We start from the raw sequence: 144,179 nt of genomic DNA on the forward strand, positions 1-144,179 counted from the left end.
AATTAAGTATATTTGCCTTGTTTTACCTTTTTTGGACTCCAGTTACCATGTACAGTTTTAAAACCAGCTGCAGCTAACTTTTGTGTCCCCAGCCTGAATTAATATAAATATTGAAGTATGTTTGGCTTTTCCAAAGTTACAGGTTTGTGGGAAGAACTGAGCCACACAATTTATACCCATATAATAATGTGTGAGTAGTTCACTTTTTTGTGTTTAACTGATTAGCTGACATTTTTATTTAAAAAATGTCAGCTAATATAAATCTAGGAAACCCTGGCTACTAATTTCAAGGGTATTAAAACAAGCTGAGATGCTCAAATCTGAAAGAATTGGTTTGAATCGGCTAGGCTGGATCACTGTGGCTCCCGCAGTAATTAGGAGAGAAGAACTATTGTGTATATGTTCTGTTGAAGAGTCATACGGACTTGAAACATTAACTGTGTTCCTCTCTGCAGATGCTGCCAGACCTGCTGAGATTTTCCAGCTATTTTTGTTTTTGTTGTGTATATGAACTGTTCATTTAAGCCAACAGGAATTGACCATAGATGTTGTGAACATTTTGCTTCCCCAGGAACTGGATTTTGTGATTCATTACTGTTTTATCTAATAGTAAATATGAGTGTCAAAGCCTGAAACAAGGATTGATGTGTGACATTAGGATGCTCTACATAGACTGCAGATGATCTTCTAATAGTACAGGATAATTCCAGTAGTACAAATCATTCTTTCTTTTTATTTGATCTTGGGATGTGGGCATTGCTAGTAAGCATGATACTTGTTGCCATCCCTAGTAGCCCTTTAGAAGGTGGGGGTGTGCTACCTTCTGAAACTAGTGTGTTCTGTGTGGTAAAGATATGCTGTTACAGAGGGAGTTCAAGGATTTTGACCCAGCCACAATGAAGGAGCAGTGATATATCTTAAGTTGGAATGATGTGCAACTTGTAAGTGATTGTATTCCATGTACCTACTGTCCTTGTCCTTCAGGTGGTAGAGGTCATGGGTTTTGGATCTACTGTTGAAGAAGCCTGGGCGAGTTGCTGCAGCTCTAAAACCCATATAAACATTAAATGTTGCTAACTTACATTTGTGATGATTCAAATATCCCTCTCCAAAATTCATCTTGCCCACGAGCCTCATCTCCTGTTCTCTCGATCCTATACTATTGACCAGCTAACTTCCCTCCCATGTTAGCAGAAATTGTTCATATTTCTCTCTCCTTCAGATGCCAACATCGCCCCTCTGCTCAAAAAAAAAATCCTTGACCCCCTCCACTCTATCTATCTCCAACCTCCCTTTTTTCCCAAAGTCCTTAAACATGTTGATGCCTCCCAAATTTTTGCACATCTTTCTCAGAACGCATTTGAATTCCTGCAATCAGGTTCCCACCCTGGCACAGTACTGAAATGGTTCATAGCAAAGTCGCAAATGACATTCTGTTACCGTATCTTGCAGACAGTACACCCTAGTCACAGTGCCACAATGCGTTGGTGGTGGAGGGAGTGAATGTATGTATGTTTAAGCCAAAATTAGCAGAAGGTTATCCTTGTCATGTTGTCCTGGCCACATTGTAGTAACCTGCATGGATATCGGTGCTAGTGAGCATGTCCTTGAAACCACAGCTATGAAAATAATTATGAAATATGGAAGCCAAAAAATCTAGAGTAAGGAAGGAAGAAAAGACTCAAAACACTACAGAGATCTTAATACTGTTTGAACTTGAAATGTTTTGTTATGTATTTTGTATCACGTAAGACTTAAATATTTTCTGGAATTTGCCCTTAAATTTCCTGTATACTTGCAGCAATCATTGTTACAATAAACAAATCTTTCATTCTGTTACTTTATTTACAGATGGACAAAAACGGAAGAAATCATTAAGACGGAAATTGGACTCATTGGGCAAGGAAAAGAACAAGGACAAAGGTGAGTAATTGGTGTTTTAGAAATGACTCAGAAATTAAAAAGTCTCCTGGAAACCGATGGGTTCAGTGCTTGAAAACCGAAGCCTTTGTAAACATCCCCACTTCTGAATAAAAAGCAAAGCTTACCTAAAGCACGATATGGAAGTAATGATCTTGTACTCTGCCGTTTATTTCCACCATACAGATTCAACAATGGCTTTGGTTTAGCTAAGATTTAACCATGGCATAGACAGCTGAATGCACAGTTTCCAATAGTGGAGAAAAGAAAATTGGCGATGCTCGCGAATGCAGTGATCTTGGAGGGTTGTAGGGCTGGAGGAGGTTACAGAGATGGGGGAGCTGGCAAGGCCATGCAGGGACTTGAAAACAAAGATGTGAATTTTTAAATTCACATGATCCATGGCTCAATAACGCGCTGAGGCAGCGAAAATGTGCATTTGAACTCTGGATGAAGTGAACCTGGAGAACGCCAGGATACCAGTTTCAAGGAGGAGGCTAGAATTAATCCACAGTCACACCATGGTCTGATGGTCCTCCTGGAGTTCCTCAGTCAATTTATAGTACAATTTCCTATTTTATCCATGTAGGATTTTTTAAATAAGGAATTGGATTTTCTCTGTTTTCACCTTAATTTGAAATAGCCCCATACAATAAAACATTTTGCGGGGCAGGGAGAAAGCACATGCAGAATCCTCGTAAATATGGCACTTTTGAAACTGTCAAAGGGCAGCTTTTGTTCCCACATGTGATAATATCAAACTATTTGCACTGATTGCAAAAGAGTTGGTACTGTAACATCGGCTTTGCAAGCAATTTTTTAAACCAGGAAACCTTGATAATATAAGCCCTTTAAATAAGCCATGTTAATGAGCCCTAATTTGAACAATTACTCATTAATAACCAGTCACAAGAAATGTGAATTTGTAAGTAATGCAACAGCTCTGTTATATACATCAGATTTGAAATGAATTGGACAAATGTTTTGTGTATGTCCTGCCCTAAGAGAAAAAATGGTTTTATGAAATTTCGAGGGTAATAATCAATGATCTATTCAATAAAAATCAGGAAAACCTTGTATAGCTATCAAGGCATAATGCTCTGTCAGGCTCTGGTGCTGTAAAGGAAGAATGAATATTGTCAGCAGAAGCTCCCAGCCCTAGAAAACCCCAACAATCATAGTCACAATGGCCCTCTCATACAGAGAATGTTCTAGGATACAAGAGAAGCTGGATGTTGAGTAGGGAAGAGAAAGGGACAGCAGAAAGATTTGGGGGTGAAAAATAGTCAACGGTTTTTTGAGAGACTTATCTCCTCCACTTTTATTTAATGTGTAAAGATTTAGGGAAATTGTTCGCAAAGGCAGGAATGTGGTGGATAAAAAAATCAGCCACCAATCGTGAAGCTGATGCAGTAACTCTGTCAGTGAAATGGAAGGTTGATGTAGGGATGGATTGCTGAAAGAGGCCACTTATGGTAGGGTGTGATGAACGCAGGGTTGGATTTGAAACTGAACGCAGGGACCTTGATATCAAATATCTTGTAAGGGTATACTTGATACTTGATAAGTAAGGATTGAGTGATAGGAGAAGGATGACTTAATGCAGGTTGCAGTATTCTGAATGAAGTGATCATGCTCGAGTGACCAAAGTGTTTTGCATGCCTTAAGAATACAGAAAATGTGACTCTTGGGTGCAGTCTTTGACAACTGTTAAATGAGACAAATTATTGGAGTGATCCTGTGCTTCAACTGTTTAAGTGTTGACATGTTTGTGGCTATGACTCCCTGATAGGACAAGGGGGTGAAACAGTCTGCCAACCAATTAGTGTGTCAAGCTTCACTAGGGACTGCCCTGATGATGAGTGCCAACATTGAAAGTTCTGTAACACATCAGCAAATACATGATATCAGAGCATACTCATTAAGCGCTCTGCAGGTCTGAATTAAGCAGACCTGGTTTGTTGACTAGTGTTTCTACTTGAGAACTTGGGGTTTATACTTTCCTAATCTATTAAGATCGAGCAATTTAATGACTTGAAGTATATTTAATAAAATTGCTGATAAGTGCCAACTCATTGAGTTAATGGTTAAAGGGGAAATATTCTGATATTAACTGTGGGATGCATGGTAATTAGTCTCTAGGAATACAAGGTAATTCACTGCTAGATCATTAGAAGACCCTTCACATGTCTGTAAGAATACAATAACTTCGTTGCTTTTAATCCTGTTAACTAGTCTGCTGGCATCACAACAATAGGCTTGAGTGCTTTGTGGACAGCCATGGAATAGAATGAAATAACAGTTTTGCACTTTATTATGGTATGAAGAATTGTGTTGGTTCCTAAGGAAACGGTTCAGATCGTGATAGGTCTCGCTCTTTTGCTCTTGGCTCAGATCAGATTTTTAAAATTGATCTTGGGATATTGGCAACGTTGACTAGGAACATAGGAGCAGGAGTAGGCGATTCAGCCCATCGAGCCTGCTCCGCCATTCAGTATGATCATGGCTGATCATCCATTTCAATGCCTTTTCCCCACATTATCGACATACCACTTTACATCATTGGCATTTTGAGATCTGTCAATATCTACTTTAAACATTCTCAATGACTGAACTTTCACAGCCCTCTATGGTAGAGAATTCCAAAGATTCTCAACCCTCGGAGTAAAAAGAAAGTTCTCCTCATCTCGGTCCTAAGTGGCCTCTCCCTTATGTTGAAATTGTGCCCCCTGGTTCTAAACTCCCCAACATCTTACCTGCATCTGTCCTGTCTATCCCTTTAAGTATTTTGTAGATCTCAATGAAATCACCTCCCGTTCTTTGAAACTAGAGAATACAGGCCCGGTTTCCCCAATCACTCTTCGTAGGACAGTCCTGCCATCTCGGGAACAAGCCTGGTGAACTTTTAGAGTCGAACTCCCTCAATGGCAATAATTTCCTTGCTAAGGTAAGGGGACCAAAACTGCGCACAGTACTCCAAGTTTCTATACAACTGAAGCAAGGTTTTGCTACTCCTGTACTCAAACCTTCTTGCAACAAAGGCCAACATACCATTAGCATTCCTAATTGCCTGCTGCACCTGCATGTTAGCCTTCAGTGAATTATTGACTAGGACACCCAGGTCCCTTTGTCCACCTACACTTTCTAATCGCTTACCATTTAATAAATACTCTGCGCATCACTTCCTCTTACCAAAGTGGCTAACCTCGCATTTTTCCACAATATATTTCATCTGTCATGTTTTTGCCCACTCAGTAAGTCTGTCCAAATCCTTTTGAAGCCACTTTGCATCTTCCTCACAACGCACATTCCCAGGTAGTTTTGTGTCATCTGTGAACTTGGAAATATTACATTTGGCCCCCACATTCAAATCATTGATAAATATTGTGAACAGTTGGGACCTGAGTACTGACCCCTGTGGTACCCCACTTGTCACAGCCTCCCAATGCAAGAATAACCCATTTATTCCTACTCTCTTTTTTTCTGCATGTTAACCAATCCTTAATCCATGGCGGTATATCACCTATCCTATGTGCTTTAATTTTTCTAACCAACCTCCTGTGGGGGACTTTATCAAAAGTCTTCTGAAAACCCAAGTATACTATGTCCACCCACTCCCTTTTATCAATTCTGTTAGTAGCTTCCTCAAGAATCTCTCAACAGGTTCGTCAAACATGATTTCCCATTCATAAATCCATGTTGACAATGCCCTATCAGATCATTATTGCCAGAATGTCCATTTATCACATCCTTTATAATAGATTCTAGCATTTTCCCTACTATTAATATAAGGCTAACAGGTCTGTAGTTCCCTGTTTAGCGTCTCCCTCCCTTAAATAGGGGAGTGACATTTGCTACCTTCCAGTCTGCAGGAACATTTCCAGATTCTCTAGAATTTTGGAAGGTAATCACTAATGCATCCACTATCTCCATAGCTGCCTCTTTGAACATTCTGGGATGTAGATCATCAGGTCCTGGGGACTTATTAACCTTCAGTCCCATTAATTTCTCCAATACAACCTTCTTATTAATACAAATTTCCTTCAATCCCTCATCCTACCTAGCCCCTTGGATCTCTAATTCAGGGAGATTTCCTGTATCTTCCTCAGTGAAAACAGACACAAAGTAATCATTTAGCTTCTCTGCCATTTCTCTATTCTCCATTATGAATTCTCCTGACTCTGCCTGTAATGGAGCCACATTGTCTTAACCAAATGTTTCCTTTTTATGTGCTGTAGAAACTTTTACAGTCCGTTTTTGTTTTTTGCTAGTTTACATTCAAATTATATTCTCCCTTTCTTTATCAGTTCCTTGGTCCTCCTTTGCTGTATTCCAAAATCCTTCCAATCCTCAGATTTACTACTATTTCTGGCAACTTTATAGGCCTTTGCTTTTAATCTTATACAATCCTTAACTGAGGACATTACACAAAGGAAAAGAAGGCTTGCCCAGCGTGGGGAAAGCAGTGTTCTAAATGCAAAAAGCTGAATCATTTTGCACACAAGTGTTTGGCTAGATGGAAGCAAAACAAGCCTATATAGGTTGCCACTGGAGAGATATCAACCAAAGAGTCTTGATGAACCCCTATACACCATAAAACAGATTGGCTCCGTCAAGCCTATAGGTGATAAATGGTTTGTGGCTGTTAGAATGATGGCTGCAGAAGGAGAACATTAAGTGAACTTGAAGTGTCAAACACTGGTGCGTCATGCAACATCATGACTTTCTCAGACCAATGTGAAGTGACTCAACATGGAGATCCAAAAATGAAACCCTTGAAAGTAAGGCTGAGGATATATGATGGCATGATCCTCATGCCGATGGCAAAGTAATCGGAGAACCCAATGCAGAGGCAAGACTGAAGATATAGAGTTTCAGATTATAAACGGTAAGCAAAAGCCACTCATTTTAGCTGGAGCAAGTGTAAGGCTTGGACTGGTAACCCTAAACATGCCAAAAGAGATTTACAACTTGTCACAGCACACTAAACCATTGACCGCTGAACAGATCCTAGAGGTGTACAGAGATGTGTTTACAGAGTTTAGATTTCTTCCTGGTGAATATCATCTCTAAGTGGATGGATGAGAGTGTAAGACCAATTCAGCATCTGCCAAGATGAGTCCCAGCTGCCCTCAAGTCCAGCCTAAAAAAACAAGATAGAAGAGCTGGAAAAGAAGGGAGTAATCAAGAAAGTAACAACTCCTACAGACTGGATTAGCAGCATGGTGGCAGTGAAACAACCTGGAAAGCTGCGAGTATGCATAGACCCAAAGGACCTAAATAAAGGTAAAGTTGAAGAGATCGCGCCACTCCTTGCCAACCATTGAAGGAGCTTTGCCACAACTTGTCAAGGCAAAGATCTTTACTATCCTAGATGTGAAGGATGGTTACTACAGATGGTTGTGCATGCCATTTGTAATTTCTACGGCTCCAGAAGAGTATCAACGCAGACAACATGAGATAAGTCAGTCAGTGATCTTCCTGGAGTGGAAGCCGTAGTGGATGATTTACTGGTCTGTGGATGTGGGGAGACAATGGAAGAAGACATTGCTGATCACGATCAGAATCTATTGTGACTCCTAGAGAGAGCTCGCCAGATGAACCTGAAGCTGAACAAGAAAAAATTGCAACTGAAGATGCCTGATGTCAAGTACATAAGTCATGTACTGACAGCAAAAGGTCTTCGCCGGGGTCCTAACAAGGTGAGAGCTGTAGCAGCGATGCAGCATCCAACAGATGTGAAAGCAGTGCAATGATTTGTTGGATTTGTGAACTATTTATTTAGCAAAATTTTTGCCTAATTTGTTGACAGAGTGTGAACCATTACGCCAGCTCACTGCCAAGGATATGCAGTGGTGCTGGGCTAAGAAGCAGCGTTCAATAAAATCAAACAACTAGTGACAACAACACCAGTGCTGAAGTATTATGAAGTCACCTTGCAGTACGATGCCAGCATGACAGGTCTTGGAGCAACCCTATTGCAGCAAGAACAACCAGTTGCATTTGTATCCAGGACATTAATGCAAACTGAACAATACTACGCTCAGATCGAGAAAGAGGGCCTGGCTATTGTCTTTGCTTGTGAGCATTTTCATCAATATCTGCTTGGGAGAGACAAAGTAACAGTGGAGTACAACCACAAGCCACTCCAAAGGATTTTCCTCAAACCGTTACCTCTGCAAGTGAAGTAGCATTCCTTGCAGCCACTGTGGAGCAGATAGTATCATCTGGACATGACACAAGCAAGGGAAACAGATGTACATCGCTGACATACTGTCAAGAGTAGCACTCCTTCTGAAGAAAGTTGAGGATGCTGAAACAGAATATTCTTCCAGATTCAACTTAAAGTAGCAGCTTGATGTGTGCTGGAAACCATCAACCCAGCAGAGATGTTGAATCTCTCTTGCCCAAATTAAGCAAACTACCCAACAAGATGCAACTCTTCAAGTGTGCTACAAGAAGTAGTGATGGAAGGATGGCCTGAGAGCATCAAAGACACACCTGTGGTTACGAGCATATTGGGCATACCGAGATGAATTGACAGCCCAAGATGGCATCTTGTGCAAAGGAAATAGTCATCATCCCTAAGGAGACGAGAGGAGAGATGCTGAAGCACATTGATGCAAGCCACCAAGGAATTTAGTTGTGCTTGAGGAAGGCAAGAGAAGTGCTCTACTGGCCTAACGTGAGCAACGAAATTGAGGACCACATCAGCTAGTATGGAGTACCAAGCTAAGAAAGCTAGAGAGCTGCTGTTGAAGCATGACATCCCAGACAAACCATGAGTGAAGCTGGGAGTAGATCTCTTTATTCTAGCAGGAACTGATTATCCTATCACCATAGACTACTATTCTGACTACTGGGAGTTAGACCAGCTGACTTCAATGATTACTAGTTAGGTTGTAGAATGCCTGAAAGCACACTTTGGTTGTTATGGCATTTCAGACTTTGTGATGAGTGACAATGGGCCTCAGTTCACAAACGAAGAATTCAGCCGCTTCACAAAGGATTGGGAAATTCAACACTATACATCTCCACGCTATCCCTAGTGAAATGGAAAGGTTGAGGCAGCAGTGAAAATCGGCAAAGTAATCTGCAAGAAATCGAGCAAATCTAACACAGATGTATTCAAGGCAATCATCAAGTGGAGAAACACACCATGGAAAGTGGTCTAACGTAAGGACTAATGTCATGCTGCACCCAAACTATTCCTCCAATAGAAAAAAGCTACTGGAGCCAGAAGTAGTAACAGGCATGAGTGAAAAGATCAAGGTGAAATGGCAGAAAATCATATCTCATTTTGACAAAACTGCCAAACCATTGCCAAAGTTGAGCGTTGGAGAACTAGTCTGGGTACAAACTTTCAATGCTCTCAACAGCCCATATGGAAACTTGGGACATGCATAGAGCAGATGTCACCTCAATTGTACGTGGTGGACATGAATTACCAAATATATCGGTGCAGCGAACAACTAGAAAAACTGTTCCTTCGCTGCAGTCAGTTGATCAGGAAGATGGGATCGCACCAGTTTCACAGAGTACAGAATGACCATCACTCCCAGAGGTCCACCGGTCCCCAACAATGGAAATTGAACATCAATAACAGTTACCACGGCCAGAACAAGTGCCACGGGAGTGACACTCCCCGGAGAGGGAACATCACCCAGGCAAACAGTCAATGACAACACGCATGCATACCATTAGGAGACCTGCAAGATTTAAAGACTATGTATGCAATGAATGTATAGAGACTGATGAGAATAATGAAAAGTTTGTTAACGCATGAGAACAGTGGGTGTATAGCAGGTAACTTGAGTAACTCGGTTATACATAATAGCGCATGCAAATTTGCATTTTGTTTGTTATGAAAGGGGGGATATTTGGGATTGGAATGCAATCATGTATTAAAGATCCAGCCTGACTTGCTATAGTCATGTGACCTCTGCCATGAGGCACAGGCTGGGGGCTGCCATGTTACATTCAATTCTAATAAAGACATTGTACTAAAAGCACTGTACTCTTTGAGCTGGTAACAGTGGTAGCTGGGGAGATCAATGTGCAGTTTGCTAAAGGCTTGTGTAATCATTGCTGTTCAAAAAGCAGAAATTGCCGGAAGGATATCAGGGCTTAGCGATTAAATAATGAGACAGGTTGCATTAACATGGTTTATATTCTCTTAAGTTTAAGAATTGTGATCTAACCACAGTGTTTAAAACACTAAAAGCAATTTGTTAGGATAGACACCGAGAAACTATTTCCCCTGCTGGGGGAATCCAGGGTAAGGGGGCATAATCTTTAAAGTAGAGCTAGCTCATTCAAGAGTGAAATTAGAAAGCACTTTTTCCCACACACTGTTGTGGAAATGTGGAACTTTATCCTTCAGAAAGTTTTGGATGCTGGGCCAATTCTGAAGGTTAATATCGATAGATTTTCTTTTTTTGCTGGGTATTGGTATCAAAGGATATAAACCACAGGTCAGTATATAGGGTTGAGGTATAGAACTACTAAGAACTGATTGAATGGCAGACCAGACTGAAAGGGCTCCCTTCTGTTTACATGCAACCTTGAAACCACCTTCATCCCAAGTCACTGATCATTTTTAAAGATGCACAACTTAAAAATTATGCAAGTTGAACAGATTTTATATAGGCTGATTTCAATTCTTTGTAGTGATGGGCAGGCCTGACTTTACTTCAGTATCAGTAAAATACTGAAATATAGATGTACCCCAAATGTGTGATGTGAGTAGCATTGATGGAGAAGCAATATCTCTATTTATATTGCTGAATTTTGTACATCCTATGTGCAGCCTTCATTGAACCTTGATGTCTGTTGCATTAAGTTCAAGTGATGAAGCTTTGCCTTGTAGTTTTCTTTACTATAACAATGCAAAGCTTTCAACCAACCTTTTTATGTACTGAGGTACTTTCTGTAATAACAGTGATGTTGCAAAACAACAGTCAGGCGTGTGAACCTCAGTAAGCCAGTAATATCAGTAATACCATCTGTAGTAACTCACCACTTGACTCCCCAAAGCCTATCCACCATCTAAAAGGTGCAAGAGTAAGGATTCTGATGGCATACTCTCCATTTGCCTGGATAATATCACTCCAACAACACTCAAGAAGCTCAACACCATCCAGGACAAAGCAATTTACTTGATTGGCATCCTGTTCACCACCTTAAACATTCATTGCCTCCATTACTGACACTGCAGTGTATACAAGATGCGCTACAGCAACTCACTAAGCCTACTTTGACAGTACCTTCCAAACCAGTGACCACTACCACCTGCAAGGTCAAAGGCAGCAGACATGTGGGAGCACCACAACCTGCAAGTTCCCTCCAAGCCACACACCACCCCGACTTGGAACTTTACAGCTGTTCCTTCACTGTCACTGGTTCAAAATCCTGGAACTCCTTAACATTCACTGTGGGTGTACATACACCAGATAGACTGTAGCAGTTCAACAAGGAGGCTCATCACCACTCTCTCAAGGGCAATTTGAGATGGGCAACAAATGCTGGCCTTGCCAGCGATGCTGATATCCATGAAAGAATGAAAGAAACCATCTGCCAGGGTAAGTGCTAATTAAAATGTAGATACAATTGGTAATTGTAAATAGAACTCTTGAGTGCTGCATTCTTTTTTTTTACACTTTTGCGGGTCATTTTGTTCATAATTGTGGACAAGCTACTGGATTGAAGAATGCTTACAGTTGTAGAACCTTCTATCATTGGTATCAACTGTGTCTTTCATTTGTTGCTACCCCTTGATCTCTTACAACTGCCACGAGGAAATGAGAATCAACGTGAATGATGGCATCGCATAGCAGCTGATGTCATTGTGTTATATGTTGCTAACAACACTCAAGACTTTGCTTAACAACCAGCTATACCCGTCACTGGGGAATGAGGATGCCACTTTAAAACATGGAAAAATGGGCAAGCTGTATAGTCTGCAGCACAAATTTAATTTACGGTGTAGTTGATGATGTCAGAAAAGTTCCATGCGTTAGCTTTGTTAGCAGAAGTATGTTTATGCTATGGAGTGAGGTCTTTATTAGTTGGGAATAGTTGACATTTGAAACTAAGCCCACAGTTACTTTGCAATGGCTATTTATCAGTTCAATGTAACAGTAGAAAGTGAATTTTTGATGAGAGCAATTCTTTACATATTGTTATGACCCAGGAGTTGGTGAAACGGAGTTATTTAAAAATCCCAGAGGGAAACTTTAAACAAGTGTCATAACCTTTTTTTCAAGTGGTATGTTTGAGATGCAACTCTAAATTCAGGAATCAGACTACCAGTTCTCGAGAGGTTTTATATTAAACTAAATGAAACATTTTTTTAATTTACACAAGTTAAATATATACACATGGCTATAAATTACTACTATCATAACTTTTAACAAATTCCCAAACTAATCTCCATAAGGCAACAGCAACCCATAGATTTTTAACCAGACACCAGGCAAAGCATTTTCACCTTGCAAATTCAAAATGAAGTTCCTCTCACTTTGGTTCCGGTGGAGACAGTTGTAGGCTTACAGCTGCTTTGATCTTACATTGCCTCTGCCCTTCACATATGAAAACTATTCTCTGATATACGTAGCATATCTTATTGAATGTAAATTCTCATTGTATCACTGGCGTCTTTGAACTCCACCTCTTCTAACAAATAAACCCCTTTCATAGTACCAATTTTATTAGTAATATAAACATATTGCTTGGTCTCTGCTAGCTAGGTGCCAGATTTCATCCCACTTCTTGAATGCTCTATTCAACAAAATGCAAATGCACTCTATCTCTTTTACATCTCGAAACAAGTACACATCAAAGCACCCAGACTAGCTGGCCTTAATCCAATTAAGATGCACCCACAGACTAAACCTCTATTTTAAAAGAAAAATATTTTCCAATAATATTATATACATGACAAGATGCATTTTTTCTTTAAAGTTTAGATTTTTTGATCCTTTGTGTTGATCAAAGCAATTAACATTAGTACTGAGGAAACCCACAGGAATCAAATGCCTCTCATTAGGAGTGCACTGGGAATTATTCCTCTTGTTTTGAACTAAATATAATTACCGGTGCAACTCAGCAATGAGAATTGTCCAACTTTTTTTAATGAAATAATCACTGGAAACTATTGAAAATGCTTCTTTTGCTTTATCACATAAAACATCATGCTCCTTTTTCCAGATTTTCAGTTTTCTGTGTTGGGTATTCTGAGTCGAAACCAAAGCTTCTCAGTGAGCTTATATATGAATACAGAGGTGTAAGTGTTAAGGCATGGGTTTGAATGAGGAGATTTATGCATGACTGGTGATTTTCCCCCCTCACCCCCAAAGAGAATTTTGATTGTGGTTTATAGGTTTTGTTGCGAGATTATATCTGCTCCATCTGAGAAACTTGCATAAAACAAATCTTACTAAAGGTTAAAAAGCCTGAATATCGCCAAAAATGGGAAAGATAGAAACCACAAACCCTAGATTTGGTTTGTTTTATTCTACTTAACTTGCATAAGTAAATTGTTCCACACCACCTAATAGGTTTATGGCCAGTCTTATATCATGCCTGAAGATGTTTCCAAACTCAGTACTCAGACTGGAACTCTGTTATTCACATTCACTAACCGCCACTCCCACGTTTGGTATAGTGTGGGTCAGATGAAAGTAATGCTCCCTCTGCTCTACTCTTCCTAACAATGTGTACAACAGACGTAATTGAACACCACCACCTCCATGTTACACAGCATCCTGCATTGTAAATATGTCACTATTCCTTCATCATTGTTGGGTTAAAATCTTGGAACTCCCTACTTAACATCACTGTGGGGATTAACTTCACCCGACAGACTGCAGCAGTTCAAGAAGGCAGTTCACTGCCATCTTCTGAAGGGCAGTTAAAGATGGGCAGTACATGCTGGCCTTGCCAGTGACACCCACATCCCATAAAGGAATGAGAAATAATAAAGCAAACTTCATAAGGTGTGCCGCTCAAATCCACAACCTCCGACTTTGACAGGAGTGCAACTGCTAAGCAAACTGTGTGGGTTGTGTAATCCATCTGCATCTTCTAGTACATACTACCAGGTTCTGATTTCTTTATTTCCTGTGACATTTCCCCTTGGGGCAGAAATTTTGTCTCGGCGCGTGGGCGAGCGCCTGACCCGCTCGAGCGTGAAATAACGCGCATTGATGTCGGCCGAGCGTGCCGGAGCCAGCAGCGCCCCTGCCGACAATTCAAAGTCCTGTTAAGGCCACTAAGTAATCAATTAATTCAAATTATTCGTGAACACCTTCCCACTTTGTGAACACTTTGCGAAAAGGTCAAGCGGCCTTTGCATTTTTTTTGGAAACCTCATCTACCGGCGGGGTGAGCTTTCCAAAAACAAATAAAAATAAAATCAAAACTTAAGTTTTTCATTCATAACATGTCCCTGCTCGTGTGACAGAGTCACAATGGGGGGGGGGGGGGGGGGGACATGTTTCATTTCATTTTTATTTTTTTTTTTCATCTCTCTTCCTCTCCCTGGGGCAGCTCCGTGCCTCAGGGAGATTATGAAGTGCTCACTCGCGCACGTGCGCGAGGTTCATGCTCGGCCCGCTCACCCTCCTCCTCCCACCCCCCCCCCCCCCCCCCCCCCACCACCACCACCACCACACATGCAGCACTCAGCGCTGCTGCTCGGGTTTCACGCTGGGTGGGCCTTAATTGGCCCAGCAGTGTGAAATTGCGGCCCAGTGCCGATCGCGGGTGGCGGCGGGCTCCCCAACCGCCCCTGCCAAGCCGTTTAATGTTAGTAGGTGACTCAAATTGGATTCTCAATATTAACCTGATCACTGACTTCAGACGCCACAAATCTTTAACAATACTTTGAAACTCAGCATGCAGTTGCATATGCCCCACCAGTGGTGGTGCTGTGTAGCACCGCCCTCTTTAATCTCAGTGAAACAGCTCCATATCACAACCTCCACACACACTCCTATTGTGCTGAACCTCAACAGTGTTCAATTTTAGTGTTGTGTATTTTAATTGTGATGAAGTGCAATGCCATTTTTAATTTTAAGATTTTAATATTTTAAGGCCAGGCTCATGTAGCCCTCTACCCACCTCTAACCCTGCTCTAGCCTCCAGTGCTTGCTTGTGCAAATGTTGTGGCCTCTGATCCATCATGTGCCCACTCTCTTTGCCATATATTCAGGGGCCTAGAGTCCTCATCTGACCACCAATGACATGGCCCCCATGCTGGTAATGTTTAAAAAAAATCCATGAGAAAGTCAACAGAGTTGGCAGGCTGCCTTTGTGCATTGCTGTGGTTAGAGTTCTTGGCAGAGCTATTACAGGGGCCACATTCTACAGTTCACATTAGTTTTTTCAGTGCAAGTGTCTTATGATTCCCTCTCCACAAAAAAAGCTAAAAGCATACAGACTTTGCAAGACCCAGTTGTTTAATTTTCGTGCAATGCAAAGTGGAACGTTTGCGTGTTTGTGACCCAATTACATAGTGCACTGTTTCCTTGCAAATTCTTTTTCTTTCTTGTCCTCTCCCCAGCCTGACTCTCTGGCCGCACTTGTTGCAACAAAATGATACTTCCTCCAGGTTCTAGTCATATCTTTCTCTACCCCAAATATTTCCCCTCCTCCAGCCAAACCTCATTTATTGTGTTCTGCCTTTCTCACAGAATCTAACTTTCATCTCCCCTGGTTACCCCCATTTCTGATATCTAACATTCACCCTCATCCTGCACTGATCTACCTCCAGCCTTTCCTTGCCTTCAGTGTCACAGACCTCCTTCCTGCTCTACCCACGGAGTGCTTGGCCCTGACTCCCCGTGCGCAATGTAACAGGAGACCGACTGGCAAAACAACAGTGATGTTTGACTACCAAATTGGAACAGAAGGTTGGGAATTGTAGAACTTCTCCACAGGAGACAAAATGGGTTGGATAGAGTTCATGCAAGAGAGGAAGGTAGCTGGTCTGGGAAAGGAATGGGCTTTCTTTGTTCCATAGTTTCTAATATCAACTGCCATGATGCTTTAATATGCTGCGCATGTTGGTGTATGAAGGGTATTCATGATAAATCTTCCTACAGTTGACGCTATCTTCTCACTAGTGCAAATTTCACAAGGGATATGCTGATTGGCTTCCCATCCACCAGCTTAGATGTCCATTCTCTTCAGCTTCAGTGCACCATAGCAATTCTCCAATGCTTCTTCAACAAGACCTTCAATACCAAGTGGCAACAGGTGCATGGGAACACCATGCTGCCTCTATTACCCTCCAAGCTACACATCCTGACTTGGATCATATGTCACCATTGCTTCATGGTTGTTGGATGAACATCCTGGAATTTGCTAGCTAGCAACATTGATGAAGTACCTTTGCCATATGGACTGTGATGGTTCAAGGAGAAGGCCCGACACCATTTTCTCGGTTACAACTAGGGATGGACCAGCGAGGGATTGTCAGGGGCACCCATACCCAAAAACAAATTCATTTATCATAAGCAGCATCTTTATTAATCGGTGAAGATTAAAAGGCATTAGGCGGGATTTTCCGGCCTGCCTGCCACCGGGATCGTCCGGTATTACCGAAGGTCGATGAACTTTGGACTGGACCGCTGAATCTCCAGCGGCGGGTCCCGCCACAATGGGGCCGGAAAATCCCAGCCATTGTGTTCACTAAATGCGTTTGGAAACCCTTGTTTGTTTACTTAAATACACATGTGCAGTGACATAAATCAAATCACAGGAAACATGTTATCCTGTCACTTGCAAGTAATAGTGTTGTGAAATTGCCATAAATGTTATAGTTCTTCTCCCTTTAGCTCAAATGAAGCCATGGCACTCCCCTTCTACTAAAGGCAGTGGCCCTATAATCATTTTTGTAGCCCAAGACAATTATTTGGAGGCGTTTTGAAATGGGTTATTGCCATTGTGGTTGGTGTACAAGTGGAAATCTGAATATGTGCCCTATATAAATGCTGTCTTCTGCAACTCGTTGAGCTCAAGTTGAGTAAAACCTGCAGAATCCCAGATGAGTGAATGTTTCCGTGCACTGGAGGCACTGAAATTAATGTTTTGGCCCATCCCTTGCCTGTGTCCTCAGTTAAAGAACCAATGATTTTTTTTCCCACCCATAACTAAGCAGAGATCTTCCAGATGACCTATTAATAGACTAGTGTGAAACACTGCATTTTAACATTGGCACACCAAACCCATCTCTCGGGAACAGTGATCATTATCATCAAAAGTAATTAATCCTTAGCTGAAAACCAACTATGCTCAGTGGGGAGAACTGCATTTTTTAACAAGACTGTTATATAAGATTTCCACAGTTTTGGAGCTGAATGTACATGGTGTCCGTAGACATTTCTATACAATTCCACAGAAAGTGAACTGTTCAACATGCTTGATTTTAAATTAATGTTCTATTTCTCATGAAAAAAAATCACCTTGCAAAACTTATTTTTGGGGTCCTGCTGTTGGACATAATTACATTTTAACAGTGACCCCCACGACCATGGAAAGATGCTCACAGAGAGAAACCCGGAAACAAATGAGATTGCATTCTTGGTTCTTGCTCTGAATGATGCCAGTTAAATAAGAGTAAAAGTGGAAATTGGATTGAATGAATGAACTGTTATTTTTCTAACAAAATATATAAGCATCACTGAGCAACTTTGAGTGGAATCTGCATATCAACACCTTTTAGTAAATATTCTGTGGCTTATTCTGTTCATTGGGGTGTGTACTCTGAAAGCTCTGAATCATCTTTGCCATTTTGTAGGAGGATGTGGAGCAATGTTAAAAACCTAATTTCCATCTGTATTTGCAGCCATTTGCTTTTGCACTTGCCAGCATGATAAGTGATGACAAAGTGCATTTGTCTTTGTGGTCGACAGGTGGCCAGAAATGGTTTTTGTTGCTTCCTTTTGAAAAGAGTCATACGCTTGTTACAACATATTTAAATATAACACATACTTCACCCCTGGTCTCTTAACGTAGAACTTCACCTGCTTAATGGTTTCATTTAATAGAAAATGGGAAATTCTGTCATAGTTTCTGAGTTATGTAATCCTTGTGAAACTATGCAGTGATTTCCAACTCTCAGCTTATTTTCGCTCTGCCTTTTCCTCATGCACATTGCTTCCCTTTTTGTGTATTCAGGTCGCACGCTGTGCCAGTCACTCTTTCGTCCGAAAACACCAGTGTTTGTCTTTTAAATTTCTTAAATCCGTGCAAGTCTTTCAAACTTCTTGCTGAAGTTTAACAGCTGTTAAAGGGTTGCAGTCTTGGTGAGATGTTTACAGAATCGCAGAACTGTTACGGTGTAGTAGGAGGCCATTCAGCCCATCACGTCTGCACCGGCTCTCTGAGCGTTTTAACTTGGTGCCAATCTCCTGCCTTTTCCTGTTTAGACAGAGTGCATGGAAGTTGAGAAATTATAAGAAAAAAATAACCGATCTGGATTCTATTTTTAAAAATTGACACAATAAAATCCAGCAAATTGGCATTCCTGGGTTTATAAGTTGTACACCCATATTTAGAGGGCATGGTGTGTGAAAGTACCACAATTGTTTCTATCGCATAGTAAGACCATTGTACTTAGTTCAGAAATTCAATGAATTACTAATTAATTGTGTCTTGAATTCTACTTTTCATTATTCAACAAACTGCTTTTGGAAATTTTGATCCAAGATTCATATTTGAATCACCATTAAGAGTGTATTTGCATCCCGTTTAGTTGTGAGGCAAATCATTTGATTTTGCATTCATTCATGGGTTCACTGGTAGGGCCAGCATTTATTACTCATACCTAATTACCCTTGAGAAGGTGCTGGTGAGCCTCCTTCTTGAAGACAGCCAAATGGCTTGTTTAGGCCATTTGAGGGCAGTTGAGCGTCAAACGCATATTGTGGATCTGGAGTCACGTATATGCCAGACCAGATAGGGGTGGTAGGTTTCTTCCCTAAGGGTCAGCATTACTAATACCAGCTTTATTTCCAGATTTATTTCATTAATTGAATTTACCAGGATGCTGCCTGGGGTGAAGGGTCTGAGCTATGAGGAAATATTGGATAGGCTGGGGGTGTTTTCCTTAGCGCAGTGAAGTTTGGGAGGGGACCTGATAGAGGTGTATAAGATTATGAGGGGCATAGATAGGGTGGATAGGAAGGCACTTTTTCCATTAGTAGAGGGGTCAATAACTAGGGGCCATAGATTTAAGGTAAGAGGTAGAAGGCTAAGAAGGGCGTTGAGGAGAAATTTTTTCACCCAGAGGATGGTGGGAGTCTGGAACTCTCTGCCTGAAAGGGTGGTTGAGTCAGAAACTCTGGTAACATTAAGAAGTATTTAGATATTCACTTGTGTTGCCATAGCCTCCAGGGCTATGGGCCAAGTGCTGGAAAATGGGATTAGTGTAGTCAGATCTTCGTTGGGCAAGATGGGCTGAATGGCCGCCTCCTGTGGTGTAGACGTCTGAATCTATAAATTCCCCTCCTGCCATGGTGGGACTTGAACTCGTATCTTTTGATCATTAGTCAAGGCCACTGGATTAGTAGTCCAGTAACCTATCCTCTGGGCTAACATGTTGTCTTTGCATGTCTTAGCATTTTACACATTTGACAGGTATTGAGATGGTCAGTGCTTCCAAAAAGAATCATATATTGTAATCAACATGTATCTTAAAATGCATAAATGTAAAAATGAAGATCTTCCATTATAATCATCTGAAGCCATTTAAGAAAACTGTGTTGTTGTAATTGAAATCATTTATAAAATCACCCATAAGAGGAAACTATCATGTAAATGAGTGTTAAATTGTACAAGGCCATTTCCTCCCCATCACAAATTACTTTATTGGCATGAAGTCAAACTACCATGATTTCAAAAGTTTTTTTTTGCATGGCTTTGAGCTTGGTACCCTTTACAAGATTCAAATATCAATGGCTCCATAAAAATTATTTTAAAAATTCTTTTGTCTTGAAGGGTGCGTTTAAGGAAGACTGATATACCAAATTTTCACTCTAGCATAAGGGTGACACACAGCCACGTTCTGACAAATTTCATTGCCACTTACAATATTGTGCAATGAGGCAAGCTGTGCCAAATAAGTTCCAGAGGGGTGCTGTCTTTTTTTTAAAAAAAAAAGTTGCTGTCCTCTGTTGCTATTGTCACGGATAAATTTATCCAGGAAGGGATGAACCCAGGCTTCTTCCAAGTGACACAGAAGTTGAAAGCAATATTGGCTTCTCTGCCACTATTTAGTGTGTTTGGATGGTTGATTATCTCATAAGATCTTAGTGCATCCTCAGTCACAAACTCCCTTTCGAGTCTGAGCTTCATCAGTCACAGAACCCTCCTTCTACCTGGGTTGAAATGTGAAGCAGTTTGGTCTGAGAGTCTTGTGTACTCCTTTTCCTGGTTATCTGATCCCTGCTGCAATGAGAGAGGGGGGGAGTGTTGATGAATTTTACACACGAGGGTGGGATGCCCGCCTGTCAACAGAAGTCAGTGGCGATCACGCCTCTGCTTAGCTGGCTTGCCCCTCCACAGCCATTAGTAGCCCTTGGGTCTTTTAGTTGGCTCAAAGCAGGCCTTCCAGCCTTTCCGTGAGAACATTCCACCTCCTGAGGGCTGCAAGCACATCAGAGGGCCAACAGTGCTACCAGGAGTGGTGGCCTCTGCAGGGACTGTAGGGTGTCCTGAAAAGGAGATGCTAATGGAGCCCATACTTAAAGGTACGTCTGGGTCCCACCAGGGTGGGAGGCCGGGATTGTCAGGGCGAGGTGTCAGGAAACCCCAGGGGGTGGGGGAGGAAGGGAGGCTTTCGATGGGGCACAGGGTGTCTGAAAAAGAAACATTCTTCCCGACCCCCCCTAACAACCTTGCCCGGCCATCAGTCCGCTAGGTTTCATGTGGTTGGCTGGACACTTGGCACCAGCCTCCCTACAGCAGCAGCAAGAAGTGACTCTCTCTTAAGAGACTCTTATTGGCCACTTAAGGGCCTCAATTAGCTCATGGGTGAGCAGGCTTCGTGACCCTCCCTTGGCTAGTAAAATTGCGGAGGGGGGCAGGTGTGTAGTGGGCACAGTGCCACTGCCATGGTGCCCAATTTTATGCATGCCATCCTGTCCCAGGCTGTAAAATTCCACCTAGTTCCATGCCTCTCTTTTTTGTATTCTCTTTTTCCACGTCCCCAAGCTGTAACTCTACACTGGTTTCACATGATTGATGTTTAACAGGAAGAAAGTTGCTTAACACGGAAAAAATGGATACAATAAACCCTCAAGTAGTGAAGAAGTGGAATAATCCATTAGTGCTATCAACTGAGACTCCACCTTCTCTATTTTTTATTTACGAGGAAATATATCACAAATAAAAGTGGATTGTAAATTAAAGAGTGGGGGCATGCATTCATTTAGCACCTGTCACAACCCCAGGACATCCCAATGTGCTTTACAACCAATGAAGCACTTCTGATGTGTAGTCACTGTTGTACTGTAGTACATGGTGGCCAATATGCATTGGGCAAGATTCCATGAATAGCAATGAGATAAATGTTCAGATAATATCTCTCTCACATTTGCTGAGGGATTACATATTGGCCAGGCACTAGGAAAATTCCCTGCTATTCTTCAAAATGGGGCCATGGGATCTTTTGTGTCCACTGAGAGAGCATACCAGCCCCTCGGTTTAATGTCTAATTTGAAAGATGGTATCTCTGACAGTAAAGCCCTCCTTCAGTACTGTACTCGAATGTTGATCTGGCTTACCTTCTCAACATTCTGACTCTGATCAGATTGCCAACACTGAACCAAGGCTGACACCTTTGTCAGATTTGGATAAATGGTGGTGATAAGAATATTTCCACGCTAGTGGGTGCAATGTTTAAAAAACACTCAAGTTGATGAGGTAATGGTAAGTATTGAGGTCAATTCTGGGCAACAGATTTTATAAAGGATGCCAAGATTTGGAGAGGGTGCAGAAGAATTTTAATAGAATGGTAGCAGGGATCTGGAACTTCAGCTATGGGAAGAGACTGGCTAAGCTGGGGTTATTCTCCTGGGAGAATAAGGGGAGATTTGATAGAAGTGTTCAAAATCTCAAAGGGTTGTAATGGAATAATTGAGGAGAAACTATCTCTAGAAGCAGAAGGGTCAGTAACCAGAAGACATGAACTTAAGGTGTTTTTGGAATCATAGAATGGTTGCAGCACAGAAAGAGGCCATTTAGCTCGTCATGTCTGTGCTGGTCCTCTGAAGGAGCAATTCAGCCAGTACCAGTCCCTGAAACCCTGCAAATATTTCCATTTCAGAAAATGATCCAATTCCCTTTTGAAAGACTCAGTTGACCCTGCCTCCCCTATACTCTCAGGTTGTGCGTACCAGATCCTAACCACTTGCTGCATGAAAAAGTTTTTCCTTCTTGTCGCTATTGTTTCTTTTGCCAATTATCTTAAACATATGCCCTCTGGTTCTCGATCCTTCCGCCAATGGGAACAGTTTCTCCCTATCTACTCTGTCCAGATACCTCATGATTCTGAATACCTCTATCAAATCGGGTCTCAGCCCTCTCTCCGCCAAAGAGAGCAATCCCAACTTCTCCAGTCTTTCTGCGTGATTGGTTCCAGGGACGCGGATCTTCCTTCCTAAAGTGTGGTGCTCCAGAACTGGATGCAATACTCCAGCTGAGGCCAAACCAGTGTTTTAGACAGATTTAACATAGCTTCCTTGCTTTTATACTCTCTGCCCCAATTGATAAAGCCCAGGATGCCGTATGCTTTATTAACCACTCTCAACCATCTTGCCACCTTCAATGATTTATGCGCATATACAATAGTACTAGGGCCTTCCACGACCAGTGGGCACCACTGGGGCTGGGGTGTATCATCACCCCTGGTAATGACATTTTGATTTAATTAGTTAAGTTTCCTTTCATGTTTTTGTTTTAGTTAGTGCCCCATGAGGGTCTATTTACCCCCTCATTGATTTAAAACAAAAATTTATTGAGTTTTGTTTATCCCAAAAGAGTACAATAGTACTAACCGTCTCGACAAATATTCAATATTCTTTGCACCTTGGTATCCCTCTCAAGTATTACTTCCTGTTCTCACACCCCTGTCAAGTTAGCTTAGACCCTCCCCAATAGCACTAGCAAATCGCCTGCAAGGAAATTGGTCCCGTTTCTGTTTGAGTGCAACCTGTCTGGCCTGTACAACCATATTCCCCAGAATTGATCCCAATGTCCCAAAAATCTAAAGCCCTCCCTCCTGCACCTCTTGTCCAGCCACACATTCATCTGCTCTATCCTTTTATGTGTATGCCCACTTACACGTGGTACTGAGAGTAATCCATAGATTACTACTTTTTGAGGTCTGCTTGCTAATTTGCTATCTAGCTCCCCAAATACTGACTCTAGGACCACATTCCTCTTTCTACCTATGTCATTGGTACTTATGTGGACCATGACTGCTGGCTCTTCACCCTACCGTCTCAGGGTGCTTTGCAGACATTCTTGACCTTGGTTGATTGGTATAAGAACCAGAGCTAAGACAAGAGGAGTGCGTGCACGTCAAACAGCAGAAGCAGCATGTGATAGCCAGAGCTAAGTGATCCCACAAGCAATAGATCAAATCAAAGCTTTGCAGCCCTGTTACACCCAGTCATAAATGATTGTGATGATTAAACAACTACTGAAGGAGGAGGCTCCATAAATATCCCTCAATGATGTGGGGAACCCAGCACATCAGTGTAAAAGACAAGGCTGAAGCATTTGTAACCATCTTCAGCCCAGAAGTGCCAGGTAGATGATCCATCTCTGCCTCCTCCAGAGGTCCCAACATCACAGATGCCAGACTTCAGCCAATCCAATTCAGTCCATGTGAAAAACTGAATACTGCAAAGGTTATGGGCCCTGACAACAACCTGGCTATTGTACTGAAGGCTTGTGCTCCAGAGCTGGCTGTACTCCAACCAAGCTGTTTCAGTACAGCTACAACACTGGTATCCACCCAATAATGTGGAAAATTGCCCAGGTATGTCCTATCCACAAAAAGCAGGTAAACCCAATCTGGCCAATTACGACTCCATTAGTCTAACTCTTGATCATCAGCAAAGTGATGGAAGGTGTCATTGACCGTGCTATCAAATGGCACTTACACAGCAATAACCTGCTTACAGATGATTAGTTTGGGTTCTCCCAGGGTCACTCAGTTCCTGACCTCATTACAACCTTTGTCAAAACATGGAAGATAGAGCTGAGGTGAGAGTAACTGCCCTTGACATCAAAGCAGCATTCGACTGAGTGTGGCACCAAGGAGCCCTAGCAAAATTGAAGTCAGTATGAATTGGGGGAAAACACTCCATTGATTGGAGTCATACCTAGCATAAAGGAAGATTATTGTGCTTGGTGGAGGTCAGTCATCTCGGTCTCAGGATATCACTACAGGTGTTCCTCAGGGTAGTGTCCTAGGCCCAACCATCTTCAGCTACTTCATCAGTGACCTTTCCTCCATCATAAGATCAGAAATGGGATGCTTGCTGATAATCGATTGTACAGTGCTCATTACCATTTGCGACTCCTTAGGTACTTTGCAATCTGCTTCCATAGGCAGCAAGACCTGGACAACATTTTAGGCTTGGTCTGATAAGTGGCAAGTAACATTCATGCCACCCAAATACCAAGAAATTATCATTTCCGACAACAGAGAATTTACCCATCCCCCCCTTGACATTCACTGGTGTTACCATTGCTGAATCTACCATCATCAACATCCTGGGGGCTACCATTGACCAGACTCTGAATTGGACCAGCCCCATAAATACCGTGGCTACAAGAGCAGGTTAAAGGCTGGAAATTCTGCAGCAAGTAACTCACCACCTGTCCACCATCTACAAGGCACAAATCAGAAATGTGAAGGAATACTCTCCACTTACCTATTTGACTGCAGCTCCAACAACACTCGAAGCTCAACACCATCCAGGATAAAATAACCCGCTTGATCAGCATCCTATCCATTACCTTAAATATTTACTCCCTCCACTACCAATGCACTGTCTGTGCTTGTATACAGTATACAAGATGCACTGTAGCACCTCGCCAAGACTCATTTGACAGCACCTTCCAAACCCGTGACCTCTACCACCTAGGACAGGGGCAGCAGACATATCACTACAACACCAAGTGCAAGTTCCCCTCCAAGCCACACACCATCCTTACTTGGAAATATATCACCATTCCTTCACTGTCGCTGGATTAAGATCCTGGAACTCCCTTCCTAACAGCACTTTGGGTGTACCTACACCATAGAGACTGCAGTGGTTCAAGAAGTTGGTCACCACCACCTCCTTGAAGGCAATTAGGAATAGGCAACAAATGCTGACCGAGCCAGCGATGACCACATCCCATAAATAAAAAAAGATGAGAAATGTTCTCATGCAGCTAGTTGTTGTGATCTGTCTACAGGGCTGGTTAAAGCAGATCCATTAATAACTTTCAAAAGTGAATTGCTAATCTACTTCAAGATAATAAATTTACTGAGCTATGGGGAGAGCAGGGGATTAGGGCAAATTGCATAGCTCTTTCAAAGATCTGGCCAAATGGCCTCTTCTGAGCTGTATCACTCAATGTTTCTCCCTGGATATAACATTCAACATAAGAAGGTGTACTCTAGCGTGTAATTTCGCTTTGTGAAAGAATACTACATATCACTGCTCAAAGGTTTTTTTTAGAAGCAAGGCAGGGCCAACATGAGGTAGAAATTGGTACACTTGTTTTTAATGAGACCAGCAATCTGCAGATGCCTACTGCATGTCCCCAGGCAGCTCATAGACATAGTGGAGATGAATATCAGGCCTCTGCAATCCAGGAAGGTTGTAGGAGTCGGGTAGCATTTTTTCGGAGTTTTGTGAAAATGGCCTGCTCACCTGCTCCCTTAGGCTCCATATCAAGGTGAGTTTTGTTAAGTGGCATCCTCCAGCATTCCTTTCAAGGACTGCTGGTTAGGCTGCATGTAGACTTGGTCATCTTGAGCAGGGTAGGCCCTATGCCTGCTCCACTCAGCAGCTCATATGCTGGAAAATAGAAAAATGCAAAGGGCTTAATGTCTCTCTTAGATGGCCAAACCATGAATCAGGCAACAGGAAATGACATAAGACAGTCGCCTTAATAAGAATATTCTCTTTGTGAGACTTGAATCAGGACTGATAGATGTAAGACTTCTGTCCCTACGAGGGTGGGAATGCAGTCTAAAATTAACCAGATGTATCCATTCTTCCAGTGTGCAAAGTTATAACTGGAGACTTGAATATATGAGGGTAGTTTAGGTATAGGAGCTTTCTTGTTAAGTTGCTGAATTAATAAGATGCACTGCAACTCACCAAGGCTCCTTCGATAGCACCTTCCAAACCCATGACCTCTACCGCCTAGAACAGGTGTACAGACACAGCAGATGTGTCTGTACAACACCACATGCAAGTTCCCCTCCAGCCACACAGCATCCTGACTTGGAACTAAATTGCCATTCCTTCATTGTCACTGGGTTAAAGTCCTGAAGCAGCACTGTGGATGTACAAACACCACATGGACTGCAGTGGTTCAAGAAGGTGGCTCACCACCACCTTCTGAAGGGCAAATAGGGAGGGGCAATAAATACCGGCAGAGGAGCCATGCTCACTTCCCATCAAAGAATGAAAAAATTCAGAGGCCTGGCCTAATCTCGAACATGAGTTCAAATCCGATCATCAAACCTTGAGATTCGAATTCAGATATTGTGAGCCGGAAGTAAAAATGACCAAGATGCTGCCATATTGATGAACTGTCCTTTTAAGGAAGGAAATCGGCAATCCATGTCCAGCCTGGCCTATGTTTGATTGAAGTCGTACACCAATGTGGTTCAATCTTAACCAAAGTGGTCTAGCAAGAAGATCAGTTATACCAAATCACAACAGAGTGCAAAACTTCAAGAAGGCAGTCCACCACCGCCTCAGGACAGCTAGGGATGGGCAACATATGCCACCCTTGCCAGTGATGCCTACATCCTGAGAATGAATATATTTTTCATAAAGGTTTTTTCCTCAGTGTGATGCAGAAGGAGCTTTGTAGAGTAGCACTTAAATACAAATTGGGGTTACTTGCACCTGACTTTTGTGCCACTTTTGTCCTTGAAAACACCCTGGAAAAATGGAACTCAGTCCTGCTGGAGTTAATCACCAAGCCCCATCATAAATGTGGAAACAACTTCAGCATCAGCAAGTGAAGCCTGTTTAAAACAGCTCTGACCTAATGAATTGAGAAGTACAGTGTGACCCTTTCAGTGTGATTTAATAAACAGCATCGTAGGAGCGCTGGAATATATCTTCTTACCAACAGTGGACCTTTCTAGAATTTTTTTTTTAGGCAGCAAGTCCTTTCAGCTCTAAGGGGAATGCACTGGTACATGAAGTACAAAAATTGTAAGGTACGTTTGTATTACAATGCTGTTGTATTTTAATTATTTTTGAAAGGCTGTTCTTGATCAAACTGTAGGAAATCAGGATTCATGTTGCACTTAAAGGGGTATTTGAATAGAGGGGAATGCCGCATGCTCAGTTATTCATAGAGCTGTGTGTCCCATCTATTCAAAATATACTTTTACATGGTCGCTCTCTCTAAAATTGTTGAGATAAGTCGGACCAAGCTGCTGGGAGGGAAACTGCTTCATTTTATTTGTCCTATTCCTTGATCAAATAGTTCTTTAGCTTATCTGTACCATGCATCACACTTCAGTATCATTCTGGCATATATGCAAGTTTCTGTCACACATGGACCCAACTGATTGAATTTGCATATTGAGAGCATCAAATCATAATGAGCGATGAAGGACGTATGAATCAAATCAAAAGCTAGCTAGAAAAATCAGGATTTACTAAGGAGGTATGAAACATCAATTCAGCAAATTGAGTAAAGGGAAAGTGCTTAACTGATTAAATAGCTGTAAATATATTTTGAAAATCTATTTGGCTGCCATCTTACTTTCTCTAAAATCTGGGCCCTCTGGTCACTTAAGGGAGCATCTGGCATAATTGAACTCAAGGATATATCTGTAGCAGACCTCTATTACATAATTCTTCCTCCTATGTAATCTGATAATTTAATTCATTTTATCTCCAATCTGTGAACATCCCTACATTGTGTTTTGTTGCCAGTACTGCTAGTGTTCTGGTCCTGGTTTCTGTTACATGACATATGCGCATGCCTAAGGCATCCTGTGTTTAAGGGAACTACTCCCTAGTGTGAAGCTCAGAACCACTGAGTGCCATTTCTCATGATAAACTACCATTTTCCCCTAAACATAGGAAAGCTGTTATTGGTCTTAAGAGGTTGTGGGTTTAAATCCCACTTTGGATACTTGAACACCTAATCTAGTCTGACACTTCAGTACTGCACTGTCAGAGTTACTGTCTTTCAGGTGAGCTATTAAACCAAGGCCCCATCTGTCCTTTTGGGTTTTTGTAAAAGATTCCATGGCACCATTGTCGAGGTAGAGCAGAGAAGTTCTCCTCGGTTCTCTACTGCCTAGAGAAACAAGGACATTGGGACACCACCACCCCTTGCAAGTTCCCCCTTGCAAGCCACACACCATCCTGATGTGAAAATATATTGCTATTCTTTCATCATCACTGGGTCAAAATCCTGGAACTCCCTTCCTAACAGCACTGTAGGTATACCTACACCAGATGGACTGCAATGCTGCAAGGTGGCGACTCAGCACCAGCTTCTCAAGGGCAATTAAGGATAGGCAATAAATGCTTGCCCTGCCAATGATGCTTATATCCCATGAATGAATTATTAAAAAAAAAGATGTCCGGGCCAATTATTGTCCCTCAACCAACAATGTTGCTAAAGCAGCTTATTCAGCCATTATTTATTGTTTGTAGATCTTTGAACAAATTGGCTCCCATGCTTCCTACATCACAACAGTGACTGCACTATGGGATACTTCAAAGGCTAGAAACAGCTTTGGGTCATCCTGAGGCTGTGAAAGTCACTATATAAATGGAAGTATCAACTTACCTTATTGAGATACTGTCTTAGGACAAAAAATAGATTTTACATTTAAAACTACTTTCAAAATTCCATCAGTGTTTTGGTAATGACAATAGCAACAGTCTGGCCAACTTCAAAACATTTTTTTGGCAGTGTGTTTTAAGTTACAGTTTGACGGATATTTTATTTAGCTGGTACCTTTTTGACCACCATTTACGTGACAATGACAAATGAATTGCCAGTATTGTTTTTCAGACTATTGTTTCACAGCAGGGGATGTATACTACGATTGCTGTATAATTCATTGAAAATTCATATTAGCTCTAACATTTTTTTTTTGGAAAAGGTGGCTAAAGATCAAGGAAACCTGAGCAAAAATGTTCTCGGGTCAACTCACTGGAGCTGCACAAGAGCAACAAAAAGGATACATGTAGCTGATGCTGTATGCGCAACAGTACTGTGCAAATAGTGGACTTCAGTACATTCTAATAGTGTTGTCAATGAAATGCCATAGGGAAATTTGGAAATGGAAAATGCATGTCTTGCCTTGACAAGTACAAATCACTCTCTTAGATGTTCTATAAGTTGCAGATTTTTTCAGATAATTTTAAAACATTATTTCTCTCCAGCATTTTGGGGGTAAAATTCAACTGGACCAGGTGAGTAGAAAAATTCATCTGGCTTGTATAATGGGCTTCTGAGCCGTTACTACAAGTTTTGAGTCCCGTGGCAATGTTGAATTTTACCCCCATTATTTTCAATGGTGTGTCAGCAAGTCCAGGCATTCACAGATGTAACTGTCAAATCACAAAAGCCATGGAAATATATGTATATGCATAGGTTAGCCATATTAGCTGTTTGTAAGAAAGTACCATGAAATCCCCAAGGAATTCTCTCCCATTGCGATATAATTGGAAGAATAATAAATTGGGTTGGGGCAGAACCATTAGCCGCCAAGCTGTACACTGTACGACATTATATATCACGCATTCTGGACAATGCACAATATACTTCTGAGTCTTGAGGGTAAAGTCTGGTGCAGCACTGGGGGAATGCTGCAATTTTGGAGGTGCCATCTTTTGGATAAACGTGAAACCAAGGTCATGTCAGCCCTCCCATGGACATAAAAGATCCCATGGCTTTATTTTGAAAAAAAGCAGGCATGTTCTTCCTAATGTCCTGATCAATATTTATTCTTCAGCAAACATCACTAACAGATTATCTGGTCATTATTGCTGTTTGTAGGACTTTGCTGTTTGCAAATTGGCTGCCGCCCATTGGATGGGAGATGGGCTTTTGGTTTCATGTCACATCTGAAAGACAGCCACTCCAACAATATTGCTGTGTTTCCCCACATTACAACAGTGACTGCACTTCAAAAAGACATCATTATCTGTGAAGCGCTTTAGGACATGCTGAGGTTGAGAAGGATGCTATATTCATTTTTACTTCTCACTACTTACTGCACACATTCCCAGGTTGTTAAAGCTGCACACTTGTCTTCCATCGATGATAATTAGGTTACTGCAGAAGGATAACTGTGTTGTTTAAGGAAAAACTACGACTGCCAAATCGGACAGCCCTCTCGATTAAGAGACCTGGAGAAATCGAAGGGTGTTTTGCAACCAACAGTAATCAACACTGCATCATTTATGCCCATTTGGCTGATATAGTCCTATATAGCAGGATGGTTTTATGGGCTCCCAGAAGCCCATACAATGATTTGGGGGCAGTTGGATGGGGGAGGAACTAGTCACTCTCATGCAGATGCACCGGGAGCGAGTATACCGCTGGAGGCCAACCCAGAATTCAGAATGGGGATTCAAGTTTCCACTCACTGGGATTATCTGGAATTTGATCTGATTTGGGAATATTAGCACTTAAGCCAAATGCTCATCATTTTATAGAAGTTGACTCTTACGGAATTGTATCTATTTATGCAGTATCGAGACCCAGCAGTGTTGCAATGTAAACTATCTTGTAACATTAGTGGGATTTGCCTGCCTCATGTATGGCTACAGCTCCGATCTTGGACTGAGGTAACACTGCATGAGGTGAAGTGTGATTTGAATTATAAGGTACTTTGTTCCATTTTAATTAAAACACACAGAACAATGAGATTGATGTGAGTCACTTGATACAATCAGTTCAATGTCTGTTCACATACTTTCTTTTAGAAACATTATTTAATAAAGTAATGAATGCGACGTTGTTAATTAGAAATATTTTTATATCAACAGAATTCGCACCACATGCCTTTGCCATGCCATTGTCGCAAGTGATTGTCAATGATCGAGCCCATAAGCAAAAGCAGGATGCTCTGAAAGAAGAGCAGAAAGACAATTCAGATTTTGTGGCATCAGTCTTGCCATTCGGATCCAGAAGACAGAACAAAGAACTCTCAAGCAGCAATTCATCTCTCAGCTCAACCTCAGAAACTCTAAATGAACCAACGTCACCAAACACCCCTGAAGCTGCCCCACGTGTGAGAAGACGGGTAATACATTAAGCTTAGTTAACCACCTTATCAAAGTTGGTCCTACATATTGTTATAAAAAGCTTCCATTTTTGTGTCTCTCTCATATTTGTATGTTAATATTTTTTCTGACATCGATGCAGCAAAGATTAAAACTTCTTGCACACATTAGATTATTATTTAACTCTATGCTTTGGTTAAACTGTTTGTAGACATAGTAGAGTTTCGCAACATGGTGTGACAGAATGCCCATTACCTGTACATTTGCATAAGTGCTTTCTTGTTCAGAAAGAATGGTTTCCCAGGACGATGATTATCACGTGAGAAAGACTGATGGTGAACTCTGGGAACTTGCAAGTTTATGTTTCAATTTATGTTGTCAAATCTGGTTACTGTGAAGTCGATGACCGATAATACCATATAGTTATCATGGTGTAACCAGAGAGGAAAGAGTCTGTTCATTTATTCTTAAAGGTTCAACTTGTTACTAATATGGATAGATTTATAAATCTTTACAGCATTTAACTTCACATTGGGCAGAATTTTGCCATTATCAGGTGGGCACAGTGGGCAGATCCGGGAGCGGTCCCGCTGGTCGCCTTTGATTGGGCCCTGACATGGATTTCGCGCTGGCTGGCCGATTAACAGCCAGCCAGCATGAACCACGCGCTATAGCGCTCAGCGCTGCTATGGTGGGAGCAGAAGGAGCGCGAGCACTGATGTTCGCATGAGCAGGGACATATTAGAAATTAGTTTGAAAATGTTTTTTTTTAAATCACCGAACGAAAGCTCATCTCGCCCGTGGATGAGGTTTTGCACAAAACCAAAGGTCGCTTGGCCTTTTCGCCTGCTTGCCAACCATAAGGTTGGATGGGCAGCAAAATATTCCATTTAATTAGAACTTTAAAGGCCTTATTAGGCCTGTTAATTGTCGGCAGACACGCTGCAGACTCCCGCGTGTGCCCGCCTGCCGAAATATCGCGCGAGTGCCTGATGACGTCGGGACGTTCGCCCGACATCATCATGCGTCATTTTATGCTCATTTGGGTCGGGCAGGCATGCGCCTGCCCGACGAGCGCAATATTCTGCCCATTATCGTTTGAGATAAAGTTACATAATGTTGACTGTCAGCATATATTTGCTGACAGGAGTTGACTGACAGTCTGCATGTATTTTTCTTGCTAATTTGCAACTGATCTGCAGAAACATTATTTCAGCGATTGAGTGGTCAATCTGTGAAACAGGCTGGTTAGGGAGATGATGGAACCAAATGACTTTGATTCATTCAAATACAATTATGATAGTTTGGAGCACTGAAACTGTGGAAGGTGCTTTATAAATCCAAGTTCTTCATTTTAGTGAAGAGGTTTAATTTGTACTTACATGCATGTTGCTGTTATTTGCTATACCTTGAGCATTAGCTTTGCAGTAAGATCCAGGGTATTGATCAGTTTACTTTTCATCTTATTCCTAGTGCTGATCAAATCAGCTAAGTAATTTTGGAGGTTGTGGTTGAGAAAACTGTTCTCTGATGCCAGCTGTTTTTCCATGCTGGACAGAATTGCAGCGCTGGGAAGGCTGGATTTGGATTTTAAGGATTGGTTTCTTAATTAATAGGCAGTGAAGTAGAATTGGTTTGATTCATTGACGCAGCTCTCAATGAAGACACTCCCATAGCACTGTGCACAGAGGAGATTGTGCAGAGCTGAACATAGTTTACTGTCAAACTATGTGCAAACTACAGAAGTGCAGAAAGGGAATGTAGTGATTCGAATCAGCAATCATTTATAAAACAGTCAGAAAAATCAGCAAAGTCGATGGATTCACAGACAGACAGCCACACTACCAAGGAGTTGGCATGTTTCTTCCCTGAGCTTGACTTCAGAGTGCCTTGCAATTTTGTTATTTGAAAAGCAAATCATTACCTGCAACATAAATGAAAATTCGCCTCTTAACGGCCTCAACTGACAAATGAGCATTAAGGACAGCTTGTGCAGCAATTACATTGCTAGCGGCCACTGTCACAGAGCTGGCAAGGTTTAAAAAAATAATAATACAAAGTCTCTGTTTAAATGCAGTGTTGTGTATCGCTGCAGGGCCAACATTTATTGCCCAGTTATCCAGAAAGAGTGGAGTTTGATGCCTGCTCTGATTTGTAGCCTATGGATCCAACCACTTCAGAGGGCAGTTAGGAGTCAATCACATTGGTGTACAGCTGGACTTCCTTCCTGAAAGGACACTAGTTAATCACTTGTGTTTTTATGACAATCTGAAATGGTCATTTTACTGATGTAAAATTTTTATTGCCAGGTTTTTTTAAACTGAACTAAAATTCTCAAGCTGCCATGATAGGTTTGATCTCTGTTTTCTGGATTGATAGCCCAGGCTTCTCGATTACTAGTCCAGTAGCATAACCGGAACACGACCTCACCTTATGCTGAATGCATTGCCACCAAAATTGGTGCGAATCAGCTTTTTATGGTCATCTCAGGGACATTTATTTACCTCAATCTCCTAGGACTGTGGGGTCACAGGAGGAAAACTGGAACAGGTAAATCAGCTGCCCCTGCAGAAACTTACCTTGTAGACAAGAGCACAAGAGTGAAAAAAAATAGAGGAAAATAGAATCCTGATATCTATTGCTGTCTCTTTGTCTGTAAAGAAAAATAAAATTCTAATTTGTAATCAAGAACACAGTTAGTTATTTGGTAATACAGAACTTGAGTATTGCTGAAAATAGACATTTTGTCAAAGCTTTCTGTCTTGCACTCATCAGGACAACCGCAATGTCAGGGGAAGCAACAACTTTAGACTATGAGAAGAGATGCTGATTAGTTGGCAAGTGGACTTGTATTGGTAGAGGCATTACCATGGAGAATGCACCAGTTAATGGTGACTAACAGTTATTTGCCAAGCATTGTTTGAAATTTATACCAGACAGCTTGACTGATTGGTCAAGGCATTGCCCTGAGGAATGAACCAACGAATGGCTACCACTTATTTTGTTTAGCTGAAACAGACACAATGGGCAGAATTTTACAACAGCGGGATTTTACGTTCCCACCGTCGTCAATGGGGTTTAGAATGTCTTGCCGCATTTTACCGCCCCGTCCCCGCAAAATTCTGCCCTGTGTGAGTACACGTTCTTTCTGTCTGTACAGAACAGGGCCTTGTGTAGTAATTTATGTAGCTTCTAGTAAATGCAAATGCACCCACACTGCGAGCCCAAACAACAATCTTAAATTGGCTGTCAGTGTAATTTTTAGCACAGTGGGGATTATTTAGCAAATGTTGTCCAATTGTGGAATCACATCTAATACTGGACACTGTTTGAGTTTTGTAAGCACAGGCTGGTTGGGGACGGTCTGCACCTTGTCCATTGCGAACAGCAGAAGGGAAATGCTGTTTGATACAATCCACGAGTCTTTGGGACATACGGCCTACATAACCTAGCATCACACTGACACTGTAATTCATATACCACATTACTCATTTGTGTGATAGGCAGAATGTCGTTTTGGCTCGACAGCAGCATCCAATTAGTGGCGAATACCACTCGTGTTGCTACTGCATGGTAGCAGTGTGAAACAGCTAGCTTCACCTGTTGCTCAAATTGCCCAGTCTACCTCAGATTATCTCAAGGTATCTCAAAAAGACATTCTGCCTATCACATAAATGAGTAATGTGATATATGTATTTCAGTGCCAGTGTGATGCTAGGTATGTAGGCCGTACGTCCCAAAGACTTGTGTATCTTATCAAAGAGCATGTCCCTTCGGTTGTTTGCAATGGGCAAGATACAGACATCCTCAACCAGACCGTGCTTGCAAAACTCAAAACACAGTGTCGAGTGTTAGATGTGATTCCACGATTGGACAACATTTGCTAAATAATGTTCAGTGTGCTAAGAATTATGTTGACAACAAATTTAAGATTGCCAGTCAGGCTAGCAGTGTGGTGCATTTGCATGTGCTGGAAGCTACATATATTAATACACGGGGCCCTGTGTTTTGCAGACAGAACATGTACACACACTGTGCCTATTTCAGCTAAACAAAATAAGTAATAGCCACTTGCTTGTTCGTTCCTCAGGGCAATACACTGACCACTCACAGTCAGGCTGCTGACTTAAATTTCAAGCAATGCTTGGCAGTTAACTGTCAGTCCCCATTAACTACTGCACTCTCCATGGCAACACCTCTACCAATCAAAGTCCACTTGCAAACCAATCAACACTCTTCTCAAATAGTATAAAATTGTTGCTTCCCCTGAGATTGGTATTCTTGCGATTGTCCTGATGAGTGCAAGATGAAAAGCTTCAACAAAATGTCCTTCTTCAGCAATAGTCAAGAACACAGCTAATGGGAATATAAATACTTGAGATTTAACAGGTAGTCCCTACCACATATAACGCCCATACTTAGTGCAGACAACTGTCGATACTGGGCAATTTCTTGTAACTGTTCACCACAACGTAAATTAATTATAAAGGCCGGGGCTGCAAACTCTAATGCCCGCCAGTTATTTTGGGCAGTTGTTCAATGCCAACTGGTGCTGTTCTTCAAAAACTGAACTGGAGGAGAGAAGCTATTCGGGAATTTTACTACAGTTTGGAACAAATTGCAGAGCTGGAATTAAAGGTTTTGAAAAACACTTCATAGTGAAATGACATTGACAGGCAGATTCAAATTGCTCTAAACCTCTCACTGATCCACTCCTTTAACACCAGGCATTTAAAAAAGAAATACTTTTTAAAAATTCTCTCATCGGGTGTGGGTGTCGCTGGCTAAGCCAGCACTTTTATCGCCCATCCCTAATTGCCCTTGAAATGGTGATGGTGAGCCGTCATGTTGAACACTACAGTCCATGTGGTGTAGGTACGCTACACTGCTGTTGGGGAGGGAGTTCCAGGATTTTGACCCAGCTACAGTGAAGGAGCAGCAATATAGTTCCAAGTCAGGATGGTGTGTGATTTGGAGAGGAATTCGCAGGTGGTTGTGTTCCCATACATTTGCAGCCTTTGTCCTGCTAGGTGATAGAGGTCGTGGGTTTAGAAGATACTGTCAAAGGAGCCATGGTGAGTTGCTGCAGTGCATCTTGTATATGGTACATACTGCTGCCACTGTGCATCGATGGTGGAAGGATTGAATGTTTAACTTGGTGGATGGGTTGTCAATCAAGCGGGCTGCTTTGTCTTGAATCGTGTTGAGCTTCTTGAGTGTTGTTGGAGCTGCACACATCCAGTTAAGTGGAGACTATTCCATCACACTCCTGACTTGTCCCTTGTAGATGGTGGACAGGCTTTGGAGCGTCAGGAGGTGAGTTACTCGCCACAGGATTTATAGCCTCTCACTGGCTCTTGTAGTCACAGTATTTATTTGGCTGGTCTAGTTCAATTTCCGGTCAATGGTAACCCCCAGGATGTTGATAATGGGGGATTCAGCAACGGTAATGCCATCGAATGTCAAGTGGGAATGGTTAGATTCTCTTGTTGGAATTGGTCTTTGCCTGGCATGTGTGCGAAAGTTACTTTCCATTTGTCAGCCAAGCCTGAATGTTGTGCAGGTCTTGCTGCATATGGACATGACTGCTTCAATCTCTGAGAAGTCACAAAGCCAATGTTACTGAATGTTGTGCAATCATCAGCGAACATCCCCACTTCTTACCTTGTGATGGAAGGAAGGTCACTGATGAAGCAGCTGAAGATGGCTGGTTTGAGAAGACTAATCTGAGAAAATGCTGCAACAATGCCCTTGGACTGAGATGATTGACTCCAAGAAAAACAACATTTTTCTTGTACTAGGTATGACTCCAACCAGTGGAGAGTTTTCCCCTGATTCCCACTGACTTCCATTTTGCGAGGCCTCCTTAAAGACACTTGATCAAATGCTGCTTTGATGTCTAGGGCAGTCACTTGCACCTTTACCTCTTGAGTTCAGCTCTTTTAGCCATATTTGGACCAAGGCTGTAATGAGGTCAGGAATGAGTGGCCCTGGCAGAACCCAAACTGAGCGTCATGAACCGGTCATTGCTGACGAGGTGCTGCTTAATAGCATTGTCAATGACTCCTTCCATCATTTTGCTGATGATCCAGATTAGATTGATGGGGCAGTATTTGGCCAGGTAGATGCCAGTGGTGTAGCTGTACTGGAACAGCTTGACTAGGAGCATAGCTCGTCCTGGAGCACAAGTCTTTAGTACTATTGCAGGAATATTATCAGGGCCCATAGCCTTTATAGTAGCCAGTGCCTTCAACTGTTTCTTGATATCACCTGGAGTGAATCAAATTGGCTGAAGACTGGCATCTGTGATGCTGGGGACCTCTGGAGGAAGGCGAGATGGATCATCTACTAGGCACTTCTGGCTTAAGATGGTTGCAAGTGCTTCAGCCTTGTCTTATGCACTGATGTGCTGCTCCCACCTCCCATCATTGAGGATGGGGATATTTGAGGAGCCTGCTCCACCAGATAGTTGTTTAATTGTCCACCACCATTCACGACTGGATGTGAGAGGGCCTGCAGAGCTTAAATCTGATCCATTGATTGTGGGATCACTTAGCTTTGTCTATCGCATGCTGCTTCTGCTGTTTGGCACACATGTAGTCCTGTGTTGTAGCTTCACCAGGTTGACATCTTTATAGCTATGCCTGGTGCTGCTCCTGATATCCTGTCCTCCATTCTTCATTGAACCAGGGCTGATTCCTCGACTTGATGGTAATGATAGAGTGGGGGATATGCCGGGCCATGAGGTTACAGATTGTGGTTAACTATAGCTCTGCTACTGCTCATGGCCCACAGTGCCTCATAGATGGTCAGTTTTGAGTTGCTAGATCTGTTTGAAATCTATCCCATTTAACGCTGTGGTAGTGCAGCACAACATGAAGAGCATCCTCATTGTAAAGACGGCACATCATCTTCACTCTCACCAATATTGGACAGGTGCATCTGCGAGAGGTAGAGTGGTGAGTGTGAGGTCAAGTAGGTTTTTCTCTCTTGCTTCCCTCACCACCTGCCACAGACATGGTCTAGCCGCTGTGTCCTTCAGGAGTTGGCCAGCTTGGTCAGTAGTGGTGCTACCAAGCCAATCTTGGTGACTGATATTGAAGGCCCCCATCTAGAGTATATTGTGCGCCCTTGCCAGCCTCCGTGCCTCTTCCAGTTGGTGTTCAGCTGGAGTACTGATTCATAAGCTAATAGGTGTGGTAGCTGGTAATCAGCAAGAGGCTTCCTTGCCCGTGTTTGACCTGATGCCATGAGACCTCATGAGGTCCAGAGTCAATGTTGAGGACAGGAGGGTAACTCCCTCCTGATTGTACACCACTCTGCTGGGCCTGTCCTGCTGGTGGGACAGGACATACCCAGGGATGGTGACGGTGGTGTCTGGGACATTGTAAGGTGTGATTCTGTGAGGATGACTATGTTAGGCTGTTCGGCTGTTGCTTGATTGGTCTGTGGGACAGCTCTCCTCAGACCCTAGATGTTACACAGAGCTGGATGTGCTGTTGCGGTTTGCGATGGTTAGGTCAGTGTCATCCCATTTTGACTTTTTAGCGGTTTGATGCAACTGAGGGACATGCTAGGCTATATTTTAGAGGGTATTTAAGAGTATACCACATTGCTGTGGGTCACATTAGTGAACCGGGTGGGTTTTTATGATGATCGACGATGGCTTCATGTCACCATTACTGAGACTAGCTTTTTGTTCCTTTATTCTTTCATGGGCATTGATGTGGGCATTGCTGGCATGGTCAGCATTTGTTGTCCATCCCTAATTGTCCTTGAACTGATTGGTTTACTAGGCCATTTCAGAGGGCAGTTAAGTCAACCATATTGCTGTGGATCTGGAGTCACATGTAGGCCAGACCAGATAAGGATGTCAGATTTCCTTCCCCATTGTGAACCAGATGGGTTTTTACGATAATCATAATCGCCATTACAGATGCTAGCTTTCAATTCTGGATTTATTAATTGAATTTAAATCCATCAACAACCGCAGTGGGATTTGAACCTGTGTCCACAGAGGATTAGCCTGGGCCTCTGGAACACTAATTCAGTGACATTATCACTATACCACCACCTTCACCCTTGTATTGAGGTGTCAGCTGTGGCTCAGTTCATAGCACCCTCGCCTTTGAATCAGAGGGTCGTGGGTTCGTGTCCCACTCCCGGAAAACCAAGAACTGTGATTGTACTCGAAAGAGTTGCAATCTGTGACTGTTGATAACTCGAAAGAATTTTGAGGTGTCAGCTGTGGCTCAGTTCATAGCACCCTCGCCTTTGAATCAGAGGGTTGTGGGTTCATGTCCCACTCCCGGAAAACCAAGAACTGTGATTGTACTCGAAAGAGTTGCAATCTGTGACTGTTGATAACTCGAAAGAGTTTCACCCTTGTATTATACCTTGCACTTATATAGCACCTTTCACGTTCACAGCATGTGCCAAAGCATTTTGCAATCAATGTAATAGATTGGAAGTGTAATCACTATTGTAATGTGAGGAAGATGGAAACTAATTTGTGCATGGGAAGGTACTACAACCAGAAATAAGATGACGATCAGATAATCACCAGTAATTGGATATAAATTGCTTCATTAGGATTGATTCTGACTGATAGGGACTCATTATTGTACCTTGAATTAAATCAACTTCAGCTTTGTAACCTTGTTAACACACTCCCAAATCTCTGGAGGCTGCCTGGGGCTAATGTTGGCTTTACCTTTCAATACTTAAAGCTTAAAATACCTCAATACTTAAAATACTCAATCAAGCACAGCCATTTAAATAGTGAAAAAGGTTAGGGCTGTGAGTAGTTTAGAGTGATATGTAAGTTGTTAGGATTTGCACAAATAGATTAAATCAGTTAGATAAACACTGCTGCAATTGAGAAACTGTACTGATTTTTTTTGGATAGATACCAAGATTGAAATGAGTGAGTGCTTTTTCTCAGCTGGTCAGGAGAAACTTGTATTTTCTGATACCTGTGCTGCTGCATGCAGCAGTCAAGTGAGACTCCTGCAAGGCTCAGGTAGAATTTTTTGTAACACCCTGGATGAACCATGCAGAAGGTAACTAATATAGGCCTAGAAATTCAGACCAGCTCATCTTTGGGTGCACAGTCCTGGTTGGGGGGGAGGTGGGGAAAGGGGAGCAAGGAATGGATACATGATAACATGGCTCTTTCTCCCCGCACCTGAATGGTGCGCCTGAGATGCCGACTGTCTCAGGGTAAACAAATCTTGCACTGGGGGAGAGCCCCACACTGGCGTTGGGCACCTTACCTTCAAATTCAAAGAGCCTTAGCATTTTTGGCCTTTACCAATATGGCGGGTGGTGCCCTTGTAATGAACAAGCTTTACCTACCTATCACAATGATGCTTAGAAAGGAGTTTAATGCGTGGAAAATAAGCACTGCGCAGCCAGTGTCTAGTAAACTCCCCGGAGAAGGGGAATAGAAATTGGAGCCAAAAGCTCCAATCTACAGTTGAACAAGCTTGCAACTGAATCCTTTCACACATGGATATATTTTCCCTGTACAAATGCCTCCCTCGGACAATACTGTGTAGGAGTTTGATCTCCAATGTATTTCCTGTAGGCGAGGCCCGAACCTGACCATTTATCCACAAGACTGTAAACTAATAACTGCACGCCTACCCTGGGCACTTCTGTTTTTAACCAAATTTCAACAATCTCCAGACATTACTACATTGACAAAATGTCTTAACTGAGGTCAAAGATCACTAGGATTTTAAATATTGCTCTGCCCATCACTGATCTAGAAGGACAACCTAGGCTAGTGAGTGGGAGCGGCCCTCCTTCACCTCAGTGGGCCGCAAGATTGAAATCGGGCATGTGCACTAACCATGGCCCCATGAATAAGATTAAATACATTTCTACACGCCGAATATTTCGTAATGAGTTATAGAAAATGCTCAATCATTCATATATGAATAGAACTGTCATCAACTTCAAATGGTAAAACAAAAGAAATGTTTATGTTTATCTTACTTGCATCGTACTCCAGTGCGACTCCTGGTTGGATCTGTCCTCCACAAGCTTTCTTAGATTAGTACTTGGGGATGTGCAGCCATTTCGTAATTCAGTAATGAGGTTTCCATCCGTTAGTCTGTTGCGCTTATTGTATTTGATGTGCCCCGTAGCAGAAAAAGTCTGCTCGCCTGCAGCACTTTGGATGCAGAGGAAGCGGACGGCTCTCACAGCCAATGTTTTGTGCAGTCGGCGTGCAGCTCACTTCATGTGCCCTTACTTTGCCTGCGTATCCCTTTAGTAATACCGGTGGGGAAAAAAACTACGCAGACAGAAACCAGCAGAATCTGGCAACCCGGCGCATGGGCAACAGTCAACAAAATGTCTCGTGGGCTGCACTCGGAACCCTGATGAGCTGTGTGTGGCCCGTGGGCCGCAGCTTGCCCACCGCTGTTCTAGATCATTTCACTCCTTGACCTCTTCCTTGTTTATACTTTTTCTGCAGGGTGGAATGTCTGTGGATTCCATCACCGATCTGGATGATGATCAGTCTCGATTATTAGAAGCCTTGCAGCTTTCACTCCCAACGGAAGTGCCAAACAAGAAAGAAAAACAAAGAGACAAAAAGCTAAGCCTAAATCCTATTTATCGCCAGGTGCCTAGATTAGTGGACAGCTGCTGCCAGCATCTAGAAAAGTATGGTAAATATTGCTCTAGTAACCATTGCTCATGTTCTAGGTCACTTCATTGGGGTACGAGATATGTAGAATATTTTTGTGTAATTGTGAGTGAACTTAAAATATGTTCCACAAGGCAATTAAAATTCTGTTTATTGAAACTTCATTGCGACACCACGAGAAGAAATCAATAATTAAGTAATGTAGGTAAGTTATTTTGGACCATTAGCTGCAGTTGTGCCAGGATACCAGATCAAAGTGGCACAGGTTTAAACTGGCCAAGAGAAAGTTTATGGCATATATCACATTTGGGTAGGCTAGTGGAGGCTTGACTCAATGAAGAGTCATATGATGTGGTAAGAGAAATGAAGATCCAGTATCCTGGATGGAGGAATCGAGTCTCTTTTAACTGTGTTGATCCTATAAGCCATTGTACATCAGTTAAATCAGGAAACAATTTTTTAGGCCAAAGGGTAGTGGAAATCTGGAACTCTCCGCAAAATGCTGTGAGATTGCTTGGATCAATTGAAATTTTCAAGCCTGAGATTGATAGGTTTTTGTTGGGCAAGAGAACCAAGGGATGGGGATCAAAGGTGGGTGAATGGAGTTAAGGTGTAGACCAGCCATTACCTACTTAAATGGATGAATAGGTTGAAAGGACGGAAGGGACTACTGCTGTTACTACATTCCTAGCACAGGAATGCAGAGAACAGGGCTGAGGTCTTTGCAAACCCCTTCAGCCACAAATGCCAAGTGAGTGATCCCACTCAACCCATCCCCAAGTTCTCCAATATCCTAAATGTCAACCTATGTGACGTTAAGAAATGACTGAGTGCACCTGCCAAAAGTTATGAACTGTAACTGTATTCTGGCTGTAGCACTGTAGACCAGTGTACCAGAACTAACTTCGCCCTGTTCAACCATTTCAATGCAGCTATTACAGCTGGTATGTATTATAACCATGTAATAAATGAGCACATCTCCTCTGCAAAACACAGGATATATTTAATCTGCCTAGTAGCGTCTGCCAACAATCAATGGAAGAAGTCATTAGTAGTGTTATCAAATAATGCCTATCACCAGTAATCTCATCACTGATACTCTGGTCCTGCCACTACTACTGAGTTCCAGACTTCATTCTTGCCTTAATCCATGCATGGATGGATGCTAGAGGGCAGATGAAAGTAGCTGCCCTTGACATCAATACAGCATTTGACAACATAGCCATGGCAAACTCAAGATTAATGCAAATCTGACAGAAAAGTTCCAGTGACAGGAGTCTTATTTAACAAATAGCAAGGTGATCCACTCAACATTGCTCAAGGACATGATTGCAGGATCACCTCTGAGAAGTGGTTTGAGCACAACTGTCATCTGCTGCTTTATCAATGTTGTTCTTTCCATCATAAGATCAGGAATTGTTTTTTTTCCCAAGAGTCTATGATGGCCTACAGAAGGGTTCTGGACAACAATCATTCTTGGGCTGAAAAGTTGCTGGTAGTAGTGGTGTCACTCAAGTGCCAAATAATGAGAGTCTTCAACAGGGAAAGCTCAACATCTTCCACTGACTTTCAATGGCACTATGAGAGATTCCCCAGTGATCGATTGTTTGGGGGTGTGGCAGGTCATCATTGATAGCTGCTTAAGTGTATTGCCCATATCAAAGCCATGGCTTAAAGAGCAGATCAAAGTAAATATTGGAACCTCTCGACAAGTGGTTCACTTCCTGATCTCTCAAAACCTTTCCACCACCAATAAGGTTCAGGTCAAGGAATTATCTCCACTCACCTGGATGGATACAATGACAACTAAACTCATGAAAACTAATACTATTAAGAGGAAAGCAACACATTTGATTGCTACTGAACCGCTGTACTCTAAGTCCACTAAATCGATGACACCATCAGATTGCAACTACAGTATATATACTCTCTACAGAATTCACTGCAGCAAGCCGGCAAGATTACTTCAAAAGTACCTCCATTCCCTGTGACCTACATCAGCATGAACACCAAGTGTAGCAATGTTGTGGGAGCACCAGAACTTGCAAGTTCCCCTCCAAGTCACACAACATCCTGACTTGGATTAAGATCACCATCCCTTTTGATTTTTGGTCAGAGTTGTAGAAATAGGCCCACTATCACCTTTTCTGACAACTAAGGATCAGCAATAAATCCAATCTTGCCTGCATCACTCAGATCCTAAAACTAAATTAAAGAAAGAGGAATCTTCACAAATACCCAAATCTTGGGGTCTTTCAATGCCCACACTAAAATAAGCCTAAAAATTCTTCCAATTTTGAAAATATGTCGATCTATTTCAAATGCCATTGAGATCTTTTTGGATCAGTTATGCATCTGACGAACACCATTTTTTACCTGGGTGTACAACCTGGTAAATATATTTTCTTGCCATAAAGTTGTGCATGGCAATGATGTACATTGTATAATTATTTATTGATCTTTCTGCAGGTCTTCAAACAGTAGGAATATTCAGAGTGGGAAGTTCAAAGAAAAGGGTAAGACAGGTAAGGAACACCTATTTATTTTTCATAGGTCGTAAAGGAATATTATAGAAGCACATCAGGATAGTTCCATCTATTCATATACAAAATCCCCTCTGCCTGTAGAAGCAAAGTTCACATCACTGAAATTCCTCATAAATTAGAATGCTAAGATTGTTGTGATTTGTTTCTAATCATTTAAGTAGATAGATGATCACAGAATCACAGTGCAGAAGAGGCCCTTCGGCCCATCGAGTCTGCACCGGCATATGAGAAACACCTGGCCTACCTACCTAATCCATTAATATTAATTTGAGTTTTAAGAAAACAAGCAGTTTCAAAATATTTTACAACAGCAAACCCATAAAGCAAGCATACAAGCTGCAGTGCTGTCCTCTAATTGGATGTTTATTGGTGTACTGCTGCTCAAGTCAACTGGCTCACTATGGTGCCTATTATCTGCAGTTCCATAAGGAAGTGAAATGCTTCAGAGTAGATGAGAGTTTGAAACATTGATTTCTCTGCTTCCTTTCTCTGCTCTTCTAGGTTTATTACCACTACAAAAACAAGTGGCATTTATATAGCACCTTTAATGTAATAAAACATTCCAAAGCCCTCTAAACGAGCGTAATCAAACAAACATCCAATATGTGGGATTTGAAGTTCCTAAGTATTTTGTTCTAATGTGATATTAGTAAATTGTCTTTATTGTCTGTTAGTGTTTGTACAAAATTGCTTCTCCCATTTGTGGATACTTGGAAATGCCAAATGGAATTTATGCATGGAGATGACTTCCTGTGTCTAGTCTTGAAGTATATCTTTTAAATTCTTCCATTGCCATTTGTCATGACTATTGTATCTATCAATATGTTTTCATACAATATTCACTGTTTTATTTCATTGCCGTGATAGAATCTTAATCTTTATTCTACATTTAAAGCATCATCTAACTTGCTAATGTAGGAATTGCCAGACCAAAAAAGACCACGACCCATCTAGTTTACCGTCTACTATCTTGGTAGATGCATGATCTAACAACAATGGTGTTGTTGGCTAATGCTGGCAACCAAAGTCTGTCATTAGTCTATAACAGATGCAGACATGAGGTGAGGAAAATCCAGTCGTGGAAAGCTATAGGGAATATAAGAACATAAGAAATCAGAGCAGCTGTAGGCTGTATGACCCCTTGAGCCTGCCCCATCATTCAGTAAGATCATGGCTGAACTTCTGTATTAGTCCCACTTTCCTGCTCTATCCTCCTATCTCTTAGTGCCCCAAAAAATCCATAATCTCAGCCTTGAATATGTTCATTGACTGAGCATCCACAGTTCTTTAGTTAGAGAATTTCAGAGATTGAGTCACTTGTTCTTCCCAAGCTTACTACATGTACCATATGACAGGTCTCAAATTGCTCCTATACTGCATTCCAAAATATTATGTTCTGAAACAAACCTAGTTTGCATTTGAATGAATTGATACTAACTGCTTCCACCATCTCCCTAGGGAGCTTGTTCTATAGATTTATCACACACTTACTAAATGTGCTGGATTTTACGCCTGCAAATTGGGCGGGCCACACGGCATGAATGTAAAATAGGGCATGATGGCACCAGGTCGGCAATATGACATCATCTCGCCAGCCTCCCAAATTACAGAAAGTGAGCGGGCGTGGAAATTGGCAGCCTTCCTGCCATTTTGAGTTTACTAATTAACAAGCTATCAAGCTTGTTTATGATCAAATCATCTGTATCTGAAATTTTTCATTGCTCACTGCATTTTTCGGGCGTTGGCCATGAAAAAGTTTGGGACTGTTTGACATCATCAAGACATGGCAGCACAAGGGCAAAAGAAAAGGCCTGCCATCAAGACCATGGCTGAATGTAGCAGCAGATTCTGTTGGTGAAGATGGCCGCATACACATGGTTTTTAAACTCATTTATGAGCTTTGAGTCTTCAACAAAAAATAGAGACATTCAGAGAGTCAGGGGGTGATTATACTTATAGCTGTGATGACGTCCTGTTTGAGGGTGACACCCCTGCTCCATGACGTCCTGATTGGGCATGAAGTTCCTCCTTTTCTCTTCCAATTGGCCTCCTTCCCATTGGAGAGCCACTAATTAGCCATCTGACGCTTGATTGAACGGGCTGAAACTGTAGTGGCGGGCCCGAGCAAACTTTTCTGCTTCGGTTCTGCCTCCCTCACCCTGCTGTAAAGCGTAAAATCCAGCCCAAAATATTTCCACAGGTTGGTTTTGTATTTGCCCATCTTTAAGTGCAAGCTATATTCTCTAGTTCTACAGTTCTGAACAAGGTAAAAACAGCTTGTCGTGACCTATGTAACTAGTACCTGCAGAACCCTAAAAACGCAATCGTATCACCTATTAACCTTCTCTTTTCTCATGAGAATGTCCAATTTACAGACAAGCTCCTCACTATCAAATTCCTCCATCCCCTCAATCATTCTGCTCGATCTCTTCAATGTCCTTTCAGAAGCTGCCATATCCTTTTTAGGACTGTATGCAGTATTTGAGCACAGTTGAATCAATGATTTGACTTTAATATTAACCCTTATGAATCCCAAAGTTTTATTTACTTTACTCGCTGCCAACGAGCATTGTTGTGATGGCTTCAATTTGTCGGTCAAAACCTCCGATCTCTCATTTTCTGTGCACGTTATTACTAAAATGGAAAGAAAATAATACTTCCCTGGATTTTTGTTCCCCACAGGTGAAGTGCTTTGCATTTCTCCACATAGAATTTCATCTGCCATCTGCCTCTCCAATTACCAAGTATCCTCCTGTAGCTTATTTCGTTCAGCTTTGGAGTCTACCACTTTCTTTAGCTATGCATTATCTGCAAATTTAGATATTGTGTTTGTGAAACTTGGCTCCATACCCTTTATGAAGATATTAAACTGAGGAAAGTCCACAACAGACTCTTCCAGTATAGCACTGGTTACATTCTCCCAGGCTGCTTGCAATTCCTGTGTCACCACCCTTTGGGTTCTCTTGATCAAGGGGTTATGTATCAGTCATGAATTATTTTCACTGAGTTCCAGCTTCTTTATTTCTTTGGGCAGAATATTAAGCTCGGTGCCTGACCCAGGCCAAGCGTAAAATGACGCGCGATGACAGGTGAGCATTCCGACATCATTGCGCAGTCCCGCGATATTTCGTTGGGTGGGTGCGCATCGGAGCCAGCAGCGAGCCTGCTGACATTTAAAAGGCCAGTTGAGGCCATGAAAAAGGTAATTAAATTGAAATTTACACTGCCCGTTCAACCTAACGGTTGGCAGACAGGCGAAAAGGCCAAAGGGCCTTTGCACTTTTTGGGAAACCTCATCCACGGGCAGGATGACGTTTCCTAAAGCAAATAAAAAATCAAATAATTTTACATTTGAATTAAAAACATGTCCCTGCTCATGTGACAAGAGTCACATGAGGGGGCATGTTTTATGACATGTTTGTTTTCTTTATTTTTTTTTATAAACAGCGCTTCCTCTCCCTGGGACAGCTCCGTGCCTCAGGGAGATTATAAAGCGCTCACCCGCGCACATGCACCAAGTTCACGCTCGGCCCGCTCGCCCTCTTTCCCCCACCTGCTCAGGTAGCGCTGAGCGCTGCCACTCGTGTTTCACGCTGGGCGGGCCTTAATTGGCCCGCCCGCCCGCCCACATGAAATCGTGGTGCGGTGCCGATGGCAGGTGGCGGACGGCTTCCCGACCGCCCCCTGCCGAGCCCACATGCCAAGGGCAAAATTCTGCCCTTTGTTTTCAGTATCAGTCTTTTCAAAATTGCATCAAAGTTCTTACTGAAATCAAGCATACCATAACCACTGCCTTACCCCATCAGGCTTCTTTGCCTCAAAAAAAGCCTTTTAGATTGACAAGACTCCCCTACATATGGACTATTTTCTCATTTTTTCCAATTTCCATCCTGGTGCTCCATGTTTGTTTCTTTAAGTGTCTCCATAACTTTAACGACAATAGACATCAAACTCGCTGGTCTGTAATTTCCTGGGCCACTTTTGCTGCCTTTCTTTAAAACATAGGAATATCATCTGCTTTTATGCTGCTGCCCTCCACCCCCCCCCCCCCCCCCCCCCGCCCCCACCACCAAGGCATCGCTCCAGTGCCCAATGAATCTGCAAGATTTGTGCCAGGTTTGCTGCAATTTCCTCCCTTATCACCTTAAGTGTACATGCTGTTCAGCAGTCAGGCTAGTAGTGATGTGAATAGTGATACAACTTATCTCTGCAACAGCTTCTCTCTCCCTTTCCAGATTAAATAAGTATATCTCTTGATAATAACCAAGACAAAACGCTTTTATTTAGCACTTTTGCAGCCTGTGTCGCATCAGTTATCAAGGTATCACCTGATCCCACTTCCAGTGGCCCTATTCCATCTCTAAATTTCTCTCATATAACTTCCAAACCTTTCATTATCCTTCACCTCTCTTGCCATGTTCAATTAGAAACTTTCTTTGCCATTTTGGTCTCCTTTTCATACTCCTAGCGTGCCCTTTGATATTGAACCTGTCTTAATTCTGTGCCATTTTTAAAGAGTTGCTGAGTAGTTCCGTTCGGTCAAGCAGCATTTTCTGTTTTTATTCCAGTATCCATTTTGCTTTTGTATTAGTGTTTAATTCAGTGCCACTTCCCTCCTAGCAATGCCCACCTTGAAAAAATTCTGCTCTTCTCTCTGAAGTGATTTCCATTTGACTCTCTTACCATGTTCACCTTTGCTGCTTTCTGTTTGCCTTCTCGTGTTTGGTATCCACTAAAACTCGCTTCTGCAGCCACATCTTTTTCCTCAGCAACTGTGTCCAGCTCCAACTTATTCCATGTGAATTCTAACTGAAGTTCCACCCTTCATGTTTACCTTCCATTGTTACAGATATTTCCAGATGTTCACCATTCCGCCAACCACTACTCTCGTGGAATCCTAAGATCCATGCTCAGCATCATGCGATGCCATCATCAAACTATTGACCTCTCTCCAGCAGCACTGGCTCACTCTATCACAAAGCTGACCTGGTCCACAGTTCCATTTCCAACTTCACCTCATGTGGCACTTTTTTAGCAAAGAAACTGTTTCCTTTCCTTTCAGATGTCAGGGATTGCAAGCTTCAACAACTCTTGGATGCCAACATCCCTTCGGATCCTTCTGTACCTTCATGCTCCTCTGAACCCCGGCATTCCTTTTGTTAGTAATCTCGCCTGCCTTTCAACCTATCACAGATCTTCCCTTTTGCTCTTTCCTCCTCACCACCTTTGATCCTCTGCTTGCTTAAAACCTGTTACATGGCTAACTTCTTCAGTTCTGATGGAATGACATTGACCCAAAATGTTAACTCTTTCTGTCCACAGATGCTGCTTGACTTGCTAAGTTTTCTCCAGCATTTTCTGTTTTTTATTTCAGGGTTCCAATAGCTGCAGCTTTATGCTTTTGTAGGAGTGCCCTTAAGTTTGCCACCTTTCTGCTTTGTTTGTGTGCACATTGGTCCATTCTGTTTGGAGTCATCTCCTTGAAGGAACTCTATAGTTCCTCCACTCTCCTACCCATATTCAAGCCTTCCAGGCCACTCTGATAAGATTTCATAAATTTGTTCTTCTTAAAATTTGGCAATTTGGGGGTGGGGTGCAGTTATATTAACTTCCCCAATTCTTGTAATGTAACCTGATTGGAATTACAATGATTTAAGGACAAGTCATATTTATAAATAATTGACATATGCTTTGTTTCCCTTTGCTCATGGGTTTTTGTTCCCAGTTCAGAGGTTAACTGTAAGTGTTTGGTTTATACTTTAGCATTGAACAGAAAACTGTTGCGTATAGACGGATGGCTATTCCTGGTGTGATTAAAGGAATGTTTTCCTTAACTTAATCATTTGGTTGCTCTCTTCTGTATTCTTTCAGTAGTTGCCACATCCTTTACTGTGGTGACCAAAACATTCTTGGGGGTATGTTTATCTTTCAACACTATTATTCTTTGATATGCTGCCAGCATAATGCACTCTTCCAGCATTCAACTAAATGCAGAAGTATCTTGAATGGTTCCTCAGTAACACGTCATTTGACTTCAGCCAGAGAACTCCTCTTGATCCAACAGGATGTGTTGATTGTATCTCTCTTGCTATAATAGGATAGACACGCATGTAACTTCCCTTAATGTTGACTGTTAAGACAAACCAGCTGATATGCAACAGTTGTAGGAAAATATCCTATTGTTAACGTATGGGCCTGGATTTTGTAGTCGGCACTATCATGCACCATTGACGCCGAATAAACCTATGCACAAACCTACCACGGTCCCTATGGCAAGAATTTTGGTTGCCTTGAGGGAGGACTCCCTCCCTGTGTAGCATAGTCCCTGCACCACAAGCACTGTGCATAAAGTGGACTACTGCAGTAAAAACGCTTTGGAAAATCAGATTTAGTAGACATGATTAATTTTACAAAATTAAAAATATAAACAGGGATATTTTAAAAGCCTGATAAACCATGCTAAAAAGTTATAGATTTTACTTTTTAACAATATTTATCAGACTTTTAAAAGGTTTCATACAAAAAAATCATTTTAACTTTTAATAAGTTGTGGGCCTCATTAAGTATTTACAAATTGTGAGGAGATGCCTTACACCTGGAAATATAAGAGTAAAATTTTAAAATGTCATTAATGCGTAATTACTGGACAATTAGCCCAAATTCACACTGGTTGTATACTCACCATTTGAAGGCGCAATGCCTCAGGAGTAGCATTGCTTGGCCTACTGCAGCTTTTAGATTTGTGCACTACAATGCACACAGCACTCCAAAGGTTGATGGGGCCTCTCCAACATCCAGTAACAGGAACAATAAATGCATTAGCGTTGCTGGCACCACAAAACCTGTCTCATGGCGCTCAGCCTCTTAACTTTGTGGTTTTCTGAATGCTGCATAGTAATAGCATGAGCTTCAAAGGGAAAATAATGTGTTTTATTTCTATCAGAAATTCTCCTAAATGCTCTGTTTTTAAATCTTTGTGCAGCTCAAACAAATGCTGATGGTTAGAGCCTTAGCTTCCTTGAATTTCTACAGAGATTATCAGGTAGAAATTGATTCTCATTATGCCCATTAATGTGCGTAAAACACATGTAGTGTGGGCCAACTTTGGGACCAATATTGCATGCCCAAAGACATCCAACCCAATATTGGGTTGGGCCATTCTTCTGATAGGGCTGCCAGCCATTCAGCTTTTGGCACAAGCAGCCTGGAGACCAGGGCTTTAGATTTCTCCACCACGGTGAGGCCCCACCCACTCCACGACATCCCTGTTTATTGCTCAAAAGAAGCCTCCAACCAACTCGGCAGGAAGCTGGCTGGTTGCTGCGATCAGTTGAGGAGGGGCCTGAGATGTCTGGAATGGAAAGTAAGGGGCAATGGAGTTTGGAAATCATTCAGGAGGAGTGAAGAGAGGGAGACAGGCGAACGAGGGCTTGGAGGAAGTGGGGGGGTGGAGAGGGATGGAGACAAAGGAATGGGAGCTCCGGAAGAGCGGTGGAATCAGGGCTTGGAGAGCGGGTGGGGGGCTCTGGGGAGAGAAGGGAAAATGGGATTTGGGGGAATAGAGGGAGAGAGGAGGAATGGGGGCTCAGGGAAGAGAGGGGGAACCGGGCTCTAGGGATAAAAGGAGAGAGGGGGAATGGGGGCTTGGAGAGGGAGGAGGGAGAGGATACTAGGATTGGGGCTCAAGTGGTGTGAGAATGGGGTTAGCATGGAGACCGACAGTTACTGCAGAGTGGGGAGCAGCAGCCAAATGGTGGGTGAAGACAACAGAGAAAGAGAAACAGCCAGTAAAGAGGGAAGTGAAATATGGTGTCCTTATTGTGGATGAAAGATTATTTCCACTTGTGGGCGACTGGAGAACAAAACCAAGATTTCTCATTAAGGAACGGGGAGTCGGGGTGGTGGGTGAAGTTCTTGAGCTAAGGGCTATTAGACAATGGGATCTTTCACTACATGTGGTAATGAGACTGAAATTTAATTTAAAAGAAAAGGTGGCAAATATTCGAAGAAGTGAAATTTTAAAAGGATCTGATTGGAATGGAGTTTCAAGAGAGAGAGCCAGCACTGGAGGCTGATTGGCCTGCTCTTGTGCTGTTAACCTTGCTATACTAAATGAATGTGTTGGAAATAAAATGCGATAAGTAACTGATCTTAAATCCCACTTATAATGAAATAGCTGTTAGTCTGTACAAATAGGTTCACATCTGCGTTATCTAATTGTAATTACATTTTTATTGCATTTAAAATTCACTAAATAGCTCAAATCAACCATAATAACAAAAGTTACATATAGGATCTGTGTTTATTTCTACAATGTAACCGTAAGGGTCAACCAACTAATAAAAGCCAAAAATTTAGACTGAATGAAAATTGCCACAATTGTATTCCTCATCCTACCCTAGCTTTGCGGGCACAAGTAAGTCAAACGTGAAGAAGCTCCTTTCCTCGTACCACAAAAAAAAATCTAAAACTCCTGCTATACACGGGCATGCGACCTCCATCCAGCAGGTCACTAATTTCATGGTGCAATTGATCCATGCCAATCTCCTGAAACTCTTAAGTTTAACTCTTGACTTTGAGCTTTCTGCATGTGCTGTAACCCTGACCTGAATTAACAATCTGTAACTCAGCTCACTTCGAGCTGAATGGGAAGAATAGGACAAGGGGACATAGGTTCAAACTATTAAAAGGCAAAGTAAAGACTGACATTGGAAAGTTAGTCTTCACACAACACCATCAACACATGGAATGGGCTCTCGAGTCAGATAGTGAAAGTGGAATCTCTTGGAACTGATGTTAAACCATTTGGATGCCAGAATGGTGAAGATGTAGCATCTCTCTGAATGGATGCCCTAAGATGGACATTTTCGCACTTTTGAATTTCGAGGAATGAAATTCAGCTTTGACTGATCTGCAAAGTGAGGATAGTGGGTTGACTGCCACTTATAAACCCTGCCTGGATTTCATTTTCATTGACTCAAATGGTTTGGAAAATCAGGTGGGTGGCTACCTGTCTTAGGCCACACCAAAGTTACCAACTCGGGAAAACCATGAGGATTTCTGGTTTGAAGCATAATGGGGCCAACGTTTTTCCATTAGCCAATAAGTAGACGCGAGTAGAGTGGTGGAATTTTGGTTGGGTGCACCAATTGATTGATCACTGTCTCTGAGCAGTCCCATCTCAAAAATATTAAAAAGTTAATGTTTTTAAAAACCTTGTTAAAGCTCATAAATGAGGAACTCATATTGCATTCTATAGCCGCATAGCAACATCTAATATGGAAACTAAATCAGTGGGTTTGAATGGATAGTGAAGAGCAGGCACTGAATTGGCAGATGAGCACAGAAAACCAAAAGATTCTAATTAAGAGTCTGAGCATATTGGTGGAGAGGCAGATAGTTGTATGTCTCACAACATGTCCAGGAGGTCGGGTGGTGAGGGATCATGACTCCTTTCCAGTCACTTTGAGGTTGGCCAACATGGCTTTGGGTGAATGTCTCCAAATCACTCAAGTCACCTCTCACCCGTCTTTGGCCTTCAAACCTGTGTGAATATACACAGCTTGGCTTTTGAACTAGGTACCTCAGCACTTTACATTTCCCAATTTGGCCCCCCTTCCTGCCAATTAGACCGAATCCCAAATTTAAATCCGTCTGCCCCCTTCCCCCAACTACCTCATGCACTCCATTGACTTGGCTCCCCCATTGCGTAACAAGTATGGTGTTAAAGGCTTACAAGTTCCAACATAAAGAGACTTCATATGCTGACTTTCACAACCACCAAAACACTTTTGTAGTCGATGAAATACTTTTGAAGTGTAGTCACTGCTGTTTGTGGGCCCTTACTGTGTGCAAAATGGCTGCTGTGTTTCCTACATTACAACAATGTGATAATGATCAGATAATTTGTTTTAGTGAAATTGGCCAAGGGATAAATTTTGGCCCTGGATGCTGGGGGAATGCCCCTGCCCCTCTTCAAAATAATGCATGGAATCTTTTACGTCCACCTGAGAGGGCCTTAGTTTAATGTCTCATCTGGAGATCGGCCCTCAGACAATGCAATATACCTTAAATATGCACTGGATTGTTAGCCTGGATTTTGTACTGCTACCTGTGGAGTGGGCATTGAACCATCTGATTCAGAGGTGTTTATGGTATCCCTGAGCCAATACTAGGCAGTGGATAGACTTATCTACTTGGGCGTTTTAAAGAGAAGTACATGAAGAAACTCAGGTTTGCTATTGGTTGTTACTGAGGTGGAGCATCAAAACCCGAGAAGTGTCATCCATCCATGCTGAACCATGCCAGATATTATTATTGCCCTCCTTTCTTGCACTACAGAGAACATATTGAAGTTAGGTACCTTCCATGTATTGTCCCAATAAGGTGGAAACCAATATTCACATCACTATATTTACACCCACCAGTCACAGCTCCCACCTGCACCCTGTAATACTTTCCTCCCCAACAGAACAGCCGCTGCAGGAAGGAAGTTAGGTAAAAAGTTGGCCTGTTCTTGTAATAAACCTTCTAACTGGGACTGTTATTTTCTTTAGCAAATGTTTAGAATCACAAGATGACTACTTTTTTGCTGCCGACTCCACGAAGCTGATGCCATACTGGCAATTTCCTACAAGGAATGCATATCAGAAAATAATGAGCAAAATCCCTGTAATTTTCTATTCATTAACTTTAATGGACAGAATATTATAGGGAACATGCCCACAATCTCTATGTGCACTTCTGGGAACCAAGACTCCCGTTGTGAGACCAATATCAGAAAATTGCCTCTTAGATTGTTGACCACTGATGAATTGTTTTCTGTACAATTGAGGAATGACAACGCAAGATATAATAACAAGAAACAATGCAATTTTCTCCATTCACTGCTTACAATCTCAGATTGAATATTGCACAGCTTGAAGGAGACTTGCTTTTGTTGTGCCAATGTCCACACAGCACTCGCAATTACACTCCTGGGGCAGAATTTTACGCTGGGTGGGCACACACCTGGGTGTCGGAGCCACGCCTGCCATCAATTAAAAGGCCACTTAAGGCCATTAAAAGGTAATTGATCCCGATTTTACATTGCCCATGTGATTTTGCGCTCGTTGTACGGGCAGGCGGGTTGCCCACGTTTTGCAAAACCTCGTCCAAGGCTGGGATAAAAAGATCAGCAGCATTGCCATTGTGAGTAGTGAGGAGTTTAGGAGATTGCTGCTGGTTGCCTATTTGAACTTGACAGCTTCATTTCTTTTCTGAGCTTCAGTCTTAGCGTTTCTAGGACTCATTGGTGTCTCCAAGGCCCCTGGAGAATTTTGACCCTGTGGACCCTTCCAAGTATTAGACAGCCTTCTGTCTCTCTCGTAATGGGGATTGTGGTCTCTGCTGGAGGCACCTCCTCTGAGGCAGAAGAGAGGGACAGAAGGGAGAGGGGGCCAGGTGTCCTAATGCAGCTTCCAGGGGAGCGGCCTGTGGGAGGAGAGGTTAGGGCATAAGGGGCGCAGGGCGAGCAGGTAGTCCAAGGCGTGAGGGGCCGTAGAAGACGCCACTGTCCTACTTCCAGAATTTACAGGCGGCGATGCAGCTACTTCAACATGTCTGAGATGCAATGTCGAAGGAGGCTCCACCTCTCAAGAGAAACAGTAACCTCCATTTGTGAGATGATTGGGCCTGAGCTCACTTCCAACTATGTAGGTGGACACCCAATGCCAGTAGCCCTGAAGGCCACAGTGGCCCTCAGCTTCTATGCCACCAGCTCTTTCCAGGGGTCAGTGGGGGATCTTTGTGGAGTCTCCCAATCAACTGTTCTGTCTGGCACCCACCACCTCCATGAGGGCCACGAGGCGCTCACCTGAGAAATGCGGGGGAGGGGTGGGCGAGTGCCCACCCGACCTGCCATCCAGCCTTATGTCCCCAGCCGCTGTTGAGGCCGTTGTTCCAGTCTCCAGACCACAGAAAGATTCTCCCCTGGCAGAACTTCAGGGAGCTGCCTCTGCCGATTTTTAAACTGCCCGCCAGATCACCATTGGGCCCAACTGGCCCTTGCCTCCGCCTGGCCTTCCTGACTATAGGGAAGACGCTTTTATCACGAGGCAGGCCTTAATTGGCCAGCCAGCGTAAAATCGCGGTCGAGTGCCCATCATGTTCGGAGGCCTGTTTCCCGGCTGCTCCCGGGCCCACCGATCGCGCGCCCCCGCCAAGGGAAAAATTCAGGCCTAGAATATTTGGAGTTCTAACAAGGAAACTAGTTGCATTCTGTCCTCTTTTTTTTTTAAGAAGCTCATCAAAACCTACCTCTTGACCAAGCCCTTGGTCACTGTTTTGTTGTGTGGTTGGTGTCCAGACAGGGTTTTGGGGATTGTCTGTTCTCCCAACATATGCTGCTCGAGTCTGTAGTTTCTCAAAACTATTACTCTATATTCAGAGCTAGTATTTACACATTCGGATCTCTACACAATGTTGGAGCTTCTCCTCTTTTCAGCTCTCTGTTACTTCTCAGACATGTGACCTGACATCATTATTACATCAGCATCATGTATGCTTCTGATGTTAACCCTTTTATCATGCAGTCACCTGTCCTAATGATTCCCTTTTTGGCTTGATGTCAATTTTTGTCTGTTTATGCTCTTGTGAAGTGCCTTATGACAGTCATTTTGCAGAAGGCGCTTTATTAATTTGAGTTATTGAAAGGGTATTGCACCCGCTCTGTTATAGCGTATTGAGCCTTTTAAAACTGGGACAATGCTTACTTTTGGCATTTTGTTTTCCAAATTCAGACTTTGCATTTGTCACCAAATTTATCTTGGTGCTTTTCCTTTGCCTTACAGTTACGAGAGGAATTTGATCGTGGTGCAGATGTTGTTCTTGATGAGGAGCACAGTGTTCATGATGTCGGAGCCCTGCTGAAGGAGTTTTTAAGGGATATACCAGACCCTCTGCTCACTAGAGAGCTCTACACTCCATTCATCAGTACACTTTGTAAGAGGATACTATTGTTCTGTATTTATGTTTACTTAACCTGTATGTCTTTATAATGTGGTGTATTTTTATCTTTCTTCTGTTGTGGGCAGAATATTGCTATTATTATCACATCACCATGTACCTTTTGGCTTAATGGTGCCATTCCTCCCTCTGAGTCAAAGAGTGCAAGGTTCGAACTCCACTGCAGACATGTGAATATCAAAAATAGAAGGAGGAATAGGGCATGTGGCCCCTTGAACCGCCTCCACCATTCATTAAGATCATGAATGATCTTCTCCATCAACTCCAATTTCCTACCCCCGTATCCTTTGATTCCCTTAGTGCTCAAAAAACTCTCAATCTCGTCTCAGACATTGATTGAGTACCCCAGAATTCTGGGGTAGAGAATTCCAAAGTTTCACAGCCCTTTGAGTGAAATAATTTCTCCCATCTCAGGGAGGTAGGTCAGGTGTTTCTCACGTGTTGGTGCAGACTCGATGGGCCGAAGGGCCTCTCCTGCACTGTGATTCTGTGATTCAGACCTAAATGGCCGACGGTAGCTCTAGACTGTCCAACCAGGGGAACCAGCCTGTCAGCACCTACCCTCTCAAGCCGTATAAGAATTTTATATATAATAATTTTATATATAATACGTTGAGATTACCTCTCATTCTTCAAAGCTCCAGGGAATATAGGCCTAGCCTACTCAACGACTCCAATGTTGACAGGGAAGGATTGTGTAGGCAATGAGGGTTAGGCGGTATTTCGGACAGGAAACCTTTAGTTCCCCACTTGCTCCTAGTATGATGGTTCCAACAAGTGGAGACCAAAGCTCCTGCTTTGAATTGAGGCTTGATATCCAGTGGCATACTCATGCCCACTGGGTGCGAGTGTCCCACACTCCACACTCCCCTCTTCCCCCATCATGTGGGTAGCGGGAGCACTTAAGACCTCATGCTATTACAGGACTAACCACCCCATCATTTGGTATAAAGGTGGTTATGGCCATTGAAGGGGCATTTATATCTATGATTCAGGTGGCTTTCACAACTTAAGCCAGCTTCGTGCTCTTATTGATGCCACCTTTTTATTACCCGATTTTAATAAAACTGAATTTCAAATTTCAAACTATCTTGTGGGATTTGAATTTATATTCTCTAGGTTATCATCTAATTGTGAATAATCCAGGCCTCTCAGTGCCTTGACAGTTTAACTGAAGTGAAATGGACTGACAAATTTGCATTTCAAAATGTTGCAACTACATAAAATTTGCAAATTTGAACAGGATGCACGCCCTTAACTGGCTTTTAACTGAGGCTGCCCAATGGGAACCGATCGGATGCCTGTTTTTCACTCCAAGTTCTGAGTTCTGTTCCAGTGTACTGTGAAACGGGAGCCCAACTAAACCCAGATGGGTTGGGTTAAAATCATGGCTCATATGTTGTCTGATCTGTAACCGTGAGCAGCACTAGCTCTATTCGTTTAGCCTTGTGCTACAGACAGCCTCAATCAAATGGTGGATTTATAGACTTATTTTCATGGATCTTATAACGTTATTGGCCCTGTGAAGCTTGGGCCAGTTATACTAATGGTGGCCATGAGCTGCACTTGAAGTTTAAAAACATCTATTGGTAGAAGTATTATTCACAAAAGGGGAATATTTTTTGCCTATTCTTTTGAAGACGCTAGCCTTTTCCTCCCATTTCTGCTGTTGCTGCTGTAGTGATCTCCTGGTGGATCCTTCCTATTTTTTAGATTGTTTATTTCATTTCAATGTCCTTTTGAACTGCATAGGCAGCCTTGTCATCCACTGTTCTGGCTATTATTTGGTCAGAACATGTCACCTTGCTAGCTGACCTCAGCAACCTGTTTTTTCCCCCAGTTAGTCAGAGCTGACTAAGAGGAGTGGGGGTGGGATGAGAAAGAAAATAGATTTCGAAACGCAAAGAGTGGGCAAGGAAAAAGCATGCAGAAGAACCAGGAAAGAACCTGATTCAGGGAAAAAGAAAAGAAAAACAAAAGAGGAGAGCAGAAGACTACAAGGGAAGGAGAGAAACAAACAGGAGAAGCAGGAAAAGAGATGGATAGAAGGGAAGGAGGAAAAGCGATGAGGATGAAAGCAGGGAAAAAGAGGAACCGGGGAGAGAGAAACAGAAGGGAATGTAGAAGGGAAAGATAAATCAAGCGAAAGAGCAGAGATGGAGAAAAGTGAATTAGGAATGAGAGAATTTCTTTTCCAGAATTAATGACCACAGAATTCGGCTCCATGCTGCTATGGGTGCTGTTTTGATACCAAAGTGGTGTCTGTGTCTCGTGCACATGCTTTGGTGAAGGTGATAGTGTGGGAGTTGAGAGCATGTGCTGGGAGTATGCAGAGTGGGCTGATTTTCACATCAGTCAGTGTGTAACAGGGATTTGACATGAGTGCTGCCATTTTGGACCTCGCTACCCCAGTTAACGCCCTCTCCTAAACATGCACAGCTGAGCATGTGTTCAATAGCAGCAATGATCTCTCTTTCCCCCACCCTTCTCCAATGCTATTTAAAGGGATCATCAACCACTCTCCAATTAGTTGCTGCTTAAATTCTTCTGGTTCTGTTAAGTGTTTGGTAGTTTGCAGTGTCATATAAAACTGGAAAAGGCCTTAGTTCTGACCTCAATGGTTCCAGTCAGACCAGATTTCGCCCCCAGTCATGGATGCTTTCGTTATCATCCCTCTCTGGCTGCAGTATGATTAGCATCGGAGGAAACAAAAAAGAAGACAATCTGTTTGCAGAAGACCGAGGGGGAAGGGGGAACAAGTCCTCAGTAGATGGCCGTATCCACTTAGGCTCTTCACAAAGCATTTCTGTTGCCTCCACCCAAGCCAAGAGGAGTGTGTTCAACATTTCTGCTTTATGAAAATTATGCTCAGGGAGATCAGCTACCTCTTGCAACCAGACCAGGCAAGGATGACGCTGCTAGTAGCTGTGGAGGTGACCATGACATGAAAATTTGAGTCGAGATCCTTCCAGGCTGGAGCAGCTGACAATTGTAACATTTCTAAGTTCGCCATCCACTGCTCATAAGAGAGGTGACATACTATTTATGGCAGAAGATGAGAGTTTATTGTATTTTCTTTGACCAGAGGAAAATAAGAGTATGCACGTGGCTTTGCCAGGATGTTGGGCTTTGCCATGGTGAAGGGTGCCACTGACTGTGGTTCAGGAGCATGAGGAACAGAGGAGAGAATCAGCATGTCCCCGTTTTGGCCGGGCTGTCCGTGATGGCCTTCAGGTTCCACTGAACACAACCCAAAATGCCCATTCTATAACATCCCTCTGTTATGGACCATCATACCATCCTCTCGGCTGCACCGCTGAAAGAAAAGCCACCACAAAGCAACCATTCCACGCAAACTTTATCCAATAAACCATCCAAGATTCCACACAAAAGGCAACTAATCATGCTTGTGCGTTCCCCTAATGCCTGGTTTATAGGTGTCTTTGCCTGTCCTAGTGCTCCCATGCAGTGTTATCCCAGTGGCTGCAGCATGGCTGGTTGAATGCTGTCGACTTCCTTTGGGAGTTAACTGCAAATGAACTTGCAGGACGACCTCAAGCAGCTCTGAGCCAAGAAAGGCCTAGCTTTGGACATCCCCACCTCAGCAGGAACAGCAGAAGCCTGGACTGGCTGATAGGAAACAGCAGGGACGATGGTAGAGTGGTAGTGGTGGGAGCATGAATGCTGTCATCCTGAATGAGGACAAAACAGGTTTGTGCTTGCCAGAGTCACTACCGCTCCCTCAGGACAGTGGCTGCACGATCATAGAAATCTGCTAGAGCACAGTTTGCTGGACTGCTATGAGACGATGGAAGCTGCTTTGGGCATTTGTGCCCACAGCCATGATGGCAGCAGTCTGAGCACCACTCCGTTGCTGAGTGGCTCCTGCTTGTGCTGCAACGGAAGCAGAGACATGGCCATCAGCCGCTGTAACGTGATCAGGTCCGCAAGCGTTCTCGTGGAGTTGGCCGCTGCTTCCTCGCTGGAAGGTATAGGCTTCAAGGTCTGTGCAAAATCCTGTGCCAATATGGAGCCAGATTCCTCCATCCCCCTTGACTGTGACATCAGGCCTTTTAGCAGACCTCCCAATGAATCAAGCACTCCTGTGCATACTCATCAGCCTTTTTCCGTAGGCTGTCCCATGCAAAGTCCTCATCTGAGTCCTTTGCAGCAGAACTTGTGTGCAACCTTATCCAATGGGAAGTTCGCACCTGTGCTATCCTTTCTCTCTGCCCTGGCTGGTTGCTAATCATGCCCAGTGAACCCCCCCCAACCCCCACCCATGTGTAGTCCGCCTCGACGCTTCCCTCTGAAATATTCACAGTTCTGGTAAGTGAACCGGGAGGCTGCAAGTACAAGATCGAGTGACAGTGTTTCTTCTTCAATGTCCTGCTCTTGCACTTGACACTCCCGCACCAGTGTTTGAGCAGGCCGCATTTCTTGGGTATCTGAAAGGATATGTTAAGGACGGGCTAGAGAAGTCGGTAAAAAGGAGATGCACGGTTTCGCTATCCGTAGTTTGTAAATGAGAACAGATTGCGCGGGATGAGGGGCAAGTGAGACGGTGGATTAGTTAGGAGCATGCGGTTGTCCTTTATGGTTTTAGCCCAGTCACTAGAGGGTGAAGACGTGCAACCTTGCCTGTCCTTTGCTAGGTAGGTGTTTCTGCCTCTGGTTCTGCGCCACCTTGTCTTGCCGGAGAGAGGTAGATGCGTCAGTGAGTGTGGAGCAATGTATTTGGATGAAATACCCATCATGGTTGAAAAGTTTCCACTTTAGACTGGTTTCATGCCTACAAATTTTTATAAAAATAGAAAATTAACCATTTACTATGGTAAGTAATTAGCAAAAGCATCCAGGCTAATTTGTGCATCACATCTGTATTCTTTGTTCTTGTGTACAAGCTGTGATGTGGGTGTGAGGCTTGCAGCAATTGCTAAATGTACAAGGGCGAAGTGAGACTGTAAATGTGAGGCCTGAGTCATGCTTAATAGCAACTGTTGGTTGGTGAATAAATGAAGCTGGTGGTTCACTTGTAAGGGCAGTGTTTGCAGATGCTTTCATTGACCATGGCCACTTGTTGCCAGGTCATTAAGCTTCTTCCTGCACTGTATCCAGTTTCTCAGAGCTGGACTGCTGGCAGTGACTGCAACGACTATCTGCTCCCACTGCCTTCATAATGTTTGCCTGGGGGGGCTTCCTAGCTCCCTTGAGGCAAGAGGACCTCTCTTCCTCTGCCAACGTCCTGCGCCAAGGCCTTCAGTGCTGCTTTGGAGAACTTTGGGATGCACTCTCTGGCCATCCCCACTCTTTCTGCTAATAAATGCTTCCTTAACCAGTTCCAGGGCCTGCTGCAGAGAGGTTCAGGCTGGCTTCAGGTGGTGCTCGTCTTGCACAAACGTGGACCTCTTGCTGGGGCCTGCAGCTTAGCACTGGTTTGTGTGTTGCCTGCATTACTTTGGATGGGCACACGTTAATTGCACACCATGATTATGGTGCTCATTTTCTGGCCTAATCCAATTTTATCCCCCCAACGCCCTTAGCGGGTGAAAAAACAGCTGCTTTCTTTTAGTAGGTTTGACTAGTTGTTATAACAATAAAATGAAAAATTGTAGCTATTGAATTACAATCTTCTGAGTGCAAATGTTGCCAGGGCTGATGTGTCAGGTGAGTGCGTTTAAAAATATAAAAATGACTTTTTTCCAAGAGCTGTAAGATTTTTTTCCTATGTTGCAACAGGCCTGAGGACATGTCACATTCTCCTAAAGCAAAACAAAGTATAAATGGCTTAAGTAAATACTGTAATTTTGGGTGTAATTGTCCCAGAAATGGGCAAATTCCAATCTCGGACGGGGAAACCAGTGTGTGACCTGCTGATGGCAATGGCAGCTTTTTCCGGAGTATCGTGCGCCACTTGGTCTAAAAAATGGAGAGACCCGGGTTTTACATCGGATTGCTGGTGGGGCGGCCTCCGACTTCCCCTGCCCTGCCATCACCACAGGCCTTCAGTAAACAGGGTGCCATATTTAAAGGCCACCCCTTCACAACTAGCGCTCCTCAAGGGATAGGAAGCTGCTGGGAACTGATGGCTGCCAAAGGGAGAAAACATGCTGCCCTCGGATTTAGTGGTGCCTCCCTGGAGCACCTACTGGAGGCAGTGGAGGCCCCGCTGTGATGTCTTGTACTGCTGCTCTGGGCGAAGAACCTCATTCAAGGTGACGAATCCATCACGGGAGGCAGTGGCAGTGGTGGTCAATGCCAAAACCCTCCAAAAGAAGACGGCTGCCCAGCATCGAAAGAGGATGAATGATCTCCTCCGTTCCACCACCCTTCTCATCACTCTCAGTTCATGCATTCACATACCCATCACACATCCACAGGGATCTCACTCACTGCCAGCTCAAGGGACATCACCATTCACTCTCTTTCACACACCTTCATCTGATCTGTGGATCGTGTCTTCATCCTGTCCATGGCACCACTCCGCACCTACACATACCAGGCTTACTTCTTATCTGGCCTGGCTGGTGTCCTGCTTACACACACACTCCATCTGTACTCGTGCAGGACGAGCTGGCACACAACAAAAGGGAGAGGCCGCAGACTGGTGGAGGAATGCCTGACATCAAGGCCCTCACTGACTTTAGAAATAGAGTCACCCAGCTGGCCGACAATGATCTGGACCATTCCTGTGCTGATGGTGAGGTTAGCAGCGCTAAACCAAGTGAGGATCCAGCAGTGCAACATCCTCCATTAGACAACCATGCTGTGAGTGAGTTCCCCTGTTCCGCAGTCCCTTGCCATGCACTAATTATCTCTCCTTGTTTTCGCAGGCACATCTGGGAAGCAGCCGAGGGGGTCCCCGAGCCAGTTCCTCGACTCCAGTCCTGACAACATCATGGATGAGGAATCCACAGGCATCGAAATTGAAGACCCGTCACAGCGCTCACCCACCCACATCCTCCACCAGAGCAGAGACGCACACCTCAGTGGGATCTAGTTCTAGAGTAGCCTTGGGGCCACAATCTGAGTACATCGCACCGTCTGATCCACGGCAAGGACTTCCCAGGTTACCGACACTCGGAGAACTGCTGGAGGTCAGAAATCTACTGAGTCCGAGTCAGATGACAAGCCTCTGGACTCAGTCATATCTCAGTTGCTGGAGCTGCAAAGTCAAGTTTGGGAACATCAGGAAGGGATGTCCGCTGCCCTCCTCAGATTGCAAGGAAGGATGGAGGAGCTTGCCCGTCTTCATTATGAGGTGATCGCACCGGCATACCAACACACCAAGGTCAACATTCCGCCATGGAGACCTTGGTCCAGGACATCGGTCCTGCATTGCTGCAGGAGCTGTACTCCATCACTGAGGCACTTGCAAGCATCCATCAGTGTCAACGCAAGAGGGGACGGGCCATCTTGAGCTCACTCCAGCTGCCTCTTCCCCTCAAGGAGTCAGCCAGGCAACCTCGGGCACCCATAGGGAGGAGGATCAGCAAGTGCATACCCGGGCCATCCACCCAGGTGACTCTGAGAGTGTCCGGCCCATCCAAGTCCCATCTTCCTGTGGCTCCAGAAGCTCCAGCTGCACAGGCTGAGGAGGGTGCCACTGCCACACACAGGACCCTGAAAGCAGGCCGGGACCCTCCAGGTCTTGGCCCTCCAGAGGATGCCCGCCACGGTCATCATAGACAGGGTGTAGCAGTCAGCAGGCTGCCTCCACCTCCGCTGTGGATGCCCGCGGACCACCAAGACTTAGTGGCAGGGTTAGGAAGGTTAAGAAGATGTAGTTGCATAACGTGGGCATCACCCTCATCCCCTTCGACTTCCTCCTCATCGGAGGAGATGTGAAGCTCTTGCATCTCCTCATCATCCAGGTCCTCCCCACTTTGTATTGTCAGGTTGTGTAGTGCGCAGCAAGCCACTATGATGCATGACACCCTCTGGGGAGTGTACTGGAGTGCTCCGCCAGACCTGTCCAGGCACCGGAACTTCATTTTCAGGATGCCAGTGGTGCTCTGAAGCTGTGAAGAAGGTTCATATGGACTTGAAACGTTAATTCTGTTTCTCTCTGCGCAGATGCTGCCAGATCTGCTGAGTTTTCCAGCATTTTCTGTTTTATCTCCTCACTGCAGTATCAAAGAGAGAGACACAAGGGTCAGCAGTTGTCTCCTAAGGATCACTCTTGGTCAAATCATTGCCTGCGGTTGCCTCTCAAGGCCCCTTAGCGCAAGCTGTCAATTCCAGGCCACCACATGGATGCCCAGTGTTTAGTATGTATAATGGCTCACTGTAACCTCACCCACCACTGCCCCGCACCACATGAGTGACGACAGCTTTGGCCACTTGACTGCATCCTGAACTCTCATCTCCGGCACAGGCATTGTCCTAACCTGCACTCCTAGGCTTTGTGGTTTGCTTGGACCATGAGGGTGACTTTTCAATGTCAACTTAAACATAATGCAAGGGACTTGGAGTGCACATCCATCAGTGTTCAATGGCCACCTTTCCTAAGAGGACCCTCAAGCCTGCCCAGTCACCCAATGGTTCTGCAGCACCATAGCACTCATTTAAATTTGAAGTATGCGCGTGAGGGGTTAACAGTAGAAGAACAATCATTGGCACTGTCAGGAATTAGTGTTGCTTGAGTGGGCACAGTTGCTTGGCTGGTCTGACTCCAAGCGTGTAAACCGAGCTCAAGCTAAACACTCTCAGCTGCAGAAGAGTGCTCATCTTTGACATGTTCTGGCATTTGCCCCACCTCCCCTCCCTTTTGTGTTTGTGTTCAAACTTCAGCCTGTGCTGCCATGACACCACCCCTCCACCCCTCACCCCTTGCACTGAAGCCCTTACTCCAAGGTTCCCTTCTCCCTCTGCCACGCACCCCCCCAACCTTGCACTGTCGCCCTTGTCCCAGCACCGCAAGCCAGCCATGAAGAAGCCGCTGTGGAGACTTCCCTGTGACCCCCTCTGCACCCGTGGAGCCGCTTCCTTCCATTGGGATCATCGCAAGCACTGCGCAAAATTGTGTGCACTCGCCTCTGAATTCCCCTCAAAGCTCAGGTTGCCAGGTGCCTGCCTTTTAAAGGCAGTTGTAAATCACACTGTCGTAAAATCACGCTGACGTGGGCTTTAAATTTGACGTGGCGGGGCGCAATCCTGGTGTGTGACCACCATGTTGAGATTCAAATGCATTTAAATTAATTTCCTGACATTTGACAGCAGGAAACGTGACCTGCCATTGACGGGGGGGCAGAAAGCAATTGCTTCCTGGATTCACGTTGCCGGGAAACGCACCTAGGGCCTCCTCACGAGATTCTCCGATCTTGCCACCAAGCATGCCCGACACAATTGGACGCGGAAAATCCCGACCTTTGACTCTGACTTTCAGTCCCACCAGCCTAGTCCTCTACCCTCATGCTACCACAGCGGGCTACTAACATTTATCTGCAAAAATATTTTCTAATCAATGTGGTTCTGGACCCCTTTACTATTTCTTTTAATAACTACCCAACTCTTTGTGAAGCCACAAATTATCAAGACCACTTGCAAGAAGTCTGAGACGTGGTCTGCGTGGGATTACTGTTCCAAGCCAAATAGATCCCCCCCCATTCAAACCTTTAAAGAGAGTCCAAAATGTGCGGCTTACTTCAAACAATTTGCAATAGGAAAACGAGTGTGTGCGTAGTGAATGTTGCATACAATTTCTATTTTATTTGTGATTGAGTTATAGCATAGTAATATCAGGATTACTGTCCTTTCATAGCTCATTTCATACTATGCCTCAGTGAGATTGACTTTAACTTCGGAACTGTCTTTCTTCATCTTAGTGCTAGAGCAGGACGAACAGCTCAGTGCCTTGCAACTTCTCATTTATCTCCTGCCTCCGTGTAATTGTGACACGCTCCACAGACTCATGGAGTTCCTTGCCATGGTAACAAATCATGCTGAAGACACCCTGGATAAAGATGGACAGGAGGTAGGGGAACATCGAATTTTAGAGGTTTCAGAATCCCATTGAGTGCGTTGATTTGATTTCAGGGTACCTGTGTTGCCAACAGTTAACTGACCCTGTAAATATATACTGAAAGCACTCCCTCAGCTTTCCCTCCTATTGTCTTCCTCTTTCTGCCTCCTCCCCCTCTCTTCCCTGCTCTTCTCAATAGTAATGCCTGGAACTGAGCTTTGTATATATTTCTCCTGGTTTCCATTTAGTTGAATTGATGGACGAGATTTAGAAAAAATTAACTTTAATTTCATCCAAATTTCTGGAAATGTCAAAGTAAAACTTATAAATGTTTAATTTATTTCATAGTTAACAATGCAATTGTTGTAGTTAACATTGACAGTAGACTCTTTAATTCCATTAGGTTGGCAGCAAGGAATGGTTCAAATTTATTGCCATTATTATCCTGGTAACATGCCTTACCGGAGTTTGGCAGCTGCCCCAACTTGCTTTAAAATTATTGAAAGTTTAAACTCACTAACCCTGGGGATGTATACAATATTACATAGAACCACATATATAAATATGTATATATTTAAAGTTTTCTTTCAAGTGAAAAAGAAAATGTTTTTGTGATTGAGCACAACTTGACTGATTTGGCAGTGGGTAGCACTCTCTTCTAAATCAGAAGGTCAGTGGATCAAATCCAGAGACTTGAGCACAAAATCTGACAATTCAGTGTATTATGGAGGGAATATCGCACTGTTGAAGGTACATCTATTGAATGAGATGTTAAACTGAAGCCCCTTTTGCTCCCTTCAGGTGGCATTAAAGACCCCATTGGCACTCTTTCAAAGAGGAGCAGTGAAGACCTCCCTGGCGCACTGACCAATAGTTATCCCTCAACCAACATCACAAAAACAGATGATCTGGTTATTATCACGTTGCTATTTGTGTGGTGTGCAAATTAGCTGCCACTTTCCCTGTATTACCATGGTGACCATGCTTTGTTGGCTGTAAAAGCATTTTGGGACAGCATGAGATTGTGAGAGGTGCTATATAAATGCACATTTATTTGTTTGTCCTTTGACTGTAATTCGAACTATGATAACTGATATGGGCCTCTCTGCTATTTCGCAGCTAGGCCTCTAGAAGGAATATTACATAACTACACACCTAAACAGAAACTGGGTGATTGCAATACCAAGCTTAAGAGAAGAGCAGAAACTATTTTCCTTAAGAAATAAACTTTTATATTTGAAATAAAAATCATTAATGTGGTACCACAAGTTCACAACAAGTGAAGTAATTAGTTGATACTGAACTTTTTATAATTCTTGGAATTATAAATATTTCCTTTCTTTTATGTCCCCAAATTGAGGGTAAATTTTGACTTTGTGGGATAAGGTAAATGGATGATGGGGAATCAGCAGCCTGTTTTACATCTGTCCCAAGTTTTATTTCTATTGATATCAGTTTGAGTTAAAGAAATTTTCCACCAGCTAGGAAGTGCAAGTCTGCCGCCTACATTCCTGATATCTGGTATCTTGGCTCAGGAAGAGTCTCTAAGAGTTTGCTGAACTTCGTACTTTGCATGCAGTGGCTGAGGGGATGAGTGGTATCCTTGGATTAGCATCCAGGAATGCAGAGAATGCTAATCTACCCTCTTTATCAATGCAACCTGGCACAGAATATACCCTGCTACATCTTGGCTGACCATCTGAGGTCCTTGCCCAATCTAAAATGTCAGTGGCGTAGTGCCGTCATCTGCGGTGCAGTAATCTACGTGAGAATTTATTTTACCTGGAAAAATATGTATTTCTAAAAAGAAAGGAAGGATATGTTTTTCTAACCACTGGACTTGCCAAAGTGCTTTACAGTCAATGACATTGTTTTTGAAGTTTAGTCACTGTTGTAATGGTGGAAACGAACAGATGTCAGAGACGTAGAAGAGCAATTGTACTAAAAATTTCCCCAATTATATACCCTTTCCCGTTAAATCCTCAGAGCACTCAATGCCACAGATTAAACTTCTTTTGAAACTTGAAACTGATATATAAATTATTAGGCATATTTCTCGATTCCACTCTCTCCATTTCTCTTTCCCCTCTCTCCGTAAAATCAAAGATACAGTTAGGAACAGCAATACAGATGAGAATGCTCAACCCACCAGCTTGAGCTGTTCATTATGTAACCTCCAGAAGGCAGGTATTAGCAAAGATGGGTTTCCACACTTTGGTGGAGGGGAGTGCGGGGTGAGTTTTAATCCAGCTCAACTGGAGAATAAAATTGAGATGAAAGCAGGTGTCTGATCCCAATCAGCCCTATTCCCACTAGGTAGGTTTGGTTAAAATTACCTCCTAAACTCCAAGTATAAACTGACTCAGGGTTATGAGTGTTCATTTGACTTCAGCGTGATACATGCTCAAATTTTGAATTTTATGCTGCACTGTTAGCAACTGACCACTATATTCACCCTCGTTTAGGCCACAAATAATATTACAACAGGATCTATGGATCCCTCTGGAATTCATGCTACCTTTTGCTTCTCATGTGCCTTCTAGAAAGGAAAGCCTGAATGCATCAGTTCAGTTTAATAATGTAGTGTAATAACGTTTAGTCCTGATTTCCAACCCTAATCAGCATATCACAGTATCTTTACAGTGTAGAAGGAAGCCATTCGGCCCATCGAGTCTGCACTGGGTCTCTGAAAGAGCATTCCACCTAGTCCCACTCCCCTGCCTTATCTCCGTAACCTTGCATGTTCTCTCTTTTCAGGTAGCAATCTACTCCTTTTTGAATACCTCGATCGAACCTGCTTCCACCACCCTTTCAGGAAGTTTGTTCCAGACTCCAACCAACTCTGGGTGAAAAAAAATTTTCCTCAATTCACATTTACTCCTTTTGCCAATTATTTTGAATCTGTGCACTCTAGTTCCTGTGCACTCTAGTTCTTGATGTTCTCTAGAGTGGGAACAGTTTCTCACTATTTATTCCATACCCCTCAGAATCTTGAATACCTCTATCAAGCCTCCTCTCAGACCTCTTTTCTCCAAGGAAAACAGTCCCAACCTCTTCAATCTATCCTCATAGCTACAGTTCTTCATTCCGGGAATCATTCTTGTGAATCTCCTCTGTACTCTCTCCAATGCCTTCACATCCTTCCTCAAGTATGGCACCCAGGACTGGATGCAGTACTCCAGATGAGTCCTAACTAGTGTCTTATATAAGTTCAACCTGGCCTTCTTACTCTTGTACTCAGTTCCAAACTGCCACAGTTTGCATTTCAAACCCAATTGACTTGCAAACGATTAGGATTTCCATGGTTTGCAAATTTTGCAATTTGTCTTGACACTGAGCACCATTGTTACTACTTCAATAAAAATTCAGGAGTTGTGGTAACAGTCAGTGACTAACTGGTTGTGTTTGGGTTCAGATCTCATTAAACAAAAGATCAGATTTTTAAACTCGGGTTTGGGGCGGAGATGGTGGGAGCACAGCAGGTGGGGGCGGAGGTCGATGGGATACCACACCCTCTCTCTCTCCCCCCCACCCCCCCACCCCCACTTCCTGAAGTTGGTGGCAGGAGGCCCAGATAATCTCAGCCCTTGAGCCTTATTATCATCCTGCAGGATGGACTCCTGCCTGAACCTGTAGGGAAAGCCCAGCAGATTTTTGCTAGAAAGAAGCAGGTAATTGTGGTTGGAGGGGAGGGAAGCTAGGGGCAGGGGAGGCCCTAGGATTTCTTGTGGGATGTGTAGGAGCACTCTCGGTCCACAAGCAAACCTTAAAAGCAAACCTAAAATGTTCATCTTCTGGCCATGATCCTGCCTCCTCCTCTCCACTCTCACTGGTACATCTGGGCTTGGGGCGACTAGAACGATCATCAGCTGAAATCATATTGGGGTCCAAATGTAGTAACCAGACCCTGACATTTAAATATTGATGAGTTCCCCATAACTGAGTTTAGAGGGGTTAATATGGCAGCGGGCGGGAATACTAAGGGGGCAGGTGCAAAGTCGCCACTTTAGCTGGCAGTGCTGTTCTTGCCAGGCAGGCAGAGTTGAAACCAAGGTGGCCAGATTTTTGTGTTAATCAATTAGCTGCACTAGTTAAATGGCATTTCCAACTTCAGTCCTGCTTTGTTACTTTTTAGGTGACTGGGAACAAAATGACTTCACTTAACCTTGCCACAATCTTTGGTCCCAACCTCCTCCATAAACAGAAGAGCTCAGACAAGGAATTCAGTGTCCAAAGTTCAGCTCGGGCCGAGGAGAGTGCTGCTATCATCAATGTTGTTCAGAAGATTATTGAAAACTATGAGACCCTATTCATGGTGAGTGGATATCTCTGTTTATTGAACATTAGTGCTGCCCTGAATTTGACATGTGTGGCGATTGCTCAGTTCCAAACTGCCACAATTTGCATTTCAAACCCAGTTGACTTGCCAACGATTAGGATTTCCATGGTTTGCAAATTTTGCAATTTGCCCTGACGCTGAGCACCACTGTTACTACTTCAGTAAAAATATGGCAGCTAAAATTAAAGTGTAACATTTTACGCCATGGTCACTGTCAATGCTTCAGTTGCTTGTCATTCAAATTGTTGGCATTCAATAACAGACAATGCTGGAAATACTCAGCAGGTCAGGCAACATCTGTGAAGAGAGGAAAGTAGGGTTACTGTTTAAGGTTGATGATGATCAAAACTCATTCTGCGAAGGGTTATGGTCTAAGCATTTACCTCTCCACAGAGGGCTTTGGACCTGAAACATTAACTCTCTGTGAAGAGAGGAAGATGGGGTTATAGACATGGAAAGTTAAACTTACCCCCTCTCTCCACTGCTCTGCTGAATATTTCCATCATTTTCTGTTTTTATTTCAGATTTGCAGCATCTGCTATATTTTGCACTTTGAAGTATTTTAGTGATTTATTTCATCACTTCATTGGTGATGGGCAAAATAAATAGCTGGCTTTAATCATGTTATCACCAAGAATCCTCCCTCGGTTAGAAAAACAGGCAGAACCACATTTCAAATGTAAATGGGATTTCTGTTCTGCAACATTGGACAGTGCCTCCTTAGACCTGTCTTTGTATTTTTATGGTGGTAAAGGTGCAACAAGTGAGTTGGCAGCATGTTTACTTTATTGTCATTTATTTATTAAACTAAAGGCAATGCTGCTTACATACGTTTCTCAACACCATTGTCAATGTGTGCATATTGCGGTGCTTTTCACACGTACATCATTTGGGTATTAGGTGCAGTGCCAGTTGTAACCAGAATGTACGTGGTACAGACCCATATTCTTGGATTATAGGCCAGGACCAGTCAGACAGCAGAATCAGAGGGGAAAAGCCAGGGTAGAAGTTACTGATGGGGAGAGCCATATGGCACTTGGGAAACTGAAGCTCTTAAATTCCTGACACTACCATTTTAATTAATGAGTGGCAGAAGCAGGGAGACAAATCTTGGGACAAATCTGCAGTAAGCACTGAGGCAGTAAGGTGGACTTTTAGCCTGGGCGGGCAGGCTGGCAGTTAAAATCGTCCATTGGAGTTACGCACCAAGGTCCTGCTCTCTTCCTGAATGTTCCAATTTTAAACTGCTCCTCTGAGTAGTCTGGAAGGACACCCACCAGAAATCAGCCGGGTCCTTTTTTTTTCAAATATGCAGATTGGGCTTTCATGTCATCATCAGGGCCTGCACAGGGAAGGAGTTGTAGATTTTCCTCCAACCACCCTAGCAGGAAGAGGAGTCGGGGCCAAAAGAGGCCCAGAGAGGTAAACAGTTTTACTTTTTTGACATTGCTAAGCACAAGAAAAGATTGGATCTTGCCTGCCTTCAGTTTCACCCCTCCTGAATCCCCTTCCCTTATGACTTACCCAAGTGCTAGAGACCCTTTCTCCAGCGAGGTACATTAAAATCAGGGCTGTATGAGCCACTGCCATGGCTCAGGGTGTTTCCTCTTGATATTGCTTGCTGCAGACCAGAACTCCTAATCCAACGTCTCATATTTGTAAAGCAGGGAAGAAAAGGGCCCTGCCAGTGCAGGGGTAGTCATGAAGTCATATTAAAATATCGTGAGTTTCTAAATATATAGTGAATGCTGATAACTAGTATGGTTTTAAAACAGGTGGTATCCCTCTGTGTTAAGACCAGACAGTTAAAGAGATTCTTTTGTGTCAATATTTGTTTTATCTAATCCACACTCCATATTCACCATTTCTTCCTCCTGTGGTGAAAGTTTTGTGGGAACACAGCCCGTGAATTCCTTTGTAATGAATCTCTGCTGACTCTGGAGCAGCCAGTCACAATTCTGTTTTGTTTCCAAGCTCCTCAGCTCTGAGGGGGCCACAGTTCATATTGTTTTGACATTTGTACTAAGCCCTAGCAAAGAAACATCTGGCTTGTTTTAGGGGAAACTTAACATTGTGCGGTGCAGAGGAAAGTGATTGCCAGCCATTTTCACCCACTAAGAACATATGACCTACATAGGCTGACTAAAATACATGACCTGATCTGAAATGGTTGTGCAATATGGTCCTCCCAAAGAAGTGTGAAAAAGAGTGTGTGTACAGAAAGCCAAACAGATACCAAATGCTGCAGTCTAAGTCCATTGTCGCAGCATCTCTGTTTTCCTTGTGACCAACTCATGGTTTAAACATATTTTTGTTGTGAAACGTAAAAAAATCCACTTGTACTTGTCCCTTGCTTTGTAATTCTTCAAGGCTTCCTAGCATGGCCATTACATCATATAAGAACGAGAGGAGGCCATTCAGCCCATCACGCCTCCTCGATTAGATCATGGTTGCTATGTACTTGAACTCCATTCACTCACCTTGCTCCATGACCCTTGATACCCTTGTAAGCAATAAAGCTATCAATCTGTGCTGAAAGCTCCCAATTATCCCAGCATTCACAGGCTTTTGGGAAGCTAGAGAATTCCAGAATTGTACTACTAAGAAAAACAGGAGGAAAAAAACAAGACCTTGTACTTGTATGGCATCCTTTTACCACTACAGGACATCCCAAAGTGTTTTATAGCCAATGAAGCACTTTTGGAAGTCAACAGGGCAGCCAATTTGCACACAGTAAGATCCCACAAACAACAATGTGATAATGATCAGATTTGTTTTTGTCTTGCTGAGTGAAGGATAAATATTGACCAGGTCACCACCGCTCATCTTTGAAAAGTGCTGTGAGATGTTTTCCACCCACCTGTGAAGGTAGAATGGCCCTTGGTTTAACATCTCATCCAAAAGGTGGCACTTCTGAAAATGCAGAAAGAACTCCCTCGTCCTGAGTGTCAGCCTAGATTATGTACTACCTAGTTCTTTTAGTAAATTAAAAGTGTGGACTCAAGTTAGGACTTCCAGTCATATCAGAATCTTTTAGAAACACCAGCAATTATGGGCAGAATTTTGCCCTTGGTGGGCGTGCGGGCCTGACAGTGCACAAAAGTTTAAAAAATAGAAATGTTATTAACACGTCCCCCTCATGTGACAAAACGAACATGAAACCTCATCCCGCCAGTGGATGAGGTTTCATGTATTATCAGGAGCCTCAATTGGCCATTGACAGGTCGGTGGGCGGACAGCTGATTTCGCTGTCTGCCCGCCTTCCTAAAATTTTAAAGGGACCGGGATGACATCGGGGGTTCCTCCCAAAGTCATCCCGTGTCATTTTCCCCTCGGCGAGCGGGCCCCGCCCCCAAATCGCCAACCGGAAAATTCTGGCCTATGAGTTGAGATAAAAAGGTAACTAAATATAATTTAATTTTTTTTTTGAGTGGTTGGGAGTGAACCTTTTCCTGTTCCTAAATGGTACAGTGACTTTTTCACACTGATCTTTTCACAATTTGTGTACCTAGGGGTCAACATAAAATACTCTCGAGTTGAGTTACAGCATGGGTTAAATGCAGAATAAAGTCCCCTCAATTTTCTCAACCCCATTCTGGAACTGTATGAGTTTTCAATTTTTCACACAACAGCTACCCTTATGCGCTCTCTGAGCCAGAGTGCCCATTTACAATTTGAATTTATAATGAACATCTTGCCACTAAGTTGGTTATAAAATTCCTAACAGTCTGGCTTGATTTGAACCCATATCTTGGAGGCAAAATACAGTTGGTTCAATTTCGAACAGCCGCTTTTTTGTTAAACTGCCTGAGTATGAAAACTCGAGGGTTCCCTCTCGTAAGAACTCTGGAAGTCAGATAGGTTTGGATGAAGAAAGCCTTTGGCTGTCAAAATATCAACCTTATTCGCTGCAGCATCCAGCTGTTCCATAAATGAGACTAGTTACCTAACGCCCTCCATATCCTGGTAACATGCAAGAGATCACTGTTAGAAGTGGGATGTAGCCCACACCTATACACTAACTTTTCTGTGTGATGTTTGTGGTCTGGTGTTTCCGTTAGGTGCAATTTGCTGATTGTGCACCTAACACTGCGCTAGTTTTGCCAAGGTGATGTTATGTCCAAATTTCGACGTTCACTTATTAGTATAAGCCCGAAGGTAAATTCTCCCAAGAATCAGTACAGATAAGTAGTGTAATCAATAAGTGACTGATACAGGGTCAATGGATCTATTACAAATTGGTAGAGTGGTGTACAAGTGGTAAGGAATTCTGCATCAGAGTGGGGATAGGGGGGGTTAGTGATGGGGGGGTGTGCGACCACAAGCAAAGCAGCACTTATCTCTCTGTTTATACTGATGATTTTTGTAACAGTAGGGCAGACCTGTAGGTCAGGTGATTGATGTTGGATTAATGTGACCACAGGTGCTTGTGCGACTGGGAATTTGGCCACAATGTGATGAGCTCCCCTAAAGTGGCTGCAGTTCATGGAAACCCTCCTTTCTGACTAGAGGGCATGACCAGTTTTGTGGGCTGTACTGGTTTAGTGGAGGAACTACTGAATGAGCATAGAAGATGGTGGACACTTGAGCATAAAGCGGATATTGGCAAAAGTCGCTTGTGCTTAAAATTCTCTAGTCTTTTTACTCTATATGATGTTGATTCCACCTGGAATAAACTGTTGCCTGGGCAGAAATCATGCAGAAACTCCAGACCTATGTCTCTCGAGTTTGGCACCTTTAGCCCGTGCTATTTAGCCTGTCCAGTCATGAAGACTGATGTTCAAGAAGTGCTCAGGTAAATTCTTATCTTTTTCCCAGTTTAGCTCCAAGTCCATAATCCCCTATTTCCAGGAAAATCAGGAATCTATCTGGGCCTTTTTTATAGGCCTGAATTTTCCCGTTGGCGATTTGGGGGCGGGGCCCGCTCGCCGATGGGAAAAAGATGCGGGATGACGTCGGGAGGAACCCCTGACGTCATCCCGATCCCTTTAAATCTTTAGGAAGGTGGGCAGACAGCGAAATCAGCTGTCCGCCCGCCGACCTATCAATGGCCAATTGAGGCCATTGACAGGCTAATTAAGATAATTAAAGACCCTGCCCGTCCAACCTTAAGGCTGGCGGGCAGGCCAGGAAACCCAGCGGGCTTCTGATAATACATGAAACCTCATCCACCGGCAGGATGGGGTTTCATGTCCATTTTTTAAAACCTTAATAAATTTTATGTGATATTTATTAACATGTCCCATCTCGTGTGACATTGTCACATGAGGTGGACATGTTAATTTTAAAATTTTTCTATTTTTAAAGTTATTTTAGACTGTCAGTAATCTCCCTGAGGCAGCACTTTGCCTCAGGGAGCAGTGCGCTCTTTCGTGAGCATGTGCGAGTGAGCACACTTTGGCAGATGGGGAATCCCTCCCCACCAACCACCCCCCTGGCGCACAGGAAGCGCTTCCCATTGGGCAGACCGCTGTGGCGGGCCTTAATTGGCCCGCCCACTTAAAATGGCGACGGGGCCCATTTCGGCGGCGGAGTTCGGCTGCCTGCTCGCCCATCAAGGGCTAAATTCTGCCCATATTTTAAGGCGGAGTCAGCAAATCTGTGATTGTGCTTGGTTCCAAATTGTTAAACAATCTTGGACTGGGGGCCTTAAACAGTCAATAGATCCCATATTTGCATACGCAACGGACCTAATGCCTGCTTCAAGCAAGGGTAAAGTATGTATATTTTTTATCTTTGCCCAATATGTGAGGTGAGGCACTTCCTGCTCACCATTTTGTGGCCTTTGTAGTTCAGCTAGTATGTAGAAAATGCTGACTCATCTGTAAGCATCTAGGGCCAGTGCCTGAAATGGGCTCTAGGTTCTTTGCATGTGCAAATTGAGATGTAATGCATTTGTCTGACACCCTTTGCAAAACTGGTTTCCGAATTATCACAGAGTGCACTATGGCCAGTTCCTTCAGATGCTTAAACCAGTTGACCTTTAAGCGGCTGCGAGAAGCCATTACTAGAAAAGCGAGCTTTAATTTTGTACTTAACCCCTAGTGTGAAGCCGGGAGGACTACCCCCAACCACACCAGCAATTCCATATCCTATGCTCCATCCACAAACCCTCCACCCTTGTTAGGTCTATATGACATTCACTGCACCAGAATTGCACCCCTATTTAGAGTCATAGGGTGGAATTTTACAGCAGCGGGACTTCACATTCCCGCCGAAGTCAATGGAGTTTAGAATGGCTTGCCACGTTTTATGGCCCTGCCCCTACCATGACGGGTGGTAACATTCTTGCCATAGAGTCATTATTGTGGCACAGAAGGAGGCCAATCAGCTCAGCAAGTCCATACCAGCTCTAGAGCAACCAAGCCAGTCCCATTCTCCCTCTCTTATCCCCATAGCACTGTAAGCTTATATCCCACAAGTGCCTTCTGAAATAATTTGATCATCTCTGCTTCCACCATCCTTGTGAACGGTGAGTTCCAGGTAAATATCAATTGCTACGTTTAAAAAAAAAGCTCTTCCTCACATTCACCTATTGCCTAAAATTTTAAATCTGTGTCCCCTAATCCTTGTATCCTCAGCTAATGGGCCAGCTTTTCTTTGTCTACCTTCTCTAAACCTATCACCTCTACCAAACCTTCTCTGAACCTTCTTTGCTGAAAGGAAAACATCCCCAGCTTTGCCAACCGCACCTTGTAGCTAAAATCCCTCATTCCTGGAACCTGTTTCCTTTGCACCTTTTCAAGGACCCTCACACCTTTCCTTGTGACCAGAAAAGTTCTTAACTTTTATTTTTTGTTTAGAAACATGGAGGGTGGCTGCTGAACAGTCACAGTATCTGCTGATGTACTTTTAATAAAAGAATAAAACATATATTAAACAAGAAAAGAGGAACTACATTACAATACTCCTTCACCCACAACTATACCTTTACAGATGTATAGAGATTCGTAAGGATAACACAAGTTACAAAAGCTGTCTTATACTCTAATGTTCACAGTAAGTATACAGTCCATGTAAACCAGTAAGCGACCTGTGGTCAAGACACACCACACTCTGAAACCAAGTGACTGATGCCACCCCAAGCAGATGCGATGGATCTCTGACCAACTCCCCCTAGAAGCTTGTCACACTGTGAGACAACCGGTCTCGCTGAACTCCATCTTTCACATGAAGGTTTCCAATCTCCACTCTCCAAGAACTCACTGTGGAATCTTCTCCCAAACGACGCTTTCTCTCGAATGTCTTCCACCAGGGTCCACCTCCATGGTTTCGAACTCTCCTTCCAATGTTCCTCTTCCCTGGTCCGCCATGTGCATTCAAACTTCGCCATCCACGCACACTCTCTCAGATACTCAGCTGTGCTAATAGAACACCACTGCTTCAAATACCCATAGCAAGGAGTCACCAACTTTTGGCTGGCTCCTTGGATCTTCTAGCTTCTCACATGCCCACTTTGCCTTCGTTCTGCTCCCCGCAGCTTTCTCTCTTTAATTCGGAGCCTTTTCCCCTGCTCCTTGCTTTCAATTCCACTGAACAGGACCGGTTCAGATTCCTGTCCTTTTCCCTTGACTTTGCTGTCTTCCTGGGACCACCGTCTGCCCAGCTCCCTGGTTTTTGGGACTTTCTTCTTCCTTTGGGACCTGCTCCCTGCAGTTCCCTTCCTGCCTGCTATGGCAGTTCCTATGGAATGGTCCTACCAACTAAACTCAAACTGCTTTTCCGTTTCTCTCTGTCTCTCTGGGGCCCCTTGTTGTTAGGCAATAGCATGGTTTTCCCTACTTTGTTTTCACTTCCCTAAACCACTTCAAGGGTCTTGAAACCTCATTAAAAATGCAGATATACAAACAGAGCTTAGAGACTTCTCTGCTCCATTTCACAGAACCTCTAAAATGAAGCCAAACCCAGGATTCACCTTTTTAACACAGAAATAAAAAAGACATATAAGTTAAAAACTTAAACTTAAAGCTTAAACTTAGTTCGGCGGGCACACGCAGTTGGCAGGCCCAGGAGTGGCCAGGGAATGGACCGCTGACCGTGATCGGCCCCTGACCGCGATTTCACGCTGACTGGCCAATTAACAGCCAGCCAGCATGAAAGCTGCGCTGAAACGCTCAGCGCTGCTGGGGTGGGGGCGGGAAGAGGCTGGGCGCTGACATAAGCGCAGGTGCCGGGGAGCACAGAATGAAAGCTCCCTGAAGGCAGAGAGCTGCCTCAGGGAGCTGAAGAATTAAAAGCCATAAATAAAGCTTTTAAAATCTAGAAAAAAAATATCCACGCATCAGAATCAGTCATCTGAACATATATACGATGATAAATTCTGTCCAAACATTTTTATTTCATAATGGAAACTTCATCCCGGCCTTGGATGAAATTTCATCAAAAATGCAAATTCCACCTGGCAGATCCGCACTGCGAAAAATTGGAGCCAGTTGGAACTTTAATAGGCCTAATTGCCATCTTAATTGTTGGTAGACGCGCTTCCGACTTTGCACACACCTGCCGAGCTAAAAGTTCTGCCCTTAAACTAAAAGCTATAGCTTATTCCTAACCCACACACCTACACATATAACCCAGTTAAATCTATCTCTAGTCCCTAACATAATGTCAAACCTCATTTGATAGCATTCCTATGAAATGCCTTGAGATATTTTACATTGAAGGCAAATTGTTGTTATTTCAGTTGAAAAAAAGCTTTTCCTGTAGAAAAGAAGAGAGCTTGGTTATTCCTTCAGTTAAAGGGTATTCCAATTAGACAGAAACAGAAATACCTGGAAAAACTCAGCAGGTTTCGAGGTTTGTCCAACAGAACAAAAGAGTCATGAGGACTCGAAACGTCAACTGTGCTCTCCTCCGCCGATGCTGCCAGACCTGCTGAGTTTTTCCAGGTATTTCTGTTTCTGTTTTTGTCTTGGATTTCCAGCATCCGCAGTTTTTTTGCTTTTATTCCAATTAGACCACCCTGATTTCCGGTTTTCTGGATATTTATTTAAGGATGTCATGAGTATAATGAGATTTTCCCAGTGTTCTGTTTAAATTAATTGCTTTTGTGATGATTGGATATGGCCTAGGAAGCAAAGTTGCACTGCAAAACCTGTAACTTCAGGACGCCTAAGGGACTTTCATCAGATGTCCTTCATTTGCAGGTGTCCTTGTTTTCAAAATGGTCGTTGTGTGTACAGTGAGTGGGATGAGTCAAACATTCCAGGATTGACTGTATGTCCTCCAGTGTTCTTTCTTTTCTCACCCTCACCGGGGGTTGGGCCTGTTTTTGGAGCTCTGGAGGTGGGATGTGCTTTCAGTTTTATTTTCTGTTTGTTGGGTTTCCCAGTTCATTGTCATCCCAGGTTCTGTTTCCATTGAGGGAGGACTCTCCTGATCCTGGAATCTACTACACTGGCAGCTTGCACAGGGTGAGGTGGCCTCATGGAGGGCCAGAGTACCGGAAAGATCCCAATGATAAAACAGGAAAAACTGGGGAGAAAGAATACTGGTTCGAACTGGCCTTGTACACCTTAAAATGGAACACCAGTAAAAACTGGGAAATAAGAGTCCTGGCCCGAACTCTTTTTTTTCCTACTGGGGGCCAAATTGGAGGGGTGAGGGTGGGTGGGGGGGCAGGGATGGGTTCAGTGTTGGGGATGGAATTAGTATCCCTCAGTGCCTGTCAGAGAACCCCCCCCACCCTCGCCTCTGTGTTGCAGCTGCCAAGTGCTGGGGGGTAGTTAGGGGGCTGTTAGCAGCTCTTCAGTGCGGTGGAGCGAGTTGTAATGCTTCAATCACAGTTTTACTTTTTTCCCCCCGCACTCTCCAGCCGCTTGCATATTTTAGGTAGGGTTTTGGGTGCTCTTTTCGCGTGTCAATCCCATTGCTTGCAGTCCAACTAGAGCTTCCCTCCTGCAAAGCTGCTTTCACAATCTTCTCCACGCTTCTCTGCTCTTCACTTAGCACTGTTTTAAATTAGAAATACTTGATGATATTTGACTGGAATGGAAAGCTTGCCTTTCTAGTGACGGCTTCTTGCGGCCTCTTAAAGGATAATTGGTTTAAGAGTCTGAAGGAACTGACCGTATACATGGTGCACCCTGTGATAAGTGATGTCAGAACCTAATTTTGCAAAAGGTGTCAGGCATATGCATTAGCTCCCAATGCGGTCTCCTCTACATTGGAGAGACCAAACGCAAACTGGGCGACCGTTTTGCGGAACACCTGCGGTCTGTCCGCAAGAAAGACCCAAACCTCCCTGTCGCTTGTCATTTTAACACTCCACCCTGTTCTCTTGCCCACATGTCTGTCCTTGGCTTGCTGCATTGTTCCAGTGAAGCCCAACGCAAACTGGAGGAACAGCACCTCATCTTCCGACTAGGCACTTTACAGCCTTCCGGGCTGAATATTGAATTCAACAACTTTAGATCTTAAACTCCCCCTCCCCCCATCCCCACCCCGTTTCTTCTCCTCACCACCCCCCCCCCCGCTTTCTTTTCAATAATTTATATAGATTCTTCTTTCCCCACCTATTTCCATTATTTTTAAATCTAAAACTAAAACCTTTAGCCTTTCCACCCCACCCCCACTAGAGCTGTACTTTGAATATCCTGTCTTCCATTCTTAATTAGCACTTTTCTCAGACAAAACACCTCTTTGACCCTTTTGTCTGTGACATCTTTTGATTATCTGCTCATCTCCACAATCACCACACCCTCAATGTCTCTCTCCACCCCCCCCCCCCCAACCCACCCACCTTAAACCAATTTATATTTCTCCCTTCTTCTAACTATGCTTCAGTTCTGCCGAAGGGCCATGAAGGCTCGAAACGTTAACTGATTTCTTCTCCGCCGATGCTGCCAGACCTGTTGAGTTTTTCCAGGTAATTCTGTTTTTGATATGCATTACACCTCGATTTGCACATGCAAAGGACCTAGAACCTGTTTCAGGCACTGACCCTAGATGCCTACAGATGAGTCAGCATTTTCTGTGTACAAGTTGAATTACAAAGGCCACAAAATGGTGGCCTCCCATATTGGCCAAAGATGAAAAATACACTTCACCCATGCTTAAAGTTGGCATTAGGTCCATTGCATATGCAAATATGGGACATAATGCCTGTTTAAGGCCCCCAGTCCAAGATTGTTTAACCATGGGGCAGCTGGCATCTGCAAATCACAGATTTGCTGACTCCACTGCAATATATAAAAAAGACCCAGATAGATTCCTGATTTTCCAGGAAGCAGAGGATCATAGCATTAGGGCTAAACGGGGAGAAAGTTTAAAAACTTATCTAAGCTCTTCCTGAACGTAGATCAAAATGACTTGGCAGGCTAAATGGCATGGGCTGAAGGTGCCAAACTCGAGACACATAGTTTCTGCATGATTTCTGCCCAGGCAACAGTTTATTCTGGGTGGAATCAATATCATATAGAGTAAAAGATTAGAGAATTTTAAGCACTAGTGACATTTGCCCATGCCTATTTAATGCTCAAGCGTCCACTATCTTCAGATTAGAAATGCTTGCTGATATTTGACTGGAATGGAAAATAAATGGATTCTACCACCCCCAAGTCAGACGGCATGTTTCTCAACAGACTGGAATTTGCAGGATTGCCCAGTTACAGTTGCCAATTCTGGTTGGTGGCATTCCTCGGGGTTTGATCACATAATGTTCTGACCATGTTATGCATGATCACGTGACATCTGATCGGACAGTTGTTATTAAATATACCTAACGCAAGTTAGGCCCCTTAGGTCATAAGATCTGAGTAGCTTTGCTTTTGGTTTCACACCAGCTTCTGTTGCACAAGAAGTTCCAAGAACCAGGAGGCCAATTTGAAGAGGGGAAATAAAGCGAGAAATTACTGCACAGGAGGAGGCTTTCGGCTCCTGAGCCAGGCATGCTCTGCTCTAAGTCCTGGATCCTTTAGTTATCCTCATTTATCAAGTATTCATTCCCTTCTCTTTCATATTAAATATTAGTGTCTACCTCAGTAGCCACATATGATGAAGGATCTCACTGTCTAATAGCTCTCAGTTTAAGAACCTTCTTTCTTCCTCCTTGCTATTTTCAACTTTACTTGTTGCTCGAACTTTCTGTTTCCATTTCTGGCTCTGCAAACCATGATGGCGCCATCGCTCCCACTTCCTATTGAGCCCCAGTTCCTTCTCTTTCCTCGGTCCCATTTCTCCATTTCCCTCAGAGCTCTCCTTGGATGCAACATCTAAGCGTGTAGTTATATTGCCCTCTCTGCTGCCCTCACTGTTGGGGAGCTGTAAATAAAGTTAATTCAGTAGTGACTGGCTGCTGTGAATCCACATGGTGAGTTTTTCTCAGTGCAGTACGCAACAGAAAGTTGGCAAGGAGGATGAGGTTGAATTTTCCTTTACATTTCATATGAGAAATTAAGGACAGCAGAACACTGTGTCACATTTTTGAATCTCCCAAAGTTGATTTTGAGGAGGTTTAAGCAATTTGAAAAATTGCTTCATGTGCACATAGGGTTCTGGTACACAGTGAGTCAGCACGGTACGTAATTGGTTTAAAAAAAAAGGCACTGAAGACATACTTGAGGGCAATGGGTGAGTTCAACCCTAACAAAAAGAACTGGTATAATTTCAGCAATAGTTTGACATTCTGCTGAAAGCAAATAAAATAGAAGATGAGATGAGGGCCAGATGCTTTGGAGGTGGTGTCTAACCAATCTTGTCCACTAAACCCCAGGTCTATTCTGAAAGTAATGTGGTTCTGGGCTCATATTATGGCACAACTAAGAACAAAACTGCATTGAGAGATATGAGAGTTCTGTCAAAGGAAGCAGTTGCTAGGTGAGGCTGTTGCAGATTACATTCTCAAATTTAAGAAAGTCTCGTCACTTGTGGGTAAGGTGCAAACTTAGAAATTGACCTTAGAAACACGTTCATAGGGAGGCCTAAAGAACAATAAAATCCAGGCGAAACTTTTGATCAAAGGAAATAAGCGGACGTGGAAGGAGTCCTACGATGGGACCACAGCTATGGGAATGGCAGACATATATCTTGCGGATTGCAAAGGAGTTCTTTGCCTGAAGTGACAGGGGAGATCCACCAGATTTTCAGCAAGATCCAGGCCACGACAGCTAATTTCATTGTCTCAGAGTTAAAAATTTGGATGCTAATGTTGCCATCATTTAAATGGCCCCATTTCCAGTCAAAGCGCTGTGGGATAGAGCTTGAAAGAAGAAACCTGACAAAGGGAGAACATAAGAATCTCCTATCATCCAAATCCCTCCTACAGTCTCAAGTGAAAGTTACAACGAAACTGAAAGTTTGCTAGTATTACAGAAGCCAGGGGAAGAGCAAAGTGAGTCAGGGCTTTTGATTTAAGACAACTGAATCAATGTCGCAGCCCCAACCATTAAGTGGAGTTGGTTGTCCAGGTTCAGAGATGTTGAGAGAGCAGAGTCGAGCTAATGGAAATGGAAGAAGACACCCAAACTGAGAAAGAAGCCAGGTAGGTTAACTGAAAAGCTGCGTTTGCTGCCAACACCGTGCATGCACAGCTGTATGCTGATGACAGGACCGGGTTAACGGCCGCCATATTTATAGGGGACAATGTGCAGCAGGGTGCAAGCATGGTCATCATTGGCCCTGACAACAGGAACAGAAAATGTTGTGAATTTCTATCCTGGACTGACACTGATGGATTTTGGAAACTCTTTTTACAGGGGGTTAGAACTATGGAAGGATTTGCAGGTGGGGAACTAAAATCTTCGTTGTGGGAGTCATGGTGGTGAGTGTTTGTAAACTATGTCTCACTATCCCAGTAATGTAAGTGGATTGTAGGTTGCTGTGAGCGTTGGACTATATTGCCTCATCTAACACTAACAGCAGCCTACAATCCACTGGGATAGTGAGACAGAGTTTAGAAACACTCACCAACGTGACTGCAGTAAAATATCCCACAAGGAAAGGTTTTTAGTTTCCCATCTGCAAATCCTTCCCTCCCCCTTCTGCCACTCTTGAGTTCCAGACCGCAGGCTCCAACAGTGACGTCGTGGGATTTCTGCACATGCACAGACCAGTGCGTATGCGCCAATTGGTATCGGCGACCATCTTGTGTGGCCATATTGCATTGGCAGGAGACACAGTGTAACTGAAAGTATGTAGGAAGGAATAAGAAAAATGTGTTCCTTTCAATGTTTGTTGTCAAATGACATTTTTGTTAGGCATACATGTGTGTAAAAAAAAATGTTTTCCTTAACACCAGTAAACTACTCTGCTAGCATCAGATCCACATGGTGAGCTTTTCTCAGTGCGATGCACAACACTCCCATCCCCCGTCTCCATCGTCTCCTAATTTCGGAACCCTCCACCCCACCTCTCAATTTCAGTCTCTCTTCTGAACATTAGCACCTGTAATTCCTGACTCTCCAACCTGCTCCCAACTGCGCAATATGTGGTGCTGCCGCAGACCGTGGGGGCATGGCAGTGGTGGGGGGTGGGGAGGGGGGGCGTGCATGGTCTCTGAGGGGGGAAATTTAATGCAATTATCGCTACTAAATAATCTCTTTTAAAAAAAAATCTCCTGGGCACCTACAGGCATCACCCTAGAGACCAATGCCTCATTTCATGAGTACTGACTGTTCCAGGAGCGTTCAAACCCTAGGTCTGGAGCCACCCCAGCTTGTGGAAGGAGGAGTTCTTTATGCTCAGCATTCAGAATGTCAGAGAAACTGCTTTATCTCTGGGGTAGAGCAGAGTAAATAATTCAATTCCGGAAATGGAGCTGTTTCTCTGCCACTATGGAAGCTGGGTAAAGAGATCTCCATTTCTTTCACCTGTTGCTGCCTCGCACTTACCTGTATATTATGTTGCAACCTCACTTGACTTGGTGCACTGAAGGCTGTCTGTAGTTTATAATTTGAGGTTTCAAGGTGCAGCAAGGACCCAGTACAATGTAATTTATTTGGGAGTGTCAATAAGCGTCAATTTTTGGACGACTCAGTTTTGTACAGGGTTGGCTTTACCTAAGAAATTGCTACCTCTAACTGTAACAATTTACTTATTAACAGTTTAGTAAAGATTCTGATTCTTTTGTGGACTGTCTCAACCAAAGCAACATTAGATTAGCTAAGGCTTAAGAGTGAAAATACTGATCAAATTTGATTGTCTACAAACATTTCTCATTCTGGTATCTGAACTATCATAATATGTGTCACAGAAAAACTGTCTGGGGTGCTATATTTATGACAGCAAAGGAGTTGAAAGCCATTACTAAGTTTCATGAGAAACCTGTAAGTTAGCAGACACACGGAGGGGGATGAAAGTTATACTAAATCTTTCTGAATGTCCTGACCCAGAAATTGGTATGTGATTTGGCTTAAGTATTTTATGCAGAAAACATTGTGGAAATAATGAGGGATGTGTCAGATACCAAAGAAAAGATAAACAATGCTTGTGAAGGAACGTAGATGGATATATCTTCAGTCGGACAAGTAGAGGTTGAAATGAGGTGACTTTATAACCAGGGATGTTAGTGCTGGGGAATGGAAAGCTTTTCATTTCACCGGGTTTATGGTATCAAACCCTCCCAGGTCAAGAGAGTATAAAAGAAAGATCTTGCATTTATATGGTGCCCTTCACTGCCTCAGGACGGCCCAAAAGCCTTTGCAGCCAAAAAAGCACTTGTTGAAGTGTGGTCACAATTGTGATGTAGGAAGCCTGACAACCAGTGCGTGCACAGCAGGTTCCCACACTCAGCAATGAGATAATGACCAAATGAATTGTTCTAGTGTAATAAAATGAAAAAAATGCAGACAGCATCTGTAGTGGTTGAGAGTGTGTCTCCAGGCCACTGGGGAGAATTGCCCTTATTCGAAATAGTGACATGGGATTTTTTTATATCGAGGGGGAAGACATTCCATGTGAAAGTTGGCACTTCAGACAGTGCAGGACTCCCTCAGTACTGCACAGGCATGTCAGCCTGGATTGCATCAATAGGTTGCGGGAATGGGACTTGAAACCCCAACCAGCTGACGCAGAGGCACCAGTGTTATCACAGAGCCACTGCTGAACCTGTGGACAAAAATGCTGAAAAAACTTCATCTCTCCCCATATAATATGTCATATGTCCATCCTCAGAAGGCCACCTCCACAGCACTGGTGTGACACCTGCATTTGCCACACATTGCTTCTTCTCTGAGATTTCTGATTTCAATACAAATTGTATGTTTATCCTGTAATCATGTCCTTAATCAGAACTGGAGTTGTGACTCCCCAAGCTGCTCTTCTGGTTCAATCTCAATTGGAGTTTTACGTCTAATTCTGGGCACCATGCTTAAGAAGGATGTAAAGCCTTTGGAGAGGTTCCAGGGATGAAGGGCTTCAGTTCCATGGATATGTTGGAGAGGCTGGGTTGTTATGCTTGAAGAAGAGAAGGTTGAGAGGAGATTTGTTAGAGGTGTTCAAAATCATGATACATCTAGATAGACTAGAGTGAAACTGTTCCCATTGGTGGAAGGGTCAAGCACCAGTTGGCTCAGATTTAAGGTGAAGGACAAAAGAACTACTGCTGATATGAAGAAAAACATTTACACAGGGCAAGTGGTTAATGTCTGAAATGCACTGTGATGGAGGTAGATTCAGTCATGGCTTTCAAAAGGGAATTGGATCAGCACCAGGAGAAAGAAGGTTTACATGGCAATGCTGTAAGAGCAGGGAAATGGGACTAGCTGAGTGACTCTTGCAGAGAGCTGGCATGGACACAAAGGACTGAATGGCCTCCTCCTGTGCTGTAACTATCCTAAGATTCTTCTTTATCATTCGAGAGTTGAGATAATTCATCCCATTAATCTGGGTTATTTTTGGATAGAGGTTAATGGGCAGTTTGCTAATTTACTCTTCCCCCTAGCTAATACAGTGGGTAATATAATACACTATACTCACTACACTGTTCTGCATCACACGAGTCTAAATAATATAAGCATACCTTGCTTGCTTAGTTATTCATAATGAACTCTGCAGAAAACCTGAATGCTTAACCACTTGCACAAGTACAGTTCCCTTACTAAATTGTAGAGCTAATTAGCTTATTGAACAATGGCGTTGTTCATAGCTTAGCTACTGAAAGTAATGAAAACAATACTCGATCTATTCTAGCAACTTCAGCGACGTTCCCTTGAACAATCTATCATGACCCAAATGTAACAACTTCCGTAAATGCCAACTGCATTTGCAACAGACTTTGTCAGTTAGAAATGTATAACCAGTTTAGTTGTTTCAGGTCAGGATAAGGCTCTAGCAATACTGGCCCCAGCCAACCCCACAAATTCCTTGTGACTGCCATTGGGGATTGTTGTCTAATTTGGCAGAGCTGTCCCACAAATTAGTCAAGCAAGAATCTGACATATTAATATTCCAGACTCATCCATCAGCTAAAAATCATGGAGTTCTCCATCGCCATCCCTGGATATGGACCTTGTCCCATTGGCAGAATAACACCATCAGAAGTGGTAAACAGTCAGGGATGGGGTTTGGCTATAAGGGTCCTCATGGACCACATGAAGTCTCTTGGATTATGGCTCTAGTCAGATGAGACCAAGGAAATCTCATGCTGATTATCATCATCTTTATTAAACTAACAAAACAGTACTCCACAATTTCGAGCACCATTTGGAGAAAACACTGAGGTAGGCAAAAGATCCCTGGGTGGGGAACTTCAATGTCACCAATGGCCAAACATTCTCTTCACAGTGAGAATACTAGCACTAACACTGCACTAAGTGGAAGAGACTAAGGAAAGATCCAAAATTCTATCTGTGAGATACTGTGGACCATCAGCAGAAGCCAAATTATATGCCATTGTAATCTATAACCTCATAGCCCAGCCAACACTAACTCCGTCATCGCCATCAAGCTAGGAGGCCAATCCCGATTCAATAGAAAGTGCAGAATAGCATACCAGCAAGGCAGCAATCTATTTAGGATGCTTCGCAGAGCTAATTATATACTGAACACCAAAAAACAGACAAAAACAGAGCTAAGCACTGCTACAATCAAAGAGTAACTGAATTCCACATCAAGGCAACATTCAATCAAATATTGCATAGTCACCTATGCAAAATTGAGGCCACTTGAGTAGAGGAGGGAATTCTCCAGTAGCTGGGTTCATACCTGACACAAAGGAAGGTGGTCGTAGTCATTGGAGATCAATCATTGCTGCATCAGTCCATCATTGCAGGCGTTCCTCAAAAGTATCCTTGACCCAACTGTCTTCAGCTGCTTCATCAGTGATGTTCATTCTGTTATAAGGTCAGGATTGTGGCTGCTTCCGCTGATCATAGTGTTCAACTTAATTAATTACAACTTCAATAATAATACAGCACATGCTAGTCTGCAGCATGGCCTGAATAGCACCTAGACTTGGGCTGATAAGTGGCAGGTAACATTCATAGCACAAAAGTGCATTGTAATGTTTATCGCCAACAATAAAAGGCCAAACTGCCTTCCTGTGATACCTCCACTGCTGAGACCCCTACCATCATGAGGATGAGTTGGGGTTTGGGTGTCACCGTTCAATGTTCCTTAGAAGCTTAACTGAGCAGTCAAATTGCCAACTTGGCTATAAGAGCATGACAGAGAATGGTGCTCTGCGGTGAGATGCTGATTTTTTAACCTCTCAAAAAACCTGCCTGTTATTTACAAAGCTCAGGTTATGAGTTTGAAAAATTATTCATCACAAGTCTGGCTTGATGCAACTGCATCAACATCAAGAAATCTCAACATCATCCAGGACAGAACAGTTCACTTAACTGGCATAAAAACAGAAAACGCTACAAAAGTACTCAGCAGGTCAGACAGAATTTGTGGAGAGAGAAACCGAATTCATGTTTCAGGTCGATGACCTTTCATCAGAACCCTTAGCTGGTTCAGGATTCACTACCTACCATCTCCATGATTAGTGCACTGTCATTGCAGTTTAACATCTACAGAATATCCTGCAGTAACTCACCTAGCTTGATTCATCAGCACATGCCATTACCACAACCTCTACCACCAAAAAGGATGAGCAGCAAGATCATGGAAACACCCCCTTCTCCATGTTCCCCTCCAAATCACACATTGCCAACTTGAACATATTTCAGTGTTCCTTCACCGTCCATGAGTCAAATCCTGGAAATCCTACCTAACAATATCGTCTTCACACCATCACCACAGGGTCTGCAGTAATTCGAGGAGAAGACCCACCATCACCTTTTGAGGGCATGGGTAATAAATTTTCATCTTTGCCAGTGTCTGCACATCTTAAGAAGATTGCTCACTTCAACCATCTCCCAAACACCATCTTACATAAACTCACCTAGATTCTCTGCTGCCTGCATTCTGTCCTGCATTTAAGTCGTGCTTGTCCATTTTTTTTACCTCAGTGGGCTACACTGACTTCTGATGCTCCAATGCACAGAACTGAAAATCCTTCTCTTGGTCTTACAGATACTACCATAGCTTCAGACTGATTTTGTAAGCTTCTTTAGCCCTATGTCCCAGTTTATTCCCCTTCAAGTCTCCAACTCTGGCCTTCTGTACACTTCTTTCCTTACCCCCATTACCCATCCCCACTCCTTCATGAATAGTAGAACCTTCAGTGTTCTCAGCTCTGCTACCTGCAAATATTACCCCCCCCCCCCCAACTTAATCTCCTTCCTTCTGGTATAATTCTCCTCACTAATGATAGCCTTTTCAAAGCATTTATTTTCTGTGGTGTTTTCAGTCATTACTCATGATTCCCCCACTTCTGGGTGCTTTCAGTCATCTATGTCATGTGCTTGGATTGCTTTTGTTAACTATGATAATCATATGTAGGCGTCATTGGCAGGGCTGGCATTTGTTTCCCATCTCCAATTTTTCAGAAGGTGGTGGTGGGTCTTTTTCTTGAACCAGTAGCAGTTTGAGACACTTCAGAAGGTTGTCAAGGGTCAAACACTATTTGTGTGGGAGTCGAGTCGCACATAAGGCAGAAAGGGTAAAGTTGACAGGTTTGCTTCTCTAAAGAGTATTGATGAGTCACTTGGGTTTTTACAACAATGTAGCAACATCAGTTTTAATGATATTGGCCTTTTCATTCCTAGATTTTTTTAAAAACTGAATTTAAATTTTCAAACTACTATGGTCGGATTTGAACTCTCATCCTTTGTATTATTAGTCCAAGCCTCTGGACTACTAATTCAGTGACACAATCACCAAACTTTGTACCCCAAAGCCAAAGATGTTATTTAAATACAAAATAAAATCTAAAGAATGCTACAGCACAAAAAGAGGCTACTTGGCCCATCATGCCAGTGCCAACACTTTGATGGAGCTATCCAATTAATCTCAGTCCCCTGCTCTTTTCCCATAGCCCTATATTTTTTCCTTCAATTACTTATTCAAATTTCTTTTGAATGTTACTATTGAATCTGCTTCCACCACCTTTTCAGGCAATGCATTCCAGACCACAACAACTTGCTGTGTGTAAGGATAAGTTCCTCATGTCATCCCTGGTTCTTTTCCAATCACCTTAAATCTGTCAATGGAAACAGTTTCTCCTTATTCACTCATATCAAAATGTATTAATAATTTTAAATACCTCTATCATAGTTCCTCCTAACTTTCCAGCTCCTAAGGGGAAAGAGCCCCCAGCTGTTCAGTCTCTCCAGATAACTCAAGTTCCACAACTCTGGTACCTTTCCAATAATTACCTTCTCCACCTTTTCCAAGACCTTGACATTGTTCCTAATGTGTAGTGTCCACAACTGAGGCCTCCAGGCGAGGTCTAAGAATTGACTTATAAAGGTTTAGCATGACTTCCTTGCTTTTATGCTCTTGCTCTGCTTATAAAGCCAAAGATTTTGTGTAGTTTTTTTAACGGTTTTATCAATGCCTTCAAAGAGTTGCGAATGTGAATGCTGATTTCGCTGTTTCCACACCCAGTTCAAAATCATACCATTTAGTTTATACTCCCTCTCATTCTTATTGCCGAAATGTATCATGAATTATAATGTCTCTGCATTAAGTTTCATCAATCATGTCCTTGCCCATTGGCCAGTCTGTTACTATCGTCTTTATTGTTTACTATGGCTCGTTACTTCCAAGCTTCCGGGAGTTGTAACTGAGGGGTGACTTCAAAGAAAGATGCGCTGGGGCACACCACTCCCCAACCTCCAGGTAAGGATTGCCCGGTAATTGCCCAGGAAGTTCAAACTTCCATTGGGCAATTGTCCTGCAATGGGAGCCATCCGAAATTACGACTTAAATCACAAACTTCGTATGGTTCCGACTGTTTTACCAGACTGGTTACCCAGGAAAAGTTAGAAGAATTCAAACTACTTCTAACCTCTTGCATAACTATGGTGCTGACCCCCCATGACACTCGTTCACCCCTGAACACCTGACACCCCCAGCCCCCCTCCTCCTCCTCTTCCCCCCCACCCACCTCCACCCCCACCCACACACAAAACACACACACACACACACACACACACACCACACACCCCACACACATCGGACGGCCAGGCGAGAAAGGAGCGGCTGGATCCCTAGTTAAGTAACTAGGAGTGGAGTGGCAACCAACCCGATTGCAGGTTCACGGACGTTCAGGCCCTATATCTCCAAGTTGCATATCATCTGCAAGTTTTGAAATTATGCTCTGTGAACCCAACGGCAGGTCATTTCATATATATCACAAGAGTCATGGTCCTAACACCAAAAAACACCAATGTGTACATCTTTTCAGTCTGAAAAACAATCACCACACTCTCTGCTTTCTACTCCACAGCCAATTTTATATCCATGCTATCAGTGCCCCTTTAATCCAATGTGGATTTGTCAAACCCCTTTTTGGAAGCCCATGTAGATATCATCAATGACATTACCCTCATCAACTCTTCCTGTTACTTAATCAAAGAACTCAATCAAGTTAGTCAAACATAATTTGCCTGTAACAAATCTGTGCTGACTTTATCAGTCCCTACTTTTCCAAATGGCAATTAATTTTGTCCCGGATTATTATCTCTAAAAATTTCCCCACCACTGGCACTAAGCTGACTGGCCTGTAGTTGTCAGATTTATCCCTCTACTCTTTTTTTTGAACAGGGGTATAATATTTGCATTCCTCAGCACCTCTGGCAACACCGCCAAATCCAAAATGAATTGGAAAATTATGGCCAGAGCCTCAATAATTTCCACCAATTCTTCCCTCGGTAATTTGGGATGCATCCCGTTTGGACCTGGTGATTTTTCTACTTTAAGGATTGCCAACCTTTTAAGCAACTCCTCTTTATCTATTTTTATCTAATCCAATATTGCTACTGCCTTGTCTTTTACTGTTACATTGGAAGCATCCTCTTCTCTAGAAAGACAGATGCAAAGTACTCATTTAGTATGTCAGCCACACCCTTTGCCTCCACAAGAAGACTTCCATTTTGGACTCTAATCAGCCCCAGCTTCCTTTGGCTACCTTTTTTACTATTTGTGTGTTTTTAAAAGAACTCTGGATTCTATTTTATGTTAGTTGCTAATCTAACCTATGTTGTGTATGTGAGCTTTCATAAGGCTTTTTCCACTGTTTTCTTTAATGAAGCTTCACTGCCTAGCTATCACTTGCCCAACTCAAAAGGGTGGTGATAATGGTGTAGACTGATCTTTAAACCGCACCTTGTTTTGCCTCTCCTTCTCTGACATCTCTTTCTTTTGACCATTTCACCTTGTTCCAGCCCTCATGCCTTGCAGTTTAAAAACCTTGTTCTGTATTGCCTGCCTAAGTATCTCACCAAGATATTTTCTCTGCTTTCTTCCCTGCACCAAGTGACGTCTCATCCTTTGGTGATTTCAACTTCCATCTTCACTCTTCTTCCTCTTACTGCTCTGAATTATTTGCACTCCTTTCCTTCCTAAATCTCTCCCTCCATATAAACTGCCTTCCCATATTCACGGCCACGATCTCACCATCTCACATGGCCTCGTTACTCCCATCATGGTTATTATGGATCAGGCCAGCTCTGACTATTTCCTTGCATCATTCTCCACCCACATCTCCCTTCCTCTTCCCCAACCCCATGTTCAGCCCTAGAAAAAACTCTCCTTCGAGTCACTTATCACTTTATTTTCAAATTTCCAATTGTCTAGCCTTTGACTCACCATTGTTCATGATACTTCTGCAGGTTGCAATGTCTCCTGCACCTTTAATGCCCTTCTCTACATGAATCTATTACTCTGTCTCACCCTAGTTGTTCCCCTGGTATACCCCTAATCTCTGCTTCAATAAGTTCAAGGGTGCAAGTATGGATGTCAATGGCAGACATCTGGTTTAACCATCTTTCACTAAATCTGATTGGACCACATAAAGCACTATTACTGTTCAAAGAACATCCTTGAATACAAAGATAACTCCAGGTTTCTCTTCCCCACCACAAGACTTCTCCTTAAACTGCCCTGTTATGCATCCTCCACCCTCACCTTCAACAAGTGCGAGGAACTCATGGACTTTTTTGACACAAAAATCGAGACCGTCTGTTCAACTGTCTGATGACCAATCAACTTCCCTCCATGTTAACTACTGTCAATGGTTTCCTCTCCTCATAAACTGTCCACCCCCCACCCTCCCCAGCCTTCAAATTTTCCATCATCGCCCTCGGGTCAAAAAACCCACCTTTGACCTCTTCGTTCTGACAAACTACTGCCTTAACTCCAACATCCCTTTCCTCTCCAAAGTTCTTAAATGTGTTGTCACTTCTCAAATCTGTGCCTATCTTTCCCACAGTTCTATGTTTGAATCCCTCCAAGCAGGCTTCCTCCCTTGTCATTGTACTGAAATGGTTGTTATCAAAATTACAAATGACATCCTGTTTGATAGTGACAGAAGTCAACTCTAACTCTTCAACCTTCTCAACCTGTCTGCACCCTTTCGCATGGTTGATATACTCCTCCAAAGCCTCTCCACTGTCATCCAGTTGAGTGAGACTGCACTTGACTGGTTCCAGTCTGACCTTTCAAATCGTAGCCAGAGAAACACATGCAATGGCTTCTCTTTCCACTCCCACACTGATACCCCTGGACTCTATTGTTGGCCTCTCTTCTTCTCGGCCACATGCTGCCCCTCAGTGACATCAGCCAAAACACAACATTGGGTATGCTATAAAAGAAAAATACTGGGCATGCTGGAAATCTGAAATAAAATCAGAAAATGCTGATGTATTTAACAGGTCAGGCAGCACCTGTGAAGAGAGAAACAGAGCTGACGTTTTAAGTCAATGAGCATTCTTCAGTTCGAATGAAAGGTCACAGATCTGAAATATTAATTCTGCTTTTCTCTCTTCACAGATGGTGCCTGACCTGAGTATTTCCAGCATTTTCTATTTCTCTATTGGGTTCCACTTGTACACTGATAACCACCTCTATGGCCCCGCCATTTCCTCTAATTTGTCAGACTACTTGTCCGATAGCCAGTAATGGATGAGCAGAAATTTTCTCCAACAAAATACTAAAATCACTGGGGCCATTGCCTTCAGACTCTGTCGCAAACTCTGTTCTCTGATAACCATTTCCATCCTTCTACTAGGCAACTAAGTTAGACCATTCACAACCTTGGTATTGCTTTTGAACCCGAGATGAATTTCCAACCACATACACACTTCATCACCAAGAATGCCTCCTTCCGCCTCTGTACCTTCCGCCTCTGTACCTTCCGCCTCTGTACCTTCCGCCTCTGTACCATCACCTGAACCCACTCTTGTCTCGGCTCAAGTGCTGTTGAAGCCCTCATCCATGCCTTCTACTTGATTATTCCAATGCTGTCCTGGCTGTCCTCCTACCTCACACCCTTCAGAAATTTGTGCCCATTCAAAACTCTGCTGCCCATATTTTGACTTGCACTAAGTTCTGTTCATCCATTGCCCTGCGCTTGATGACCTCCATAGGCTTCAGGTCTGACAACGCTTCGGTTTTAAAATTCTGATCCTGTTTTCAAATCCCTACATGACCTTGCCCCTCCCTAGGCATGTAGCTTCCCCCTTCGCGATCTCTCTGCTCCTCCATTTCTGACATCTTGTGCCTAATTTTAACCATTTCACTTTTGAAGGCTTTCAGCTGCCTTGACTCTAAATTCTGGAATTCCCCCTGCCAAACCTCTCTTCCTTTAAGATGATCCTTAAAACGTATATCTATGATCAAGGTTTTGGTCAATTGTCCTGAAATTTCCTGTGGTTTGGTGTCAGCATTTTTTTATTGATAACATTCTGGTTAGGCACCTTGAGATGTTTTGTTAGCTTAAAGGTACTAGATCAATGCAGTTTTCTTCGTTGTTATCCTCTCTCTTTGCTCCTCATTCCCTATCTTAGCTCTCCACTGTACTTTCTATAGTTGTTGTAAAACAAGCTAACCGCTTAAAGATAGGTTAGCTGTTCATTTCAAGCTGTTGGATGCTGTAAATTTCTGTTCTTCATCTAACCAAAATAACTTGTTAAGAATAGTGTTTGCTCGAAGAGAAACCAATTTCATGATGAAGCATTTGCTCAACCTTTCCCGTTCCCTTGTAGGCACTGAAATTACTTTGGCATACTTGCACTTTAAGATTAATCTTAAAGCTTATCATTCTGCTATTTCAGCAAAGGTTTTAAGACATTTCAGCTTCCGTTAACATAACAAATGAAATTGCGGGTGGACTCGTTTTTGTGGCATATTTTCAAGAACCATAATGTTTCAGTTACACACACGATTATTGGCATAATTACATCACATGACATTGTCCTAACAAAAAAATATTTTACATGCGCTCAAAAGACTTGCCAGATTTCATTTTTTAAAATATGTGCTTCTTTACTGCGGGTGCATAATTCAGGTATAGATATGTTGTCGCACAGTGCATTCAATTTTCCCAAGGAAAGTCCTAGATATTTCATGGATTTATGCCTTATTGGCTCAGAGAACTGTAGGAAAAAAGAGCAGAATCTGCCCCCACCCAGCCCATTCACATGGTTTGAACTTTTTTTTAAAGGAACTCAAAAACTTGGCAAGATCTGCGAAAATTTTGTATTTATACACAGGCTTCCTCTTAATAAAAGGCACCTGAACCTTTCATTTAAAATGCTTGCTTGTTTCTTTGATTCTGGAGACTTCAAAGTTTAGAAACAAAGTAGAACATAATTGTTTGCAAGTTTTGTAACTTGTAGGGATCAGCAAACAAAATAAACATGTTTCTGAGGTACAGGAACTGGGTGCACTGCAGCTTCTGTAAGCAGTGATATTGAACATGAATGAATATTTAGTTAGTTAGCAAGGGAGAAATCAGAAAGAAGTTGCTTTTGTGTATTACTTCTCATAACTTCAGAATACCCAAAAACTCTTCACAGCCAATGAAGTGTAGCTACTTCTAATGTAGCAAACAGGGCAGCCAATTTGCACACAGCAAGGTCTCACAAACAGCAATGTGATAAATGATTTTTAAAAAACTTTGTTGAGGGTTATTTATTAGCCAGGATAGCAGGGGAACTTATACTCTTCTTCAAAACACTGCTGTGGGGTCTTTAATATACACCTGAGAGGGCAGACAGGTTCTCTGTTTAAAATCTCATTTGAAAGATGGCACCTCAAATACTGCAGCACTCCCTTAGCATTGCACTAAGATGCTGGCCTAGATTATGCAGTCAAACGTCTGAAGTGGGACTTGAACCTACAACCTTCTAACTCAGTAGTACGCTCAGTGGTTGCATACATGTTTCTATGTGGTTGGTATTTTTCTCTAACAGTTCCTTATTTTAATCAAACCTCCAAACCCAGCTTGTCTGCATGCCTTTCAATTCCTCCATCATGCCCCTTTCTCCCCCATCCTCCACCAAGTTACTGATTTTGCCTGTTTGTTTTGTATACTCCCAGAGACCTTTTTTCACTTTGGGAAACAGTGGGGAAGTGTTGGAAGGATTAGCAGGTTGATCATCAACCTGTTGAACCATGCCATGAAGATTCCTTCTGTGGCCATCAAGTCCTGGAGTGGGACTTGAACCTGGAGCTTCTGGCTCAGATGAAGGGATGCTACCCTTTGTGACATTTAGCATAAAAACCCAAATATCATTCGTCCATCTTCACGTCTAATCACACCAGGTCATATTCCCTGGCCAAGAGAGCATGTAGGCAATCTGACCTCCAGCCTCTGCTCCTGCAACACTATTATCTAGTTGCTAGGAGACAGGTGAGCCTGGACCTGGATTATTTGACCACAACCATTCCAACCTTTCCCTGTAAGGGGCTATCTGTTATCTGCCTGGTGACTCTTCCAATGAGGTTGGGCAATCATGGGCTCAAACATGCATCTTGCTATGATGAATTACATCAGATGCCAAGCCATTTGGCTGCCTTCAGACAGCATAGAGTCTAGATAGAGTTAAATGTATAAAAGAGTGAAAGGGCAATTGTTTCTAACAAGATTTCTTACATGGTGCAAGTGTACAATGTTTCATGTTAAATTCAGAATCCATCCTGTGACTAATGCGTGACCTGCATTCTTGCTCAGGTTCCCCCGGAGCTACAGAATGAGGTGCTGATGAGCTTGCTAGAGACGGATCCGGATGTCGTTGACTACTTGCTGCGGAGGAAAGCATCACAGTCATCGTGAGTAACCCTTGTCTCTGTGGGTTATTTTTCAAGTCATCGTGCTGTTTTCACCATAGGCTGATACATTTCTTTCTACTGACCTCTGCTGTTCAAGTAGGATATCAGCAAACTAGATAGGAGAATGTACAACCACCAGTGTATAGTACAAATTGCTTAGAAAACTCAAGAAGCATCTTGTTTGATAAAATTTAAATATCTGCATGTAACCTGATTCTAGTCAAGAATGTGTGATCTGATTTTTAAAACCTCACATTTCAGCTAGTAAAGTGAAGACAGCATCAGGTGAAAAATAGTAACGTGCAAATTTTTCTATGAAACCAATTGAGTGCTTTTTGAAGTGTAGTCGCTGTTGTGATGTAGGAAATACAACAACTAAATTATGCACGGCAAGGGTATCCCAGAAACAGCAATGAGATAATGGGTTGGACTTTCAATCTTGATGTGGGTAGCAGAGGTTGGGAAAATTGCCAGCTGAGCCTGCCCACCTCAGAAGAAAGTGCCCACAAGCACAGGATTTTCATTGTGGGCGAGCAGGTACAGGTCCAGGGTTGCCAGGTGTGGAAGGCAGGCTGTTTAAAAAGCCTGTCTCAGTTCTGTGGGGCTTTGTCCTAGTTATAATAAAAACAGAAAGGTCCTCACCCCCTCCTCATGCCCCCCACCCGCCCCCTATGGCCCCTCATTTTCCCCACACCAAGGTATGTCCTCTCAGACAACTCCTATGACCCCCTTCCCTACCCCATGCCAAGGTATGCTCCAAAACAGCCCATATGGGCCCTCATTCTCCCCTCACTAAGTATGGCACTTCCATGCCCATTCACCCATTATACATTATAGAACCAATGAACCTTATAGTGACAGTAGGGTGTGTTTTTTTTTTAATTCTTTTTAAAAATAAGTCATTCATAGACAACTTGCCACTCTCTCTTTTTAAAAAGAACCTCCTTTTTACTACAGGCCAATAAAAGTGGCAATCATCCAGACCCTTTAAAGTATCAATAGCAGAAACTACAAGCACTTGAAGCCTCTTAACCTTATATAAATAAACATTGTGCAGTTGACAGCAGCGATCAGAAATCCAGAACTGTTAATCAAGCAATGGTTTCTGTGGGGCTCAGGTGGTTCAAGAGGCTAATGAATTTCTGGGCTCTCAGCCAAGCCTCATTACGTACTCTTGGCATCAGGCTAATAGGTCAGATATATTCATTCTTGGGATATGGGTATCTCTGGCCAGGCCAACATTTATTGCCTAACCCTAGCTGCATTGATTGAATTTTTTATACAAACAAATGGCTTGGCAAGCCACTTCTGAAGATGATTAAGAATCTACCACATTGGTGCAGCACAGAAGTCACACATCTGCCTATTTGGGTGAGGGCATCATTTCATTTGAAAGGTTACCCTACATATAGCATGTTTACTTATCTTACTTAATGGTCACTTGATCTCATGGTTAATGTGCCTGAACACCAACCTCAGGAAGGCCATGTCCTGCACAAATGTGGCATGTTTTGATTTTTATTCTGTGGCCAATGAGCAAGTTTGACAACCTAATGGCAATTTGAATCGATTGGAGGCATTTACTTGCTATCAATCCATGTCCACCCTCCAAACTTATGCAACCCTTTACAGCCAGCTGATAGAGGATAATTTCATTCCACCAATTAACTCTGGACTGGAACCCAAAAAAAAGTGGAAGCCAAAACCATTGATTTCTTCAAAGTTTATCCAATTGCACAAATCACTTCAAGACAGGTATGAAAAGGATCAAAAAAGCTAATGGAATGTTGGACTTTATCTCCTGGGCTGGATTAATAAAGGGGAGGAAATTGTGCTTCAGTCATACAGAGCCTTGGTGAGACCCTATCTGGAGTGCTATATTCAGTTTTGGTCACAGATTCTCAGGAAGGATATATGGCCTTGGAGGGGGTGCAGTGCAGTATCATCAGAATCATACAAAGGTTTACAGAGTTAAATTATGAGTAAAAAGATTGCTTACATCAGGCTCCTAGTCCCCTGAGTTTAGGGGTGATCTAATTAAGCGGTTTAAAATGTTGAAAAGACTTGAAAAGGTAGGCACAGAGCTATTTCTTCTGGTGAAGGTATCAAAAACGAGGGGGTGTAATCTTAAAAATTCAAACTAGGCTATTTAGGAGGGATATCACAAAGCGCTTTTTCATGTGAGGAGTAGTAGAAATCTGGGCTTCTTTTCCCCCAAAAGGCCAGGGATGCTGAGAAACAATTGGAGCTTTCAAAAAAAGTTTTGTTTGGGAAAGGTTTCAAGAGATATGGAACCAAAGTGGGTAAATGGAGTTGAGGAACAGATCAACCACAAACAGTCTCAAGGGCTGAATGTTCTTATTCTTATGATGTGAATGGAGGGACAGTCATCAATTTGTTTTTCTGGATGGATGGGTTTCGATTGTGCCTCCCTCCTTGAAAGAATGAGCTTTGATTCGCAGACAGTGATTCCTTAAATTATTAAGGAAAAGATAGAAATTACTGGTTCAGTAATTAATATGGATGTTTGACTTAACAGTCCAAAATGAACATTTTTTTTCTTGTTTGACGAATGTAATTGGCACATTAGTGAAAGTCGATGAGCAGCTCTAATCTTTACTCCGGGACTTGGGTTGAGATTCAGCCCAGAACGATGGAGTGAAAGTTTCCTCTCTGGTCCCAAGTTGAAACTGAATCACCCCTGTTCCTAGTGTGTAGGAGGAAACAGGCCATAATTCTTCATGATGTGTACAGTGTATTATTATGGATGAGAGTTTGCAGTTAACTCAATAGAGACAAAGCCAAGGGAGCTTTACTGTGAATTTATTGATTGTGCAGCAGCTGAGCAGAACTACTTATAAACGAACTGATAGGAAAAACGTAAAAGGCTCAGATTCTTATCACTGACACACCTCATCCTGATGAGCTCAAAAACAAAAACTTTCTGTTAAAGAAAGCAAGCTAGAACTTGCATTTATTGGACACCTTCACTGATCTCAGGACTTCCCAATGCAGTTCACAAGAAATGGATTAGATTTGAAGTGTAGTCATTGTTATAATATGGATAAACTTGGCAGGCAATTTTCCCAAGGTCCCACTGCCAATGGAATGAATGACTAGCAAATCTGTTTCAGTCATATTGGTTGAGGGATACTTATGGGCCAGAACATGGGGAGGTGTCCCCTGTTCTTCAGTGAATGATGCCACAGGATCTTTCATGCCTACCTGACAGGGCAGACAGTGGCTTGTTTGAAAACTCCCTTAATACTGGAGGGAAGTAGCACAATCGATTATGCACTCAAGTCTCTGAAGTGGGTCTTGAACCCACGACTGACCTTCGGACTAAGAGGCTGCAGTGCTACCCGCTGAACCACGGTTGACCCCTTGGTTAGCTGTGTAACTTAGTAATGTGCTTTGAGGTTACATAATGAACATGTGACACATAGTTTGGTGAGATTGAATTAGCTAAAATCTGATGTGATCATCTTTAACAGGAGTCCAGATCTGACGAGAGCAGAAGTCTCCTATTCTTTGGGAGGACGACATTCATCTACTGACTCCAACAAGATCTCAAGTGGAGAAGTCTCGCCCTATGATAATAACTCTCCGGTACTCTCAGACAGGCTGTTAATGCAGAGGCCAGATGACCTCAGCCCTGGTTCTGAGAAACTCTATAAAGTTCCTGAACAATATGCTTTAGTTGGACACTTAAAATCCAAATCTGGGGATAGCTCTCCAGTTTCATGGCCTGAAAAAGGTAAGCACTTTATGCACTTGTCCATTTGTCCACTCTTTGAAATACTGGTAGCAATAATTGTGACAGTAGAAATTGTAACAAAATTAAGTATTATTTGTCTTAAGATTTAGCTTGGCACTGGCACCTCTCATTCCATCGTGGTACCTAAGGGTTTTTATAACCAGCTTCACTTACCAAAACCAAAACCCAGTGTAAACTCAATGCAACTGCTGTCCTATTTGTTTTCTTTTTAAGACCATAGTCTGAGGTAGGGGGTCAAGCCATCCAATTATAATAGATTTCTTTAAATATGCGTTTGATTGGCAGTTCTTACTCAATTGAACAGAAACACTGTTTTAAATCCACTTTGTCCCTAATGTTTTCAAGACACTTTTCAGTCTCTTTTTTCAAATCAGATAGCCTTGGATAGTCAGGGCAAAAAGCTTCCATAGATGGTGACAGCAGGGAAAATATCACTAGCCGTGAATACTTGTCACATGATAATTTGGCTTAGCCATTGAAAACATTTTCTTTAACTACAAGGAGATAAAACAATGTAACATTGTTACACCAATTACATCAATTGTTTAAGCTCCCTGTAGTTAAATATATATATATAGTTACTTGTTCTTTTTTGATTAACAATTTTAATAAAGTCTAAGTCAAAGGCCACCATAGTGGTGGTCTGGTAGTTTCCAAAGTTAATGAGGGTCATGTAATAATCAGAGCTGAAATAGACAGTATCTGTGCACTCTGTAAAGGCAATGGAGGCTGCCACCAAAATGATAAGTTTTCTTGAAAAGAATTATTTCCTGAATGTGCAGCCATAATGGGTAGGAATGCTCTTCCCAGCTCAATTGTAATGTCTGAGACCATTACCACTGTTGCCACTTCCCTCCCTCACCATCACTCGAACAACAATCGAATAATAGTAGCTGTTTATATTATTATAGTTACTTGGTACATTATGATCAGAAAAGACTAAGGTTAATTTCCGCATGACCATTGTGTTCTAAACGTGATCAAATAAAAATCAACTACCGTATGAGGGAAAAAAATATTTGGGAGAACAAACTAATCAGCCTAATGGGATAAAAAGTGATGTTGCAATACAGATGAATTATTTCTTAACATTCCTTCTACATTGAGGGGTTTGATAGAGTCAGTAAAGAGAAACTGTTTCCACTGACATGATGGTTGGTAACCAGAAGACCCAGATTGAAGATAGTTAGCAGAAGAGGGGAAATATTTTTTACACAGTGAATTTTTATGACATAGGGGATGCACAGCCTGAAAGTGTGGTGGAAGCAAGAGTCAGTAGTAGCTTTTAAAGGCAAACTAGGTATATAATTAAAAAGGAAAGAAGTGCAGGGCTATGGGGAAGAGCAGTGGAGTGGGACTAATTGAGCAGCTCTTACAAAGAACTGGCACATGCACATTGGCCTCCTTCTGTGCTCTGATTCTCGATCCTCTCACTAGCCACGTTAGGGCTATGGGGTTAATTTTCTGCCCCTAGTGAGGTGCCACATTTGTACAATTACAACACTGTATACTTGAATCTTTGACCTCTGCTCCTGGCTAGAAAGATGGAATTCAGCCATTTTAACCATTGTTGAATGGCATTATCATTCACTAGTACTGAACTTTCAAGAAGCAACGATTCTGCCACATATTTTGAAGAAACTATAACATCTCAGATTGTTTTCAATATTCATGTCAGTTTATGCTCTGCGCTACTTGTCAGATAATGTGCATGGTTCTATGATTAAATCACAAGTCGCTTGGCAGCAATTATTGTGTACTTCTTTGGAGAGGAAACTAATCCAAACAATTCTGGGCACACTGATGAAATGTTTCAGAGGTTGTAATAAATTAGAGTGACTGGGGATTTCTGAATATTCTCATTTGCAGGAGATGAAATGGCCAGTGATATAATCTGCCAAACTGGTCAGAAATGTGACATTTTAGTGACATGTGTATGTCACCATTTTTCCTTGTTCTCTGGCTTCCTTCTGCTACATTTGAAGCAAATATTGCCTTTTTGTTGCTGCATGCCAGTGTGATTCCTTGTGCCTTGGCTTTCTTGTGCCGCCCATCGCTCAGTGCTAGCACCCATGCCTCAGAGTCAGAAGATTTTGGGTTCAAGTCCCACTCCAAAGACCCGAGCAACAAAATCCCGCCTGACACTTCAGTGTAGTACCGAAAGAGTGCTGCACTATTATGGGTACTGCCTTTCGGATGAGACATTATACTCATAGGTTATGTTTAAAAAAATCACATAGTAAAGAAGAATAGGGGAATTCTGCTCTGTGTCCTGGGGCCAATATTTACCTTTCAATCAATATAAGCTAAAGTACAGCCTGGTCATTATTTCATTACTTTTTGTGGGACCTAGCTGTGTGCAAATTGGCTGTCACGTTTCCCTACATTATAATATCAGTTGCTTCAAAAATACTTCCTCGGTTTTACAGTGCTTTAGGGAACATTCTGCGGTTGTGAAAGATGCTGTAAAAATGCACGTCCTTTTCTTTCTTATTACGCTAACGTCCTCAGCATTTTAAGCAGACTACATCCTTTTTAGTAGAAGAAAATACTGCAGATGCTGGAAATCTGAAATAAAAACAGAAAATGCTGGAAAAACACAGCAGATCTGGCAGCACCTGTGGAGAGAGAAACAGAGGGCTGAATTTTCCCCCCATTGGGGGGGGAAGTTGAAGGGCGGGTGTGTACAGGTGAGCTTCCGATCGGCGCCCTCAATCGGAGGCGCGCCGCCATTTTACGTGGAGCCAGCGCTCCATGTGGGCGGTGGGTGGGCATCCCAAAATCGAGAATGCGCTCTTTCGCACATGCGCGTGAAAGAGTGCACTCATCTCCCTGAGGCTAAGTGCAGCCTCAGGGGGATTGGCTGTAAATGTAAAAAAGATTAAAATAGAAAAATAAAATTTCCCTAACCTGTCCCCTCATGTGAATGTCACATGAGTTGGGACATGTCCATAATTACTCAAAATCTTTATTAAAAATTTTTAAAGCCTAAATGAAACCTCATCCCACCGGTGGATGAGGTTTCATGTTTTTTCTAGTTCCCGCCGGGGCTCCTGGCCTGCCCGCCAACCTTAAGGTTGGACAGGCAGGTCCTTTAATTACTTAATTTACGCTGTCAATGGCCTCAATTGGCCATTGACAGGTCAGCGGGCGCGCAGCTGATTTTGCTGCGCCCCCGCCTACCGGAAAATTTAAATGGGGGCGCAGTGATGTCAGGAGTTCCCCCTGACGTCACTGCATGTCATTTTACGCGTCAGCGAGTGGGCCCCGCCCCTGCTCACCAACGCGTAAAACCCTGCCCAGAGTTAACATTTTGAGTCCGTATGACTCTTCATCAGAGCAGAGTCAAGCAAACTCGAAATGTTAACTCCGTTTCTCTCTCCACAGATGCTGCCTGACCTGCTGAGCTTTTCCAGCATTTTTGGTTTTTACACCCTTTTTGGTTTCTGGCCCACACATATCAATGTTGAAACACAAAAGTGGGTTTGAGTACGTTTGGCAAACATGGATACAGACAGGTTAGCAACTGTACGGAGAGGATGAGCAAAGAACGGAGATTTTTGAGTACAATTTCCTGGATATGTTAAGCAAGTTGATGAATCCATGAGAAAAGCCGATTGTATTTTGAGGTTTGTGAATAGTGACATAGGCAAAACATTGGTTATGCCGCAGCTGGAATGCAATTTTGGTTACCTCATTAAAGAAAGGGCAGTAAACCGATTGAAATCATACAGTGCACATCCACCATGCTGATGCCAGCAATGGGAAACTAGTTTTAAAAAGAGCTTTGAGATACTGGGACTGGGAACAGAAAAGGCTTGGAGGGGATTTAATAGAAGTCTTTAAAATGATGTAGGGTTTTTGCTAGAGTGACTGAAGGAAGTCTGTTGCCTCTCATGGGAGAGTAGTTGATGAGGAGACATTCAATTTAAAACTCTCACTGAGAGTGGGAGAGTTGAGAAGGGATTTCTGCTCTGCAAGAATTATTGGAGATTTGCCATAGTTGGTGCAGAAACTATTGCATCTTATAATGGAAAATTGGATAAATGTTTAAGCAGAGGAAGATAGAAAGCTATGGTGAAATATGAGGGGCAGTGGGCTTAAGTTTAGATTGCTCTAGCAAGACAGATCGGATGGATGATTGGTGGCCTTGCATTGTGAGCTTCTATAATTCCAGGACAACCATTAAATGAATCAATATCAAAAAATTACAACTTTCCTTAATTGTAGGACAACAAAATATACAAATATAATTTAATTAATAAAGGACAAAACCAGCTGCTATTGAGCCAAATCAAGAGTGACTCTCTTTTATGTATGAACGGGAAACGTTTTGAAGTTAATACCAATGTGTTGGATGTTTCCAAATGTGAAGGGAAGCTGGGAGATGATTTATAGGATATGTGCCCATCCTGGAAGTTTTTAAAAAATTATGAAGGGGTTTGATAGGGTAAACATAGAAAAAATTTCCATTTATGGGGGAGACCAACGCTAAGGGCGATTAAATATAAGATTGTCACTAATAATCTAGTAAAGAATTCAGGAGAAACTTCCTTATCCAGAGAATGAATAGAATGTGCAACTTGGCACCACATGGAATAGTTAAGGCAAGTAACAAAGATGCATTTAAGAGGAAGCTAAACAAGCTACTGAGGAGGATGCGGTGATAGGGTTGGGTGAAGTAGAGTAGGAGTACGTCATGTGGAGCGTAAACACTGGAATAGAGCAGTTGGGCTGAATAACCTATAAAATGCTATGCTATAAAATGCTATGCAGGTTGTTCTCTGTTAGTAAGATACTCACTGTGCAGACCACACTATGTGCAACATAATCTAAAATGGATTTCACTTCAATGAAAATAAAATTTAAAATTGAGAGAGATGTAGAATGAGCTGCCGATTCATTATCACCCTTTGTACACTATCGCACAAAGTCAAAATTACCGTTCTGGTGCGTGACAGAATACTGATTGTTTTGTCTAACTAGATCTAAAAAATATTTTCTTTGCTAAAATTCACTCGTATACTTATTATTTTTTGTGTTGTAAGTAGGGTAATTTAAGCAGCTCCGTGTCTTTCATTCCTTCTCTTTTAGATAAAAATGCAACTTCAGAAGAAAACGCTAATATTTGGGGAGCTTGGCATTCCACATTGAAATGTGGTTCTAGGGAGGAAGGGATAACAGGTACAGCAAACGTGTAGTACTGATTATTTTTTTAAAAACTCTTTCCTGTTTTAAACCATTTGGAGCGCTCTGCCCATTGTGCATACTTCTGTAGATGAAAGGCAAGACCATTATATGAACGGAAATAAGAGGAGAAGGAGTAGACCATATGGCCCTTTGAGTCCCCTCTGTCATTTAATACGATCGCGGTTCATCTTCAGCCTCAACCCCACTTTCCCACCCACTCCCCATGTTCCTTTATTCCCATTGTTGAATATGTTTAATGTTGGAGCATCCACAGCCCTCTGAGGTAGACAATTCCAAAGATTCACAACCCTCTGCACGAAGAAGTTCTCCTCATCTCTGTCCCAAATAGTTGATCACTTATCCTGAGGCTCAGCCCTTGTGTTCTAGGTTCCCCAGCCAGGGGAAACAACTTCTGTGTCTACCCTGTCAAGCCCCTTCAGAATCTTGTATAATTCAATAAGATCACCTCTCATTCTTCAAGATTCCAGAGGTTACATGTCCAAATTACTCAGCCTCTCATCATAGGACAAGGAACTAATCTAGTGAACCTTCACTGTACCACCTCCAAGGCAAATATATTTTTCCTTGGGTTTGGAGACCAAAACTGTGCACGCTACTGCAGGTGTGGTCTTGCCAAAGCCCTGTACAATTGTTGGAAGTCTTCCTTGTACTCCAGCCCCCTTGCAATAAAAGCCAAAAGCAATTCGCCTTCCTGCCTTGCTTGTTGTACCTGCATGCTAACTTTGTTTCTTGTACAAATACACCCAAGTCTCTCTGTTCATCGACTTCTAAAAGTTACATGCTTTTTTAAAAAAAAAGTCAGCTTTTCTATTCTCAGTGCCAAAGTGAATAACCTCTCACTTCCCCACGTTATACATTTTTTGCTCAGTCACTTAATGTGTCTATTTCTTTGCGGCCTCTGTATCCTCCTCACAGCTTGCATTCCACCTAGTTTTGCACCATCAGCAAACTTAGACGCATTACTCTCAGTATCTTTGTCTAAGTCATTAATGCAAATTGTAAATAGCTCTGATCCTTAGGGCACTCCATTAATCACAGCCAGCCAACTTGAAAATCCCTCATTTATCCCTATTCTTTGCTTCCTGTTTGTTAACCAATTCTCCATCCATGCTAATATTTAAACCCAACTCCATGAACCATTATGTTGTGTATTAGCCTTTCCGTGTCAGCCGGGTTCAAGTCCCATCACAGGGCTCGAGCACAAAAATCAAGGCAATACCTTAAGTTTCTCGAATAATTTTTCTCTGCTGATAATTGCTGTAAATTCCTCACTCTTATTAGCCCCTTGGTTGCCCTCCATTACTGGTATGCAACTTATGTCTTCCACTGTGAAGACAGACACAAAAGGGGTGGATTTTCCCTCCGGTGGTGGAAAACAAAGGCTGGGCCTACTTTGGGACCCTGATCCTGCACCCAGGGGGAATGTCATTCACCTGTAATTGTCCCTGGGGCAGCCAATTATTGACCAGAAAGCAGATTCGATGCCCAATTAAGGGCAGTGGGTAGGCGATATAAGCTGGAGGACCAATCAAAGGTCTTCCAGCTTGAAAAGAACAGAAGGCTGAAATTGAAGGTAAGTAAGGGAGAGGACACTTCGAGATGTAGGTACCCTCCAACTTTTTAAAATCCTTGATTTAAAAATATTGTTCAAGAGCTAGGCCTCCACCTATAGGGGGTGGAGGGCTCCCCTCTACAGGGCAGCCTATGGCTGCAGCCAAGGGGTGCATGCCTCCAGGCACCCAAACCGGCCCCTACCCCCTTCAGGAACCTAGAGGCCGACTGGAAAATTCCACAGTTGGCCTCCTTTAATTGGCCTCAGGCTCTTAATGAGCCTGATTGACTATCTGCCTCATGCGGACAGGTAGCCCTGCTGATCCCAACCCTGTCTCTGCAAAAATGGCCCAGAGGCGTTTGGGGGCGGGGGTGCTATTTTTTTAGCTCCCAGCTGCCTTTGATCTTGGTCCTGGCGGGGACTGAAAATCTAACACAAAGAGCATTTATTCAGTGCCTCTGCCATTTCCTCATTCCCCATGATGATATCCTCTGTCTCTGTCTCTAAGGGACCAATGTTTATTTTAACAATTTTCCTTCTTATGTGCTTATAAAAGCTCTTGCAATCTGTTTTTATATTCCTGACTAGTTTACTCTCATATTCTATTTTCTTCCTTTTTATCAACTTTTTGGCCTCCCTTTGGTTTCTAAAGTTCTCCCAATCTTCAGGCTAACCATTATCCTTGACAACATTATAAGCCTCTTTTAATGTAATACTATCCCTAACTTTCCTACTAAGCCACACTGTGGTTTTTCTGATAAACCTTTCTACAAGGGACCATTAACAGAACATTTTTAATTGAACATATTTTTGACCATTATGAATAATTTTTAAATGTTTCCTACTATTTATTTATCACCATACCTTAGTCTTTTTACTCAGTCAATCTTCGGCAGGAGAAGAGAACTGGCTATGTAATTTGCTTTGGTTAAGTTTAAGATTCTTGTTTGGGACTGGAATATGTCACTTTCAAACTTAATATGGAATTCAATTGTATTATGATCAATTTTTCTGGAGGATCTTTTACGATAAGATTACTGATTAACCCTGCCTTATTACATGTTACTTGGTCTAAAATGGATTTGTCTCTGGTTGACTCCACATTATGATTATCATTACAATACAGATCACTCCATGGCTGCCCAGTAGGAAGTACAATTTTAAAAAATTCATTCTTGGGATGTGGGCATTGTTGTCAAGACTAGCAGTTTATTGGCTAACCCAGTTGGCCCTAGAAAGTGGTGGTAGGCCATCTCCTTGAATTGCTGCAAGGTTCTGTACAGCAGTACGTTATTAGGCATTAAAAACTGGATTTTTGCTGAGTCGAGGAGACTCCATGGATCTTTAAAAATGGCAGACAAGACCTGATTCCGGGATTTCCAGCACCCCCAGTTTTCGCTAGCATGGGGGAAGGGTGTAGGCTTGCGCATTACTGACCTGGCTGGCTCCATTGCAGGGGTAAGCATCCCCTAGACCCCCACAATTTTCATGGAGTTGGTCCACCTTCTCAAGGACTCATGGTTCACGACCCCTCAGAAGAGCCTTTTGAAAGATAGCTTCAAAAGGTCTTACCCATGCCCCCCACATGCCAACCCACTTCCAATGGACCCTCATACCCTCCATGCCAACCCATGACCCTCCATCCACCTCCAATGGTCCCTCACCCTCGGTGCCTTTGGCACTTCCATGCCCATTCACCAGTATACACTCTGTACAGAACCAATGAACTGGAAAAGGTTAAAAAACAACCATTCATAACTTTAAAAACTGCTGCTACTACAACACTATAAAGGTGTCAATAGACCAGATCTTTAAACTACCAATAGCAGAAACAATAAGTACTTGACACCTCTTTACCTTGTGTAAATAAACATTGACCATTGACAAAATAGTTAAGAAAAGAAGCTGTCAAATAAGCAGTTTTACCTTGGGTGCGCCTAGTAAAACAAACTAATAGAAGTCACCTCTCAGCCAGGCATGCATAATGAAGCTTGTCTGAGAGGGGCATTTGTTGGCATGGATGGTATGAGGGGCCATTAGGGGTGGGTGGTGTGAGGGCCAGAGGACCTGATATCTAACAACACGACTGGGATGAAGTCCCAGAGAAGCAAAGAAGGCTTTTTAACTAGGCTGCCTTAGCACTCGACAGCCCCTGTGGCTGCCTCCCATCACCCCCCAGCCGCCAAAGGAATGAAAATAGCACCACTCTAGGCACTTTTTACAGAGGTGGCCTGCCAGGCTGGAAAATTTGTGGACTCCCACTACCCCCTCTAAGGTAAAAATCCAGCCCTAAGAGTGAACTGTGGTGGTGTGGGCACTGGAGTCCCATATATGCCAGACTTAATAGGGAGGACAGACTCTTCCCTAAAGTAATACTTAAGTAACTATGGGAAATAATGTCCAAATTTTACCTCCGGAATATATGACACGCTTCAATCTGAAATAATAACAAAACTTAGAGTACATTTTTTTTTATTCATTCACGGGATGTGGGCTTCGCTGGCTGGGCCAGCACTTATTGCCCATCCCTAGTTGCCCTTGAGAAGGTGGTGTTGTGCTGCCTTCCGCTGCAATCCATGTGGTGTAGATACACCCACAGTGCTGTTAGGGAGGGAGTTTCAGGATTTTGACCCAGCGACAGCGAAGGAACGGCAATATATTTGCAAGTCAGGGTGGTGAGTGACTTGAAGGGGAACTTCCAGGTGGTGGTGTTCCCATCTATCTGCTGCCCTTGTCCTTCTAGGTGGTAGTGGTCATGGGTTTGGAAGGTGCTGTCTAAGCAGCCTTGGTGAATTCCTGCAGTGCATCTTGTAGATGGTACACACTGTTGCCACTGTGCATCGGTGGTGAAGGGAGTAAATGTTTGTCGATGTGCTGCCAATCAAGCGGACTGCTTTGTCCTGGACGGTGTGAAGCTTTTTCAGCATTGTAGGAGCAGCACTCATCCAGGCAAGTGGAGTATTCGATCACACTCCTGACTTGTGCCTTTTAGATGGTGGACAGGCTTTGGGGAGTCAGGAGGCAAGCTACCCATCGCACGATTCCTAGCCCCTGACCTGCTCTTGTAGCCACAGTAATTTTATGACTAGTCCAGTTCAGTGTCTGGTCAGTGGTAACCCCCAGGATGGTGATAGTGGGGGATTCAGTGATGGTAATGTCATTGAACATCAAGGGGCAATGGTTGGATTCTCTCTTGTTGGAGATAGTCATTGCCTGACACTTGTGTGGCGTGAATGTTATTTGCCACTTGTCAGCCCAAGCATGGATATTGTCCAGGTCTTGCTGCATTTGGACATGGATTGCTTCAGTATCTGAGGAGTTGTGAATGGAGTTGAACTTTGTGGAATCATCAGCGAACAAACCCACTTCTGACTTTATGATGGAAGGAAGGTCATTGATGAAGCAGCTGAAGATGGTTGGGCCAAGGACACTACCCTGACATACCCCACTCTACTATTATCATCAAGCCAGGGGATCAACCCTGGTTCAATGAAGAGTGCAGGGGGGCATGCCAGGAGCAGCAGCAAGCATACCTAAAAATGAAGTTTCAACCTGGTGAAGCTATAACAGGACTACTTGTGTGCCAAACAGCATAAGCAGCAAGTGAGGGAGCTAAGCAATCCCACAACCAATGGATCAGATCTAAGCTTTGCAGTCCTGCCACATCCAGGGGTGAATGGTGGTGGACAATTAAACAAGTCACTGGAGGAGGTGGCTCCACAAATATCCCCATCCTCAGTGATGTCCTGGAGCTGAGATGACTGCCCTCCAACAACCACAACCATCTTCCTTTGTGCTAGGTATGACTCCAACCAGCGGAGAGTTTTCCCCCTGATTCCCAGTTTTGCTAGGGCTCCTTGATGCCACACTCAGTCAAATGCTGCCTTGATGTCAAGGGCAGTCACTCTCACCACACCTTGGGAGTTCAGATCTGGTGTCCATGTTTGAACCAAGGCTGTATCGAGGTCAGGAGCTGAGTGGCCCTGGCGGAACCCAAACTGGGCATCAGTGAGCAGGTTATTGCTAAGCAAGTGCCACTTGATAGCACTGTTGATGACCCCTTCCATTACTTTACTGATGGAGAGTAGTCTGATGGGGCGGTAATTGGCTGGGTTGGATTTGTCTTGCTTTTTGTTTAAAGAACATACCTGGGCAATTTTCCATATAGCCAGGTAGATGCCAGTGTTGTAGCTGTACTGGAACAGCTTGGCTAGGGGCGCGGCAAGTTCTGGAGCACAAGCCTACTATTGCTGGAATATTGTCACGGTCATAGCCTTTGCAGTATCCAGTGCCTTCAGCCATTTCTTGATACTACGTGGAGTGAATCAAATTGGCTGAAGACTGGCATCTGTGATGCTGGCGACCTCCAGAGGAGGCCGAGATGGATCATCCACTCGGCACTTCTGGCTGAAGCTTGTTGCGAATGCTTAAGCCTTATCTTTTGCACTGCTGTGCTGGGCTCTTCCATCGTTGAGGATGGGGATATTTGTGGAGCCACCTCCTCCAGTGACTTGTTTAATTGTCCACCACCATTCACGCCTGGATGTGGCAGGACTGCAAAGCTTAGATCTGATCCATTGGTTGTGGGATTGCTTAGCTCCCTCACTTGCTGCTTATGCTGTTTGGCACACAAGTAGTCCTGTTATAGCTTCACCAGGTTGACACTTCATTTTTAGGTATGCCCAATGCTGCTCCTGGCATGCCCCCCTGCAATCTTCATTGAACCAGGGTTGATCCCCTGGCTTGATGGTAATGGTAGAGTAGGGTATATGCTGCCTATGAGGCTACAGATTGTGTTCGAGCACAATTCTACTGCTGCTGATGGCCCACAGCACCTCATGGGTGCCCAGTCTTGAGTTGCTAGATCTGTTCAAAATCTATCCCATTTAGCATGGTGGTAGTGCCACACAACATGACGGATCCTCGTATCCTCAATGTGAAGGCGGGACTTTGCCTCCAGCGGTGGTCACTCATACCGATACTGTCTTGAACAGAGGCATCTGCGGTAGGTAGGTTGGTGAGGATGAGGTCAAGTATGTTTTTCCCTCTTGTTGGTTCCCCACCACCTGCCACAGACCTAGTCTAACAGCTATGTCATTTAGGACTTGGCTGGCTCGGTCAGTAGTGGTGCTACTGAGCCACTCCTGGTGATGAACATTGACGTCCCCCACCCAGAGTACATTCTGTGCCCTTGCTACCCTCAGTGTTTCCTCCAAGTGATGTTCAACATGGAGGAGCACTGATTCGTCAGCTGAGGGAGGGCGGTAGGTGGTAATCAGCAGGAGGTTTCCTTGCCCATATTTGACCTGATGCCATGAGACCTCAAGGAGTCCAGAGTCAATATTGAGAACCAGGGCAACTCCCTCCCGACTGTATACCACTGTGCCGCCACCTCTGCTGTGTCTGTCCTGCCGGTGGGACAGGACATACCCAGGGATGGTGATGGTGGTGTCTGGGACATTATATGTAAGGTATGATTCCATGAGGATGACTGTCAGGCTGTTGCTTGACTAGTCTGTGAGACCAGCTCTACCAATTTTGGCACTAGCCTTCAGATGGTGGTAAGGAGGACTTTGCAGGGCTATGATTACCATTGTCATTTCCTGTGCCTAGGTCGATGCCGGGTGGTCTGTCTGGTTTCATTCCTTTTTTGTGTCTTTGTTACAACTGAGTGGCTTGCTAGGCCATTTCAGAGTCAACCACATTGCTGTGGGTCTGGAGTCACATGTAGGCCAGACCAGGTAAGGACGTTAGTGAATCAGGTGGGTTTTTATGACAGTGGTTTCATGGTTATCATTCCAGATCTTTATTAAATTCAAATTCCATCATCTGCCGTGGTGGGATTCGAATCCAGGTCCCCAGAGCATTACCCTGGGTCTCTGAGTTACTAGTCCAGCGACAATACCACTATGCCGTCACTTAAGACAATATTGTAAAAGGAGAAATATCAGCTCTGCCTCTTAAACACCTCTCCCAATGTTCTTTTCAATTGACTTTGAACAAGGAGAAATGAGAATGGATTAGGCAGGCAATAGCCCATTCGAGTAATTTGTTCTGCATATTATGGACCCTGCTATATTTCTTCAATTGTGAACAGAAGGACAATTGAAAATATAATTGTTCAGGAGGGATGAATATATGCCAGTAGAGACCTAGCTTAAACTTGCACATTCAGTAGTTTATAACAGGGATTACCTTTTAAAAGACTTAAGGTGACATTTAACAAAAACAATTTTTTAACCAATAATAATTTGAAATTATTCTTTAGTATCCCATTAACTAATGCAGCTTATAATAACACGAGTTGCAGGATTTAGGAGTTTTCTGATGAGTTCTCTTATAATCCTTAACAGACTAACATACAAATTAGGAGCAGGAGTAGGCCACTCGGCCCCTCGAGCCTGCTGCGCCATTCAATAAGGTCATGGCTGATCTGATTGTAACCTCAACCCCACATTCCTGCCTACCCCCGATAACCTTTCACCCCCTTGTTAATCAAGAATCTACCTAGCTCTGCCTTAAAACTATTCAGAGTCTGCTTCCACCACCTTTTGAGGAAGAGATGATTTACCTGAGAATCTCACCAGAATCTGGCACACCAAAACACTGGTATCTAATACATGTCTGCGAACACTTTCAAAATCATGATCAGTTATTCTAGTCATAAGGTTGATTTTTTTTTTTTGCTACCTCGTAACATCTGGAAACTGACATGAGTAGCTTTCTCCTGCATCATAGAAAAATAACCGCACAGAAGGAGGCCACTTGACTTGTGACCATTGTGCTCGTGTCAGCTCTTTTAAAGCATTATCCAGTTAAATCTGTGTCCTCTGGCTAGCGGTCTTCCTGCCAGTGACATTTTCTCCTTATTTAATCTATCAAAAACCTTCATAATTTTGAACATGTCTCTCAAATCTCCCTGATGGATTACATTACACCCCAGAGTTCTGAAGGAGATAGCTGAGGAGATAGTGGAGGCGTTAGTGGTGATCTTTCAGGAATCACTGGAGTCAGGGAGGGTCCCAGAGGACTGGAAAATCGCTAATGTAACCCCCCCCCGTTTAAGAAGGGAGTGAGGCAAAAGACGGGAAATTACAGGCCGATTAGCCTGACCTCGGCCGTTGGTAAGATTTTAGAGTCCATTATTATGGATGAGATTTCAGAATACTTGGAAGTGCATGGTAAAATCGGGCAAAGTCAGCATGGTTTCATCAAGGGGAAGTCATGCCTGACAAATCTGTTAGAATTCTTTGAGGAGGTAACAAGTAGGTTAGACAAAGGAGAGCCAATGGATGTTATCTACTTGGACTTCCAGAAGGCCTTTGACAAGGTGCCGCACAGGAGGCTGCTCAGTAAGATAAGAGCACATGGTGTTAGAGGCAAGGTACTAGCATGGATAGAAGATTGGCTGTCTGGCAGTTGGCAGAGAGTGGGGATAAGGGGGTCCTTCTCAGGATGGCGGCCAGTGACTAGTGGAGTTCCACAGAGGTCAGTGTTGGGACCACAACTTTTCACTTTATACATTAATGATCTAGATGAAGGAACTGAGGGCATCCTGGCTAAGTTTGCAGATGATACAAAGATAGGTGGAGGGACAGGTAGTATTGAGGAGGCGGGAGGCTGCAGAAGGATTTGGACAGGTTAGGAGAATGGGCAAAGAATTGGCAGATGCAATACAACATGGGGAAGTGTGAGGTCATGCACTTTGGTAGGAAGAATAGAGGCATAGACTATTTTCTAAATGGGGAGAGAATTCAGAAATCTGGAGTGCAAAGGGACTTGGGAGTCCTAGTCCAGGATTCTCTGAAGGTTAACTTGCAGGTTGAGTCGGTAGTTAGGAAGGCAAATGAAATGTTGGCATTTATTTCGAGAGGACTAGAATATAAAAGCAGGGATGTGCTGCTGAGGCTTTATAAGGCTCTGGTTAGACCACATTTAGAATATTGTGAACAGTTTTGGGCCCCGTATCTCAGGAAGGATGTGCTGGCCCTGGAAAGGGTCCAGAGGAGGTTCACGAGAACGATCCCAGGAATGAAAGGCTTAACATATGAGGAACGTTTGAGGACTCTGGGTCTATACTCGATGGAGTTTAGAAGGATGAGGGGGGATCTGATTGAAACTTACAGAATACTGAAAGGCCTGGATAGAGTGGACGTGGGGAAGATGTTTCCATTAGTAGGAGAGACTAGGACCTGAGGGCACAGCCTCAGAGTAAAGGGAAGACCTTTTAGAACAGAGATGAGGAGAAACTTCTTTAGCCAGCGAGTGGTGAATCTATGGAATTCATTGCCACAGAAGGCTGTGGAGGCCGGGTCATTGAGTATATTTAAGACCGAGATAGATAAGTTCTTGATTGGTAAGGGGATCAAAGGTTATGGGGAGAAGGCGGGAGAATGGGGTTGAGAAACTTATCAGCCATGATTGAATGGCGGAGCAGACTCGTTGGGCCGAATGGCCTAATTTCTGCTCCTATGTCTTATGATCTTAACTTTTTCTATTTAAAAAAAAAGCAATCCCAGCTTCTCTAGTTTCTCCACGTAACTGAAGTGTGTAACAATGGTTTCCTTGTTAATGAATAGCAAGGAAGATATAATTTCATTCAAATAAATCTAAGGAATAGATATTGCTGAATTTTCCAAGTGCCATTTTCCCTCAGAATTCTACACTTAATTTCTTTAGATACCATAGTATTGAAAGATTGACATGTTAACTCAAATTCTACTAGTTGTTTCTTATTCTTTCTCCCCTAGGTTCATATGGAGATATATACCAAAGCAGTGGGTTACAGCAAAGACAGTGTTCTCTGTCACAGGGAAACCTCATAGCAGACTGGCCTGTAGTTCAGGCCTCTTCCACCGTGTCTCTGGACAATGCAAAACAGCCTGTGCGAAGAACTCATACAACTGCAGGTGCCCCTGAGTGCAGACCTCATGCTCCCGTGAGCCGTGTTTGCAGTAGCCCTCAAGTGGCGGGAAGTAAGAAACATGTACAGCTGAGCCTGGAATCCTTGTGCCTTAGACGTGACATGCGTTCCACAGGAAGTGCAGAACAAATTCCTCAGAAAACCTCAGAAACCTCTTTCTTGCACAAGAAACCATGGCAATCCCATTTTAGGCATGGGGACATCAACAGAAATGAGACTCGACCCCCTCCTCCATACCCCGGCCCATTGAGAGAAAGTTCTCTGACTTCTAGTAAAGCTGGTACCCATCAAGAACAAGCTCTGTCAAGACTTCAGATGACTCAGCAAAGTTCAGAGGTGCAAAAGGCAACGTCACCCAAGCAGTCAACGCTCAAACCTGAGCAGCAGGACTCAGTTTCCTGCAATGATGAGAATCGAAGCTGGTCCAGCCAGACAGACAATCAAAACAATAAGAACAACTTAGCAGAGCCTGACTGGGTGGAATGGCAGAGAGAACGATGGCAAATCTGGGAGCTCCTGTCTGCGGACAATGCAGATTCGCTACCAGAAACTTTAGTATGATATCTTGAGCTTCTCACGAGTAGACTTTGTTTAGACATCATTTTAATAATTTTTTAAAGAAACAAATCAAAATTCATCCTATCATTTACACAAAACATATTTTTATATTTGTGCGATATTTTAACTTACTTTTACTTTACAGGGTGTAAAACAACACAGTCTTTAACATTCTTGTACAAAGTCAGTGTGTCTGTCAGCACCTAAAGCATTAGCATAGGACAATACATTTGAATGTTGCTGTATGCATAAACTATACATGAAATATATAAATATCTATTTTGTGGTGTAATTTCCATTCATTTTGTATTTATACATATGTTTGGTTCATTTTATGTTATATAAAAGATTATGTTCAGATCCACATTCGGAGAGAAAATAATACATTTGGACTGCTCATACATCATTGCACTTATTTTGTTGCTCTAATGACTCGTTATAGCATCAACATCTCTTGTTATCTACCAACTGGTGTTTCTGTTGTTGTCTTTTAAGGAATCTGAATCTGTACATTATAAGTCCTTCTTGCCACTGACTAAATGAAATAACCACTGCAGTATCAAGGCTTTAATTACTGTCAACTTTCTTTGTGGGCTACCATTAACTTTTCTTTGACTATATTTGCCACTCTCAGATACGAACTGACACTCCCGTGAATAAGTAACCTAGTTACTATACTGCCAGTTACCATTGCTGTGTCGCTATTCAAAGGTTTTGTAAGTAAATCCAGTTTCCCCTCCCTACCCTTTTTTAAACATGGAAAATAGGATCCTCAAGGAAAGAGAATACAACATAATTGCTACATGGTAGTGACAGTCGAGATACCAACACATGAGATCAATGCAAGATTAATCTCCAGCCAGGCGGGACTCAGATATTCTTGCCATGCAGGGACTGCAATGCCATTTAATTTAAAGTATTGGGAAATGACAGGTTGTGTTTTTTGTGTATTCAAATGAAGAGTTTGCATTTGGTGTACCTTTTTAAAGCAAGACTGTAAGATGTATTTTAGTTTTAAACAATTGTGCCAAAGTTATAAGTGACAAGCTCATACAATTCCATTTGTCTTATTTTCAGAAAAAAATGTTCATTTTATAAAATTGTTTTAATTAGTTTGAAGGCTGGACTAGCAGCTGGCTATAATTGTGTTCATGTTTAAAATGCTCTGCCAGCAAAGGCAAATATATTACATAGAGACAGTTGTGATCTAGCACAGTACATTGTCTTAAGCCGGTTAATAAGACTGTTCCTATAACATAATCTTAAATCTTACGTGTGCCGTAAAGATCCAATTAAAAAGAACATGAAGCAAGACCGATTTCTGAGTTTTTATGGAGTACAAGGAACATTTGCAGATTTTGGGACTGAAATTATCTTGAATGGTAATACAAAATGGACAGTAGAGGATTGACAGCCTGTTTAACACACACAATTTTCCATTCCATTAAAGTCCCTGAAATAATAATAAGCATAAAGATTCAGTGTGAAAGTATGAAGTGGGTATCATGTTACAATGTGCATCAGCATACTTTGAGGCCAAGTGGATAACTCCAATTATGGTTTTAGCATAATGGTCATAATAAAAGGTCCTATTTGAATCCGTTCAGTTGAACTTCTGCCCTTCTAACAGACCCGGAATGAGTCTGGCTAAAGTAATCAACAACATACTCAGTGGCTGCTAATGTGTTGCATTTATGCTTCTTTGTCCTCATTCAATTTTTTAATTGCCACCAACCTTCTTCAGTGCCTCACCTCTGTTGCCTATCTCTGTGGACCTTGAACCTTGTGTGATTTCATACTTAACTAAACAAATGGAGCTTGCAAATGTACATTCATGCCGCCTTGTCCTGCCCCATAATTTCATCACCAGAATTTCCCCAAGAACTAGGCCCCCTTCTGCTTCTCCCATTATGTTTTCCTTTCTATGCCAACGACCCTCTGCTCCATGCCCTCTCTCAATCTTACAACTACACTTGAAGGGTTTAAAATTCATAAGAAATACTGAAGGGTTTAAAATTGATAAGGAGGAGAGATTGGATAGGTTGTACTTAAAAGTTGATAAGGCATCAGGACCAGATGAGGTGCACCCAAGGATATTGAGGGAACTGAGAGTGGAAATTGCGAAGGGACTGGCCATAATTTTCCAGCCTTCCTTTGACTCGGGTGGTGCCAGACAACTGAAGAACTGCAAATGTTATATCCTTGTCCAAGTCCTTGGCCTCAACTGGAGTATTGCATCTAGTTCAGGACACCACACTTTAGAAAAGACGTGAAGTCATTAAAGAGTGCAGAAAAGATTCACGAGAATGGTTCCAAGGATGAGGAACTTCAGTTATGTAGATAGATTGGAGAACTTGGAACTGTTTTCCTTGGAGAAGAGAAATTTGAGAGGAGATTCTTTAGAGGTATTAAAAATGATGAAGGGTTTGAACAGATTAGATAGGGAAAAAAACTGTTCCCACTGATGGAAGGATTGAGAACAAGAGGGCACAGATTTAAGGTAATTGACAAAAGAAGCAACGGAGACATAAGGAGAAACTTTTTTATGCAGCGAGTGGTTAGGATCTAGAATGCACTGCCTGAGAGCGTGGTGGAGCCAGGTTCAATCAAGGCATTCAAGAGGGAATTGGATTGTTATCTGAAAAGGAAGAATGTGTAGGGTAACGAGGAGAAGATGGGGGAGATAGCACTAGGTGAATTGCTCATTCAGGGAGCAAGTGCAGACAGGACGGGCTGAATGGCTTCCTGTTTGTAACAATTCTGTGATATCAGTCTGACAGTAACTCATGGGCGGTTCCTGGTCACTTCTTACAACATAATATTGGGAAGACAGAGGTCATCATTTTCCGTTCCCATCATAAATCTTTGCTCAGTTACCATTGACTTAACCCCTCACAACCACTCATATTTCACCTGGTAAAGGTGAAACTCTGGCACTCTGCTTTACCCAGAACAGAGCTTTAAACCCCACATCCCATCTTTCACCAACATCAGCTATTTGCACCTCTGAAATATTGTGCGTCTGCCTAGTCTCAAATGCTCAACTGCTGAAGTCCTTTTTACTAGCTCTAGGTCTTTGTTGATCTCTATATTGTTAGGAAATAGAGATAGTTGACTAAGTTGTGTTTGTATTAGTGGATGTTAGGATGAGTTTTGGCTTTAAAGTTTAAGCTTTGTATCTCTAAGAAAGGTTAAATGGAGTTTTAGTTTCACTTTAAAAAGTGCTTGCATTTCTAATGAGTTTTGCGACTCCTAAAGAAAAAGTAAGCAAACAAGTTAGAAGAATTGGACTCAAATACCTGGAAAAACTCAGCAGGTCTGACAGCATCTGCGGAGAGGAGCACAGTTAACGTTTCGAGTCCGTATGACCCTTCAACAGAACTAAGGAAAAATAGAAAAGAGGTGAAATAAACCAGTTTATATTTCACCTCTTTTCTATTTTTCCTTAGTTTTGTTGAAGGGTCATACGAACTCAAAACATTAACTGTGTTCCTCTCCGCAGATGCTGTCAGACCTGCTGAGTTTTTCCAGGTATTTTTGTTTTTGTTTTGGATTTCCAGCATCCGCAGTTTTTTGCTTTTATTTTACAGAAGAATTGGACTGTTGCCTAGCAACAGGAGTCCAGAGAGGCAGGTCCCCCCCACAGACACACAGGCACACACACACACACACACGCAAGAGTAGAAACAGCAGTTTGTTTTGGAAGCTGTTGGAGTTCAGCTGGTTTTGAAGTTACCACCAGAAAAACTGAGCAAAAGGGACAGATAGCCTGTCCCAAGCTAAGGAAAAACCCCAAAACTCCAGGGGAGCGGAAGAGGAGAAAGTCCCAGGAAGGCCTTCTAGTCAAAGGAAGAACAGGAACCTGGGAAAAGATCCTGTTAAGTGAAGTTAAGAGTGAGGGGCAGAGAGAAAGGCTCCAAGCTTCAGATTTAAAGAGACAAAAGTAGCAGAAAGCAGATTTAAAGCGAGAACAGCTTGCAAGAGGCAAGAAAGAAGGTCCAAAGAGACAACTGAAGGTCTGTAACTCTTTGCTATGGGCATGTGAAGCAGTGCTGCACTGTTAACACTGAGTTGGTGAGAAAGAGTGCATGGAAGACAGTTTGAATGCACCTGGTAACCCAGGGAAGAGGAACATCAGAAGAAGACTTTGAAACGCTGGAGGTGAATCCTTGCGGAAGGCGTCCAAGAGAAAGTATCGGTTTAGGAAAAGATTCCAAAGCGAGGTCTTGAAGAGTGGGGATTGGAAACCCTCGAGTGAAGGACCAAATTCAGTGAGACTGGTTAGGTCACGGCATGACAAGCGGCTGGGGTGAGTTGAGGAGAGAAGCATAGCATCTGTTTGAGATGGCATCTGTCACTTGGTTTCAGAGTGTAGTGCGTCTGACCACAGGGTGCCATAGGTTTACATAGACTGTGTACCTACTGTGGACATTAAAGTATAAGATATCTTTTGTAACTTGTGTTATCCTTATAAATCTGTATATATCTGTAAAGGTATGGTTGTGGGTGAAGGACTATTGTAATATAGTTCATCTTTTCTTGTTGAATAAATTTTTTTTTTGTTAAAAGTTCATCAACTGACTGTGCCTCAGTTCAGTAGCTGTTCTCCACGTATTTAAACGAACAATAAAAGTTAGGATCTATCAAGCTGGATTCCACTCTGCGATCAGGCTCGTCCAGGGGTAATCTCAGCTGGGATCGTAACAAAGTGGTGGCTCTTGTGGGATTTGAAACACAGACAGTGGGTGAGTGGGCGCAGAATAATAATTTGTCTGGGATTGGAAATCCTTGAACATTGGTGGGATCTGTGAATCCTTATAAAACAAGTACGTAGAGGTAAAATGGTACTGGACATAGGAATTGGAGTTGCTGTGAGGTATTATCCAGGTTAGAATTCGAAATGGCTTTGGAAGTTGCTAAGGCATTTTTACAGATAGAAAATGTGACTCTGACTGGTTTACAGAAATTAACCAAGAGTAAGCTAATGGAATTAGCGGATAAACTGGAGTTAGAATTACCTGGAGGGGGCGAGGAAAGTAAGCATAGTTGAGATAATAGCACAGCATTTAAAACTGGAAGGGACACTAGAGAGACTGTGTTCTCCAGGGGTTGAGTCACAGCTGGAGATAGTGAGACTTCAGATATAAATGAAGAAGATTGAAGTTGAACAAGCAAAGGAATTGGAAAAAAAACTTGAATTCGAGGCAAAAGAAAAGGAAAGAGAATTGGAGTTGAGGCTAGAGGCAAAAGAAAAGGAAAGAGAGGGCATTTAAAAGGGAGCAAGCAGAAAGGCAGGAGAAAGAAAGGAAGCTGGAACTAGAATTCCAGGCAAGGGAGAAGGATTAAAAAAAGAGAGGCATAGGGAAAGAGAAGGAACGAAAAAGGGAATACCAGCTTAAAAGGCTGGAAGTTAAAAAAGATGCCTCAGATGCTGAGGAAAGTTCTGATGATGAAAAAACCTTCAATCCAAAATCCAGTGATGAGATGTTTAAGTTTGTGCAAACTCTCCCAAAGTTTGAGGAAAGGGATGTTGAGCCATTCTTCACTTCGTTTGAAAAAGTGGCTAAGCAAATGAAGTGGCAAAAAGAAATCTAAACATTACATTTACAGTCTAGTTAGGTAAGTAGAGCTCATGAGGTTTATGCTTCACTTTCAGAAGAGATATCAATGGATTATGATGCAGTGAAAAAGGCGATTCTGAGTGCATAATGAGCTAGTCCCTGAGGCCAACCAGGCAGAAATTTTGGAATATAAGGAAACAGCCTGGGCAGACCTATATTGAGTTTGAAAAGGTAAAGCAAAATAATTTTGACCATTGGATAAAGGAATTAACGGTAGAGATGAATATGAAGCTCTTAAGGAAGTAATTCTCTTGGAAGAATTTAAAGATTCACTTCCTCTTGTAGTTAGAACCCATGTTGAAGATCAGAGGGTTAGAACAGCTAGACAAGAGGCAGAGATGGCTGATGATTGAGCTGGACCATAAATCTAAACCTTTCTTATGTCATCCCCATAAACCCAAGAAGGATAGCAGGTGGGAAGGTGAAAGGAAGGCAAGTGGTCAGGAAAGAGAAGGGACAATTGGAAATTCTCAGGAAATTTCTCCTCAGGCCAGAAAGGAGGGCGGAAGTGACATTCGACAGCCTAAATGTTTTCATTGTAAACAAGGTGGGACATGATAGGGCAGGTTTCTGGGAATTAAATGTTAGACCTATTGCATTAGTAGGAATACCAAAGGAATCCTCGGGAAAGGCAACATCAGAAAAGGAAATGGTTGTTAAAACTGTAGCAGTAGTACAGATGAAATGTGTTCTCTCAAAACATGCAGAAAAGGTGGATATGGTTCAGGATAGTCCAGGAAATTCTTCTTTGGTTACTGGTGAAGGATCTGGACGTTTTGTGTCGGAGGGAGAAATGTTCCCTTACTCTTCAACAAAATAAGTGAGCAGATTAAAATTTTGAGGGATACAGGGGAAGATGGTGGCTGATGATACAATTTGTGTTCCAGGTAGTTTTGGGAAAGAAAAAGCATTAATAAGGGATATTAATGGAATTTATATACCTGTTTCTTTGCGTAAAGTTAACTTACAAAGTCACTTTATGAATGGAATTGTCATGGTGGGTATTATTCCTATATCACCTATTGAAGAGGTGGATTTTATTCTGGGGAATGATTTGGCCAGTAGAGACAGTAATGTGGCCATGATTGTATTGCAGTAGGCTGCGGATCATATTGATCAGGAAACTACTGTGGCCAAAGATGAAACACTTACTGGCGATAACAGACAATTGAAGGAAAATCTGATTAGCGTAGAAAACCAACTTTCATGTATGAAAGTGGAGTTTGCTAATGAAAGAAGAGAATTGGTGAGAACAATTGAAAATCAGTCACAGAAAGTAGAACACTTGACGGACTTGAAATGTCTAAACGATAAACTTGTAGAAGCAAACTTAACAAAGGCCAATCTTCAGTTAAAACTTGAACTTTGGTAAGCATCAGTAGTTGCTATGAAGTATCAGGGAAAATGCCTTGAACAAGAAAGGGAATGGTTGGTAGGTCAGAATAATTGGCTGAATGCAGAATTAAAAACCAAAACTAACAAACTGTTAAAAAAAAAACTGTGTCGTGAAAAGCGTATGAGATTCTTGAACTTCAGTGCAAACTGGATGAAAGGAAGGAGATGATGTGTGGTATGGAGTGTCACAGTTGTTGCTGTGAATAAAAACTCATTGCTGAATTGCAGTCCAGTTGAGCAAAGAACTGATCCAAGTAACATTACTGATATATCAGCCTCAGGTAATGGACAATATGAAAACAACTAATGTGCATGCAGAATTGGATAACAAGAATTGCCAACAAAAAGGACTGAAAGCGCGAAATGACTTTTCCAAGTCAACGACCAGAGACGCTGAGCTACAAGTACTTGCCGGTGCTGATATATAAAATACAGCAGTTGGAATCCAGGCAAGTGAACAGTTTGCAAAAGGCCATTCAAAACCTGTGAAGAAGTGGAATGATATAGTTTGTGGATTATGAAAAAGAATTGAAGGGTTGCGACGAACTATGAAACTCTACAGGGAGATTATAATTGGCTTTGCTCAAAGTGGAAAAGACCTGTTCGAAATGGGATTTGGAGAAACAACAATATCATAGAAAGTTTATAGATCAAACCAAGCAGGAATGTTAGAAGTTCATCAACTGACTCCTGTGCTTCTGTTCAGTAGCTACTCCATGTATTTAACCAAACAAATAAAAGTTAGGATCTATCAAGCTGGGTTCCACTCTGGGATCAGGCTTGTCCAGGGGTAATCTCAGCCAGGGATCGTAACAATATCATTGACTGCAGTTTGTCCAAAATTACAGTCACCTATATTCTGTCTTGCACTAAGTCCCATTTAGCCAGGAGAAAGATCTAAATTCCCCTTAAATACATCTATACAATTTGCCTCCACTACTGCAGGTGGTGGCAAGTTCCATCTTCTAACCACTCTCTGGATAAAGAGGTTTCTCATAAATTCTTTATTGGATATGAGTGCTAGCTTATATTTACGGTCCCTAGTTTTCAATTCTTCCACAAGTGGAAACAGCTACTCTAATAATCTCTTCATAATTTTATAGACCTCTATTAGGTTTTCCTGCTGCCTTCTGTAGAGAAAAGTGCCCCAGCCTGTTTAGTCTTTCCTGATTGTTGTTCTCTCTGTTTTGGTATCACCTTTGTAATTTTTATTTGCATTTTCTCCAGTACTTTTACATCCTTTTTGTAATATGGAGATCAGAATGGTACAATGTACTCAAGTGTGACCTAACCAAGGTTTCATGTAAGTAACATCTATATGTATGTATATAACACCTCTGCTTTTAAATTCTGTTCTGGAAAGGAACTCTAGATGTTTATTTTCATTTTTTATGGCTTTATTAAGCTGCATTGCTACTTTTAATTATTTGTGTCTTTGTACTCCTGGATCCTTTTCCATTTCTATTACATGTGGACTATTTTCCAATGAGTATGCGATGGCCTCGCACTCAAATGCACCGCCTCTCCCTTTTTCTATTTTGAAAATTATTTGTCATTTAAGACATCCATTCTGAAAACTTGTTAATGTCATCTTGTATTTTTCCCTCAGTATTTACGAAACAATGTGGTGCCTTCTGCAAATTTTGATATTGTAGTTCTGATTCCTGAGACCAAATCATTTATAGAAATGATGAACAGCAGTTGCCCCAGGTACCAATTCCTGTGGAACACCACTTCCCACTTTTTGCGCCAGTCTGAGTAACTAACTTTAACCCCTACAACCCTGGCAGTGGTGCAAAAAGTAGCTTTTGCAGGTTAAAATAGGAAGAGTGGTAACTGCGGGAGATATGGGGATTTGAATTCCAAACCTGACTGCAATTTTATTCACATAGGAAAGTGCATAGCTACCAGAGGCCCTGGGCAGAATTTTCTGCCTGACAGGCGGGTGGGCCCGACCCAATCTCTGGCGGGTGGGGAGCCGATCCCTGCCGGAGAAGCGGGCCCCGCTGCCATTTTACGTGGGTGGGGCCAATTAAGGCCCGCCCAGCGTGACTTCCGGCGGGAAGCGCTATGTGCTTCCTGTGCGGGCAGGGGAGGATTCCCCAAAAGCGAAAGAGCGCTCTTTTGCGCGTGCGCACGACAGAGCGCACATCTCCCTGAGGCTAAGTGCTGCCTCAGGGAGATCGCTTACACTTTGAAAAATATGAAAAATAGAGAAAAAAAAATTCCCTAACACGTCCCCCTCATGTGACAATGTCCATAATTTACATAATAACTTTATTAAAATTTTTAAAACCCTGCATGAAACCTCATCCCACCTGTGGATGAGGTTTCATGTTTTTTCTAGTGGCCGCCAGGGCTCCTGGTCGACCTGCCGACCTTAAGGTTGGACGGGCAGGTCCTTTCATTGTATAATTGATCCTGTCAATGGCTTCAATTGGCCATTGACAGGTCGACGGGCCCGCAGCTGATTTTGCTGCACCCCCGCCTTCCTGAAAATTTAAGTGAGGCGCGGTGATGTCGGGGGTTCAGCCTGACATCACCCCGCGTCATTTTACACGTCGGTGAGTGGGCCCCGCCCCCTGCTCGCCGACGGCAAAATTCTGCCCCCTAAGTTTGAGATGGGTCTCACTAACTAGGTGCGGATGAACAAAAGCGGAAAGTTTAAAACAACTATCCCTTAAAGCAAAGGGCAGAAAACAGGATAGTAGCCTCTGCACTCACAGTTAGATGAGCTATGAATGGAAGAATCAGAAGCAAAGATGAAAGAAAATCAGTAAAAGAAGAGGGAGGAAAGTGTAACCATTGCCGTGATTATACTGCATTGGGGAATTTAGTGTATATTTGCTCTAATTTCATATTGCATAAATGAGAACTACATTTTCACAAACTGCTTCAACTACTATCAGGCTGGAAAGATTGGCTTTGAACTGAAAAGAATTATTCAATATTTTCAGCCATTGGAATATGAACAAAAACAATTTGCACTTGTATAGTAGCTTTAATATAGTCAAACCCCCTGAGGTGCTTTACAGAAGCGTTATCAAAGTTTGATGCCACTTAAGGAAATGCATGAGCAGCTCAAAGAGGGAGGTTTAAGAAGGGCCTTACAGGTTGAGAGACAGGTAGACAGGCGTAGAGGTTTACTGAGAGATTTTCAAAGCTTAGAATCTAGGCAGCAGAAGGTATGGCCACCAATAGTGAGCAAAGAAAATCAGGATTGTGCAAAATGCCAGAACTGTAGGAGCGCAGAGTTCTTGAAGGGTTATAGAGTTAGAGGTGGTCACAGACCTGGTAAGGGGCACGGGCATGAAGGAATTTGAAAATAAGAATGAAAATTTTAAAATCAAGGCCAATGCCTACAATGGAAGCTAATGTAGGTCAGGAATTCGCCAAGGCTCCTTAGACAGCATCTCCAAACTCACAACCACTACCATCTAGAAGGACAAGGGCAGCAGATAGATGGGAACACCAACACCTTGACCTACCCCCCCAAGTCACTCGCCATCCAGACTTGGAAATATATTACACAACAAAAACAGAATTACCTGGAAAAACTCAGCAGGTCTGGCAGCATCGGCGGAGAAGAAATCAGTTAACGTTTCGAGCCTTCATGGCCCTTCAGCAGAACTGAAGTATAGTTAGAAGAAGGGAGAAATATAAATTGGTTTAAGGTGGGGCGGGGGGGGTGGGGGTGGTGGGGGGAGAGAGAGACACATTGAGGTTGTGGTGATTGTGGAGATGAGCAGATAATCAAAAGATGTCACAGACAAAAGGGTCAAAGAGGTGTTTTGTCTGAGAAAAGTGCTAATTAAGAATGGAGGACAGGATATTCAAAGTACAGCTCTAGTGGGGGTGGGGTGGAAAGGCTAACAAGGTTTTAGTTTTAGATTTAAAAATAATGGAAATAGGTGGGAAAAGAAGAATCTATATAAATTATTGAAAAAAAAGCGGGTGGGGGGAGAGGGGGAGAAACGGGGTGGGGATGGGGGGAGGGGGAGTTTAAGATCTAAAGTTTTTGAATTCAATATTCAGCCCGGAAGGCTGTAAAGTGCCTAGTCGGAAGATGAGGTGCTGTTCCTCCAGTTTGCGTTGGGCTTCACTGGAACAATGCAGCAAGCCAAGGACAGACATGTGGGCAAGAGAACAGGGTGGAGTGTTAAAATGGCAAGCGACAGGGAGGTTTGGGTCTTTCTTGGGAACAGACCGCAGGTGTTCCGCAAAACGGTCGCCCAGTTTGCGTTTGGTCTCTCCAATGTAGAGGAGACTGCATTGGGAGCAACGAATGCAGTAGACTAAGTTAGGGGAAATGCAAGTGAAATGCTGCTTCACTTGAAAGGAGTGTTTGGGCCCTTGGACGGTGAGGAGAGAGGAAGTGAAGGAGCAGGTGTTGCATCTTCTGCGTGGGCATGGGGAGGTGCCATAAGTGAGGGTTGAGGAGTAGGGGGTGATGGAGGAGTGGACCAGGGTGTCCCGGAGGGAACGATCCCTACGGAATGCCGTCAGGGGGGGTGAAGGGAAGATGTGTTTGGTGGTGGCATCATGCTGGAGTTGGCAGAAATGGCGGAGGATGATCCTTTGAATGCGGAGGCTGGTGGGGTGATAAGTGAGGACAAGGGGGACCCTATCATGTTTCTGGGAAGGAGGAGAAGGCGTGAGGGAGGATGCGCGGGATATGGGCCGGACACGGCTGAGGGCCCTGTCAACGACCGTGGATGGAAAACCTCGGTTAAGGAAGAAGGAGGACATGTCAGAGGAGCTGTTTTTGAAGGTAGCGTCATCAGAACAGATGCGACGGAGGCGAAGGAACTGAGAGAATGGGATGGAGTCTTTACAAGAAGCGGGGTGTGAGGAGCTGTAGTCGAGGTAGCTGTGGGAGTCGGTAGGCTTGTAATGGATATTGGTGGACAGTCTATCATCAGAAATTGAGACAGAGAGGTCAAGGAAGGGAAGAGAAGTGTCAGAGATGGACCATGTGAAGATGATGGAGGGGTGGAGATTGGAAGCAAAATTAATAAATTTTTCCAGGTCCCGACGAGAGCATGAAGCAGCACCGAAGTAATCATCGATGTACCGGAGAAAGAGTTGTGGGAGGGGGCCGGAGTAGGACTGGAACAAGGAATGTTCCACATACCCCATAAAGAGACAGGCATAGCTGGAGCCCATGCGGGTACCCATAGCCACACCTTTTATTTGGAGGAAGTGAGAGGAGTTAAAGGAGAAATTGTTCAGTGTGAGAACAAGTTCAGCCAGACGGAGGAGAGTAGTGGTGGATGGGGATTGTTGGGGCCTCTGTTCAAGGAAGAAGCTATGGAAATATATTGCTGTTCCTTCACTGTCGCTGGGTCAAAATCCTGGAACTCCCTCCCTAACAGCACTGTGGGTGTGCCTATACCATATGGACTGCAGCGGTTCAAGGAGGTAGCTCACCCCCACCTTCTCAAGGGCAACTAGGGATGGGCAATAAATGCTGGCCCAGCCAGTGAAGCCCACATCCCGTGAATGAATTTTACAAAAGGCACAGGGGTGATGCATGAATGGGATTTGATGAGTGTTAGCATGCACACAGCAAAGCTTTGGATGAGCTCAAGTTTACAGAGGGTGCAATTCCCGAAGTGCATTGGAATTGTCCGGTCTACAGATACGAAAGGCATGGTTAAGGGTTTTAGCAGCAGGTGAGGTGAGACATGAGGCGTGAGGGCGAGGTTGTAAAGATGGCAGTAGGCAGTGTTGATGATAGAGAAAATATGGCGGAGGATCTTCCAGTCAGCGAGCAGGGGCGGGGCCCACTCGCCGACGTGTAAAATGATACGGGATGACGTCAGGTGGAACTCCCAACGTCACCCCACATTTTCAGGTCAGCGGGGGGAGGGGGCAGCCGAATCAGCTGTGCGCCCGCCAACCTGTCAATGGCCTATTGAGGCCATTTAAAAACTAATTGACATCGTTAATGGACCTGCCCATCCAACCTTAAGGTTGGCGGGCAGGCCGGGAGCTCTAGCGGGCTTCAAAAAAAGCATGAAATCTCATTCACGGGCGAGATGAGGTTTCAGGAGGGTTTTAAAATATTTAATAAAGGTTTCAATAAAAGTGATGGACATGTCCCAACTCATGTGACAGTGTCACATGAGGGGACATGTCAGGGAAATTTTGCTATCATGTGTTTAACATTTTTAAATTTGGAGCTGATCTCCCTGAGGCTGCATGCGCGAAAGAGAGCACTCCCGGCTAAGGGAATCCACCCACCCCCCCGCCTGCACAGGGAGCGCAATAGCTTCATGGTGGACATTACTCTGGGTAGGCCTTAATTGGCCCGCCCACGTAAAATGGCGGCGATCAGAGGCACGCCTGCCCGCGCCCACTCCTGCACTCCCCCCCCTCCCACCTCCCCCCCAACAATGGGGGGAAATCTTTCCCATGGGTTCAGAAACTCAGCCTAAGATCAACTAGGATGCTCAATATCAACAAGGCTGCCTTCCTTATTAGGAATGTACACCATCTACTTTCATCCAGCACTCAATGCCCACTCTGGGCATGTGACCATTTCTGACATTAACTGGCTGTAACCGTCTCATATAAGTTATCAGGCTATGTGACTCGGTCCCTGTAGAAATACTAAAGAATGTCATTGCAGAAGTAGCATGACCAGTAATAGGACAGTGCACGTGGATTGGAGCACAAACAGTACAATGCCTAACTAAACTTGCTGTGTTTTTTAAAACAACGCAGTTTGTATGGTCCATCTGTCAGTAATGTTCTGCCCTTAGGCAGGTCCTGATTCAAGTCACACAAAAAATTCTTGGAGCATTTAATAGGCAAGAGAAGCTGAGATGGTTTCTCGTTGCCTTTCTCATGGTTCTCACCTTTGAAATGTCTTCACCTAGTTGGGCTGAATGAGCTTTTGACATCCCCACTTCACTAAAGTGCTCCAGCCATTCTTTACAATGTGGGGACCTCACCCACAGCCATCAGACACTGAACATCAATCCAATATTCAGTGCCAGTGGCCCAGTGCCCCTTTGCTGACATCGGGCTCAAATCAATCCTTCTGACTCTGATACTACACCAGAGTCAGTGGTCACTCCACCATGACATGAGTACCCTTTTGGATGTCAACCCAGTATTTAGAGACCATGGGTAAGATTTTTCACTGAGCATGCGGGCGCACGCCCAACCTGCACGAGTGTAAAATGACGCACAATAACGTCGGGCGAGTGTCCCGATGCCCGCCGACAATTAAAAGGCCTATTAAGGCCTATTAGCAATGTAATTAAATGCAATTTTTCGCTGCCCGTCCAACCCTACAGTTGGCGGGCAGGTGAAAAGGCCAAGCGGCCTTTGGACTTTTTAGGAAACCTCATCCACGGGCAGGATGACGTTTCCAACAGCAATTAAAAATAAAATATAATTTTAATATTTCATTAAGAACATGTCCCTGCTCATGTGACAGAGTCACACGAGGGGATGTGTTTTTTGAACAATTTAAAATTGTCTCATTTTAATTCTTAAACTGTTCATCTCCCTGAGGCAGCTCTGTGCTTGAGGGAGCTTTTCCAGCGCGTACCTGTACACATACGCGGAAGATTGTGCTCGCCCTCCTCCAACCCACCACCACCACCACGCCACCCCCCCACCCCCCCACCCCAACCACCACCACCCCACAGGCAGTGCTGAGCACTGCTGTGCACGTTTCACACTGGGTAGGCCTTAACTGGCTCCCGCCAGCCCCCACTGAGCCTGCTCGATGAGGGAAAAGTCCCGGCCTGTACTCTCTAGTCCCTGCAATTGCCCAGGTTGCCTAGAGCTGGGCTAGAACCTTTCACCATCTGACTAAGAGGTGGGGATGCCCAAAGCTCATTCTGTACACTTGGGGGATGCAGCTGAAAATCTCCCTTCTAAGATTTGCCCAATTTGGACAACTCTGACGGTGTATAGGAGAAATGAGAATCAGGATCCCCCTGGTGTGTGTATAGTTTTGATATTGTTGCGATCAATTCCTGAGTCTCTTACTTTCCAGCAGAGGGTGCTGATACCTTGTTCAGAAGCCATAATGAAATACATTTTGTAATCCTTATATATTATTTTAAAGTTGTGTCATTCCCTTGGTCATCCATAGTATGGCAGCAAAGAGACGCTGATTAAAATAGGAAAATGTTTTTTAAGATTAAATTTACAATCCTAGAAAGAGGAATAATTTTTGGAACCAACAATAGAAATATAATGAATACTACAGCCTTGCGCTACATTTTTAAAAAGTGTTAAAATTTCACCAGCCAAAACATGTAAATTTTACGTTAAGGCTGCGGTAAGGTAACTCCTCAGTGTTAAAAAACTGTGGCCATTCATGACAGACCATCGCCCACATAATGAACTTCTGCCCTGAGAGATCCATTCCTGGTGGCATCACAGACATTCGCAGTGCTTTAGCTGAAGCCGTTGGATGGATTGTTAACTTTAACTTCAAACTATAACTGCTTCCCAGCCATACAAATAAAAAGAAGGAATAATGGAGGTAGCTAGCCATACTAAAGCACTTACTTTGCATTTACCTTGCTGATGAACAGCATTTTAATCGGGCTGACCCAGTGATTCCAACTGGAATTATTTGTAGACGTGGTCACTCTGCAGCTTAAGAGTAAGGAGGGAGAGGGACACCAGACAGTCCAGTGGAAGCAGACAGGTAGTGCAGGAGTTCTCCAAGTGCATACCACTCTGAAACCAGTACTCGGTTCTGAATACTGATGAGAGTGATGGTGCAACTGGGGAGTGCAGCCAAAGAGTCAATTGCACCCACAGGTGCCTCAGCTGCCCAGGGTGGGGGAGATACAAGGAAGACTGGAAGAGCAATAGTGATAGCTGATGCAATAGAGAAATAGATAGGTGTTTCTACAGCCACTGACATAACCCAGGATGGTGTGTTGCCTCCCTGGTGTCAAGATCAAGGATGTCACTAAGCGGCTGCAGAGCGCCCTGAGGTGGGAGGGTGACCAGTCAGCAGTCATGATCCACAGTGGTACCAATGACATAGACGAATGGAATCCTGCAGTCAGGATTTAGGGAGCTAGGTAGGAAATTAGCAAGCAGGACCTCAAAAGCAATAATCCCCCTGGACTACTCCCAGTACCACACGCAAGTCAGTATAAATATAGGAGGATAAAACAGATTAATGCATGGCAGGAAAGGTGGTGGTGCAGGAGGGAGGGCTTTAGATTCTTGGGACATTGAGACCAGCTCTGGGGGAGATCGGATCTGTACAGACTGGACGGGTTGCCGAGCCAGGACTGAGTTCCTTATGGGGAGATTTGCTAGTGCTATTGGAGAGGGTTTAAACTAACGTGGCAGGGATGATGGGAACCGGGAGAGGAATACCAAGGTACACAGAATACTGGGAGAGATAGACATCACTAGAACAAAGAATAGTAAGTTAAAAGGTGGGGTCAGAGAAAGAGAGAAGGTTATAAAGTCTAAATCAGGGTTACCGTGCGTGTATGTGAATGCATTGAGTGTGGTAAATAAGAGTTACAGGTGCAGATTGCCATGTAGAAATACAATGTTGTGAACAGGGGCCAGGCTCAAAGAAGGGCAGGACAGGTTGTTAAATATTTCTGGATTCAAGGTGTTCAGGAAAGGAAGAAAAGGAGGAGGAGTGGTGATATTGATTAAGGAGAGCATTGCAGTGCTGGAGAAAGAGAATCCCAAAATCTTAACGGCTCAGAAGAAGGCCATTCAGCCCATCATGTCTGCACCAGCTCTCTAAATGAGCATTATGACCTAGTGCCATTGCCCTGCCTTTTCCCTGTACCCTTGCACCTTGTTTCTATTCAAATAATCATCTAATGCCCTCTTGAATGCCTCAATTGAACCTGCCTCCATCACACTTCCAGGCAACGCATTCCAGACCCGAACCGCTCATTGTGTGAAAAAGGTTTTCACACAACGTTTTAACTTCTTGGCATTCGTGTCAGCTTCCAATATTGGGCGGCTGGTGGATGTTAGAATCAGGATCTCTACCTGATGTCCCAGAGGAGTCAAGGGCAGAATCTATTTGGCTAGTAGAGCTAAGGAACAAAAAAGAGGAATTACATTGCTTGGTGTAGCCTATAGACCACCAACTAGTAGGCAATGCTGTTGATGTGATGTACATGGACTTCCAAAAGGCATTTGATACAGTGCCGCGCAACAGACTTGTGAGCAAAGTTAAGGCTCGTGAAATAAAAGCAACAGTAGGAACATGGATACAAAATTAGCTGAGTGACAGGAAACAGAGTGTAGTGGTTAATGGATTTTTTCAACTGGCGGAAGGTTTGTAGTGAAGTTCCCAATGGTCAGTGTTGGGACCTTTGCTTATCCTAATATATATTAAGACCTTGGTGTACAGGGCACAATTTCAATGTTTGCAGATGACACGAAACTTGAAAGCATTGTGAGCTGTGTGGAGGACACTGTAGAACTTCTGAAGGACATAGACATGTTGGTGGAATGGGCGGACAGTTGGCAGCAAGGTTAACTAATAAATAAAGGAATGGCAAGTCTGCTCCAACCTCAAGACTGCACATCCTGTGCAACGTGGGAACTCCAGTACATTTCTCGTGTCGTGGATAACTATTTGTGCAGAAGGGTTGTCATTTGCAGCAGCTTGAGCTCCAGGTTACGGAACTTGAACAGCAACTGGCATCATGTGGTGCAGCAATGAGGCTGAGAGGTATACGGATAGAAGCTTTATAGGCGTGATCACTCCACAGTATAGAAGTATGCAGGGAAAGAGGGAATGGGTGACCACCAGACAGTCAAAAAGGAACAGGCAGGTAGTACTGGAGTGCACCCACTCTCCAACCAGTATTCAGTTACAAATACTGATGAGAGTGATGGTTCATCTGGGGAGTGCTGCCAGAGCCAAGTCCATGGCACCATGAATGGCTCAGTTGTACAGGGGTAAATCAGTATCAGAACAGTGGGAGGCATTCAAAGGGGAGATTCAAGGGGTTGAGGGTAAACATGTTCCCATAAAGAAAAAGAGTGGGATGGACAAATCTAGAGTCCACTGGATGTCAAGGAGCTTACAGGGTAAGATAAGGCAGAAAAGGAAAGCGTATGTTAGACACCAAGAACTCAATACTACAGAAAGCCGAGAGGGACTGTGGAAAGTGCAGGGGTGAAATCAAAAAGGAAATTAGGAAAGCAAAGAGAGGGCATGAAAGAATATTGGCAAGTAAAATCAAGGAGAAACCAAAGATATTTTCTCAAAACATTAAGAGTAAGAGGATAACTAAGGAAGGAGTAGGACCTATAAAAGACCAAAAAGGTAACTTGTGTGGAGGCAGAGGATGTTGGTATGATTCTAAATGAATACTTTACTCTGTCTTCGCAAAAGTTGGGGACGATACAGATATTGTAGCTAAGGAGGAGTGTGAAGTATTGAATGTGATAAACATAGGAAGAGAGGAAGTATTAATGGGATTAGCATGCTTGTGTTAGGAAATAGAGACAGTTTAAGTAAATTATGTTTGCATTTTGTGGGTGTTAGGAATGAGTTTTAGCTTTAAAGTTTAAGCTTGATTTATATTTCTGTACCTGTGTGTTAAAAAAAGGTCAAATTGAGTTTCAGTTTCACTTTAAAAAGGTGCTTGCATTTCTAGTGAAGTTTTCACGACTCCTAAGGCAAAGTTAAACAAACACAAAAGTAGAAGAATTGGGCTGTTGCCTAGCAGCAGGTGTCCAGAGACACCTTCCATAGACACATACACAAAAACTAAAGAAGCAGCAGGTGTAAGCAATTTTGAAGCCAGGATTCCATAGAGAATGGACATTGGGAGAAGGAGCTGCAGAGTTCCCAAAACAACCCAAGGCCAAAGGAGTGAGACAGAAACGGGAAAGTTCCAAGCAGACTTTCTAGCCAAAAGGAAGGACAGGAACCTGGAAGAGGTCCTGTTAAATGAAGCTCAGAGTGAGTGGCAGAGAGAAAGGCTACAAGCTTCAGATTTAAAGAGACAAAAGCTGCAGAAAGCAGATTTAAAGGGACAACAGCTTGCAAGAGACAAGAAGGCCCAAAGAGTCGGCTGAAGGTCTGTAACTCTTTGCAATGGGCATGTGAAGTGGTATACTGTTGACAGCTGAGTCAGTGAGAGAGTGTGCATAGAAGAAAACTTAAATGCATGTGGTGACCCAGGGAAGAGGAACATTAGAAGGAGATTTCAAAACCCTAGAAGTGAACCCTTGTAGAAGCATCTGAGAGAAAGCATCGTTTTGGGAGAAGATTCCAAAATGAGTTTTTGGAGAGTGGAGATTGGAAACCCTCGTGTGAAAGACAGTTGAGTGAGACCAGTTGATTTATGGTGTGACAAGCATCTGGGGGGGTGGGGGTAGTTGAGGAGAGATCCACAACATCTGGTTGAGGTGACAGCTGTCACTTGGTTTCAGAATGTGGTGTGTCTGACCACAGGTCACCATGGGTGCACATAGACTGTGTATTTACTGTGAACATTAAAGTATAAGATAACTTTTGTAACTTGTGTTATCCTTATAAATCTGTATATATCTGTAAAGGTGTGGTTGTGGTTGAAAGACTATTGTAATATAGTTCATCTTTTCTTCTGGAATAAATGTTTTATTCTTCTGCTAAAAGTTCATCAGCTGACTCCTGTGACTCTGTTCAGTAGCCACTCTCCACGTTTCTAAACAAGCAAATAAAAAGTTAAGATCTTTCAAGCTATCTATAAATCTATCAAATCTATCGATCTATCAATTCACTTGCATTGCCATAGCCTCCAGGGCTATGGGCTGAGTGCTGGGAAATGGGATTAATGTAGTTGGATCTTTGTGACCATTGCAGACATGATGGGCTGAATGGCCTCCTATGCCATAAATGCCTATGAGCCTAAGCTGGGTTCCACTCTGGGATCAGGCTTGTCCAGGTGTAACCTAAGCTGGGGATCATAACACAAGGAAGACTGGAAGAGCCATAGTGATAGGTGATTCAATAGTTAGGGGAGCAGATAGACATTTCTGTGGCTACAAACATGATTCCAGGATGGTGTGTTGCCTCCCTGGTGCTAGGGTCAAGGATGTCACTGAGTGGCTACAGAGCATCCTGAGGGGGAAGGGTGAACAGCCACCAGTCATGGTTCACGTCGGAACCAAGGACATAGATAGAAAGTGGGATGTTTTCCTGCAGTTAGAATTTAGGGAGCTAGGTAGATAATTAGCCAGCAGGACCTCCAAAAAGTAGTAATCTCCAAATTGCTCACAGTGCCGCATGCAAGTGAGTATAAAGATAGGAGGATAAAGCAGATTAATGTGCAGCTAGAAGGATGGTGCAGGAGGGAGGGCCTTAGATTCTTGGGATTAACTCTGGGGAGATGGGACCTGTACAGGGTAGACAGGTTGCCCTAAATAGGGCAGTAATAGTAGGGGATTTAAATTACCCCAATGTTAACTGGGATAGTTCTAGTGTGAAAGGAATTGAGGGAGAAGAATTCTTGAGGTGCATTCAGGACAACATTTTTGGCCAGTAGTTAGCAAGTACAACAAGAAAGGGTGCAGCTCTGAATTTACATTAAGGAAATGAAGCTGGGCAGATGGAAGGAGTGGCAGTGGGAGAACATTTTGGTGATAGTGATCATAATTCAGTTAGTTTCAACATAATTATGGAAAAGGACAAAGATTGAACTGGAGTTAGAGTTCTAAATTTGGGCAAGGCCAATTTTAATAGGCTGAGGAGTGATTTAGCAAAAGTGGACTGGAAACAGCTACTTGACGGTAAATCAGTATCAGAACAGTGGGAGGCATTCAAAGCGGAGATTCAAGGGGTTCAGGGTAAACATGTTCCCACAAAGAAAAAGAGTGGGATGGACAAATCTAGAGTCCCCTGGATGTCAAGGAGCTTACAGGGTAAGATAAGGCAGAAAAGGAAACCGTATGTTGGACACCAAGAACTCAATACTACAGAAAGCCGAGAGGGACTGTGGAAAGTGCAGGGGTGAAATCAAAAAGGAAATTAGGAAAGCAAAGAGAGAGCATGAAAGAATATTGGCAAATAAAATCAAGGAGAAACCAAAGATATTTTCTCAAAACATTAAGAGTAAGAGGATAACTAAGGAAGGAGTAGGACCTATAAAAAAACCAAAAAGGTAACTTGTGTGGAGGCAGAGGATGTTGGTATGATTCCAAATGAATACTTTACTCTGTCTTCACAAAAGTTGGGGACGATGCAGATATTGTAGCTAAGGAGGAGTGTGAAGTATTGGATGTGATAAACATAGGAAGAGAGGAAGTATTAATGGGATTAGCTTGCTTGTAAGTGGATAAATCACCAGGACCGGATGAAATGTACTTCAGGCTGCTAAAGGAAACCAGGGAGGAAATAGCGAAAGGTCTGACCATTATTTTCCAATCCTCACTGGAGACAGGCGTGGTGCTGGAGGACTGCTAACATTGTACTGTTTAGAAAGGGAGCGAGAGATAGAGCAAATATTTACAAGCCAATCAATCTAACCTCTAGTGGGAAAATCATTGGAATCAATTCTGAGAGAAAGGATATACTGGCACTTAAAAATGCATGGATTAATCAAGGATAGCCCACGGGTTTGTTAGGGGAAGATAATCTCTGATTAAGTTAATTGAATTTTTTGAGGAGGTAACGAGAAGGATTGATGAGAGTAGTGCAGTTGATGTGGTCTACATGGATACTAGCAAGGCTTTGGCAAGGTCCCACATGGCAGAGTGATTAAATAAATAAAAGTCCACGGGAATGTAGCAAGCTGGATACAAAACTGGTTCAGTGGCAGGAAACAAAGGGTATTTGTTGATGGGTCTTTTTGCGATTGGGAGGGTGTTTCCAGTGGGGTTCTGCAGGGTTCATGTAAGGGGAATGATCAAGAAGTCTGAAGACAACTCAAAAAATGGCCGCGTGATTGATTGTGAGAAGGATTGCTATAGACTGCAGTACTGATCAGGTGGGCAGAAAAGTAGCAAATGGAATTCAACCTGAAGAAGTGCGAGGTGGGGAGGTTAAACAAGGCAAATGAATACACAATTAATGGGAGAATATGGAGAGGTGCAGAGCAAGTGAGAGGGTGAATATTCGCAGATCCCTGAAGGTAGCAGGACAGGTTGATAAGGTGGTTAAGAACCCATATGGAATCCTTTCCTTTATTAGCTGAGGTATAGAATATAGGAGCAGAGAGGTAATGTTGGAACTGTATATATCATTAATTAGGCCATAACTTGAGTACTGTCTGCAGTCTGGTCACCTCATTACAGAAAGGATATAATTGCACAAGAGAGGGTACGGGGGATATTTATGAGGATGTTGCCGGGACTGGAAAATTTCAACTCTTTTTGAGGCAAGATTGGATAGGCTAGAGTTGTTCTCCTTGGAGGAGGATGAGGGGAGATTTGATTGAGATGTACAAAATTATGAGGGGCCTGGAGAGAGTGGATGGGTAGGGCCTATTAACTTAGCAGAGAGGTCAGTGACTAGGGGAAATAGAATTAAAGCGATCGGTAGAAGGGTTAGAGGGGAGATGAGGAGAAATGTTTTCACCCAGAGGATGGTAGGGGTCTGGAACTCACTGCCTGGAAGGGTAGCAGAGGCAGAAACCCTCAGCTCATTTAAAAAAATGTCTGGATATGCACTCAAGTACCATAAACTGCAGAGCTACAGACCAAATGCTGAAAAGTACGATCAGTCAGGGTGGCTTGTTTTTTGGCCGGCACGGAAATGATGGACCATGTGTGGCCTCTTCCTGTGCTGTAAACCTTTCATGATTTTATGAAGCTCAATGCGGAGAAATGTAAAATGATTCATTTTGATAGAAAATGTGCACGTGTGAATTTCGCGTTTGCCCTCCTACCACCCCCCCCCCCACCCCCCGCCCCACCCACCTCCTCCACACAGGCAGCACTGAGCGCTGCCGCTCGTGTTACACGCTGGGTGGGCCTTAATTGGACTGCCCACCTGAAATCGCAGTCCGGCCCCAATCGCGGGCAGCAGCCGGCTTCCCGATCGCCCCCGCCAAGCCTGCCCGACAAGGAAAATATCCTCCCCTAAGAGTTTAGTGCAGAGGAAAGAGGTTGAGAAGCAGCAGAAAGGCATAAAAATAGAGCTTTTTGAAAATGCTGACACAGTTCCCAAACTGCAAGAGCACGTGGCAGTGCAGAGTGAGCAGATGGTTGCAAATGAAGGAAAGTTTCTGATGTAAGCCAAAAGTAACAAACACGCAAAAAGGCGATGAAACTATTCCACAGAAAAATGTTTGTGTCAAAATTGAGTTGGAAGAACTCAACCAGAAGTACAGTCAGGCACAGCAGCAGGCAGAAAAGGTACTCAAAGTCGCTGCCCTGAAAAACTCTTTGAAGAATCAATACGTAGCCCTGGAAAAACACGAGCAGTTAAATAAGATATTGAATACTACTTCAGAAAAAGCTGCTTTGGAACTATCAGTAGCAACAAAGCAATGCACTGAAGCACAGAGTGAGAGGGCAAGAGCTGAATATGAAAATAAACAGTTGAAAGAACAGCTAATTGTCCTTCACAATCAAATGCAAAAGGAGCACATAACCCTTCAGCAACATGAAAAAATGAAGACTGCCTTGAACAGCAGAATGGTGAAACAGCAGTAAAAAGTCACAAAGACTCTGTTGAATTACAAAAAATCTCAAGATGAAGCAATTGCGCTCTGCAAAGAAAAGGAAAATCTGTGCAAAGACCTTCACATGCTACAGGGATCCTTCAGGTCAAAGTTTTTTCCTCTGGAAAATTATGAAGGGAAGGTAAATTAATTTAATGTCACTCAGAAAGAACCGAAGAACTAGTTGGCAGAGAAGACTCAGCAATGTTCAATTTACCAGGAGGAAGCCAAGAGATACCAACAGGAAACTGCAGACCCAAAGAAAATGGTTGGACTTTTGGGAAAAAAACTTGCAATAACATTACATTTCCAAAGAAATATACGAAGAAATGGAAAGCAAGTTTGTTAATGCTTTGTGTGAAAAGGATGAGCGTGTGGAAAAAGTGATGAAGAAGCATGCAGGGATTAATCTGCAAAGTGAAAGACTGCAGGAGAAAAGGAAAAGATGAAGAATCCTTGTGCACAGGAGCAGGTTTTGATGTGCCAGGTGATGTGTGCCAGGCTCAGCAAATCCACAAGGAAAACTTGGCCACACTATCACAATGGTTTTGTGATTTGTATTTATTACGAGAAGATGTGTGCAGTGAATTCAGAAGTAATGAGTCCACTAAGACCTTTAGAGATTTTAAAAATTAAACTAAAATATTTATTAACAAAATAAAAAATTTCAAGCACATACATAAGGCTACAATTACTTAATACTATAACAACTCCTAAAATTCCTAATTAACCTGACTCCCAGTTACACACCCCCTTTAAGTCCAAAATAGATTTTAGACTTTAAAAAAAACCCAGCAAGTTAACAGTACCCACTTGACAGTGGAATTCCAGATGGTTTTCTCCAATTTCAGTTACTGGACATAACAGACTTATGCACAAATGGCGGGAGGCGTCTTCAAGGCTGTTTCACATGGTCTCCCACATAGCCTTTCATTCTTCTTTATATATATATTTCTC

General features: G+C 43.2%; 1 protein-coding gene across 1 annotated transcript; it reads left to right on the forward strand.

The window, feature by feature from the left end:
• The first annotated feature begins 1,841 nt into the window (after window positions 1-1,841).
• LOC144691374 (rho GTPase-activating protein 6-like) lies at window positions 1,842-120,892 on the forward strand. The gene is made up of 11 exons (XM_078559412.1): window positions 1,842-1,923; window positions 31,203-31,459; window positions 41,926-42,121; window positions 44,569-44,624; window positions 57,476-57,626; window positions 67,478-67,626; window positions 71,750-71,929; window positions 99,459-99,556; window positions 103,051-103,313; window positions 108,429-108,518; window positions 118,848-120,892. Exons 2-11 carry the CDS (start codon window positions 31,226-31,228, stop codon window positions 119,579-119,581), a joined length of 2,151 nt encoding a protein of 716 aa, XP_078415538.1. The 5' UTR covers window positions 1,842-1,923; window positions 31,203-31,225; the 3' UTR covers window positions 119,582-120,892.
• The last annotated feature ends 23,287 nt before the right edge of the window (window positions 120,893-144,179 follow it).

This window comes from Cetorhinus maximus, chromosome 16 (genome assembly GCF_964194155.1).
Source record: "Cetorhinus maximus chromosome 16, sCetMax3.hap1.1, whole genome shotgun sequence".
NCBI lineage: Eukaryota > Metazoa > Chordata > Chondrichthyes > Lamniformes > Cetorhinidae > Cetorhinus > Cetorhinus maximus.

Excerpts from the sequence above, each read along its gene's own strand:
- LOC144691374 (XM_078559412.1), top strand. The coding sequence starts at position 31,226 with ATGCCATTGTCGCAAGTGATTGTCAATGATCGAGCCCATAAGCAAAAG. Across the intron at positions 42,122-44,568 it reads CCAGCATCTAGAAAAGTATG|GTCTTCAAACAGTAGGAATA; the intron begins GTAAATATTGCT and ends ATCTTTCTGCAG. Across the intron at positions 67,627-71,749 it reads TGGATAAAGATGGACAGGAG|GTGACTGGGAACAAAATGAC; the intron begins GTAGGGGAACAT and ends GTTACTTTTTAG.